Source organism: Puntigrus tetrazona, chromosome 14 (assembly GCF_018831695.1).
Source record: "Puntigrus tetrazona isolate hp1 chromosome 14, ASM1883169v1, whole genome shotgun sequence".
In the NCBI taxonomy this organism is placed as follows: Eukaryota; Metazoa; Chordata; class Actinopteri; order Cypriniformes; family Cyprinidae; genus Puntigrus; species Puntigrus tetrazona.
Genome location: NC_056712.1, coordinates 8713249 through 8857427, shown reverse-complemented (window position 1 = coordinate 8857427; position 144179 = coordinate 8713249). Strand labels below are relative to the sequence as shown.

The following is a 144179-nucleotide window of genomic DNA, read 5'->3' as shown; positions in this document are numbered from 1 at the left end:
ATTTTATTTTTAAATTAAAAAAAAAAAAAATCATTTTTTTTCTTTTTAAATTAGTACTTCCAAGTTCAAATGTAGAAAAGTTATAAGTTATTTACATTTAAACAGATCTTATTGTTGTGGACTTAAAATAAGTAACGCGCATAAAACTGTAGCAAAATATACATAGGTTTCTTTTAAAGTACCATGTTAAATACCAAGAACCAAACTAACTGAAATGTTCCATTTTATAATTTTGCATTCACATTAAAATCTGGTTAAAATCTGGATATTTTAAACATTCAGGAAAAATTGAAAAAACAAATGAAGGACTAACCTCGACTACAGATTGTTTTGCTCGACTATTCTACTATAAGTCGCATCTTTTTTAATAAACCATATAGATAATAATAATAATGAGCCTTTAATTGCCTACTGTGGTTTAGCGTGAAGGAGCACTCGACGAGAATATAAAGTAAACGAGTTTAATCATGCACGTATACAGAATAAGTACCTCGGGCAGACAGGCAGATAAACTAAACCAGAGTAAAGATCAGACAAACAGAACTGAAACCACAGGACTTAAATACACAACGTAAATACTTAATAAACGAGACACAGGTGAAGACGATAAGACAATTAACTAAAGTAGGTCACACGACAAAAACAACAACACCAAAGGAGTCCACGTGCGACACCTACATAGCCTGCATTCAAACTTGCCACAGCGCACATGCGTCAGAGCCAATGTGTCAAGGAAAAACGGCAAGGAGACTACATTAACGTTCAAATCATTTATTTAGTTGGTGACACAAAGTCATCATCTCTTCATCAGCGTTTTGTAGTTATTATATGTCATGCGTTGTTGTACGTGCACACAAATAAACTAGCTGGTCTCATGGCGTTAACGTACCTTGGTGCACTTTTTAGCGAGCCACGAAATACGTACTAATAAGCACGCCAGTGCAGTTTACAAAAGAAATGTACACTAGAGGCAGTAAAACTCGAACACATTTTAATCCTTTGAACACAAATGAATAAAACGCTCGATTACTTAAAGAATAAGGTGTCACGACTTCAAAACGATATTAATATAGATTTGAAGACTGGTGCTTATGAACGTTAGCGTCACACATATCCAGCTTCATATCTATGGGTTTTCATAGACTGTAAGTTTACTTGGTAGATAAGAGTTGCACTTAAACGATGAAAAGGTACATAACGTAGCACAAAAAGTGCACAGAGGTAGATATAGTCTCCGTAGATTTGAAAAATCTTTTTATCCGTATGATCAAAAATGACTAGTATTTTAAGAGCAAGCATTCTTTTTTCTGCAACTATTAAAATTTTGGTCGACCAATCCTCTTCTCGTCGAATAACAGCTAGTTGACTATTAGAAGGCAGCCCTAGATTTCTTAATCTTAATGTGAAACGTTAGCATACAACTTACTATTGTGAACTGCTAATGCGGTAACCACTCAGTATTGTTTATTCAAACACATATCATTCCGAATGTTCACCTCTTCACCCGAAACAAACATTATTTGATATGCGCGCATGAATATCAGAAGCGTAATTGAATATCTTCTGCCATGTTATGTTGTATCTCTCACGGTCAGCTAGCTCGGGGGCCAGTGGCGCTATCGCAAACCTCCATCCACCGCGATGCCACCCGAAAGCGCCTCGGCTGGAATTCATTACTTCAAATGGGCCACCTACAAAGCCCTGTCCACGCTGCGAGCTGCTACGCCTCGCTCGCTCCGCCAAACACTAATTCTAATTCGTCAACCTTTTGGAAATAGCTTATTTATGTAATCCCCCCCACCCCACCCCTTCCAAAAAAAAAAAAAAAAATGCTAGCTTTCGAAAAAGCATAAATAATTAGCATTTTGTTAGTGCAGAGATAGCTTATTAAACAAAGCGGGAGCTTAGCGATGGAGCGGCGTTTGAAGTGCTCGTGAATAATCCAGCTGAATATGTACTTGCCCCGCGGCGCTGAAGACACGGCCAGAACCGTCACACCGTACAGAGACACTGACACGTGACTCACTGCTAAAGCTTATTGAGACATGATCTTCAGCAGCGACACATGTAAAATCTGCCATGTGCTAAACCCATTCCTAAATAGTTTCTAAAGATGTTTGTACCAACCGTCAGATGCCCATAGGCGATGACCTATCAGTTCCTGAGATGAATAAACTACACTTTGATCTTGCATGAGTCTTTTTTGAGCTTTAGAGGTACAAATATCATGTTTACTTTTTGTTGCTGTTGTCGCTGAGAGAACTATTAGATTAGCAACATAAAATTAATGAAAGAATTCGATCAGTAAAAACTATATATATATATGTGTGTGTGTGTGTGTATGTGTATATATGTGTATATGTATGTATGTGTATATATATATATATATATATATATATATATATATATATATATATATATATATATATATATATGGTAGAATCGACATTTGAAGAGGATCAAAAAAGTTAATCAAAGTTGTTTCTATGACACAAAAGCATTTCGCTTTTTGGTTTTAGGACAACTCTGATGGACGTTTTGATCCACTTCAAATGTTGACTATTGTATATTTAATAATACAGTTCTTTTAGACAAAAAAATCTATTTATTTCATAATTATCTGATAAAAATTTTATTATGTCATTCAAATTCATAGAAAAACAAAAATATATCATTCCTTCATTCATTTGTTTCAAAAATTCTTGTTAAAAATTCATTTTGCACACCTTGGGTTTTAATATGAATATGAGTTAATATGAGTTCATTTGCAAAATCTAATTTCTAACAATGAACAAAAAAAACATGTTTTTTCATTGTCATCCCAATTAATCTTAATCAAACTGCACTATATTACTTTGATTAGGTAAAAAATACAGCTAAGTGAACTAAACAGCTCATCCGATATTTAATTTGACCTCCAGAGATTGACAATTGACATTTTACAGTTTCTTGAAACAAAAAAATAGTGCTCCATTATTCATAGAGAACGCATACATTTCATTTAAAAATAATTTGCTGCAGTATCAAGTAACTGAAATGTGGATCTTGAAGTGAACTGAATAATTGAATTGAAAATTGGGATCGCAGAGAATGAAATTGAAGGATCGAAAATAACCTCCACCTGGATTTTAAGAGGTGTGCTACAAACCGACAAGCGTCTCTAAAAGATCTCTTCAACTTTTCTGGGCATGATGGCACGTGACTCATTTGAGTCACAACATAGTGAAACTCATTTGCTGATAGTGATGGACAGAGGGAAATGTCAGACCTCCGACCTTTCGATGCGATCCTCGGGCAATGGTTGTGCCTTCCGCTGACCTCAGAAAGCAGTATCAGAAATTTAGCTAAAAATACAATCATGAGTGGTAAATATCTATCTGACTCTCGCTTATCTCTCCTGTTTTACTACTTTAGGGGGGGCCAAAAAAAACAGAGACACCAAAGCGTACAGTATAAACACGAACAAAATGTTATTCCATGACTAACGCAAAATGCCATACTTTAAGAGGTTACCATAACTTTAAAAGGAATAACGAAGGATTTAGTGTTTAAAAAGCCACTTCAGTTGTGTATACAACAGTTGTTTGTCTTTGACACCAACAGTCGGTGTATGAAGTCCTCAAACTGCTGTTTGTGTGTCAAACAGAAGCAATCAACCCACACTCTTCAAAAGAGACTAAAATCATCTTTCTGTATGCGTTTACCTCATACGTTTACACAAGAGTTTGGAGTTACGACCCGGTAGGTTCCAGGAGCTCTTAGAAATAGTTTCCAAACAAGCCATTCTGACTCACTGACACCTTTAGCTTAGTACTGTGGTCGTGTTTGTGCATCAAACATCACCTTGATAGCTCCTCAAAGGTGACTGTCATGCTCCAGAGCAAACAGCAGAGATGTGGGTGTTGACCTTTGCACCGGTGACCTTAACTGACCACCGCTGCTCTGAACACACTACGCTGGATTCAGAGAGAAAGTTCAGGGCTGGATGCTCACCAAACATTTCCTTTCAGTCGCAGAGATGGAAGAGTTTTGATTATAAATAAAGCAACTAATTCCGACCGTTTAGAGATAACCATTACAAGGCTTATTTTTGGGAAATGTTGCCGTTGGTGTCTAAAATAATTACTGCTGATATAATTATCAGGACGTTCACCGATAATGAAAATTACTTGAGAGATAATCCTGTATATAGTGCAATAAAAAAGTTAAACATTTTAATTAGAAATAAATTATAATAAAAATATTTTAAAAGCAAAACCTATAATAAAATAATAGTATTTTTAACAGGAAAAAAATACAGATATGTAAGATTATTTAAGAGATAGCACCCCTGTATATAGTGCAATTAAAATAAAACATGTTTTAATATTATTATAACAAACTAATTATAATAAACATTTTACATGATACAATTATTTTAAGTCTAATTATGACACATATACAAATTGCATAAAAGACAAAATATATAATTTTAACACTGTACAATATATTTCATCATAATTTATTATGACTATATTATAACTGTTAAACTACATTACATCAAATGAATATAATACACGCTCTCATGAAACTGTTCCATGAAAAAATCTGTAACATCCATAGAAACTTTTCATTGCACAAAAGTTTATTTCTTTTGTTCTTTAGAAAAGTTTTTTAAACTTAAAAAAAAAAAGTTTACCGAAATCTTTTTTGGAGGACCAAAAAATTGGCAAAAATGGCATGGTGTTTTGGAACCTGTATGTGAAAAATGTAGAACTATCAACTTTATTTGTTTTCTATCAGCACACGAGCTATTGTGTGGCTTCATTACATTTTAACCCTGTCATGTTACTAAACCCAAGAAGCGTCATCCACACACCTGTCCTGAAGCACCTCCACCCCCTGCAGTCATGTCAGGGTCCCGTGTCAATGATAGGCTCAACGGAGCGCATAATCCAAGAGACGGACTCATCCACCTGCCTGAAGGACTCATTAACCCACAACACTTCTGAAACACAATGACATTCTCGACCAGGGCTCAGACTTGATGCTAAGCAGGGTTCACATCCCCAGCCGTGACTCTCACGCCGCGTGCGAGAAGAGACGCAGTCTTCCATGCAGGACAACATACTGATTTGGACAGGAGAGACTTAACCTGAGCTCACCCACCAGTCTGGGTTAAAAAACATTGCACTGGGGAGAAGGGATAGGACGGCAGTGAACTAGACCTGCTATGAAAGGGTTCCTGGGAAAAAGACAGTACACTGCCTTGTTTAGTCATCGACATTCATGTAGACCGATATGTCTCAAACATATTATTACGATATCTTCAGATGTTCTCTGGTAGTGATAATTTTCCTAAGGATGATAGATTGTTCTAATTTCTTGGAAATGATAATATATGTCTTCAGTTTAATGTAAAAAAATAATAGAGAAAAAATATTAAATAAGTAATATAATATATGACTCTGGCCACAAAGCAAGTAATAAGGTATGAAGTAATACATTTTTGGAATTTGCGATTAATACAACATCTGAAAGCTGAAAGCTACACAAATAGGCTTTGCATTTATGTATGGTTTGTTATAATAAGTCAATAATTGGATGAGATACAGCTATACTAATGATTTTTGATCATGTATTATTAGCTATTGCTACAAACATAACCGTGCTACTTATGACTGATTTTGTGGTCCAGGGTCACATATAATAATATATTATAATAAACTGAATTGTAACGAATATATATGAATTCTTTGGAAAGTATGTCGTTTTTTTCAGGTTAAGAAAAGGAAAACATATTTAATAAAGTTATTAGCTTGAGAAGCACTAAAATATTAACACTGTTTGAAAAGTGGATGGGAGATAAAAAGGCATTTGTTGAGGCTACAGTCAAGAAAAGCCATACATATACAGAGCTAATTATGTGATGCAAATGTCAGAAGATATTAGTTTGCAAATTATGCACTATGGTAAAAGCATTCTGACGTCATAAAAAAAGCACACAAAATGTCTTTATTAACTGTAAAGCATGCCCCTTTAAATATCATTTCTTAGATCAACTGAGATGTATGCTGCAGTAGTTCAACTATCTGTATGACTTTCTGGCAAGGCACTGTATGCCAGTTGAACCTCAAGTTTAGATATTTGCTGGCACCCCAGGAACTTCTCAAAGACTGTGCCCACTAGACAGGTCAGGTCACTGTCAGATTTCGACAAATCTTCCCCATCTCCTTGTTTACCTCCTCTGATCTGATTTTAGTCTGGCCCTTCCCTGGAATAGCAGTAGCAACTCTAATCCTTCCTCAAGACCTTTTCCAAATCTCACCGTGCAGGAACAACCCCAGCCATCTGTGTGTCTCTCTATTGATCTGGCTTCCCTGAGAAGATTCTGGAAGGCTGGAAAATCCCCCCTGTCGCCACCAGACTGCACCGCTCAGCGGCCACCATTCATCAGATTGGCACGTGCTGTTCTGTGGCCTTACTGAACATAAAGGCAAGTCTGGACGTCCGTCTCCCATTAGACTCATGAACGTTACGTCTCTTCAGAGATCCGCAACAGGAAGTTGTTTGCTCAGTAGGGTCTCTCGTTTCATGTGACCATGGCTGTGTTTATGGAAAACCTTTCAAAAATGTGCTTTTTCTTTAAGATGAACAAAGTAGTTTTTTCTATATTGCACTGAAGCGATACGAGATCCATCTCGGACCTTTACAGATGCCAAGGGCCAGATTTACTAAACTGGGCAAATTAGTGTAAATTTAGTTCCATTAAAGTGGCGATGGTTGTGAGTTCTGTGGGTGATCCACTGACAATACGCAAATTAACGAACACAGATGCATTGCAGCCAGATAATTTCCATAATGACCGGTGCAATCTAACAAGAGAAGCGCAAATTAGAGAAGGGTCACAAACAAGTCGATGATAAGGTCCAACATGGGTTAAGAAATTTTGGAGAGCGTTAAATAATGTTCAAATTTGATACTTGCTACAGGTCTAAAAAAAGGAGGATGTGGGCATGTTTAACAGGGTGTAGCATCTTGTTTTTCGTTCAAAACAGTTTGAAGGGCATCAAGGTTATGAGTTTCTTGAGTTTTAGTGTTGGAATTTGGTCCCATTCTTGCCTGATATAGGTTTCCAGGTGCTGATGACATATTTTTCAGTTAATGATGCGCCAAATGTTCTCTATAGGTGAAAGATCTCGACTGCAGGCAGGTCGATTCAGCACCCGAACTCATCTACTATTTGTAATAGCTGCTGTATGTGGTTTTGCATAGTCCTGCTGAAATGCGCAAGGGCTTCCCTGAATCAGACGTCCTCTGGAGGGGATTACATGTTGCTCTAAAACCTACACCATACCCATACTGTGTGCACTTATGCCTCTCCATACCATCAGAGATGCTGGAGTTTGAACTGAATGCTGATAACACGCTGGAAGGTCTCCCTCCTCTTTAGCTCGCAGAACACAGTGTCTGTGATTTCCATCAAGAATGTCAAATTTGGACTCATCTGACTATAGAACAGTCCATTTTAAATTAGTCGTGTCCCACAGGACACAACCCTACTTCTAGACCGTCTTCACATATGGCTTTCTTTTTGCATGATAGAGCTTTAGTTGGAATCTGCAGATGGCACGGTGGATTGTGTTTACCGTTAGTGGTTTCTGAAAGTATTCCTGGGCCCATTTAGTAACATTAATGACAGCATCATGTGATGAGTGATGCAGTGTCATCTCAGGGCCCGAAGACCACGGACAACCAACAAAGGTCTTCGGCATTGTTCGTTTGGCCAGGTACACATTAGAAGATTTTTAAAATCTTATAAGATCTTCAAAATGTGAGAGACCACAAACAGGAGGGGGAAAATCCTAGATTTAACCGTTTTGCTCCAATAACGTGTGGTTTCCTTGGGTTTCAGGATTTCTGATCGTAAATATTCAACATGTTGAATACTTATAATTCGCCTCTGATGTTCTTCCAAGTAGATTTAATCACTCTTTATACAAATCACACAACATGACAATCTAATAAGATAATCTTTACAACCACCAAGATGATTGGGACATTATCTAGAATTGTTGGAAAGGAAGAAATCGGCCCCAGAATCAGCCCGATTATCTTGTGGTGTGTACCTAGATTTACACACAGAGATTTGCAAAAGCCTTTGCAATTTGAAGTTGAGAAACATATTACTTTACTTCTGAGAGACATTCCCTTTATAGCTAATCATGTTACAAAGCTGATGTCATGTACTTTGAGGTTTTTATGAATTCAGACAATCTGTAAAGAAAAAAGTAAGAATAAATGTCCTTAACCAAACCATCAGCATGTATAAGCAGGTATACGAAAATGTATAAAAGAGATCATACAAAATATCCACCAATTTGCGAAACTCTCACTTACTGGAGGATAAAACTGAGAAGTATTGAACTCATGGTTGCCAGGTCTGTGTAACACAACCAGCCCAACTGCTACTCAGTTGTAGTCCAATCATATCTAAAACTAGCCCAGTTGCATTTTGGAGCAAATAGGATATTAAAATCACTTCAAAATCACCTTTTGATGGGGTCAAAAACTCCTTCCCCGGGGTTCCCAACAACCCTTGGGAAAACCACGAACTTGGCAACACTGGTTCAAGTGGTCATGTGATTTCAAAATGGGGGTTGTAATGAAATTTTCCACTATGTGCAAAATAAAATAGTTTTTATTAAGCTACATTAAAATGAATGCATACAAGACTGCCATCTTGTATATTAATGTATGACTTTATATATTTTAAAAACATTATATCGGCCCATGGCAGTTACATGCCTTTTTCAGTCTGTTTATGGGTATGTTTACACATTTGCAGAGACAAGTGAGGCACGCGACTGGCTGAGGCATCCCTGACTGCTCGGACAGTTCGACCTTCTGCGGCGGAGGGGGGCCGAGGGGGGAGTCCCCGTTCCCTGCCCTGCCCTACAGAGAGGGCCATCTGTGCTAGGGAACCTCACGCCGAGGACCTGGCCATGTATGCCACGGCCTGTGACTCGAACGCACACACATAGCACGCACTCCAGCTATCAGCCTTTTCACCGAGAGCTTCTGTCAGCCCTCATGCCACTCTCCATCTAACCGTGCTGAAATGATCACAGGAAAATTACACGTAACTCTGTTTTTGATGTACGGGTCACCGCTCTCACCTACCAAATTAACATCGCATATATTTTCCGACGTACAAAAGCAGTTCTGTCATGGCTAGGGCGTCAAACATCACCTGAGGGGAATCATCAGGAACTCGTGCATGTGTTGCTTGCTGCAAAATGTGATAACAGAATAAGTGGCAGCACTTTGTTCTGGTCTCATTCGGGGAGCCGGTGAGCTTGTGGCAGTACTTAAACCTCCGAAACATCTGCGTGAGAGGCACAGGACGGGACGAGCCAGGAATATTCACAGAATATGCGATGTGGAAAAGCATTTTCAGGTCAGTAAAATCGAAAAAGACAAATAGAACGAGAGAGAGGATGCAGCGCTGAATGTAAAGCCATGCACATCGAATTCAGCCTAATATGATTTTGTGTTCTGTGTCTATTCAAGTCAGCCTTGATTTGGTTTCCAACACTAATCGCATCATCCAAGAGATTTGCATGGGCTTTTTTTCATCTCTGCTTTTTTTCCCCCTCTCCTCTCTTGCCTTATTGAAACTCTCATCAGCCATTGTCACATAAATCCCCCCGATAAATTAAAAATGATTGATTCAGAGGAGGAAACAGCACCATAGGGGTTGGGGAGGAATCTATTGGCAACGGAGGACAAAAAGGGAAACATAATTGAGTCCACATTCATTTGAGCGTGAGAGTCAGGCCCTGTAATCACCTCAGGAGTGAGTATACCGCAATCAGTCCGCCCCTCGCTTTAACCTGCCCCTGCATTTTAGAGCGCTTTGTCAATTAGAATCAGCTTGATGCAAAAACCCTATTTTGTATTGAATTTCAACATGTGATAAAATAAGCCCGGTCACTTCTTGCGCTAATGGGCCATTCTCTGCACGCGCTTGGCTTTTCCGTCTCAAAGGAAAGTGATCTTGTAATACATTTAAAGCACGAGTATGAATTGCTCCCGGGAGGATCACTTTCATAGCCGAGATGTACGTTTCCATAAAAATAATACATGCATTTGAACATACATGTTTTCAATTTAATCGCTTTCCTGACGCAGTTGTCTGCGCGCGTCCTGCAGCTGTTCGTCAACTAAATGAAATTCTGTCAAAATCTAATCAAATCTGACAAAACCAAAATCTTTAATAATAATCTCTACGGTAAATAAACCTTCCGTGCCTTAAATTGCTCACTTTGCACAATTTTTTGGCCTGTACATAATGAAGTTTTTTTTTTAAATTCCTTTTTATAATTCCTAACTAGGACGCATTAAGTCTCAACACCACTACTGTTGTGTAATATTTGTAATGTTTTATCGTCATATCGTCAACTTATTTCATTTCAAACTTTGAAAACGTTAAAGAGAGGTTCGATATCATCCGCACAACATCACGGATCTGTAATTTAGTTTTTTAAATTTAGACATCAAAGTTGAATTTGCATATAGGGCCTAAAACATTTTTGCACACTAAACAACCATATTAATCGAGTCAAATATAATAATCCACCTAATAGGAATTTCAGTGATTAGATATAAGTGGCATTTGATAAAAGCGGATATAAATGGTAGATATCTAATATAAATGAAATGTTACTTTGCTAGTCAGATAGCTCAAAATAAAAGTGAAGGACAATGAAAATAGTTTTTTTTAAAAAGACCCAGCATCATTTACAGTGTTTGCAGATGCTGTATTTACCCGGATTCCGTCGTTACAGTAATAATCATGTTTTACCGTTTTTCAACCTGTATTTTGTAAGCAGAAAAAAATATTTGACTGCTTAACTTCAAATATATGCATTTTTTTTTTAAAAGAAATGCACTATACATTTATGCTGCTTACCATTCAACAGAAATGATCTGAATGTAGTTGTTGCTGTACGTGGACTTCTAGCAAAACAAAACTCTTTATTTTATAATTAAAGTAATTTGCTGCTCTGTCCAGTTGCGAAACATAAAAGTGCTTTCCGCACACACACACACACACACACACACACACACACACACAGGATGAATACCAAATTAGCTTAGTCCTGTTTTGATCATTAATGCATTAAGTTGATGACAGTTGCACTTGCACAGTAATTTAAATCAACAGCCCTACCACAACAATTTCCTCAAATGCATGCAAATAAAGCCGAGAAAGTGTGAATGAGAGAGAGAGAGAGAGAGAGAGAGAGAGAGAGAGAGAGAGAGAGAAAGGGAGGAAGAAAGAAAGAGAGTTTGGGTGTAGCGAACAATGTCAACCTCAGACGCAGAGACGTGCGTCTACAAATAAGCCTTGGTCCCAGTCACACTCAAGAGTGTATTATCATTGTTATTAACATGTTTCGCACAAAGCGGATCTTATTTCTGCCCAGGTTTCCCTGCACACACCTCGCACACATACACACTGCTCCAATTAGGAGGGAGTGTTGTGTAGCGTCAGTGTCGAGGGATTCAGCTTTCTTCTGCGCTGTCAGGTCCCATCAGAAAGGCGGCTCATTAGTGTCAGGTTCAGCACTGCCACCGACTTTCCCTTCTCTCTTGCTCTCTGTCACTCTCTCTCTCTCTCTCTCTCTCTCTCTCTCTCTCCTCTTTTGCACAAACATTTCAAATGAGCCTGCCGTACACTTTCATATCTATATCATCAGAGCGCGGTCTTGTATTTCAGCCCCTTCTAAACGACCGCTTGTCCACCGGTCCAACAGGAGGAGGCGAAAAGCGTCCGCGAAGAAGGGTTACAAACGATCACGTGGTGGCGGATCTCGCAAAAACCTGTACCTACCGGCACCCCAAAATCAAACGAGTCTGTCTGGAATCCTCAATTCTGATTGGTCAGTCGCAGCATTCCGCTCTTCAAGAGTTCTTATAAGAACGATGCTGCAACATATAATTGACCGTTGTCCCTGGCAACCAATCTCTAACACTGTTTTAGCTCTGTGTTAGACTTGCATCACTCTACGGTTTCCTTATTCTCGCATAATAAAATAATTGTACTAAAAAAACTAAAACAACAAAAAAAAAACTGTAATTAATGTCCATTTGTTTAATTTGCCAGATATCTATACAATAAGCAAGATAACATCCTCAATCACTCTAATAGCATATTTTTTTTCAATTAAATAAATTATAATTACTATTGTTGTTGATTTAATATTATTTTACATTTATTTTATATGTTCAATTTTAATATATTAGTTTTGTCTGTATGGTTTATTTGTTATTATTATTATTATTATTATTATTATTATTATTATTATTATTATTATTATTATTATTATTATTAAGTGCTGTCAGACAATTAATCGTGATTAATCTAAAATACTTTTTTGTTTAAATAATATACTAATGTATGCGTACTGTGTATATTCATTATGTATATATAAATACAAACACATGTAATATATACTGAAAATATTTACATGCATATACAAATTATATTTTATATTACATATAAACATATTTAAGACAAACACACACACGTTTGTATTTGTGCACACATATGTAAACATAAAAAAAAATATTTTAGGTGCAATTAATCATTTGACACCCCTATTTTATTATTTTTATTATCATTTTAGTACAAGAAGTTATACTAAATGACAATGTCAAATGTTACCTTGACAACTAGCTTTAATAAAATTAGTTAATTCATTAACTATTCATTAACTTAATTCATTCTTTTATAAGATTAAATAATTCATTTAATCTCATATATTATTTTAGTTTTAGTTAACTTTAAAAAACCATGGTGATTAATAACAATAATAATAAGAAGAACAATATTTTAGGACCATTAAAACTCATTTACTTTAAAGATAAATAATGTCACAATAGCAAATCTATTATTTGTCATAAAATAAAATCCTTATTGAATTATAAAGCGTAAGAGTAGCATGTGTTGCATTGCCTTTTATTTATTACAGTAGCTGCTGTTTCAATTGAACTATTGCATTATTTTGTTGTCATTTATTAAACGCAGACACACTGTCGACATGCGAACATTTGCTTAACCGTCAAAACAATAACGTGAAAATGCAAAAACATAAATCTCGATGTCCTTTTATAACGGACGTTTTCTTTATGCGAAATGCATTCTTTAGCGAGACTCGCGCTCATATTTCATAACTAACGTTACCGAGCTTTACAGATGGGCGAACCGTGGGTTTTAAAACAGAAAGAGCTGGCATTAGGCATTACGGAGTATTTTTACTCTCGTCAGCAGGAGAGGTGGCAGAGGCAGACTGGCAGTGAGAGTAGAAGGAAAACAGCACTAATGGTCTCAATGTGTCAACAGGTTTTCGCCAAGGACTCCATCTGCAGCCACACACACACACACACGCACACACGCACACACACACAGCTCTACCCAAAGAAATCTTCAGGACGAATTTACACTCCACACACTAGATAATTAATCCTAATCTGTTTATTTTTGAATCTGTGTTATGCCTACAGTGGTTTAAATGAGTCTGTTATTGTTGTACACACATCACCGCACGCTTGTCAATCCGGTGTACGGTACAAACCAGGTAAGAGCCGTACTCAGAACTACCATTCCGAATATCACAAAAGAAAAGTAACGCTGTTTAGGTGTGTTTTTGCTTCTTCTTTTTTTTTTGAGAGCCGTTAATATGAGAGAGATTATTGCGGTGTTACACTTAAAGCAAAGCTACTTATCTTAATACCGCTGCCATCTGAAGCAGCACCAAAATATCATTTCAATCACATGCCAAAAATAAGTGGCCGACTTGAAAATGTAGCACAAATGAACGCAGCAAATATTCCAAAACTTATCTGAGCAAGGCACAGATAAAAAAAAAAATAATAATAAAAAAACAGAACTTTTGTTTATCTCAAGTCTCATCTTCCCCATCCTCTATCCCCCATAATCCCCTCTCTCTCGTTTTCTCTTCAGGCAGCCCAACCCCATTCCTATTAAACCCTTTAATTAAGAAAACAAGCTTTGAATTCGACTGTGCAACCCCATCTCCGGATGCCATGTTGGGGAACATTCAAAACTGCATCTCTTTCCCATTCCATACGTTTTTTTTTTAATTTTTTTATTTTACGCTTTCTTTCTCTCATGCCCTGAGCCCCCTTCACTCTCTTTCATTCTCTCGCTCCGTCTGCACACTTCCACTATCAAAGACATGATAATTAGTCACAGAGGTTCATCTGGAATCTATTATACTCCTTTTCTTTAATTAATCGCGCATTATAATTATAGAGGCGCGCGGCGTCGCGCTCGCTGGCGTGCACGCGTGCGCGCTCGCTCGCAACTTTGAACCGTACTCTGGAAATGCCACACAGATAAAAGCCGGCAAGTGTCAAAAAGCAAGCAAACTTTTTCTTCCCTCCTCTCTCCTCCACTTTCCCTCTCCTCTTCCCTTCTCTGCGGCGTGCGTCTTTTCATGCCATTTGTAGAGACCTAATGAGGACATTTCTGTCAAAAAAATCAATCAAAGGCTCGGCTGGGAGCGTGTTATAAGTCACAGGTATCTGAGGTGCCTCTTTCCTGCCGGATGAATAATAATAAAAATAAAATAAAATAAATAAATAAGGAGTGTGTTTAATTCTGTGACACGGGGGGCTGCTGGCGAGGAGGGGGGGGAGTTGAAAGAGGACATGCTGGGAAACAGACGCTGGTTGGATTCCCTAATCTCTGAGATGGTATAAAGTGAACACGCCAAACACCTTCGAATTGTAAAGAGAAAAGTGTGACTCATTTTTTCCCTTCCTGCTTTTTTTTTTTTTTTTTCTCAATGTCGTTTCTGTTTTAGCTCCATTAAAAGGCTTTAAGGCGAAGCGTTTGTGCATGAGCATGTAAATAAATATAAGGAAGAGATGCACGGCGACGGGCAGACCTCCAGCGCGCCCAGAATGCCTCGCATTTTAACTTATCTCCAGCAAACAAAGATGGATGTTTCTCGGCGCTTATTAAACCATGCTTTTTAAGCTCCCGCATGCCTTGTTTTGAAAAGCAAATCTCTTTATGCTACAGATTGACAGAGCAAACGCAGGGGGAAAAAATACATGCAAGGGAGAAGAAAAATTCTCATTTGACTTGAGCATCGCGCGCATGATTACTTGTTTTAATGCGGGCGCTTTGAGCTCGAGGTTGCCTCTCATGCGGGGCTTAGCACTGTATTCTCTCAAAGGGGTGCTGATCTCTTAATTATTTAGCAGGCTCGTCCCTCTCTGATCAAACAATGGCGCGATCGAATGTTTCCACGCGAGCTGAAAGTGGTTTATAATCTCGCTCGTTTCGAACCGGAGGAAGAAAGAGGGATGAAATCCGGCCCTGACAGGTGGCCGATTGTTAGCGCGCGCGGAATGTGGAAAACGGTTTGGCTCCGGCGCATCCGCGTTATGAAAACGACAGATGAAATTGAAAAGACACTTCACTTCACTTCGACGAGAAGTCCCCGAGGACACCGCTAACGTAATATCAGCATAATGTTGATATTTAATTTATTAAATTAAGGCAATGGAATAGCAGATATTTTATGAAGTACAAGATCGCACAGTGCAATCTCGGTTTCCAAATTAAGAATGCTTAATTATTTATCATAAAGGGCAATTGAGAATATTGAGGTCTGAATGTGCTGCACTGAATAGTTCGAGCAAATTATTCTATAATTGCACTAAATTATAGTTTAGTACATAAGGGTTTATGAAAAAAATGAGCCGTATCACTGTTAAACATACTGTGAAGTATCATTCTGTGAAAAAAGGCATGTCTGTAGAATACGCTGTGAAAATAACTGCTGTATTATTTTTTCATAACCACTCTTTTCCAGCTAATTAGTTTGAAACTTTTAGGTAAAATGTCTGAAATATTCTGGTTATTTATTTTAAATTAAAATATTCACAATAATAATTCAGCGATGAATGCTGTTCTTCTTATTATTATTATTTATTTATTATTTAATTATTATTTTTTGGCATATTGCTGGCACGTCAAAAGAGTAGGTCTCCTTGACGTTTTGTCTTGAGATATGCCTTAGTGAATTGTAGAAAATTTAGTTTTATCATTGGATGTGTGAAAATCTTAAGTCTAACTGCTTCCACAAGACATTAAATCAATAACGCAAACGACGCAGGGCAAATTTTACTGTAAGAATTACACACTGTGAAATATTTCTATATCTTTTTACTGTAAACATGTCACATGGTCTACAGCTTGTTCGTTTCCGAGTAAAAACGGTTTCCTAGGTTCCTAAGTTCTCAAACCATTACGTCAGAATGATGATCGTGGGGAGGAATTCACAAAAACACAGTCTTTAATGAATGTAAACATTAGGTATAAACCGCTCATGTGTCAGTATATTATATCATTGCATCAAGTCTTAAAGTGACAGCAGCCTAATAAAACCTGCTGCTGTCTGTGTCTTTAATGTTAATCAAACAAGAAAAGACCCAGAGAAAATCACTCACTGTTCTTAACCGACTGACTTCTGTATAAAAATAATAATAATTGAATTATACTTAATTATTACAGTAAAGACTATTTAAATATATGTCATATTTAGCAACAGTGGACAAATACTTTAAAATATATCGTCTGATCGATATCTCGAGGTATGGCAACCCGTAGTATAAGCTTACTTAATACTCTAATGATTTCTGGCATAAAAGAAAAATTATTTTGATCCAAACAATGTATGGTTGGCTACGGCTACAAATGTATTTTTTAGCCAAAAATCAGTTTTAACATTTGTGAAAATTATGTGATATAGATCCTTTATAGAGTGCGTGCCATTGTAAAAATTCTAAGTCTATCCCCCCATAGCCTTATATCCTAGATTCAAACCTAACCAAGGCCTATAAATAAAGGACCGCAAAATGTGCCTAAACAATAACGCGAGTGCAAAATCGGTTAGATAAATATCAGCGAAACTTTAACACGTTGTTAGAAAAGCCTTTGTTTTCCTCCGTCTGTATTCGCTCATTATGGTGAGAGGCTGATGTTTGCTTAAACATATCTCCACAGCAGCACTCTCGAACCCTCTGGGTCAATTACCTAATCTTAATAACCGTAATTGCTGAGCTTGGAAAGTAGCTGAGCTATTAATTCTAGTGTGGACCACTGGAGGATCGAGGGCCGCTGCCAGAAACGACAGACATTCAGACGCACACACATAACACGCTCGTGTCAAAAGAGAGGGTTAACAAACGCGCGGGCTTCGAGTTTAACTAGCAGACCGAGCGTATTGTCGTATAGGCTGTGTACGTATACGTCGGTTATTCATCAGCCAGCGGACGGGGGTTTCTGGGATAATTAGCGAGACACCGCGCCCCCCTCGGCCCTCTTTACTCTGTTAACAGGTCGAGCGCAGAGGAATCCCCAGCACACAGGGGAGGATCAATCGATCCCCGAGCGAGAAGATTGATCCAGGAACCATCCCACCGCCTTTAATGAAGCCGTCTGCCAGGGAATACTGCTCTCACACCATTACCCAGCAGCCCTTTCGCCGCAGGAGGCCCGTATCAGGCTACAGCTACTATGCGGATTACAATGCGAGCGAGGAAGGGGGCACGCTGTCACATCACATATTAACACGCTCGCGCAATCGTCTCATCGCTACCAGGAGGGGTCGGATCCGAGCGCAGACATCGGAGGTGACCCGAAATCGATAGCGCTCAACTAAAAATAGGCAGGAGGGAAATGTCAGCTGTCATTCTGATACTTAAGACCAATTCCTGGTGTAGTGCAGAAAAACGATCCGCGCTGAGAGACTATTCGTCAAACCTGCGTGAAAACTAGACTCGCGATCCATCACCGGAAAGATAAAAGACTTGGGTGATTATGTACTGCAAGATGAAATGATGCATTACAAGGTCCTGCCAAGTAACTGCCATAACTCTCTTTTCATTCTCTGGTTGAATAACACACCTGTTTAGATATCACTAAATCCAGAACGCGGATAAACGCACAGATTTCTAGTCGTTTCCATGTTTTATGGGGACTCTCTATAGGCGTAATGGTTTTTGTACTGTACAAACTGTGTTATTGTCCTACACCAACCCTACACCTAAACCTACCCCTTACAGGAAACTACTGCCACTTTTAGATTTAGTTTTATAAGCTTGTTTTCTCATGGGGCCAAAAAATGTCCCAACAAGGTCCAAATTTCCTGGTGTGCCTATCCTCGGGGGGATACTTGGTCCCCTAACAAGATGAATACGAAGTGCACGCACTCACAAAATAAAAGCCTAACAGCAGGAAAATATTGCATTTTTATTATTATTAATATTTATTTATACACCATTAATACGAACTAAAATGCTCTTTTAAGATACCATCTATTTAAAATATGTATTTAGCAGTACACTTGAATTATCTTTCATGCACTAGTACATATTTGTATATATTTTTACAACATTATTCTGGCAACCACAGCTGCCAATTTATTTTGTAAAAAGTATTTTTTATTTGATTTTTTTTTTACATATTTTTGAACACAAAGAGTGATTATATTATATTTGTGCAGTTACTTTACATGATCTTAAGTTTATTTTAAGAAGTATACTTTTTAGCACACTAAGCACAGAATTAGTGTGTGAAAATAGAGTGCTGGAGTATATGTCGCCTGAGCTGGACACGTGTAAATGAACACAGCGCTGCGCTTCACTCTGAAACCCACAGTGCATTCATTCATTGTTTATGAAATCACAACCTTTGATAATCACACTGCAAGTCGTCTGCATTACTGATTAATTACTACTTTTGGCAATATGTGCATGCTCTGTATTTCATCCTTTTAAATCTCCTGTGCACTTTTCTAGGAAGTACCTTTTACGATGCGTTTCTGACAATCATAAGTGCTCTACATTAGGTGCCGTTTCAATTAAGATTCTCCCTCAGATTTCAGTTAGTCGTATTCTGTGTAGACAGTAAGCAGCAATGCAAATTTTGGAGCAGACCTAAAATGCTTCAAACTTGTTTGTGTTTGCGTCTCATATTCATAGTTAATGTGATTCTCCACACCTGTGGTTACTCTGCTTGACTCCTGCATGAACTTGAGGAGAACTGACTTCATACATCTATTAAAATCACCTTGATGCGCCAGCTGGTTAAAAGTCAGCGCAATGGCTCAGAAAAGTGCACTTCTGAGGAAAAACTCTTTACTTTGCTTGCAAATTTCACCTGATATTGCAGTCTAACACTGAAACTTTGTTTTGTTCCATTTTTAACGTTTCACATGACGAATATGAAAATCGCATACCATTTCGTGTATCATTAACAGTCCTCATGAAAACGTAGGCTGACAACTTACAAGCTAATCTGCTATTACTCATGCATGTAAATACATAGTGCTCTCCTAACCGTTTGACATAAACAGTCGCTAAACCGATGTTTCAAAGTAATAACAGAAGTTCAAAAAGCACCTATATTCAATATTTATAATTAGCACAACAGATTTTCAGAAGAACAATAAAACGTTGTCTAATGTTCCGTTTTGGGGAAATGACTTTGCGTTATACTAATTTCCTACTTATAGCTAGCTGCGTTTTTTATGGAAAACGATACATTACGCTACTTTTGTGTTACCGACACTGGTATATCGTTTTGGTCTAAGCACCTACGTAAGATCTGGGGTCTCTATATAAAAACACTATCTTTTAGATTTCGAAAACTGCTCTTGATCTCCTCAGGTACAACATACTCAAATAATACACAATCTAGATAAGTGTATCTGTGCATCATGTAACCCCCAGTCTCTCCGTGAGCCCATTTATTAGACATGTCAGTATATAATGGTGCTCTTTAGTTCTTAAGTATATAGAGTGTGTTCAGAGGCTCAGGCATTTGTCATCTTAATGACAGTAATTTCCTCTTCTGTTATCCCGCCTGCTCTAGCCTCGAGTGATCCCGACACCCGATACCGACTTCGGGCCGACTCCGCTAGTGGACATCTGTCACTCTGACCTGCGTCACAACACATCTCGTCTCATTGTCATCCCATGTCTGGCACGCGGTGACACAGGCACGACGGCGTTAACGCCGGCATGCCGTTCTTGGCTAGATTTACAAATTTACAGACACATTGACCTATTCCTTTAGCTTTAGCATCAATGTCAGCGTATGCCCGGATCGCACGGCGATGGCATGTTGCTGTCAAGAGTCGTATTGAGCTGACATTGAAACGACGGCCCTCCGTCCGCTTCCAGCTCCGGCCTCCGGATGTGACGTTTTAACCCTGGGAGCGGGAAGACTCCCAAAACGTCTGGAGGCGGGAAGCATGGACGCGTGAGAGAGAGAGAGATAGAGAAATACAGAGAGATAGAGAGAATGGAGCGCAGGCGGCTCAAGCTAGGGCTGCAGTGGTTGCCATAGAGACAGATGAGGAGTGAAAGCGAAGCAAAGGAACTAAAATAAGAAATGGCCACAGGTAATCAGCGGCGAGCTGTCGCAATAATGTTGACATCTTGCTCATAACTAGTGACTGAGGCAAGAGCAGAAAAGCCAGTGTCTTATTTTGTAATGACAGGGATAGGTATAGAATCACAAAATGAGATAAAATTAAAGTTTGCTGGAGTTCAGGCCTGGGAAGTTTGTTGCAATGAGATGGTTTCAAACTATTACAAGCTGTTGTTGCACTTTAACTCATTAAAGGGTTAATTCACTCATACATTTTAATCCATACATTACGTTCTTAATTGGTAGTTAAAAAAATACTTTTTTTTTCTACTTCAGGATATAGTGTATTATTTTCTGCTTTTCTTGAATTAGTGTCATATTTCATCTCTGCTGTGATATTACTTATTTCTGCACTAACATGTGCGTATGTTTTATGCCTATATTTTTTCTGAACTGGAGGCTGCTATCGTCAAAATCAAATTCCTTGCGTGTGAATATATATTTGGTAATAAAGCTCTTTCTGAAATGGAAATTTCTCTGACAATCACAAAATATAGCAAAAAATCTGAAAAAGTTAAAATTGTAAATTGTACTTACAAACTGTAGTCTTTGCATTATATTTTTGAAAACTCTCTTTTTACAGTAAGTTTAAGGCAGGATATGTGATTTGGTTCAAAAACATTTTTTGTTATGCTGGTTGAAAGTCTACACATCACAACAAGTTAGCTGCTCTAGATGTATTTATGTGTGTTTATATCATCTGTGGAAGGCGTAGGACCGTCACATGTTGTCTAAGGTTATTTATATTATTATTTTTTTTACTTTCCCTTGCCATGTTTGTCTTTCCTGCAAATCAATGAGAATAAAATACCATTTTGAGATTTAAAAATACAGACAAAGGGTTTTTTATTATTATTATTTTAATAATAGGACTACACAGGTTATAATAGTATATAGTAGATGAATAAAAAAAGTCGCCGCCTGGATTTAGATGAGGAAATGCATACAATTTTAGGATTTAATCATTAATTTAGCAATTAATGTGTTTCTGGCATTTTATACGTTTGACAAGAAATCTTTTAACCTTGACTAACGTAGCGTGTAGCTCAAACAGCCACGTTGGAGGACATATCGAAGGATTACAATATCAGGCTTAAATTGTGAAAGATTTACCATCACAGAGCCCTGACCTATATTCCATTGTCCAAAAACAGATCACACACTCTTATATTTCACTGGACCGCTTTTGGCTTTGATGACATTGTGGTTTTATACTGTGGCATTGTTTCAACAAGATTACGCAACATCGCAACATTTATTCCCATCGATAGTTTTGGCCAAGATCTTGTATTGACATTTGGAGAGTCTAATCAACCTGTAAAGTCAACTCCAGCACGTCCTAAAGACTTTTAATAAGGTTAAGTCCACAACTTGGTGGCCCTGACTGAACCAGTGTTTCACGATTCTAGCCCGATGAATCTTTGCATCGTCGTCCTGGAATATATGAATTAAATAGCGGCACACTGCATCAGTTTGGGTTAAAACAACTGTTGCCAAACATATAAAATGTCAGAAACATATTAATCACTGCAATAATTATCCAATCTAAAATTGATAGTGTAAATATACCTAAGTGTAAGGTAATATGGATAATATGACTTCGCATAGTGGTGCAGATAATATTGATCTCACATGCATGCACATTATAAATAAATACAAATAAAATCAACCATGACAAGCATCCTGCAACTCAGTCTACAAACCACGGTATATGAAGATGAATAAATAATTAAACATTATTACCGTTCCTGCACCGTGGTACCACCGCAGTGCTTTTTGTAGGGGGACGGAAAAATGAGAACAAGTGGTTGCTATGGCAAATAAAACTTTTTTCATCACGAACGGCAAAGCTGAAAAGAGAGGGATGAAATTAAGGCAAAGGGAAAGAAGAGAGCGAGAGAGATGGACATGAGGGAGATGTATAATATTGAGCGATGCAGTCAGGGGCACAATAAAAACAGCTCTCAGGAGAGAGCGCTGCAGTCAACAGCTCTTATGAGCCACTCAAGACATCTCTGTTATACAGGTATTGTGTGGGCAAAACGTATTCACTGGAGCGATGACGTTCAGCCTGTTTTAATCCACACCGTTTCTGACCTAAACTGCACTCTTAAATAGAGCACAGTATCAGTTTACAATGACAGGCAAAGGTTTGAAGATGACACGTTATCGCGGAAGAGCCGTATCGGAGTCTTGGGTTAATCCTCGAGCCTCATTTACATGGACAAAACCTAAACTTACAAAAGAGGGAGCGATTTCGGATCACTTTTATTTATAGCTTCCACCTTTGAGCTGTGTGTGCTTCACTGGTGCGAGTGTGTTTGTGGGTGTTTGTGTAGATATTTGATCATGTCTGAATGGTAAGAAGTAGGCGGACGCCTGAGGGTTTGCTCTCTCTCTCTCTTTATTTTCTTCCACTGCTCCTTCATCCCAGAGCAGTGGTTAAGCCCGTATTATCCCGCCTTACCCGGGCTTACATTATCATTATCATCCCTGTGTACCAACACTATTGTTACCACAGGGCAGCGCTCCAATGTGTTAAGAGGCAAGCTTAAAATCTCTTAAAGAGCCAGTAGATTACCACCATTCGATATTTCTCAACATTTTCATATCCTGCACTTGTGTTTCCTGGTCCGCGCTTTGCTGGTGAAAAGCCCTCGGGCCATTTTGAACTCGGTTATTCCTGAATGTTTTTATACTTGTGTTAAAAAAAAAGCTGCGTGTTATACATAACTATTTAACTTTATTCTGAAACTCACTTTTGTGCTACGGACATAAATAATACTTCAAATAGTGCTGCATTTTTTCTGACAAAGCAGACAGTAATATACACAGAAAAAAACATGCTCTAAAAAAATCCTATGGTCTCATACTGAACGCGGGTCTGGAGTAGGGTTGAAATGACAGCCCGATCTCACTGCAATTTTAAAGTTTGTATAACCTCACTCAAAGAAATTCATGAAATTTTTGCTAAATTGCAAGTATTTTACGAGTTTTGTATAAATGACCTAAACCGAACCCTGCCCCTTAACCTCACTCTGGTTTAGGCTGTGAGTGAAGTCGTCCAAAAGATGTGATAATGATTAGCTGATCAGTAATAATTAACAGTAGCTCACAGATCTCATATGATCTAAAGTACAAGCCTGCAATAACACGTTTTGACCAGTGGAGCTCTGTAGCGCAAGACGTAATTCAGAAATCCAATATAATAAGACGTGCTTATGAGAAGTTCAAACAAAGCTGAGAAATCCTGAAATCCTGCTAAGTGGAGCAAAACCGTTTTGATTACCATCGGGTGGCTGGCTGTAGTATATGTCATAAACCTCTTGTAAACAAGCCGGATATTTTTTTTTAAGCGTTCGGAAGTTTTAGTGGAAGGAAGTGGAGATGCGTCATGAACTTGATTTTCTGCTATAAAGAAGAATAAAATTATATATAGAATATGTATAACACATTATTTGAACTGAGTGCAAAAAGCTGACTAATTCAAAGTCTGCTGATTAATCAGTGAAATAATTGATAATTAAATGAACTGATTCTCAAAATAATCATTGGTTGCAGAGCTAGATTTGAGAGATCCAATCACTAGCAACTAGTGTTGGGTATAATGCAATATACATAATACGTGATACCTAATCAGAATATTTTTTTAGTAACTAGTAAAGCAATGCATTACTTTCAAATTTATAACAAAATATTGGTTACTTTTTCAAATAAATAATGCAAGTTGCATTTTTTTGGTTTCAATGTTGAGAGAAGGGCCCTTACAAGCAAGCCCAGTCCAGGTTACAGAAAGTAACGCAAAAGTAACGTAACATAAATGCACTTTACATACAAAGTGACAAAACAATGAAATTTTCATGTAGAATTGCATTATTGCAATACATTATTTCTAAAATGTTCCAGCATTAGCCATCTATCAGCATCTTGGCAATCGCATAGCAATGCACAAAAAATCACCTTCGCCTAGAAACCACTCTTGGCATCCACAAAAGAATGTATTATAGACCACTCAAGGCACCTTTGCAATAGCAACCACTCAGAACACCCTAGCAACCACATGGACATGTGTTAAAAACCCGTTCAAAACAGCCTAGCCACCAGTGAGCAACGCCAAAGCAAACAACTTGGCAATATGCTAAAACCCACTCAGCAACAAGGAGCCATAACAACCTATCATTACAGCAGTGAGTTTCACAGGCACAAACACCACTCACATCTCCTTCACATATAGAAATGTTTTCTATTTACTAGTTCTATACCGAAGCTTTATGCAACAGACCTTATGAATCCAGACAGACACAGATCACACGGAAACCGAACACCCAGTAGATTTAGCTCTTTGTACTTTTGCCTTCCCTCCATATCTGGCAAAGGAATGGTTTGCAGCTTTGTTTTGAGTGTACCAACTATCCTCATATTAATATAGCCGGCGTGCAGGTGGAGGGGAGAGAGACCAACTCTCATGCCATTTACAACTAATATGAGTTTTACCTCAGAGCAGCAGGCACAAAGCACAGAGGTTAAAGAGCATGTTTATATATAAAAAAGCGTATACGCACTTAACTTTGAGATTTTTACACCCTTTCAGGCAAAAAGAAATAAAAAAACTTTTTTTTTTTTTTTCATTGCAGGTACTGTATCTTTCTGTGAATCTACAGCTTGTAACACTATTCTATGTCAGGTCATCAAGGGCAATGGAGAAAAATACAAGTTGCGTACGAAGCTAAAAGCGAAAAAGGAAGGAAACGCGACAGCAGCATAACCTCAATAATTGTTCCACGGAAGAACCTTCAACATCCATGTAACCTTTCCATTGAACAAAATGTTCTTTATAATGGAAACGGGTTCAGATTAAAATTGAAATTAAAATTAAATGCTGACTGTTTCTATAGAACTTCTAACTGCAGATCCGGTGATGCACTGACTTCACAGATCGGCTATTTCATTCAGGCTTCTTGTGATTGATCAGCCATTTTAAGTCCCTGTTTAACACTATACGAGTGACATGTCTTGGGTATTCTATAGCCTTTGCGTAATTTCAATTGAAACAGGAAGACAGGGAGGGGCCATTTTTGAAATAGCAAATAGCATTTTGTTTACATCTGCTCGAGCCAGAGCTGTTGAGCTCGTAAAGCCGCATGAATGCGCTGTTGCGATTCATATGACAAAACATAAAACCAGATCTCATTTGCCCTAATTGAAAGCATATTTACACTGCCTGAATTGGTCCCTATCGCCCACATTCTGCACTACGTGCCATTTACCGTACAGAAAATACTAATACTGTGAACAAGTGACCGATCTCAGCCACAGCTTCAACATCTATTTATAGTGTGGGGGGTGGGCGCTTCAGATTCTAGAGAGTATCTGATTTGGTCAGAAGATTGGACGAGGTGATGAAGTACAAGGTAATGGCATAGAAAATTAGTTTTGAACAATTATATCTTCTAAATGCGAATTTTGTCATTGTTTAGGAGCACACTCGCTTACAGATAACCTTAAGATTGACATATTGATACTACCACCAAAAAAACTTTCATTTTGATTTCAGCTTATTAAATGTTCTTTACTGGCATCAATGGTTCCATGAAGAACCTATGAAGGTACAGTATGTAATATTGACAGCTAAAGGTTGAAATAATTACTGCAGCCTAAATTCAAAATACTGGACAGAGTTGTTTCTCTCACCTCGTCCTCCTCAGACTGGATGTTTACATGGGTTGCCAAATTGAGAGCACACAATAAGAATGATCCACATGCAACAGCCCTAAGCTGATGACTTATCCTCACTTATGCATCAGGTCATAAAGCTGTTTAGATATATGCTGAGACTTTTTAGATTGAGTAGATCCTGCGATCTCTTACCCAGTATGATTGCTCACTTTAATGTGTGCAACTGGCAACAGGGCAGTCTGAATACTATTGGCTGAATTAAAAATGGGCGTAATCACAAAAAAAAAAAAACACACACATTCTGACACGGAACACACATTTCAGAGTGGAATAACTGGATGTAGCATTGCTTTTCAGAGAAACATTTCCTAAATATCTGCAAACATTATGGCTTTTCCAGTCAGCAATTTTTCCATTGCACAAAAGACTATACAAATTGTAAAATGTTCTTCAGTTTATGAAATATGTTCTTGATGTGAAGGAAACAATGCTTCAGGAAGTATGATTTAGTCTTTTTTAGAACAGTGACCGTAACCATGTGCATGTGTACATCTCTGAAACAATAAAAGTGTTTTAAGATATACATTTGTCCCAGTCATGAAAGATCACGTCACATATGACATGAATGGTACTGGGAAAACAGAGGAACACGCAACGCTTTCATGCATGTATTCCGCAAGGTTTCGACCTGTAGAGCAGAGGCTTTATTGGCAGGTGGAGAGGTTGTCCCTGGACTGGGATCAGGGGCGGAGGTGGAGGTGGAAGTGGCTTTCTCCTGACAACAGGCTGGGGAGACGGAAAACTCCATCACCAGCAGCGGCCATCCCAAATCACCCCCTCAGCAGCGCTCCGGAGCTGTAACGGGAGAGCCATAGCCTCCTACGCCAGTGACACACACACACACACACACACACACACACACACAAACCAGCGCTACTCCTTTCAAAGCGAATGCTTTTGGCTCAGCTTTGAAGATCGATACTTTCTAACCTTCTTTTCATTTATTTTAAAAACAGTACGTGCCCTTTTCTTCCTCTGTGTAGGCATATGTAGCAAAAGAACTCCATTAAAAGTGTTTCCAATAGAATTGTTCCACTCAGGAGGATATAACTTGGATACAAAGCGATGGTTATTATTATCAGGTTAGGTCAGCTTTGACTCAAACTTTCTTTGCTTCTAGATTAACGCGGTTTATGGTACATTTCTAACTCGCAGCGTGAATTATGGTCTTTTTTTTTTTCCACCTGCGAGCTTCAATCCCTGCTGCTGCTTCTGCTTTCACTTAGCAGACATTTCACAAGTCATTTCAAAGCCAGGTGTTGATGACACACTCCGCAAGCGGCTTCTCAAGGACGTCGAGCCGCACTCGGACAACATCTCCACATATTGAATCCGTCACAATAGTGACAGAGCGTGTGTCTGAGAATAACTCGGGCGCCATCGCAACTCTGAATCTTCCATGTTTTAAAAGTCCCTGGATCGCTGTGCGAGAGCGCAGCACCGAGGATGATTCATTCTGTAATCTTTCCGTGCATATCAGAGATATTGACTGCCGGAGAAAAGCTTTCAGACGTAATGGAGATTCATTTTTCCGATGGCGTTAAGAGGAACATATAGCTCATATTTGCTCTGGCCTTCTCCGCTGTGAGCTATGAGATTTCAAAGAGGCAAGGAACCAGTCGAAAGGAGACGGAAATATGACACATGCATTGATCTAAAAAACTCAGAACGAGAGAAATGTTTGGAGAATGCGGGCTTGGAACCTTAATGCAGTTTGAATGTATTAGATGCAACAGTTACAATCTGGAAAAGCTGGAGCTTAAATCATGTTCCACTGAACCTGTTGTAAGTAATGGAAGACTACAGGAGTATAAACAATTCCATGAGTGCTGTAGCCCTGTCGTCCATGACAACGATGAGTGGGACGAGTTATAGCCTTCAGGCTCTCCACGGCAACCGGCGGCACAATTAAAAAAGGCAAACAAACACAAAATGAAACACCCACCCTCCGCTATAGTCTACCGTGCATGCTATCCTTCACAAAACAAAATACACACACCAGAGGAGGAACATCTATTATTTATGCTGAAATACAACATAATGCATGAAGGTTGTCCTTAAAGTTTCAGTAAATGCGTGCTGGTGACCTACGAACCTGAATTTCACACTAAACTGTTCTTTTAAAGGAACAATCGACAGCGTTTTTGCAACGAATATGGGGAATTTAAAACGAATACGTGGCAAGTGTTCAGCTTCTGTGGGAATACACAGATGCAGATGGAAACACATTAATTTAGTGTGACTAATTATTTTTCATAAAAACACGGTATGACGCATGCAATGAAGCAATAAACTGTGATGAAGCAATCCCCCAAAAATGACCTTGCATATATAAAATAATGCATAGATTTTTTTAAAACGTTGCTTGTACATCTTGTACATCTACAATTGTAATAAATTAAATAACAATACACACATAACCACAATAACACGCCACCGATTAATTGCTTGAAAATTATTGCGAGTTTACAAACACATACGCACGGAAGATTAGTTTAAAACTTGTTTCAGAGGGTACATTGGGTTTGGCGACTGTGGGGAGAACGCACATGCCGTTTAGGAAACTATAACTTGGGAAAAACATTAGCGTCAGATTATTGATGCAATATTTATGAAGTAATATAAGGAGGCTGTTGTTCCATTATTCAGAGCGATGGAGGGAGCAAAGAGTGGAGGAGGAAACAAACGGCTGGTGTTAAAAGACTCATGCGCAAGCTGCAGGTGGGTGGAAAAGGGCTTCCCCGGTATTACTGACGCACGGCTTACATAAAAACACACACACACATGTTCTCACTTTCACAATGTGACGAAGCCGTCACGTACGGGCTTACTGAGTTACAAAACACAGTTTAAACTCTTTCTAATACAGAAATATATCCACGCCTTCATTCCGTTTCGTATGTGATTCTTTGATGTATTGTCAAAACAAGATGCCTAAATGCCGTTTCACACTAGGGTTGTAGTTCTTACATAGGAAGAATCAGAAGAGTCATAATCACAAGAAGTCAGGCCAAAATAATAAACATATAGACCAAATGCAGTTATTTGTACGGAAACTTTTTTAATTGTACTCTGCTATAGCTTCTAGTTATAGCGGCTAATACTCGCACATTCAGAGTAAAAAATGACTTTTTTACGTTGCAGAATAAGGCGGATGCACCTGAAAATGTGCACAGGTGCAGCCTTCGAATGCAACGTACTGCTGGCCCTTTCCCAAATGGCACACTTTTGCCGTTTACTAGAGCGTAGGATATGTCATTTCTAATTTCAGCTTTAAGAAAGCTACCTTTGCCCCGCAGTAGACCTCTACCCAACAGTTAAAGCTTCATTACGTCACAAAACTGTGGATTCTTGAGGAAGGCCTTGATTCTTGATTCGCTGTCAATCCTACAAGTCACACATTTTTAGTGCACATTGTTGGTTGTCATGAACTATAGTAATCATAAACCAAATATGCAATAAAGTAGGTATACTTAACCAATACGCCATGACTTGCTAAATCGTGAAACAAAATGTCTAATACTAGCTAATAAATTGCTAATACTGCATAGTCATAGTTCTTGTGTTTATTCATTAATGATGGAACAGCAGTACTATTTGTTACCTTGTTACTATTTGTTCTTGTTTATTTTTCTTGCATCTTTTAAATACATGTCTTCATGCACACAAGAACTAAACGTACAGTATTAAAGTACTGGGACGATATTGTACCGTGACGCATTGCTGCTACACACTTATTATTTTTTCCACTCTATTATATCATAATAACGACAACTTTTCTCGTTATAACATCATGTTTTCTTGTTGAAACAACATCTTTTCTCTTTATAACGAGATATGTTGATAAACGACATAATTATCTTGTTAGAATGATACATTTTCAGGTAAAAACGAGATGTTATGTTGTTAAAATAAAAAATTTCTAACAACAATATTTTATTTTTTTTACGAAGACGCATCACTGCAACACAATTTTTTTTCCTCTCAATTATGTTGTAATAACATCATCTTTTCTCACTATAACGAGATGTTTCCTTTTCTCGTTAGAAGACATCCTTTCTCTTTTCCTGTGAAAATTTCTGTAATTAAAAGTACATAATTATCTCATTAAAACAACGTCTTTTCTGATTAAAACATTTTTTATCCTAGTAGCGATTAAAACTATGTTTTCCGTTATAATAGATGTATGCTACATTATGTGAGCAACTTCAATCATGTAAATGAAGATATATTCCAAACCCAGAGTCGATTATTGAAAAATATCAGTTTTGATCAGTTTAGAGACTGAGTGTAGTTATTAGATTACATTATATTGTAGACAGATTGGAGATTATACATGCTGCTGCAATTAAAATCATTAAAATACATTTAAAACAGTGTATTTTAATTCATATTGTCGTGACAGCAGTGTGGACATATAGTTTTTATGACATAATATTCTTTATTATACAAAAAATATATTGTTTTAACTAGATAATTGCGTTTTAACGACGTAATATATAGTTTTTTAAGAAAATATGTAGTCATAACGAGAAAACATCTCATTATTACCAGAACAGATGTTGTTTTAATTAGATAATAATGTTGTTTTAACAACCTAACATCTCGTTTTTATGAGAAAAGATGTAGCTTGAAAGAAAAAAACATCTCGTTATTACCTGAAAAGATGCCGTTATGTAGTTTTAAATGTGTTGTGTGTAAAAATGTGTTATTCAAGACACCCCTGCTGCACAAATAGCATATAAACTAACCCGATGCAGATGGACACAGGTGGAGCTGGGGAAGGTGGAGGGTGTCAGAGAAATGTAAATATCTCAAGTGAAGGCTAGGCAGCTGCATAAATGCAAAGCAGTAAGCTCATTGGCTGCATATGCCACACGAACCAATCAGTTTGTGCCAATGTCACGTTAACGACTCGCCAGCCAGCGCCACCTAGAGTTTCATGACTGAACCATACATTTGAAATAAATTCCTTTTCCACTAGGTTTGCGATGCAGAACGTTCTCCGATCACATGTGACCGACCCCCGACATGTAACGAGGTTCGAAATGAGCACAGCGGCTTCTCCGGGTCTCTCCGTTACGCGAGCAGGACCACCGCATCATATCAAGCCTGCTTATACAGATGCGGATTTGTATATTTATGAAGTTTGGATCCATCCAGCTCTAGTTCCATCGTGACATCGCTGGAGGGGAGACGAGAAGTGCCGCTGTATTGTAGTGACACCACAACACGCCATACAACAATGTGCCACAGGGACTTCTCTCTCTCTCTCCTGCTGTCTGTGTTTCCCTGCATTTACTTCTTTCCTCTCTTCCTCATTGTTTCCTGTTTTCCCTCCATCCCTGCTTTCTTTCTTTCTTTCTTTCATTTTTCTAGCATACCCCTCTCCTCCTTCTTTCCTGTGCTTGCCCACAGACCTGCTGCTGTCAGTTTGGTAAAGCGTGGCCTCAATGAGCCATGGTGACTCACTGTGTGTGTGTGTGTGTGTGTGTGTGTGTGTGTGTGTGTGTGTGTGTGTGTGTGTGTGTGTGTGTGCGTGCGCGCTCATCAATCTAGAATGGAGAAACAAATAGGTTTTTTTTTTTTTCACTGATCTCCCTCCTGCCCTGTGAGATCTTCCAGGCGACTGTCAGAACACTCCTGTGTCATTCATGCCCCCTCAAGCAAACACACGGCCGCATGTGTGTGTGTGTGTGTGTGTGTGTGTGTGTGTGCTGACATGTTTCCAAGTGCATGTTCTCATGTGTGAATTGTTCATCGGGGAGAGACAATGAATTTTGTCATGTCTCTGTATGGATGAATGTGTGTTTGGTAAGTGAAATTAGAGGCGTAACGAGCAGCGCTGTGAAGTGACTGCACAGGGAGTTACAGACAAATGTTGCGTCGCTGTACAACCGCAGAACGCAAACTGCTCTGACATTCATTTGTTTCTCAGAAACATTTACTTCTCGCTCATCATCTATTTATTTAGTTCTTGCCTGTGCCGTGGCTCTAGTATCGCACCCTCTATGGCCGTATACACATGAGTCTCTGTTAGTATCAGGGGTTCCCAGCATCTGCTGAACCTCTGCTGAACCCGTATGACCTAAATTATGTACTGAGGTAACTACAGAGATTATAAGCTATGTTTGGACCTTTTTCTAAATAGAAGTAATAGAATTATATAGTATAGTATAGAATCATATAGTAAATATAATATAATATAAAAACTAAAATAAAAAGCTATTAATTCTATAAAAATAAAATAATTGACAAATTTTACAAAAAGATAAAACATTATATATATATATATATATATATATATATGCATACACTGGAAAAAATCCAAAAAGTAACTGGATAGCACTTTACAAGAAAATACTGTTTCATTTTTCAACTGGAGTGTTTTTAAATAACCCCTTACATTATTTGAATAAAATATTATTAATACGGTAACATAATTAGAAGCTATACTATAAATTTCCTGCTATTTTATTTCAGTTCGGATAAACAGATTTAATGAAACCTAAAAGGTCAATTCATTTAATAGAAAGCAGCTACCAGCTCGTAATTAACCAAACCCCTTAAACTTATTATACACAATGAAAATCATTTACAAAAAAAGTTCTTACAAAAACGATCAGAAAAGCCATTTGGGCGTGCATTCTTGCAGTCACCTTTTGCTACATTTTTATTTTATTTAATTGTTTGAATTAACAATCGTGTCGCAGTTCTTTTTAACACTCCACGCATTCTCAGCCTATTATCAAAGTTCACACGGATACCGCGAGGCAACATAAGTTAGTGAAATGCATGCGTATTTTGAATATTCAAATCTCTAGTCGCTACGCGCTATGCAAATTCCACAGGTGTGTCCAAGTTACTTTTGCGATGCATATGCATGATCTGAAGCTTAAAGCGGAGCACCAAAAAATGCATTAAATTGTATATATTTAGAAGAAAAATGTTGAAATGCCAAACTTGTCAACATACACCGAATAGCACTCCGGATCTGTCTAAACAAGCACTCATTAATAAAAAATGAAGCCTGTTTTAAATATAGCACTTCATTCCTGTCTCTCTCTCTCTCTCTCTTTAAAAGTGCTTGTGGATTACAGAGAGCTTTCAGCACCATGGAGAGCTCCAACGGCCACAATCCAATGAGAGAGGCATCTGATTATAAGAGCACATCTCCAGCCATGCCTTTTATCACCTGCTTTTGTATGTGTGCGCGCATTTGTGCCCATATTGTGTGTCCCTGTATAACGGAGTGTACATCCTTGTATCTCAGTGTGCATGCATGTATGAGTGTGTGTGGTGGACGATGACAGCACACCAGGTGTCCCCTCGGCAGGGGCTTCACGGTAAACATCAGTAAACAGCGAACCCGCTGACGAGCTCTGACCTTATCCACTCCTCTAAACTCCATCTCTCCATCCCTCCGTCTCCCTGTACGCGCGTGCGCTCCGCATCTGTCTCTCCTCAGCAGGGCAACTCCAATATTCATCTGCCCTCATTTGTCAAAGGTAGGATGAATCCTTTATGCAGAGCAGAGGAAAAGTGTGTTTGCGTGGCCTGTGGCAGAATGAAAATCGCAATAGATGAAGCAAAATGAATGAATGCAAGGTAAAAAATTCAATTAGTGAGAAGGAGTAAAATTAAATAAAAAGAAAGAAAGAAAGAATGAATGAATGAATGAGAACTCTCACAAAATTGGATTTTTAGGTATATATTTAGGAAAATAACGTACTACTAATATTTAATACATTACTACATGTATTCAAAGCCAAATGTTTTAAATAACCATGATGATGTCTATTTTTAATCATGTTTCAACTAAAATACTTGTAACGTTAATATTTCTTTAAGTCTTTTAAGTGCTAGAAAATTCTGGGTAATATATATATATATATATATATATATATATATATATATATATATATATATATATATATATATATATATATATATATATATATATATATATATATATATATATATATATAAATTCTATTTAAACCACTATATATAATACTCTGATATAGTTTAGAAAGCTATTATGTAAATATTAACAAATATGGAGTATTGTATATTATTTTATGGTTTACAATGTAATCTGTAATATTATAATATTGTTTATTGATTTTTTTATTATTTTTAATTACTTTTTATACTTGATTTTATGAAGTTGCATGTTTTCTGGACATATATTTCCTAATTTCGTGGTAATTCTATGGCCTTCCGGAAGTACATCTACTTATAAACTGAATACATTTATTGAATAGATTTATAAACATATAAATCTGTTTATTTATATAAATTACAATATATTTTATCACAATATAGCTTTTTAGTCAAGTTTCAGATATCACTTAATGAACTAACATCTACTTTTAATAACATACTTAGAAAAAAAAGTGAAGATTTTATACAGTGTAAATAGCAATATAATGTATATGGGGTATGTTGTGTGGCATAATTATAGCATGCTGGTGCTATTCAATTTAGCAACTGCCTTACTAACTATAAATAAGCAGCAAATTAGTTTATTGAGGCAAAAGTTGTGGTTAGTGTAAATAGACCTAAAATAAAATGTTACTATTGTTTCACATATGTCACCCTGGACCACAAAACCAGTCACACTACATAAGCCACAATTATCGATATTCAAATATTGTCCAGTCCTAAGAAACCATACATCAACGGAAAGCTTATTGGTTAAAAAAATGACACTTACGGCCCACATATTACGATCTTCTATAGGCATGTGACTGACAGACTGCACACACACAATGCTTTCTTATAAGCAGAGAAAGCAGCATAAGCAGAGGTGATGCACAGCAGAAAAAAGGTGTGAGGCTGGAAAGCACATAACATAACATGAGTCCAAAAACACGTGAGAAACATCATGGCAGAAGAAACTGAACGGGAGAGAGAGAGAGAGAGAAGTGCTCCTCCCAGTAGAGACAAGGTAATCTTGGCTGACCAACCTCGACCAAATTAGATAAATTGACCCTCACCTTTGTAGAGATTCATTTGTCTGTTTACTCGGATGCTGAGAGAGCCTGGAGAGCAGGAAGGTCAAACCCTCAACCCCTGTGTGGATGCCAGCTGTCTGATAGAGCGAGACAGACAGACACAGAGAGAAAGAGAGAGACAGCTTCGCTCGGATGGGCTGCGTGGGGAAGTTTAGGCTGAAGGTAAAGGTAAGGATGGATGGAGCAACGGATGGATGGATGGATCAGCAGGTCCACTTGACCCCCCGATTAGCTGAGCTCGCTTTAATTAGCGCTGAGCTAAGTGCCAGTAATTAGCTGCATTGTGTCACCTGCCAGAGGCCCTGCACCATCGCAGCACACGTTGCTATGGCTACCGGAGGACAAGAATGGAGGGGCGGAGGAAAGAAAGCTAGAGGAGAGGAAGAGAGAGAAAAAGCACCAACGTTAGGCATGATCCAAACAAAAACAGCATGCGGCGGGGACACGGACGAAGATTTGTTTTCCCGTGAGAAAGTCCATCGCAAAACACTAAAGATTGATAAATGACATAAAAATTACTCACGCAGCGAACAAAACAAACTCGAACACATCAAATGAAGCTTTTAGCATTTATTACTCAAAAACGACACATTTTGATACGTGGCAACAAACTTCCTTGAACAGCGAAGAACGTTTAGAGAAAGTTCCAAGGTCTGAGCGGATCCTTGAAGGAAGCGTCGGTTTGCAAAGGAGAGGCGGAACGGTTCAAGGTAGATTTAGGTTTTTGGGTTTTGTTTCTGTGAAACTGAAAGATTGCTAGAGGTGGTGAAATACAAAGAAGCGCGTGGAAATCAACTATGCAAAAACTCTATACGTCATTACTGCGAGATTTCGAATGGAGGACATTATGTTAGGATTTACAAAAGTTTTCAAAAGCAAGCACCGTAAAAACACTATATGATCTCATTACGGTTTAACTTAGGGGCTTTATGCTTGCGCTGAGAGGAAACGAACGCTTTTGGACTATGTTTGTATAATAAATGACACATTGTTCTTTAACCGTGCCTCAAAAATCCCACCAGTGAAATATCATTTGTTTTGCTAAAAAAAAACCAAAAATACGAAGCCCGAAATAACAAAACTAGTGGGAGGAAACATATTTGAATGTATAATGCAAGTTGTTCTCGTTCGTGACCCTCAACCTTCAAGATTCTGAAAGATGAAAATGACAGGAGCTGGTAAATAAATGAGCCGCAACTTCTCAAACAGGAATAGTGTTAAAGGAGCTGAGGCTGACTCCGACGGGTTTCTTGATCAAACATGGCCCTCTGCTGGTCACGAAGGAGCCTCGTTCTCCTGGAGGGCAGCGAACCTGGGTTCATTTCGTTTCTTGACACTTTCGGTTCCCCTCAAAATACGGACATAAATAAGTCGCGGTTAAAAATGTAAGCGGGAGACAACAACGAAAACATGCTGAACCCACTTTTGCCTTTAACCTTTAGCCAGCTGGTTCCAGAATCATAGTGGATGTGATTATGAATATGACTCACTAATGATTGACAAACAGATGGAACCAAAATATTTTACGTCTATGTTTTGAACAGCATTGTTACATCGTCTAAAACCACACACGCTTACTTGTGTATTTTTATCCTTGATGAACGCATCTCTGACCATATTAAATACTATAAATGCTATATTTACATTTGGGGTTGGCAAGATAGTGTTTAATATTTATGTTATGCTCGACAGGATTGCTTAAAACAGCTGTTTTTAAGTGAATATATTGTAAAATTAAATGCATTCCAGAATTTTCAGCATCATTACTCTAGTCTTCGTACCAATCAAAAGTATGATTATTACTATCAATGTTAGTTATTATTGTTAGTTATAATTTTTTTTATTATTATTATTATTTTGTTAAGTTATGAATGCCTCTTTAGAACAGGGAACACTTATTCGCTATTAACTATGAAGTTTTCATCGATAAATTCCTCATTTGCTGCTTATTAATATTTAGTAAGGCAGTTGTTAAGTTTAGGTATTGGGTTGGATTATGGATGTAGAATAAGGTCATGTAGAATAAGGCATTAATATTTGCTTAATTACTACAAATAAATATTCTAGTAACATGCATGCTAACAAGCAACCCTGATATTAAGTATAAACTTTTGGATGCACAGACATTCATTTTAAATGTTGTTCAAGCAATCAGTACTTTCTAGATTCACTCTATACCTTTCAAATCACAGCTTTAAGATGGAGGCAAATCAAACAGCGTTTCTTAAGTTCTTCAACAACAAGTAAACACGCTCTTTTTGGCAGTGCCCTTCAAACTGTAATACCTCTGTCATACCCGTGCCATTTAACCAATTTGTGTCCCCACAAACTGCAAAAAACTCTCTCACACACACCTCCTCAAAAAGAAATTCATGGCAAACAAATGTGCAGGGTAGATAGAAAAGCAACTATGAGCTGTCCAAAATACAGCGAGAAATGTGCTTTTTTGCAAGCGAGAGAGAGAGGCGTTACGTGGGCCTCTTCGAAGCCCAGCTGAGGCAGAGTAACAGGGTTTCTCCTGCTGACGTCAGAACAGTCCGTGTAAACTCTGCAGTCTCCGGGGAAGGAAACAGAGGGAGCGAAAAACGGAGAGAGAGAGAGAGAGAGAGAGAGCGGCCCACCCGGCAACCCCTCGTCCTGCTGCCATGGAGAGCAGAGGAGGCAAACCTATAGAAGAGAGGAGATGATGCAAGCTCTGGGCAAACTCAGGGATTCCCTCATCTGGGGTTCACACCAGCCCACGTCCCAGGAATCACCCCACACACCGCGGGACTGCAGCCGTAATGAGATTCAATTACTGCAGAGCCTTATGTAACCAGCTAGGGACATACACACACACACACACACACACTCAGTCATGCAAACACACGACGAATGCACCGAATGCAGTTTTAATATTAAAAGCACTTTCTGTAAAAGAAGCTATCTTTGCACGCAAGAAAAAACTGTTATAATTAACGTAACATGTAACGCGTCACGTGAAGCTAATGCGCGCACTTGTGAGACAAGCACGACTTGATATGTGCCTGACTGAATGCGTTATTCATTATTTCACTTTCATTCTGCTTCTTTGTTTATTTGCACAGTTAAACCGGTTTTAATTGGTAAGGATAATTAGCTTTCTCATTACGGAGATGTGAGATGCACACCATCAATAACATTCATTACTGCTCGCTAAAGCTCTTGCTGCATGTCATTATCTATTAACTCCCTCGGTTTGCAAAACGATATTATTGGATGACTTGCTCCACCTAGTGACGTTGCTTAGCATTGGTCCGCAACAGGGCTGGAAAAGGTCGCAAAACCCTCTCAAAAGAGTTTGAACTCCCAATAATCCACAGTCACTCGGGTACAAGTGGAGGAAATGACCAGCGTTACCCTCCACCAACAAAGATCTCTCTGAAAACAAGATGTGCATTAAGTGTGCAAGGTTGAAAGGAACCCAGGGTAGCTTCTATGCAACTAAAGGCCTTTCTCACATTGGCTAATGTTAACGAGTACATCATCAGGAGAACTAAACAACCATGCACTCTAAAAAGACGCTGGGTTATGCCTGTTGGGTCGTTATTTTTCCACTGTTGGGTAGTTTTTGTGTAACCCAGCTGTTGGGTTAGTGACTGGGTTAATCTCACTGACCATAAAACTATACATTTTATGTAGTTTTTATCTTTTACCCAACCCATATTTCTGCCCGCTTATTAATAAATGTTCACGTTTTGATTATTACTACTGTCTCTAGCAATTCTGTGTCTGCTTTTTAATTCCCATCCTATTTTCGGTTCTTTTTGAGCCAGCAGTTGTAATTTTCAATCAATATTTGAGTTAATAAAAACAGCCCAGCGTGTTTGGTCAAATATTTAACCCAACTGGATGGTTTAAAATAACCCAACACTGCGTTTGGGTTACCAAAAATAACCAAATTGGGTTGTTTTAACCCACCGAGTGCGAGGTTCAAGGAGAAGGCTAATGCTCTCTGAGAAGAATTGCTGCCTGTCTGCAGTTTGTTAAAGATCGTGTGGACAAGACGGAAGATACCGAAGAAATGTTTTGAGGACAGGTGAGACCAAAAGAAAACTTACTGATTTAAATGAGAACACACCTTACCAAAGAATAGTTAAAGTCTGGACCATAATCCAACTGAAATGTTGTGGAAGGAAGCTGAAGCAAGCAGTTCATGAGGAAACCACCAGAGGTGAAGTGATTCTGTAACTGAAGAATGAGCTTGAAGTCCTACAAGCAGCTGTGCAAAAACAAAAAGCTTTCTTAAAAGCATAACTTTTAATTTTTTAACAACACTTTTTTACAAAGACTAGACTACTCAAGATGCGTCACTAGTATAGTTTTGAATGAGGGAAATGCAACGCTTGAAATGGCCGATCAATTACAAGAAGCCCCGCCTTCTAGATATGTGGCGTTAGCGCATCACCGCCCCTAAACTTCCGGTTGCTATAAAAACTTCAGAGACGCGCGCCTAGAATTGCGCATGCGCACTGGTTGATCTTGTCTTAAAAATACGCTTTCTATAACGCTATTTCGTCAAAAGAAACAACAGATATTGCACAGTTGTTGTCAGATGTCATTGGTGATTTCAAATATGGAATTTAATTGTAAGCTTACAGTTTGGGAGAATTCGATGTTTCCTAATACAGAGATAGGAGCTGCACTTGGACGTCCGAGAGGCGTTTCAAAGATGGCTGCCGAGTGACACGGCTGATTTTTTTTTTCTACAGCGTCTAGTTAAAGTGAGTTAAATAGACAGTCATGCACTCTTGAAGAGGTAGCCATAGCAACATCTCTCAATCGAGTTTAAAGGTAACTGTCAAAGCATAAATAGCCAACTGTCATCAGTTAATTACAGATTTACACATTACCAATATTTCACAAAAACCTTTAGTCTTTAAGAACTTGGCATTTCACTAAAATTGCAGAGGCGCCGTAAGACATTCTCACTGCATGAGACCAAGGTCAACCGATTATCTTCTCGAAACTGTGAAGTGTGTTTAACAAAATATGGTTTCGTCAACTTTTTGCAGGTGACCTGAAAGTTAACAGGCTTGCAGTTTTGTGGGCTTTAGTTTAGTTTATTGTACAATACACAATAACATTCAATCTATCGTCCAATTTGAATTCACAGTGTTGCTATTAGGACATAACTCCGGTTACGATTAAAGCCACCTGCCTATATCAGGTCTCCATAGGGCCACCAAAACCGCTCTGACGAATCAAAGCATGGTCTCACAAGACCTCCGAGCATCTTCTGTGGCTTCACGGGCACCAGGACGTAGCCGTAGATCCTGCGAGTTACGAGACCAAGCCTCCATGTATTATAATACCAAAGTATATATTATTTATACATTCTTCAAAGTCTTACTGCCCGAGCCAGTTTGCGTATTGTTAACTAAATTAGAAACTAAGTCTTAATTCCTCTTAATGATAAACATGCATCATTCTGAGCATGTTAAACCAAAATCTGTTACATCTAAATATAAATGTTTCAATTGTGAAGCTGTTTAGGATTGAGAATTGATAACTCCTAAACTAAAACAAAAGAGAGAGGGGTTCTTTAACCTCCAGTGAAAAACTGAAGGCAGATATTGAATTATGGTTGCTGTTCATGCAGCTAAAGGTTGCACAGTTATTACTCTTGTTCAGAGGGGATATGGGTATTCTATAACTTCATAAGCAGACGTATAAAGCAAAATGAAACATCTTTATGATGTCCTTCAAAACCAATGGAGTTGCAAATAAATAAAGAACGGAGCTCTGCCGGATACAATTTCCTACTACATTTCACCTGGTATACTCTCTCTAAAGAACAGTGATAGAAAAAAATAAATATATACAATAAAAAGAATGAGAAGTAGTTCAACCTAGGTACTAAATGACAATTAAATAAATAATCCATTAGGTATGTAATTGCATTTTATTGAATAATAGTTCAAGGTCAGTTAGTACACACTTAGCAGCAATCTCTTTCTTTTTCATTCTTTTAATATATTAAGAGCATTGAGAATTGGCACAAACAATATATTAAATGTTGACTATTCTCTCAGTCTGTGTATGCAACAATACCAATTTCCAACACATTACAGAAAAATATGTTAAATCAGAGAGCATGTCTCACTCAGTGTGGTTCTTGGTGAAAAAAAAAAAAACATTTTTATTTATGCAAATAAGAAATACTGAACAAAGGGGGAAAAAAGATGCGGAAAACAATATGGAACAAAGAAAGAGTGAGACGTGAAACTGACTTGTCATTTTTGTGTGGGTTGGTGAACATCAACCACACTAGCATTTAATTAAAAGAAAAAAAAAAAACCCATCTCAAATAAAGATTCTTTTTAAAAACTGAATTACTCAAGAGACTGAGACACAGAAAATGTCAAGTTGCCAATCAGCAACGCTGAATTAAAGATCACGGTGATATTCAAGACAGCAATGTGACAACAGATCTGCATCGCGGCGTATCATTTCTAAACCGTGTGTTTCTACAGAAACATCTATCTGCTAATAACTACTAAATGTAAGACTGACGTGTGTTTTGTACTGTTAAAATGAAATGTAAAATGATAAATCGGTCCTTCTCACACGCAACTGACCACTTTTCTTTCCCAAGACCAAATAGCCCATGACTCCTGTTTATACAAAAAAAAAAAAAAAAAAAAAAAAGGCAGAGAAAAGACAAAAACGTGTGAATTAAAACACCACAAATATGCACAAAAACAAACAGCACTTTTTTTCTACAAAAAACATGTTATGTACACTATACCCTACTAAAAACTCAATGTAAACTTCGAAAAAAATAAATGTTTAACTTAAAAAGCCTATTAAAGTAAGGCAGACATTTTGTACAGTCAATAGTAGGCTATTATACAACCGAACATGTTTCAGAAAAATCTCAGCTAAATTAACAGGCAGATTTAAATACATTTGAACTCAAAACCGCTCCCCATCCATATGTAATCACTCAATATGACAGGAAGTCTGTGCACTTTTCCTGTCCAGCAGCGCCCCCTACCAGCTCTTAGCGGCATTGCATATCGTAATGCAAAACGGTACTCAAGAAGTTTCCGGAAATCCTTCAACTCCGAACAGCTGTGCTGGGAAACACAACTGCCCGCATCTGGATTTAGGTTTACATGCTGTTTCAAACTAACTTTGCTCAAAGGATTGAATTTTTTTTAAAAAAATGATGTTTTAAAAAAAAGGACCAGAGGGTTTTAAGCCAGCATATTTTCCAAAAGCACCTTTTGATGATTTAACAACGAGGGTTGATCTCAGCGGATGCTTAACCAAAGTCTGTTCGACAATTTATTGCAAACCGATATGGAATATTTGAGTTTGCCGAGCAAGCCACAACAACAAAACAGACTAAAAATCTTCAGTATTCAGAAAACAACTACTCCAGACAGAAAGATCTCGTCCCTTTTTGGCCAACATGTGATTCTGTTTTCCTCTTGCGCCCTACCAAAACACCAGATGACACCTGCTATCTCATCTACCGCTTGTCTAAAGATCTTATAATATTCGATACGCGTAACATCACGCTACACCGATGTAAAATTAGCACAAGGGACGGCTTATGTGCGCCGAACGCCTCCAGCCCCAGCTGACAAAAGCGCTATTAACGGCGAGGGTGGTTGAGAGCCTGCAGCGTCCAGTAGACATCTGACCTCTTTGATCATGAATATTCACAACAAGTTCTCGGGACGTTCGGTGACCCGGAATGAGAACAGAACTGCTCTGGGCTCCTCCACAACTCCCCGAGGATGCTGTAAATCAAGCCTATTCATTTAAAAGGCCGGTTTTTCTGTTCCCGATTCCTGTTCGTCCCATAGTGCGTGTCCTACATGCTAAAAAAAGGGAAATTGGCCTCTATTATGGAAAACACGAAGCTCTGGATTCTGTGGTTATAAGAAACGGTCGCGTCGATATAGGATCGAGTGCAGGCACTGCTTTCCGATCTCATGCTTTTGGACATATTAAGGCCTTCGGAGAAAAAGACAAGACCCAGTTATACTTAAAACATACCAGTGAGTGATAACAACAAAAAAATGAATGCATGAAGCCAGACGTCTTAACTTCCTCACCGCATTAAACCTACTAGATAAAAACAGCCTCAGGCGATGCATCTTAGTTTGTGTGTGTATTTGCAGTTGTAAGAACGTATCTGTAAAAGCGAAGAGCGCTAATGTTAGTATGGGAAAGCACGTGAATGTTTGTGTGTCGTCCGGGGATGGAGAAACGCTGCGCGACTCATGGCGATTCAGCATTGTTGTTGGTCGTGGCGGCGGTTTTCTTCTTTGTCGGTTTCTTCACTGTCTTGTTGGTCTGCTGGGGATGACGGTAGTACATGGGGGTAAAGAAAAACACAGACAAGAGGAAGAGTATTAAAACCTTTTACGGTTATAACAAGATCTTCTCTAGCAACTGGATGAATGCAGTTGAATGAAAGCAAACACTTGAAGGGAAACTGTGTATACAGAAAATAAACAGGAATCTCTCGTTCTGGTTTACATTCGCGAAGGCGGACGTCACGGACCTTTGAAGCGCATTTAGAAGGCATTCGAGTGGCTTCGTTTTGTCATGCTGCAAGCCTCAAGGTGCAACACGTTAGCTAAAAGGCAGTGAAGTTTAGCATTCAGTGGTATCAAATGAACAACTTGAACTCATAGGGGTTTAAAAAAAAAAAAAAAAAAAAAGTATTACAGTACTGTGATGGGGATATAGACTGTTGCCAAAAAGAGTACAATTATTCAAGAAATAGAATGGATGTAAAAAAAAAAAAAAAAAAAGGTTAGAAATTTAGTTAGTTGATTTACTTAAAATGAGGGAATTAATAAACAAACAAATAGTGCACTTAATGTGCTTAAATCAAGGTAACGAATTGCTAAATTGGGCTTATTATTTATTAAAAACTAGGAGATGAATTAGCAAATTGTGCTGACGTATTAGTAAGTTATATAAATATATACATATTTTGGTATATGGCGTATAACGTGTCTGGATTTCACCCAGAAAATTCCCAGAACAACAGCAAATGTGATCAAACTTTTATAGTATATTGATTTTAATTATTACTATTTTAATGATTTAAACTCTAAAAACCTATAATGAAAAGCCAAACCACACTGGTGAAAGTATTCGTACTAAACTAAGTCTTACTGGGTATGACACCACAAGCTCCGCATATCTGGATGTGGTGAATTTCAACCCATCTTTTCTGCAGACCATCTCAAGCTCTGACAGGTGGGATGGAGACTATTTGTGGACTGTCATTTTTAAGTGTCTCCAGAGATGTCTGATTGGACCGACTGGATGTTTGACTAAGTGTCCCATGGCTAGGACATTAACTGCCTTCTCCTCAAGGCACTTGAACCTTAAGACAGTTCTGCACTGGTTTTCTCTGGAAATGAAGTTTAGACAAGAGGACGGTCCCAGCGCCTCTAGGCTTTTTTTTTTTTTCTCAGTATGGAAGTACATTTTTTGTAATATCTCTCGTCACGCACTTCATTTGGCCACTCTCCTAAAAAGCTCAGACCGTCGGAGTGTCAGAGCGAGGCTGTCCTCCCATCTCTAAACAGGATCTCAAGAAGAGTGATCATCAGGGTCTTGGTTACAACTCAGCTTGGTTTGTTTCAAACGTTTAGAATTATGGAGGCCACTGTGTTCTTGAGAACTTTTTTTGTCATCTTCCGCAGATCTGTGCCTCAACACAGTCTTTGCTCTTTGGGTCTCTTGACAGACCCGTGCCTTTCCCAATTATTTCAATTAAATTTAATTATTCCAATTAATTTAATTCGGCCACAGGTTTCCAGTATCTCAAAGATCTGGAGAGAAGTGGCAGACTTGTTACTTGTTCAGATGAAAATTCTTATTTGAGTCATACATCCAAGATGTATAGTCTATGATTCCTAAGTACAGTGAATATCCACACCAGTGCAGTGACCGACAGCCACACATACACCTCAACACATCAGATTCATCCAGATTGAGAAGACAGGCCCATGCACAACCCACGTGAAGTAGATCATTACGTCGATGACTGCAATAGCATGTTTCAAACAGAGATACAGACAGAAATGTGTCTAGAAAAAGAGCAACATGAACAGGTATTTTGTGTTAAATGGGGGAAGAAGAAAATTTTTTTTTTTTTTCAACTGGCGTTGCTTTACTTTTTTCTTTTTAGTTAAAAACAAAATCAAGCATTTTAAATAATCCAGTATCAATACGCTATACATTATTTTTCCCATGCTTTCACTATTGCCTGTTTTTATAACACACTGTACAATTAAAAAGTTGAATACATCATTCTAGGCTAATCAGTGAGTGCTTAGAAGAAGCAAATGAATTGTGCACCTCTGTCTTGGCAACGGCTGGTTTCTTGGCTGCTCTGACGCTTGGGATGCGTTTGGGGGCCTTATCTGCTGTGTCTTCATCTGAATGCTCCGTCCTGCTATCTGACTGGTCATCAGAGCGAGAGCTGTGCTGTGATTCGGTGTCAGCCGGGATGGGTGTGGCACGAACTGAAAAAAAAAAAAATACAAAAAAATAATAAATAAATAAAATATATATATATATATATATATATATATATATATATATATATATATATATATATATATATATATATATATATATATATATATATAAAAATAACAACAACGACACAGTTTAGACATTTCTTTCTACACAGCAACACGTACACTTTTTTTCCCTTCTAGATGTGCACCTGCCACAAATGTGACATGTTGCCATTTGCTTTTTATAAAATTTAATTTAATGAGGTTTCACAAAAATCGGACACTATCAATTTAGATCGGGCCTCTTTGATATGTGAAAGCTTTTTAAAATCGAAAGACCAAAATTTAAAAAAAAAAAAAAAAAAAAAAAAAAAAAATTCACCAGAAACAACTTTCTACATCCTTAGCCTGGCGTTACAGTACAGGATCATGCTATCGGTGCGCTGCTTACAATCTCTGTTGATTTCCCATTTATTATCAAAATAAATGTACAAAATACCCAGGGGGAAAAGTAAAACAGAGAGAGCTGACAGATATACTATACACTGCCCAATATATTAACAGTAGTGCCATCAAATGATTAATTAAATCAAGTATAAGAAAATAAAAGTTTTTGTTTGCATAAATATACACAGAACACACACATATATTATTATGTTTTTATAAATACACACACATACAGTATATATATTGTAGAAAAATGTACAAGCATTTACATGTCTACATTTATATTCATAATATATATTGTAATGTATAATATAAACATTATTCTGAAATATATACACATGAATGTGTGCGCATTTATGTACACACACACTCCTATTATGTAATAAAACTTATTTTGGATGCAATTAATTGATCGTTTGACAGCACTAATTAAATGCACAGGTAAGCAAGACATTTATTATAATAGGTTTATGTGAAAATTGTTTTTGGTTCACTTTAATAGTTGATTAGTTGACTAAATAAAAAACATTAATTTAAGGCCTTAGTAAACTTAGCACTGGTATTGTTGATGCTCGCTTGCGACATACTTCACAGTACACAGTAAAAAGTCTTGTTGGTGCTCCGTTCATTTGGAGATTAAAATGTGACAAAATATAAGTTTGGATTACAAATGTGTATTTACAGACAAATGCGCAATTTATTAATTGTCAATTTTAAATAATTAACAGCACTACAAAATATAAAATGAACTGATATTAGGATATTTTGTTACAATACAATAAAAAGTTTTTTGGCCATTTAGGCCGGTATCCAACACAAGCTACATTAGGGTCATGTGAATAAAATAGAATGAATCAAGCAAATCGAATACAAGCACCAAATTTGTTTTGCGGTGTGATCACTGGCCCTCTGGCATTTAGCCCTCTCTCTGGCATTTAAAGTTTGCCAGGCCTCATTTAAAACCCGAAACAAAGACTTCTTTAGAAGAGCCTTTTTTGCTCGTCCATTCACTATGCATCTCTGACGCTCTGTAATTCAATGAAAGAGCCCCGTAGGCTAATAAAATCACTACGCGTCTCATTACTGAAATGATCACCTCTCTGCAGCGATCCTACCACAGACTGTCTTTGTGTTTGCCTTGAAGCTTCAGACGAGGGTCACGACCTTCGTCTCGTGTCTCGTGACGTCGTCGTATCTGAAGAGGTCAAACTCGGCACTTGTCCTGAACCTCTTAAATGAGCGTCGAAACAGACAAACGGATAAAAAGTGTGCAGTTGCGCACGAACAAACCCCCGGCAGATCGACCCCTCCTGTCTCTCAGCCAGTAGGCAGCTGAATCACATGCTGGTCACATCAGCATCGGCATTATAAACAGGCAGAGACAATGGCCGCCCGCAGAGCGCCTTTCAATGAGTCAGCAAAACACACACACACACACACCCACCTCACTGACCTGCCCGTGTGTGTTCGAACAGGATAGACCATTATGAATATGAGCTGCATTCAGAGTGATATTTACTAAAGCGATCTGTCACTATAGTTACAGGCATTTAAAGAAGCAGATTTACTTTGGTTACTTTTCAAACCCCATTTGTCTGCATGCAGAGGATTAGATTTAAGGAGTCACACCTGTTAGTTAATACCATCCTGGTCTCTTAAAAATATGTTCCTCTGTGCAATTTTTTGCGCAACACTATTTTTACGCGTCTTACTGCAAGTTCTGCTGCAGTTTCAACAAGAATTGTCCAATGTGTGAACCCGGACCATATTTCTTACGTTAATATAGCTATGTATCGTGGCGGTTCAGCATTGAAATATCAGTGGTCTGTTGCTGAAATTTGGAAATATGCTCTACCTCAAATCCAATATTTCGTGTCTCGCTAAAAAGTGCACCAAGGTACATTTATACCATGAGACCAGGTAGGTAAATACGGTTGTGGAAACCACTATGGCCTGGTTTTATTCCATAAAGTTTGATTCCGTGTGTGTGTGTGTGTGTGTTACCTGAGCGTGTGACTGTTTTAGCCCGAGGTAGCGTGGCGGCAGTGTGCGTGTCATCTGCGCCGTCCAGCTGCAGCTCGTCTTCGTTCTGTATCAGAGTCAGATCCTGCATGCTGAAACTGCGCAGCTTCTCTGATAACACACCCTGACCCTGCAGTTCAATAACACAAAAGACTCGATTACAAATCGCATTATGTTATGCAAGGCACGTCACAATTATACTGCACTTGTACATATGACTAAGACTTGAGTTGAACAGTGTGTATTGAACTACATGGTGCAAAATATACACAAAAATTTGCAACATTTTTTTAATAACATATATATATATATAATGATTTCTTAAGGATCATGTGACTCTGAATATATATATATATATATATATATATATATATATATATATATATATATATATATATATATATATATATATATATATATATATATATATATATATGTCACATTTCCTTTAAATATTTCACAATCTTACCGTTTTACAGTATCATTTATTTTCAATTGAGCCCTGACCCTCAAACACCCAGTGTTTTCACCTTTGTGGCTGCTGTGACCGCTGCAGTGGCAGCAATATTGAGTCCTCTCTTCCCAAACCGCATCATGGTCTCATAACTGCGGTCTTTGGCCTGGGTTATGTACTCATCAATTTCCTGTAACGCACATATACACCATGCATGACAAATATGATCGGTGGAGCGTTCAGGAAGTCTGATTTTTGGCCGAAAAATGTATTTAAATGCATGGGGGACAAAACTAAATGAGTCATCTCTGCCAATAGTTTTATTGCATTCAATGAAGCAAGTATCAGTACCTTTTCTTTATTGGAGAGAGTGGGGTGCACAAACTTGCGGTACAGCACACTGGAGCCTTTGGTGTACTGGGACAGCAGCCAGATAACAAAGGCGATCTTCAGTTCAAAATAAAACGGAAACCTGGAAAATAAAAAGTCAGTTAACAATTAATACAAGAAATGTTACATGAAATAACGAAGGATGATAAACGCGTAGCTTACAAACACATGCATATATAAGAATAATAAAACTTCTCAGAATGATGTAATGCATGTAACAGATATATCTGAAATAGTTCAAAAAACGTCATCATCAACTGACTGACCAAGAGAGAAGCATATCTGTGATCGTCTCTGCTGTGGTAAACAACGCAAACACTATCCAGTACATCATCCATTTCACCTGAGGATGGAAACACACACAGATGTTATAATCACGCGCGTGTGTGCATGACATCAGCGAGCATCGGGTCACATGTTCTCGCTGAATATAGCCTTGTGTGTTACGCATGACTGCCTTATGAAGAACACCACATATGTACTGCCAATTAGATTAACACCCACTTGGTTAATTATGATACAACAAAATCACTGTAGTCGTCTAAAGCTGCTTTTGCATTTATAAATTCATCTCCATAAGACAACCGAATCGTAACAGGTTGTACAGTCTCTAAGCATCTCTAAACGATAAAGGCGGCGTTCTTTGTGATACAGATGAGAGAGATGCTAAAAATGGTGTCTCAGGGAGCAAACTGCTGCCCAAGTGGTTTCCATAGAAACCAGTAACCTGAGACTCTAAGATGACGTACATAATACATATACATACATTTAACACGCATCTAATTAGTCACAAATTAATTACTCCTAAAAGAATATTTAAAATCGTTGTGTCATTTTTGGGTGAGTGAACTATAACTGTATTACTTTATCACTAATTTTATTATTATTATGAAATTTGAAATAAATATGAAATTATTTCTTTAATGAAATGACACTCTGAATAATACACTTAAACCTGCCAGTAGGTGGTGGTCAATCTTTCAATGATTAAGTCATCGAGTCATTTAGTGATTCAGCTGATTCGTTCAAATGGCTGATTCATTCAGGAGTGAAGTAAATGGTTCATTGAATCATAAGATTTGTTTGACCTTACATTTTTACACAAATATCTGTACTTTCTACTTTTTTTACGTTCAGAAAAGGGTCGTTTCTTTAGTGTTTGTGACTCACCATTCAATGACAAATCTATAATAAATCATAAATCGGTTCGTCTTTGTGCAGGTTAGTCTCATCTGTAAATAGCTTGTAGTTTTGTGTTTGTTTACTTAAGAATAAAAGAGCTAGCAACACTTAGCAATAGCAGTCTGATGACTAATAATAGCTAGTCTACTGTAAACTAAACTAAATGACTATCATCACTCAAAATACTACACTAATATCTACTGTAAAGTTACAATAATAGCCTAACTTAAAATTTTTTTTTTTTTTTACAATGTTTAGAACATAACCCTTTAAAACAAAAACATTACTAGTTAAGCCTTGGTAACTATAAATTAACCATGGTTCTGCTAAAGTAACCAGTCTAACCATGTAATGTGTAGAAAAACTATGGTTAAACCAAAAATGCAATAAATAATAATAATAATAATTTATTGTAATACCCATGGTTAATTTTGGTGAAATTAACAAAAAAAATGACTCATGATGATTCAATTAAAATGTACAGTATTAGGATTATACTTTAAAAGATATTGTCATGATGTAATAGTTGTTGCACTAATTTTGACTTTTAGGCAATTTAGAAAGTAATAAAAAATAATGCGATACTTTAAATTGAACTAAAATAAATTCAATGAGATGGTTGTTTTGCAAAAAAAGGCGGAGACCGTAGACAGTAGATGGCGGACGGGGAAAGGGACAGGTTCAAGAAAATTAGCGAAAGATGTAAACACACACAAAGTGGAATGTAGAGAAATATCATGACAAGGGAAGAAACTGAAAACGAAAATGGAAGTGAAAGTGCAGTTCAATACAGAACCTTTTTTAATTTACTTAATTCCAGTCATTAGCTAACAAAATATTAAATGTTAGTTATTTTGTATTCAAGTGTTAATATGACATGACATCAGGTAGTAGTAATAGACACTTTTTCAGAGGCCATACTTATATATATATATATATATATAAAAAAGTGTAGTACTTCTACTTTTCCTGGAGTATCTGTGCTTAAGTAAAGGATGCATTTACTTTTGCCATCTCTTTACATCATTTGGTCTGCAAGAAGCTTCAACGTGACATTTGTCATCAAACAGCAGTATCAAATGTCAAATAGGGAGGGGCAAGTGTGTTAAATGCATTAAAATAAATATATAATAATAATAATAATAATAATAATAATAATAAATACATATATATATAAATAAATATAAAAGTTATTTGTGACTGTAATTAATTAATTTAATTAACACATTCAATTACCAGCCATAATATATTATAATACATACTAGCTATAATATTATATAAATACTGCACCATTACAATATATTAATATATGTTATTGTAAGAAACAAATACTTTTTTATGATTTTTGTGCTGTTTGTGTATCCTATTCACAGGAAGTAACTACACATTATTAATAAGCGAATTGTGTTGGTCTATCATAAATTAAAGACACACACACACACACACACACACACACACACACACTCGCATATTAAGATTTTGTTTATTAAATGCCATTAACTGGACATTAAGAGGAGCATATTCAATAATGCTGACTATAACGTTACAAAAGAGTCAAATATCGGGGTAATTGAAGCTGTACTGAAATACTCACATACTCCTTGACGTTTTTCGTCTTCACAGCCTTATAGGAGGAATAGGCTGGGTAGAGGGTCCCGAAGGCCAGGCTGCAGAAAGAAAAGACTCCTATTAAACACAACCCAGCAGGCAAAGACAAGCTCATCTTACCATCACACCAACTCACTTCAGCATCTACCATTTCACTTGCACCATTACCTCAACAATTACGACACTTAAGATGCTGCCTGTTTACAGTAAGTGTAAGATGGGGTAAGATGGATATCTCTGGTTCATTCAAATCCAATGGGAATATATATATATATATATATATATATATATATATACAGATGGCTAATCAAACTATTCAGAGCTGTACTTCAATGAAAAGCAAGCCCAGAAAACGCATCCCAGTCAACACTAGCTCGCGCCTTATGACGTTACTGAGAGCAAACACTCTGAATCCGAGGGCCATTAAAAGTGAATCATTTATTAAAGGGAGACGGAGCGCACGGAGACGGATGTACACACAAAAGGGACCAGATTAGACGCAGATGCCCCGCATGTGCTGCATGCATTCGGACACGTGCTCCCGCTCACACAAACATGCCGTTTTGTGCTGATGTGACAAAATCTGAACGTCCTGCAACGGCAGATCCAGAGGATGTCGGGATACGGGGCAGACCACACCTACCCCCTGAAAGCACTGCAGACAGCTGGCACGAGCGCGGCCCAATGACTGCCTTCCGTGGCTACAGGCAAAAGAGATGTTGGCCTGTTTAGCTTTTCATACAATATTGCATTTGAGACTAGTGGGGAAAAACATTTTTTTAAAATATTGCATGTATTTGCAATAAATTTCAATTACAAATACTTTTTTTTTTTTTTTTTTAATTCTTAAAAATTTGTGTTTTCTTACACACTGAGCCAAATATCCCACCAAATTGTTTTATTCCTATAGATATTTTGAAGGTTTGTTTATATTTTTTCTCTAAAAATAATGGTGGATTTTTCTGATTGCTGAAATAAGATGACTCCCATACCGTACATCAACTAAATAAAATGAGAAATTTGAATGTAGCGTTATTTAATGTGAAAACCTGGTGCGTTATATTCAGTAAATGCAATAAATGTTCGTGGAGACATGTGCGTCGTGCGTGATGCTCAATGAAGCATGAGGGCAGCGAGGCAGTCTGGCGCGTGGCGGACCACATGCCCTCGGTCCCATTTGTTAGCCCCGACTCCCATAATGCATCTGCTCGCCACAGTTAAAGCCTCGACAAAGAGCATTCCACGAGATTCAGCAAACCACGATAATGATACCTGATGTTTGTTTCTAATGGCCGTGCTCCCGGCCAACTAAATTTAACCTCTTCCATTTGTGCCCAGGCAGTCTTTGGAACGATATGGCCCTGTGCGTGCATTACGAAGAAAGGCCTGAACGTTTTATTTAAATCAATGAATTGGGCAGGAAGTCATCCGAGTTGGCATACTAGCCAATTAAAGTCACCTGAACGCAGATCCCACCAGAAACCCATCTGAGACCCAAACATAACAAATGTGTGAGTCATATGGACCAGATTGGCCTCCTTTACATTACGTAACGTTACCAACAGGGACAAATCAGACAGGCAGGTAGGCCTTCTTACAGAAAAACCCTCATTAGCCCATCTCAGAAGTCACTGGTTAAAATTAGTCATTTAATAAAGGACATTTGAAGGTATGATGACATCAGCATACAGAGGAGAAGCTGTGATGGCTGCAATATACACAAAACCTGCCAATAGGTTATTTAAAACAAAACCACATTCCTTAGATGCGTTTGGTGCATTAAAGGCACAATATCATACATAAAGGCATGTGGCTCTAGGTGAAAATCGTGCACACAACAAGCAACGCAAACGGTGAACCGACTGGATGAAGTCATCGCTTTGTTTTATTAATTTAACCCTTTGTGTATTTTATAAGAGCAGCCGAATCAATTCAAACCAGTCTAAATATTAACAAATCAAAGCATCTTAATTGAAAATTTGCCTAAACGCATTTTATCTGCTAGGAAAAGCGTCACGTATCCGCAGCAACACACGGCACGCACGCGCGCGCGCGACGCATAAACACTCACACCACCATCCGCGAAATGATCCACGACACCATCTTGATCTCTGCGAGGACTTTTCCTTATTTTAGTCGATCGTTCAGCATCGCCATTCCGAGCGCAGGGGGTGATGCCGATTATCGGAGGAATCCCAGCGGGTCTCGAGTGTCTGCGTCTCCGTGTAGCAGTGAGGAGGAGGACGGGGAACCGCTGCATATGCGCTCCGTCAGCCCGCGTCTCTTAAAGGGACAGCCGCATCTTTGCACCTGTTCCGGTTGTTAAAAAAAACTAAGTAAACATTCAGTTACCTCTTTCATTGCTTCCGTCAACAATTATTACCCGTAACCCTGCCCATAAAAAATGTGCACCAAATCTTTCGAAAGAGGCGTAGGATTCTCAAAAGGTTTCATCTGATGTTCAATATTTTGTAAGTTCATATTTATCTCATAATCTTTTTACTATATGTTTGGCCTGTTGACCTTTGACCTGTGTTTGTGTGAGCCGTTATACTGCTGAAAAGCGAAAACTTTAACAAACACACCGTCGGCTTAAAAGGCTACACAATATTTGTGTAGCACATGATGGCTAGGCTACTTTTTGGTATACAAATAGCCAGCTAGCAGATGTTGACTGGGTGTTATCATAACCTACAAAATTTTACATTTGTAATATATTAATGCTGTGATACTGCTATAATAACATGCAGAACAAAATGTTTAGTCACGTCACATGTGATTCTGAGTTACTCTCAGTGACAATATGAAGGTAGCACATGGTACCTGAAGTCATGATAGCTGGTACCCGGCTTAATGTTCAAAACAGTGTTGTGTTCAATATACAGATAACAGTGCTTCTCTTCCATTCTTGTTGGTGTGCATCACATTACACCAGATTCAGACGTGCACCTTTTACTTTTACCATACAGGAAAAAGTATCATTAAACGTTGACTCAGCCGCTCACTTTGTAGCGAGTAAGGGGCGCGTTATCTGCGGTGTTTACAGCGTTCAATCACGCTGATCTTTACGGGACAGCGACCACCTCGCTGAGATAAAGCAGAGGGACCACACTGACAGTCACCGACCACACGGCGGAGCTCCTCTCCCGAAGAGACGCCTGCGGCTATCTGTGAAGAGGAGAGAAGAGACAAGGCCAAGACGAGCGGAACAAGAGCTTATTCTGCCTTTTCTCTCCACACGAATTCACCAAAGCTCAGGCGGAGCAGATTTAATAGGACACTGATGGGTCTTTATCCAGGAGCTGTACTGATGGTACATCACGAACATCTAAGCGTCTCTCTTAATCATTTACACACATCACCATCACATTATATGATGCGAGAGGATCCTCTCATAGCTCCGGTGCTTCCTGTCACTGCTGCGACTCAAAGATGTTACACCTGTGAGCCAGTTTAAAATGACTGTGAAAATAACAAAAAATTGTTTTAATAGAAAAACTAATAATTAGAAACTGACAGGTATGTATTCAACATCACTGGACTAGAATATAAATTGAAAAACATCTGTTGAACACAGAAAAATGTGTTTTAAAGAATGTGTAACTGAAGAGTTGCTGTTAACCACCGACTTTCATAGAATTGTTTTTTTTACATACAAGCTGATTAAGTTATTTGATAAACACTAAAGTTTCCCTTTGGCATCAAGAAAATCGAAGTAAACAGACAATATTTCAAAAGCTTTAGTTTATTGCAGTGTCATTCATGAACCACAAAATGTCTTATAAAATAAAATAGTAAGCATTAAACAAATAGATAGCTAAGAAATTCATTGTGTAATTTCCAAACAACAGGGCCAAATCATTTCTTGTAAACCTTTATTTTGGAAAAAAAAAAAAAAAAAAAAAAAAAAAATTACACACTGCTAAGATCAATATATATAGGTACATATTAAATGACCAGTAGTTCTGCGGAACTGCAATTGTTGATTCTTGAATGACGTTCCTCAAAGCCAGTCTAACGCTTGTTGTCAGTGAAATATTACCTAAATGGCATATTACAAAAAAAGCAAAGAACATGTTCTCATCAAAAAAAAGAAACTTAAAACTAAAAATAAAAAACTTTGGTCTAGTTCCCTTCCATGCTCTTATCCACCTCTCCTGAAAAAGGTGGTTGGGAAACTTAATTTAATTACCGTTGACCCCCGTCTTAACTAAAAGCTCTCCTTCATTGAAGAGCACAGAATGAATGTTCTCTAAGAAGGAAACCCAGTGCTCAATTGTTTTTTGTTTGTACGGTTTTGTTTTGTTTTTGTTTTTTCACAGAAGTCATGAAGAAACCTTGTTGAAGGCTTTTAAAAATGATTTATGTCAGCTTATATCACCAGCTCTCTGAACAGTCCAACAAATTCTAAACGCTGAGAAAAAGAACAGACTTTTTAAATACAGAGAAAAGGATTGTAAAACTAAACAACGCTTTTGTAACACTGATGAAGCAGCATCTTCATCCTACCAAAACGCTGAGACGTCCCATTATAAACAGCTTGTCTTGCGAGCGCACTGGCCTCATCCAAACCCAAATTTCACCCCCCACCCAGAGACCTCTCTGTGACTTCTCCACCATCAGTTCAACAACTAAGAGCGGCCTAGTTTAGGCTCATGGGCTTTTAATGTTCCCACAGCATCCTTCACGGCATGGTAGATGATGTTCTTCACCTGTGAAGATAGGAAATACAACATTAGATCAGAATAAAGAGCTTGACAAGCATAAAAGGTCACGGCTCACGAAAAAAAAGGAAAATATCAGGCAAGCAATGTCATATAGAAATACCTGTAGCTTGTCTTCATGGTTAGTGTGAGTGGTGGAAAGGTGGCGAAACTCCTGCGTCAATCTGAAACAGTGCTTCACATGCTCAGGAGAAACAAAGTCCTCTGCGACCTTGATACAGCTGTACAGGTTGTGCACCTGGGAAAACCAAGATGAGACACTTAGCAAGTGCTGTCTTTCCAAATTTCTGCAAGACTGCAAATGTGACATTGATTTTGAACAGTTTAATAAACAAGATGTTAGTCTATTCCTGGATTTGAATGAATGGGTAAATTTAAGGACTCGTTGATTCATATTAAAAGCAGTAACTTGCTGCTACCGGCTGTCAGTTTTAGTTTCATCTTAATTATTTAATTGTACATGCAGTGTAAATATATCTAATCAATGGTATATTGCACACCACTGATGTCAAGTGCATCATTTTGAATTGAACTCTGGTGGTGGACATCATCTAAACCGCCAACCTGATGTGGCGCTCCAGCTGGGATGAACACAGCGTCTCCTAAAAACTGCACAATGGACCAGCCCTGGACCCCGTACTCCTCGTACAGCCTGCGGCGCAGCGTCTGGTCCAGGTACCAGCTCTGGTCGTGGATAGGATCATGGTCTGGTGGGTTTTCCTGACCTTGCTCCTCTCCAACCTATTAACCAATTAATAGGTAAAGTGGGCTTCAGACATTCATAGCCTTTTTACAACATAGAATCTAGAGAATGCTTCCCAAATCTGAAGCGTTGTTAGGAAACACATGAGTGTCTTCATTTGGGATAAACGGTTACTAAAACAATAAATGGTCAAAGTCATCCTTTCACCTTTCGCAGGAGTTCGCGGATCTTCTCAGCATCTTTGGCGGCGTAGATGTGCCAGAGAGCTCCAGGTTTCTCCTTTGCCTCGTAGACTCTTCTCTTAGTCATGTCATCCACATCTCCCTCTTCGATGGTCTGCATCACCTCTACAGTAATAAACAGGTCGGTCAGTAATCTTTCACACACAAACATTTTTATCTTTTTCCATCAGTGAGCTAGAGCTGAACTACTGATACATCTTTTTAGAGCCTCTTGTTTCTACACAGGATTTCCAAGCATTGGGCAGCTACACTATGACCATCAAAACAGACAGTAGATATTCAATAACCGATTATGATTACTAAGCAATAGGGCTGTCAAAACGGATGTTCATTCAAAACTTTTAACGCTTGTCATTTATGCAATGCCGCGAACTATCAATTTATCCGACAGTTTCATTCTAGTATTTTTTTTAAACCGAATGAGGCAAGCAAACCCAAAACACACATTAACGAGCAGAAAGCATTTCTTTCTTTCTTTCTTTTTTACAATTAGACAGGACATTTTATGAGTGACATTGCAAGAAATTATCATTTTTAAAAAGACATCCAGTTACTCACTCACATGCAAAACAATTAAATAATCAAGCAACAGAGAAGATTACACAGTACACCCAAAAATGAAAATTGTGCCATTATTCACCCTCACAGTTTCTAACCTGCAAGACCTTCGTTGATCTGTGGAAAACAAATTAAGACACTTCTGATGCACTCTGAGACAGCAAGGGTCCTTACATAAGCAATGCTCAGAAGCGTAGCAAGGAGATTAAAAAATCCATGTGATCAGTGGTTCAACCGTAATTTTCTGAAGCTACAAGAATACATTGTACACATTGTAAAATAACTTATTCAACAATTGCTACATATCACATACACAAATAACGTGTACGCAAATACATTGTTTAGTTCAGATCAAAGCAAAAAAAAAAAAAAAAAAAAAAACTAGCAGACACTAAACAGCATACACTGTTTACACACGTGATACTCTGCAAAATAGAAACAATCGTAGAGTAAGGTTAATTTCATTTTCTTTGCACACATTAAGCGTTCTCATAGCTTCATAAAAGTACAGTTTAACCACTGATGTCACTTGCTACATTTCTGAGCCTTAAAAGGCAACATATGATGCAATTTTTACATTTTTCTCTCTCTTTGGAGTGTTACAAGTGTGTAGATAAGTTCCCTAAAGTTGCAAAGGCTAAAAGTTTAAAACCAAAGACAAATACGTCATAAAAGCTGTGACTTATCCACACCCCCCTTAAACGGCTCGTTTTAAACACTAGCCCACTTTTCTACTTCATGGAGTGGGTTTAAGTCGTTATAATCAGTAATTATGTCCCCACTGGAGCCAATAAATGGCTCATTTGTAACATGTTTTATTGTTTTGGTGTCATAGCGCCGTGACACGTCATCACAATATAGTTAAGGGTGTAACATTTCCATCAGACGCTTTAGGTATTCAGCTAATCATAATGCACTGGACAGCTGGCCAATCAGAGCACACTTTTTATTTATTTATTTTTTAAGAACGATGAGCTTTGCATAAATCTTCCCGTTTCAGAAAGCGGGGCTTAGAGGAGAAACAATAATGAACAGTATGTGGAAAATAATGTGTTTTTTTACACCTTAAACCACATAAACACATTGCATTACACCAAACACATAAAATAATGTTCTTTTTAGCAACATCATTTGAGACCTTCGATCATGTAGTGATCCTTGCCGTCTATGGAAGCGGTCAGAGAACTCAGAATACATCAAAAATGTGTTGATTTGAAGGTCTTACACGTTTGGAATGACATGTAATGAGCAAATGACAGGATTTTCATTTTTGGCTAAACCATCACTTTAAGCGGGAAATTTGTTGCATTTATTTTTGCAGATTACACAACGTGTGGTATTTCCAATCTACCAAGCACAAAATGTTCTGATTTTAGGTCTCAAGAAGGAACTGAACTAGAAATTTGAGATGAACTGCAATTAAATATTTTAAGCTATTGACAGCCCTGCTAATCTAGCAAGCAAATAAAGCAAAGAGGCTGGATAAGGGAGGAGAAGACAAGGATCAATCCTGCAGGGTTACATCAAAAATATCAGATCACAATAAACTGCTTCAGTATCCCAACACTTTTTTTTTAATGGGGAAAAGGACCACATAGATTCCTGGAATAAATAAAGTTGAATGTTGTTTGTTTTTAAACATTTAAAAAGAAGGAATGACAGGATATGAAGGTCCATCACCAACCACTTAAGTACATGAAAAAAAAAAAAAATTGCTTTCCTATTGCAAATAAGAACTATTTAAAGGGGTCATACTGTTAATTTAAAATTGATCTCTAGATGTTTAACAAATCAGTCCAGTTAAGAATGAACTGTTCATCTTAAGTTATGAAACAGATTAACCAGTTAACCAACTAGCTCAGAGTTCGATCCAGTTTCAGTGGTTCTCAAATTAGAAGCTTATTAGAAGGTCTGGGTCTGTTTCTGAGATGAAAGCAATCATACAGCTTCAGAAAACTATATAGAGCACAGGGCCTCGATAAACTAAGCCAATGTTGGGCCGTCACTGAGCATCAGTAAGACTACTTTTGTGGCATCTTTCTACCACTTTAGCATTAAATCAGCAATCCCCAATCGGCAGCTTTTTGACCAGTTGGGCATGCTTAATCGGTGGCAAAGTGAAAGAAAACACTGTTTCAGCTGCAAAAAAAAAAAAAAAAAAACACTAGAAAAGCTATTTAAGAAACCATTTAAATTTCATTCTGTGACCATTTTTACTGAATCTGCCTGGTCTAAAAATGGAATAGTAAACTGGTAAACTTAAACATCTTTCAGCTTGTAGTGCTGTCAGAAAAAAAAAAATATAATACAAAAATAGTGAATTTCAGAAACTCATTGAATTTGAAAAAAAACAATTTGCGCTTCTAATTTCAGGTGTGCGTTAAGGCAGCCTTCTCAGTGACGCACATGATGTGATGCAAGCGTCGCCGCCTTTTAATGTTTTTGTTAGCCTGTCAAGCTAAACCCACTAGATTTGTAGCTGCTGAGTTGTTCATTTAAAATACTGTGCAAAAATAGAACATGTAAAAAGCCTTTCACACAAAGCACACATTTTGCACATTTTCTAGAGGGACATCACTGTTGCAGCCACGTTCAGAAACTTACAAACAGTACTTTGAACATTATGCCCCTTTTCCACAGATAGCCATGTTATTTTGTTGCTTATTATTAGTATTATTTTGCTCAAAGTGCCCTCTTGTGGCCTTAGAAAATCCAATACCTTTTTATAATAGCTCTAACAGAAGTAATGCATTTTAACTTTAATATAAATATTGATAATATTTAAGTGCAAAATTCTGCCATTTTGACAGCCCTACTGGTTTTCTCTTTAAACTAATGTTTATCTGAGAAGAACCATAGAAACTGGGATTATATGACCCCTTTAAATTAACCCAACCATCAAAACATCTGAAGGGGCATCAACAGTGAGATGTAACAAAAATAAAAACACTATGGTCACTATGTTTCAGTGTCCTGGAAAACTCTGAATGGAGTTCACAAAATCGGTATTTTTTTAATGAACCATCAACATCCATAGTATACCATTTAAAATGTAAAGAGTATTAAGAGATGGGTTAAATCAATGGGAGTGAAGAACAAGAGAGAGCGAGAAAAGTGGGAGGGCATGCCTGAGGTAAGACAAATGAAAAAAAATGCACAGACCTTTGAATCCAGCGAGGTCTGCTTCTGTGAATGAGAAATGGTGCCACAATCAAAAGTAGCAAGACCCCAAGAGCACAGGCCATCCTAAAGGCCTTAACTGTGTCCGACTCACTGGCCTGTTAGTGGTTCGGACACTAAGACTGTAGCTGGATTTTTGGCAAACGCTTTTTTTTTTTATTATGAGAAACCTCAGTCAGAGCAGATGCCATGTTTAATTTATACCAATGAAAATAAAACTGTAAGGGAAAGACATTCAGTATATCAGTATGCACGTCAAATTAAATATGGCTTCTGCGCTTACTAAAGTCTATAGCAGTGGTCTCAAACTCAATTCCTGATGGAAGCTCTGCAGAGCTTAGCTCCAAATCACACCCGCTTGGAAGTTTCTAGTGATTCTGAAAAGCTTGATTAGCTGGATCAGGTGTGTTTGATTAGAGTTGGAGCTGAACTCTACAGAGCCCTCCAGGAATTGAGTCTGAGACCAGTGCTCTAAGAAACTACCTCTTGAGCAGGGCCGTCCAAACTCCTGCAGAGTTTAGCTCCAACCCTAATCAAACACACCTGAAGCAGCTAATCAAGCTCTTGTTAGTTATGTTAGAAACTTCCATGCAGGTGTGCTAGGGAAAATTGGAGTTTGGACAGTCCTGCTCTTGAGGGAAGCTTGAATTTATCATTTAACTTTGTGAAACAAAATTAGGGGTCTGAATACTTTTGCAAGGCACTGTATCTATTTTTTTCTATTTTAATGCCCGTTTCCTATCAAAATTTAATCTATGGGTAGAATTTCTATCATTCAGACAAACTAATTAGCTTATACTTATAGGGATAGTTTACCCCAAAATGTCATCATTTGATCCACACCAGTCAGAAAAAAACATTAGGGTGAATAAATGAAGACAGAATTACATTTTTGAGTGAACTATCCCTTTAAAAACAGGAAGGTTTCAAGTTTGTGAAGACGGTGCATTTTTAAATTTTCATTGAAACCAATGTGAACAATAATATGAGTCATACCTAATTTCAACTATTTACCTTAGGTTTTTTTTTTTTTTTATTTGTTTGTCAGACTGCAAAATTACATATAAAGCACAGAGGCAAAAAATGTTTTATGTTGCAGCCATATTTATAAACAGAAACAATGCCATAATTATATTTGCTACAAAAACCAACAAGAAATGTATTTTTGAAATCAAACACATACACAAAAATCCCATAACACACATAAACAATATGTTAATGCTTACTATTTTCATGGTCGCGGTCTCCTTCGGGGATACCCACATACACCATTACGTTGACTGCATCTGATACGTCCAGATGCAGGTTAGTGGTGCCGACCCTCCTGTCTTCTGTGGAGATCAGACCTGGGAGGGACATGGTAAAGGGAAGAAGTTAAAGAGCTGTCAGCGTCTTCCTCATAAGCAGTGGCGAGGATGTTGAATGCAGATCTTTTACCATAGGCATTGTACATTTTAGGACCCAGATCTGGCCGGACGAAGAAGTTTGGAAGACGAGAGGCCAAGTTGAGACGGCCATCTCTCTTTGTGTACTCTGGCAGAGGAAGGTTCTCCATGAGATCATCAAACCTGAAGACAAGAGAAAATGTAAGCTAATTCATAAAAACTGTCTGTGAAGATGCTATAGGTTGTGGCAGACCAACGTGTTGCCAAGGCTAATATATAGGTCGATATTTGGTCTATAAAATTAAGGTCTAGCCACCCTTAAACTTGGTCTTGTCAGCAGACATGGCTTTTATTCTGACAGTAATAAATGCACAGAGCTCCAACTGTGGCTACTTTCATGGAGAAAAAATATTATGGCTGAATTATGATTTTTATGAAATCACTATAATCTGGTTATTAGTTTAAAAAAAACACTTATCAAAACATCTATCAAGTTAATTTTCCATATTCATTTTTAATTGACAATCTATAAAATATATAAATGTAATTTTCAGCAGTTGTTATATATGTGGTCTTACTATTCTTAAATTAAACAGTGAGTGATATATCTATTGACTTCTTTCATGCACTCCAAGATATCGGCATCAGAAAAATAAATAAAAAAATATCAGTATGGCACCAAATAACATGTCAACAAACTTACCGAGTAGGCATCATGTCTCTAAAATCTTCTCCAGGAGGCCAGTCTTTAAGTTTTAGTACCATAGGTTGGCCATCTCCGCCCTGCAACCGCTCTGCAGAACAGAGGAGAATATAATAGACCACCAGGGTAAGAGGTTTCATAGTGTAATCAAATCAACACTAAAAAGATCCAGGCTTGTTCAGATGCTAAAGTGTCTGTACTTACTGGAAATGACCTGAAAGCCATCCCAGAAGTCTCTGACTTTGACATCAGAGATGATGGCGCAGTTCCTACAGTTGACCAGATCCACATCCTGGTCTCCAAACTCCTCGCTGAAAGACTCTGGCTTCCATAAGTTATCCTTCAGCTTCTTGTGTATGCCTGAGACCAGCACAGGCTAAACAAGAAAAGGTTATTAGCATCAGCACAATGTAAATGGTCAAATAAATGGGCGTGTGTTTGATCGTCACAGCTCACCTGTCCTTGTTTCCAGCACTCTCTGAAGATCTTCCAGTTGTTGCTGTTGCTGGGGTCCTGCAGGCAGAGCAAACGGCCATCACACAGCCACGAGTGGGAAGTGTGGGGGTCTAATACACTGAGACCCATCAAGCCCTCCCTGCGAGGAGCAGTCCCTGACTCGCTGCCTTCCGCTGACCCTGACACACGCCGACCCTCTGCCTTCTTCGTCTCCACCACCGATGCGATAATGTGATCCAGGAAGTTAGGAAGACCTCCCTTCATTTTATCAGCCTGCTTAGGAGAGAAAGAACAAAAAGACATAAATACAAATAAATCAAGAACATTCATTTTCTTACGTCTGTGTAAGGGAATTAAGATTTTTTTCAGCAAGGGTGCATTAAATATACTAAAAACACTTTATTTAGATATACTATTAGTGACTTTGTAACTACATTTCTCATTAATTTACAACTACATGTCTACTAACTCTCAGAGTAGACTGTTAGGGTTAGTAGAATGTTTGAAGTGGTCTACTGAAATAAAGTTCTACCTCTATTTTAACTGTATTTTTAATACGAATCCCTAGAAATGTAAAATGGAATAAGAAATGTGAATCTGAAAGCATAAAGTTAAAGCACGGTCACGTACACTAGCAGTGGAGAACACTGAAGGGAAAGGAACACCCCCCTCGGCGGGACCCTGAGGGAGCTTCCCAGGGCCAGAGTTCAGCAGATCCCGGAGGCTGGTGCCCTCTGCTTTGGGTTGGGAAGGGCCAGCGCCCAGCAGCAGACTATTAAAGAGCTTAGGACTGGACCCTGAGGGTTTGGAAAGGGGGCCGAAGGAGTCCAGACCGAACGGAGTACGAGAGTCACGACCCATCACAGAGCGCAGAGACTCTGAGGAAAAAACGGAAAAAAATTTGTTCTTACAGGGTTGCAGACCATAATGACGTCTAATAATCGCTTCAATTAAAATGACTTTCTTTACATTTCTTTTGTATCTGGTGTATGCGTTCTCTGTATTGTTCTTTTATTATCAATTATATCACGTATTCATTTAGTTTTTTTATTAACTACAAAATGGGTTTCACATTAAAGATTCATATTTAAATACCATAAATGATGTAAATGTTCATTTATCGGTGAAGCTGCATTTCTTCTATATGAATGTTGTTCTACAAATATTATTATTATCATAATCATCATCAAGTTAATGCTTAAAACACTGAAGCACAACCAGCTGAGAGACACCGTCATTAAGCACTACTTCGTCTCACCTTTGGGCTCCTTTTGTGTGGCCAGGTCGGCCAACCAGTGAAGGGCCGAGGAACTGCCCTTGCCATCTTTAGCGACCGGTGTCAGGGCAGGAGCAGGGCTAGAAGTGCTGCTGTTCGTCCCACTGGACCCTGACGTCGTGTCAGCGCTGCCCGCCTCATCCACGGGCTCTGTTTTGACCACTACACCCGCTACCGGTTCCCCGTTCGGACGGGTTGTGGCTGAAGCGGAAGTGGCCCCGTTCCCCACAGTGTTAGTCGCACCCGACTGCACCAAACATGACAAGCAAGAACGTAAAACACCTAAGAGCATTACGGATGTAATTTACTTTCAGTTCAAATGTTTTGGAGATATCTTGCCTGCGAAAGGCCATTCGGCGCACTGGGCCGCACCAAGGGTTTGTTATGTCGACTAGTGCAGGGGCAGTTGGCTTTGATCCCCCATTTACCTCTGGCAGCGTGTACCATGTCGCCTATGCTGTACAAGGCTAAAAGGATACAAGGAGATGATGAAATGGGCTTTCAGTTACTGTGATTGCTTTTTTTCCTTTTAAAGCACTAACCTGTTCCAGGTATAATTTGAGTGGGCATGAGGTTCTGTGGTTCATGCGGCTGGCCTTTAGCACACTTGAGCCATGAAAACACCTCTTCTTCTGGACCCTCGTCTACTGTAAGAGCAGAAGAGAGAATCGGAGACGTACACGACAACAATCTCGTATCAAACAGGAAGATGGCTTCATCAATGCGGCAGATGCTTAATCGTGTCTACCTTCAGTTGGCCTGTTCTTGCGTAGCCGGTAGCAGTCGAGACAAACGCCGAACCCGCATTTGCGGCACACCCAGTGGATGTTGAACAGCGTCGTTTCACACACGTCGCACATTTCTCTCACTCCCCTCACAGCTCGCTTCCACGCCACTTTTTCTGCAAAATAGCAGAGATTTTATAGAGCTTTTTAGCATTTTAGTATTACAACTGCAAGCTTTTGTTTTTTATTAACAGTTGTAACAATAATAACTGAAGTGTTCACTTTAAAACATGTCACACCGAGGGGTCCTGAAAGGTGGTGCTATATAAATATTATAACAACTATTACCGTTTAATTTAAGATTTACATACATTCCTTATGGATACAAGTTTTTTTTCACCGTATATTGAGCTTCATTCATAATACATGAGTAAAATGTGAAAAGAAACGTGGCCTTTCACCTGAATTTCTATTAATTCACACAAAATTATTCTGCTCACATTTCATTGAAGAGGTCTTTAAATGTTACACTAATTATGGAAGCTATATTCATTCAGCTACTTGAGCAATTCATTCAGGTGTTCATATTTTTTCAAGAGAATGCTTAACTTGTTACTTAAACTGATATAAATTACATACAATAAATTAAAATGTATAGACAAAAGTTAGACAAAAATAAACTAATTTACCACCTTTTTCTTAAAAAACAAAAAAACAAAAAGGATGACAACAATCCTGGAAAGGTCATGTTCATGTTAACTTTTTAGAAAGAATATACATGTTGTAGAAATCTTTATTAAATAATTTAAAAATTAAATACATTTTTTTTTTTTTAAAAAAGAAGGAAACTTGAAAATGTAATGAGTGTCCATAAAACTAGATGGACTGGTGCAAATAATGTATGGAAAACATTTCGATTTATGTAATAATTTCTTATAATTGTACGTTTTGATAAAGAGTTACTTACGATGGGGCTCTACCATCATCATGGCCTCTTTCTCTGACATGACCAGTTGGCAAAACTGGTCGCCCACGTTTGCTAAAATATATTTGGATGTGTCCAGGTCAAGTCCTTCCTGTACTGCGAGGGAGGGGAGCCAAAGTCCCATTGCCATGCTGTCGCTCTGCTGCGGACTCAGAAAGCCTTCCACACGAAGGACTCCCTTCTTAGTGAAAGCCAGCCTGTTACAACACAAGTCAAGGTGTCAGTCTCACACCCTAGCCGAGAGTTAAGCTAGCCATAGTTGCAGTCGTCTGAAACATATTCACCTGCGGAAGTGGAAGAATCGGCAGGCCACGTTTGGATCGTCGTCGTCTTCATCCTCGCGGGATTTTCTGTAGCGCTCCAGACGACACTCACGGCATTTGTGCAGGTGAGGTGCCACGTTAATGCAGGAGCCGTCTTGCAGAAAGGACTCTCCGGACTGCTTCAAACGCCGAACCTTATTCTGGTCCTTCAGCACGGACTGCCCTGCTGTATAAATCACACGCGAACACAAAATCAGATGACTGTCATTGCTGGTTGATTGCTGTCGATATGAACTACAGATTAATGGTTGACCAATATGGATTTTTTAAAATGGAATTGCTGATACATAAAAGAGCAGGTGGACAGAACTTTAAAAAAAAAAGTAGCCAAGCCTTCAAAAATTGTCTGTGACTGCTCTTACGTGTGTCCTAAATTACGTGGTTTAATTGTATTCGCAAACTTGGCTGCCTATCTTGGTCAGGACACTCCTGGAAAAAAGTTTTTAATCTCAGCGAGTCCCTACCTGGTTAAATACCTGGTGACTTGATTTATAAAAACAGCATGCGTGTTAACTAAGAGAGACATGCAAAATACGCAGAGCGAGGACTGGAATTGAGAAGCGCTGGTCTAAGGTTTTCTCTGAAGCCGAAAAACTCCCATACTGGCTAGCTTACATGCGGCCGAAACCTTGACTCTCACGATCGGACGGCATGATTCTTGCGTGCACACTTCCTTCTTGTTTGACAGGAGCTGATAGAGCGCAATACTGCCACCTAGGAGATCGACCTGGCACTAGCGTGCGATAATTTACGTGTTGTGTGATCATAAGAGTCCCGTTAATTGCAAATTTCATGGTTATCGCCAAAACTGGTATATCGCCACACCTTTACATAATATGATTTCAATATCACGGTTATCATCAATACCGGTATAAATCGCAACACCCCTAGTGTAAAAAATTTGTCGGTTCAGTTTTGAAGATCTTTACCAACTACATAATGAAAGAGCTTTTGTCTTAGATTTGAACGATTTCATTTTAAAGTAGTAACTTAAATTTAGCCATCTTAAATCATCTTGACTTGCTTGAGTAAACTCTATAGATATGAAACACAAAGCATATCACAATTTCAGCTGATATTTTGAAAGCACTCCTGCTTAAGACAGACGGCAGAAAGCACGCCCTGTCTGTTTTCTTTATTTTACAAAACTTTTAATGACATTGTAAGTGCACGCACATAAAAATAGACCCCTTCCAGTTCCAAGTGATATGATTTTTACAGTTATGAGCAAAAAATGAGCCTCCATGTCCCGCAGAGCATGTTGGAACAGCTTATTTAGACATGTTTTTACAGCAATATTTCATTTTAAATATTGTTCCAATTAGTAATGATCCTCCGCACACCTGACCTCAGTAGATATATGCGTAAGAAACAAAGACCAGCAAGGTCAAAAACTAAAAAAAAAAAACAACAACAAACCAGACCCCGCACACTATGCAAAAACTTCTCAGAAAAATTTCCTGATGAAGGTCACATGACCAAAACGTTAATTTATAAATAAATGTGATACTTTTTTTGCATAGTTAGTGCGTAGGATCCGTTTATTCTGGATTCTGTATAAATAAAAAAACTCATACAGGTTTAGACTGACTCATGGAGTACAGAGCACAAAGTAGTCAAGCATGTTACCTTTGAAGGGTTTGCTCCGCGGCCGGCTCTTAGCTGCAGGCTGGGTCTTGTTCTTATTCTCACCAGCTATAGGAACCCCAGGTTTCTGGCTCTGGCCCGGGTTGTCCTCTGCCTCGCTCAAATCAGACAGGTCACTGTTGCTGCTGGAATCTGAATCCCTTTTAACTGACTGACTGCGTTCCTCTAAAGAAAACTTGTTTTGGTCGAAAGGTGTAGAGGCACCTTGGCCTTCGGTGCTGACGCAGGTTCCCGGGCTCCCGTCTGAACCTTCTCTGTTTGGTTTGGATGTCTGTTGTCCATCCTGGGTACCCGGAGTGAACGACGGAGTGGTTGTGAGAGCAGGAGCAGCGAACTGAGGAGCTAAGATTCCCTTGGGAGGTTCTGCCATGGTGAACAGGTTTGGTTTGGCATCACCACCAGGGGATCTTGACTAAGCGGACAAGAGCTGCCAGAAGGTGAAACAGCAGATGCGGACAGCGCAGATGACGACTTTTGAGTTGACAATGCACTAAAAGGGCTGTGCGAAACAGCTCCGCCGTAAGCGAGAAATGGGTTTGTTTCCTTGGTGGCCTGCAGGAAAAGGTTCTCGTGAGTTTCTGAAACCTTGTTGCCAGCAAGCAGACCAAAACCGCCAACTGGACTCGAGCTGTTAACATTTCTGCCACTGCCAATCCCGCTGGTTCCTAATCCCAAAGAGGGCTTTAGAGCCTCAACAGAGCTCGCAGTTTGACCTACGGCTGAGGGAAACGCGGCTGGGAGTTTGCCGTGTGCCTCTCCCACCGCTCCGAAAGGCTTGTTCATTAGGATCCCATTGCCTGCAGGCTTGATATCAGGCACTTTTGGCTGCTCTTTCATTGGTGCCAGGCTGCTAGCAGGTGCTGAACCAAACAGTCCAGCGGACGCAGAAGCCACAACCGCCTTTTTGAAGCCCTCGGAGGGAGCGGCAGGCTTGAACAGGCTGGGCGGCTCCTTGTTCAGGCACTCGGATAAGGACGTGAAGGCCTTTGACTGGCCTTGTGTGATGCTCTGGTTCTGGGACATGATTTGGAAGAACAGGTTCTGTGAGGCTTCAGAGTCCTGCCTCTGCGACTCCTTCGCAGCTCCAAAAGAAAAGCCAAAAGCCTTGTCCTCCTGGGAAGAACCGTTGGCCTGTGTGGGAACATCCCCAAACGCTGCCTCACTCGACTGTTTACCAAATCCTGCAGGAGCCGGGGTCTTGGGACTCTGAAATACAAATATATGTCAAATAGTAATAAGCGTGCCCACAAAAAGAAAAAGGAGGAAAAAAAATGACCAACACTGAAATTAAAATAAATAGAATATAAAATATATTAAAAAAAATTTTTAAACAAAAAAGCTACATTTCAATTATTATCTTTTGTTTTTTTTCCCCAACCATGAATAAAAAAAAAAAAAACATTTCTGAATCAAGATATAATGTGCGCTTTTTTTATTTATTTATATAAATTAACAGATCCCTATTAAAATACAAGCATCAGCGTCCTACCTGGCTCGCTTCTGGAGTGGATCCCCACATACTGGGCTTTTGGTTAGCTTCTACAGGAGCAGAGAGAGTCACGCTTGAAGCGTTGTCTTGGGAAGGTGATGAAATGGTCACGGGACCTGGAGACACCAGGGCAGCTGTTTTAGGATACCCTGAAAGGACACCTCCCTCCTCCCTCTCGGCTGCTGGGAGCGTGGGAGAAGATTTAGGGGCAGGGGCCCCGGGCACCAAGCTGGGCATTTGACCCAAAGAAGGAAAAGTGTTAGAAAAGGGTGATGGGGCAGGCTTCAGTGGAGGTGGTGTTGGAGTGGACGCAGGAAGCACAGATGATGCTGAAGATGATATCCTTTCTTGGTTTGGGACAAAACTGCCATTCTCCTTGACAAAAGCCGTGCTCCTTATGTGGGAGTGCTCCTGCTGAGAGGAATTGCTGTTGTTAGAGGAGTCTTGACTTGGCAAAGCTACTGGACTAGAGGTGCTCGTCACCCTCCCACCTACGCCACCCCCTCCGTCTCTTCCCTCCACTACTCCCTCTCCCGGCATCTCTACGCATGTTACCATAGCCTCAGCGTCCTTGTTGGAGCCATTCCCATTCTGGCTGTCAGAGACGGCCTCCCCGGCTCCTTTGAAACGTTTCAGAGTAATATCTTCATCTCCTTCGGATGCCGTCCGGCGCCGTCGACTGCCTTCACCTTTCCCTCCGTCTCCCTCTTTCTTGCGGCGATCTGGGCTCTATAAGAGATGCGATATGGCAAAATGACCCAGGCTTACGTCACTAAATTTAAAAAAAGTTATAAAACAATAACAGGTCTCTTAAAACTAGTGCTGTAAAACGATGAATCACTCCTACACTTGTGTATACACACAAAGCATATTTTGAAAATATGTGCATGTATACACTCACATATGTTATGTACACAAAAAATTATTTTGGATGTGATCAATGGTGATTAATAGTTTGACAGCACTACTTTTAACGCACACATATACATATTACAAAGAAGGAGAATTAGTTATTAGTGTATATATATAAAAATAATATTCAGTATTTTTTAAATGGCCATCTTAGCTCATCTTGTAATTGTATAAAGACTGGATGCTTAGATATCAAAAAGACTCGTAAACAAAGATGCCTTTTATAATTTCCAAGTATTTCTGCTAATATTATATGATTGTTTTTGCAAATATATATTAAAAAAATTATATAATGAAAAATTATTTTAGTGGAATGGGTTTATAGTGACTTCTAGTCTTAAATTACACAATTTATCCTCTGAACAACACTTGGGAGACTCAGAAACCCACCTCAGCTAACTGTTCCACAGCAAGCATCACGTGAATAACTCGAGGATCGACGACTTGTGTCTCTTCACCCTGAAACAAACCATGATTGACACAAACCACACAGTGAAGAAAGCTTTTATCATCTCTAACCCATGAATCAGACGACAGTAACACTTGATTAGATTGTAAAGAGACAGTACTGACTTTCACACGGACCTGGTCCATGGTAATCTCCATGATGTGTGAAACAGGGTCATGCTGAGATACGAGTCCCAGGGCCCAGGGCGCCTCGAACTCCGGCTGGTACACCTGCACTCTCCGACCCTGAATAGTGTAAGATCCTGTGCAAAAGACGACGGAAGCACAGGTTAGATGCATTCTAAAACCGAAAAATATTTAATTAACACTATAACTATTTTTATTTTTACATTGTAGCAGACATTACACCAACGAAGCGCCTTATTCTGTACAATTTATACAGCCTTTTCACTTATTTGGCCAAATACAAAATATTCTTTAAAATGAAACTTCTCATGCATTTCATATGTCAGTGTTTTTCAAGCTACAATAAAAGGTTTTCTGTTGGTTTTTTTAACCCAACTATTTAAAGTTTTTACAGTGCTGATTTTGGCAAATTGCACTGAAATCAATGGGGGTCAACTTGATCTCAACACAAAACACAAAAAAAGTATTTACAAAATACATCTGTGTCGAAACTTTGCATATGCATGCATGACCCTAAATGGAAAATGCTTGCAAAAATGATTAAAAAAAATTAAGTATATCCAAAAATTTCAATCTGCTGTTAATTTACTAACCCTCAAGCCATCAAAGATGTAGGTAATGTTCAGTTTCTTGCACAGACGGACTGGAATCACAGTTATCATTGTGCGTGATGGTAGATTGATGATGGTGCACTTTACGCACCACCAATGACCACGGCCTCAGCCAGTGTGTGTATTACTGATGAAAAAAAGTCACCTACATCTTGGACATCCCGAGGGTGAGCAATTTTACTTCTTTGAGCAAAATACTCCTTTAACACCTTGTATGATTTCCTTTCAGGCTTTGCACAGGTAAGTTTACTCAAGCACATTAGCGTCTATAGAGTTAGAGTTTATTAATAGTTAAACGCGACTGACCTTTCCTCAGGATCTCCTGCAACTCCGAGTCACTGTGCCAGCTGCTGATGGCAGCTTGAAGAGCCGGCTGCTCTAGTAGCAAAGAGTGTCTGAAATCCTTTTCAGTCTGAAGAAAGAAAAAAAAACACCATCTATTTCGTGCATTTCTATTCGAACGTTTATCAGTGCGAAAGCTCTGTATTAGTGCATGCGAAAGTATGACGATGCAGATTTTACCGACCTCAAAAGTGTGCAGCGAACTCCCATTAGGGAGAAACGCCAAAGTTCTCGCACCGAAGAACTCCACAGGAACCTGGCATCCCAAACCCACGCGATCAACCAGCGGTTTGAACATCTGAAGATTGAACCAAAAGGCTTTCAGGAAACCAGCAGTGGATGCACAAACGAATGGATATAAACCAGAAGGCTCTCTTAAAAGAGATTCAATCTGAAGTCCATTTCCTAAAGCTTTTTTCGAAGCATAACTGCGAAAAAAAAGTCTGAACGTGCCAGACATGTGGATGCAGTGCAACGCATACCACTTCTCGACCAATATTAAGAGTCGCTTTACAGAACAGTTATGGAAAGGGGTGCGTCAGTACTCACCAAGGCTGGCCACTGAGCAGCGGAGAGCGACGGCTCGCTGCAGTTGGCCCAAACGATGGTGCTCTCCATGAGAACGGCTCGCACCTCGTCCCCGTACATCTGCACCCATGAGCGCTGCCGCCAAGGGCTGTCGTCGAACTCCACAAACACCTACAAGAAGACGGCGGTCCACAACGTAAGACGAGAGCGAGGCTGTTCTCTACAAGCACGCTTCAAAGTTTCGTACTCTGGTGCAAATGATATTACGGTAATTAGCATAACACCAAATCTTTTTGTCTTAAGCACAGAAAAACACTCACTTAACTTGAATTTCAAAACTGTTGTTAATATTTTTATAACAGCTATTACTGAGAAATAGTTTTTGGAGCTAGTTTAGTTTGATATCGGTTTGCATGGCTGAGACATTTGATGGGGAAAAAGCAGAATAACGCTTAATCATAACTCTGTATGTAGTTACATTGATTACCATTAAAAAGTTCAGGGTTGGCAAGAATGTTTTGAAAGAAGTCTCACGACTGCCAAAGCTACATTGATTTGATCAAAACAGCTTTAACAACATTGTGAAAAATGACTACCATTTTTTTATACAAAAACTTTTTAATCTGAATATATTTTAAAATGTAATTTATTCCTATGAGGGAAAGCATCATCATTGCTCCTGTCTTCGCCGTCACACGAGCCTTCAGAAATCATTATATGATATGCTGCTTAAAAAACATTTTTCACCAGTGTTATTAAAATATTGTGTTAATTGTTTTTCCAGAATGATGATGTTCTTTTGAACATTCTGTTCACCTGAAATTAATGTTTTGTAACATTATACATGTTGTGACTGTAACTTTTGATCAATTTGCCGAGCAAAATAATTTCTTTCTAATGCAAAACTGTACTGAATGCTTTTGAACCAGTGCCACAAAAAATAAGAAACAAAAGACAGAACACTGCATCCCTATCAGATCACTAACTGATGGTTCAAATCAAAATTAGATCAAACCAACACACGGCATAAAGCCTCCGTGTTTGTATGAGAATATATATATATATTTATCTTAATCCATGAATAATAACTAATAATAAAAATCAACATTAAGAAAAAAAAAATCAAAATACGAATAATGAAGTCGAACAGCATTCATTCTATTTATTCTAGCATTCATCTATTTATTCAGTATAGAGACTAAACCATCTCTAAAAGCTCTCATTCCCATAAAATTAATATTATTTCACAACCAGCACGTCATGAATAATTGCCTTTCCCTTTGTATTCAGAGACAGTGCGTTTAATTGATTTAATAGACGCGTTCACTATGCGGGACGGTTTTTAGTAACAATAGGTCATTTACCAAACCTACTGCGGTCTTAAACTCGTCAGCCGCCTAACTAGACAACATCAGTGACCCCCAAAAAAACAGTCCGAGTAGTATTTCTGCAGCTAGCCACTTAGCTAACTAGCACTCAAACACACATTAGATGTTCGCTAACGTATCTCTTCCCCGTTTCTCACGCAACTTAAAGAGTCGTTGTTCACAGTTTTGCACACTGACACTGAAGACTGCGTCAGCGTTTGCTCGCACGGCTCGGTTTTGATTTATTTAGTCTTGTCGGTGTGTTGTTGTTGTTGTGTCGGTCTCACCTCCACCCCTGGGCTCGCCAGCCCGATCACACTGACCGCCCGCACGGTTCCGCGGAGCCAGGCCGCCGGCTCCACCTCTCCTCCCGCCGCCGCCGCCGCGGAGCTCCCGTCATTGAGCAGCAGCAGCAGCCGCTTCCCGATCAGACCGAGCGAGTCCCCCATATTACAACCACCATCAAGAGACCGACTTCCTCCGTCGCTCCGCTGAAATCCGCGATCAATCGTGGCCAAACTCAATCAGTGAATTGCTATAGCCGCATACGAACGACTGCACGCTACGCATGCGGCATTCGCGTCGGCGCACCGAGGCGATTGAGAAACGCTTTCACTGGGAACGCGCGGTGTTATTGTTCGCTCTACAGCCCCTTGTCCTCATCCGCCATTTAGCTGTGCAGTAATCAAACGCACCCCTCGTACTGCTGCGGGACTGCGCTCAGCTGGCTACCGGGGAAATGGAGCAGCGCCCTCCGCTGGACACTGTACGCCGCCATTCACCGTCAACGCGCTTCTCTGGAGGTCCGCAACTCTCGCGAGACTCGGAGTCGCGCAGCAACGAGATGAAGCGTCCGAGTTGACAGTTACACGCTTACACCAGTGTCAGATTATGTGTTTTTTAAATTAGGGATAATGTCGTGGTGTATCCGAGTGCTACTAAATACATTCTCGCTATAGCACTTTCGGAGATATGTTGTGCTATTTTTACATACAGTACTTAAATGAGAGTACGCTTATTATGCTGTTTGTATGCTATGCTAAATGCTATTTTACTATTAAACAGTGTGTGTGTGTGTGTGTGTGTGTGTGTGTGTGTGTGTGTGTGTGTGTGTGTGTTCACAACCACACTATCTTTTAATCGCGGCTCACAGGTGTAATATCTTCACGGAGAGGATCCTCTTGGACCAGAGCAGCTTCAGCAGTATCTTCAGCGGTCTTGAACAGCAGACCTAGCTGAGGCTGTGACCACAAACACTGGACTGGTCTTTGACTGGAACTACTTTGCTGTTCTTCACCATTATGAGAAAAACCTTCGTAGTGGTTTTTTATTAACTATTTACAGCTCACATCCCTAGGTGAGTAGTTCCTTAAGGTACTAAAACTACTCTCTTTGTCATAATTACTAGGTTTTATTTAAGTTACAGCTACTTTCAAGGCAAATAAAACTCTTTGCTTGCTCTTTAAATGACACTTATTTAAAATATTCAAGTGGCCCACAAATTAACCAAAAGAATATAAATATAGTCATATTTTGAATTGTACAAATATTGCACAATATTCCTGTCAATACTGTAATGCATACGTAAGTATCATACATAGTTCTCCTCCTTCTTCCGCCACTGTCTCAGTAATCTTTTTCATCACCTCTGCATTTCTGACAAATAAAATCGAGAGAGCAGCTTTTTAGTTCACTGACTGTAAATGAGAGGTAGAAGCGTCTAAAGTTTGCGTTTACCGGTATGATGCACATAGCAGGTGGGGATGATTCTCAATGGGGATCCCGGCCGATGTCTTTACACATCTGGTACACAGTTAGAGGCTGTTTCCCCCGAAAACAAAAAGTGTTTTACTTAAGTGAAGGGAGTAATATGTTTACATATGTTAACACATGATGCCATCACGTCATAGCATAATAAATCAAATAGTATCAAAATAAACATAGTAACATTTATCATATGTGATGTAAAGATCATCCATTCTTGTCTGTAGAATGGAATCCTCCCCTCCTGCCGATCTCTGGGTCTGGCACTAGCACTTTTAGCCGTAGCTTAGCATAGATAATTGAATCTGATTAAACCGTTAGCATCACCCTCAAAAATGACGCATGGGTGCAGCAGACGCAATGATATCTCACAGCATGAAAAGAGTTCCCAGCAATTTCAGGCACTGTTTAATGTCAGTAATATCAGCCTGGCGTGTTCCTTTAAAACATCCATTTTACTTGTGTCAGGAGTTGCCTAAATAATGACAGAATATTCGTTTTTGGGGGAAGAAAAGTAGATGTATCTCGTCTTATGTAAACTATAAACACCCTCTTTCTCTTTCTTCACGTAATGTAAACTGTATTCTCTCTTTATGTGTAGAAATTCCGTCAGTACAGAGAGGTTGTGGAAATCTGTGCTGGAGGGTGAGGAGAAATTTTTCTGAGGGGTCCTAAGGTATTGCAGAGATAATACAAAGGAGAAATCAAACATGACATCCAGCCATTATTTACAATTAATCACACAATTAACCCAGCGAACATATTGACAAGACCATAGAACAACACTTAAAAATGATTGGCGAGCCTAGGGTCATCAATGGTGTTAAAAAAAACGGCTAAGTGGCCTTGGAATTTTAGAAAGAGGTGAACTATGATCTCTGATCCAACTATGTGTGTATTATTAAGTTTACAAAAACATTAAATTCAAATGCATTTAGGTTGTCCTTTGTGGGTTATGTATTACTACCAACAGTAAAAATCATATCTATAAGTAATAGATAACTATATAACATATACAACTAATATCATTAGTGCATCCCTACATATCTGTTACGTTAATTTAAGTTTTATATTTAAATTCAAAAGGAAAAAAAAGTAGTGGGACATTTATTAATGTGTTTGTGAATGTTTTGAGCATTGTTTGGAATGATTATATATTATATGTATTTTATATATATTTTGCAGTATATCAGGCATCAGAAACAACAGGGGAGTAAAACTGCCTTGATGAGTAACAAAACAGACTAACTTTTGACATGCACTTTTGAAAAGCCAGAAATAAACGTCTATAGCGTACAGCAGGATGATTTTTATTTTGCCTTAAAATGACATTGATTTAATTATTTGACTAAAAAGGGCCTGTTGTTTAACTTGTTGCACTAAGCATTATTTAACATTTTTAAATCAATAATTTATAGCATACTTTAGTTTCATTTAGTTTTCATTCAAGACTTTTTTTTTCTTTGCGCCAAATGTAAAAAAAAAAAACAAATGCTGAATGCTGATTGAACTGTTGAATGTGTGTTGATTGTGTTGTTTGGCTGTAAGCATGTAGCATTCAAAAATATAAAGTCACAATTCAGAAAAAAGGCAGAATTGCGAGCAATTCTGAGAAAAAAAAATTGCAGTAACCATTTTCTTTTATTAAATTTGTGGCTGAAACTGGCTTTCATAGCAAGTAAATGGCACTAGTGAAATTTATTTTTTAATCTTTTATTTTGAGAGGGTATTACGACATCATAGGCATATAAGCCACTGCAGTGCCACTTGTTAAAAAATAAAGGAAATAATAAAAATATAAAAAATATATATTCATAAGCTTTTATATTTTTTATGTAATCATTAATAGGCTATTTTTCTTTTAAACGAGCAGTCAGTAGGCCTATGTCACGTGACTGGGAGTCCTGTAAAACACAGAGTACCCTTTCTCTTTATTTATTCCTTTCCCTTTCCAGCTTGTACTTATTTGAACAGTGCCTGAGTATCTGAGTGCTTTAAAATGACTAAACGTAAATCCCTCCAGCTTTAACGTCCAGGGCTGGCAGGCCTCGGTTGAGGCTTTGGCTCGAGGCGGTAGTTTTAGTGTCTTTCAGAACTACTTGCCTAGGGACGTGTACACATTGGCAGAGCCGGCTAAAAGCATAAGCGAACTAAAGGGCTATTTTAGGACCCCCGTGGTCACCAGAGGGCCCCCACGAGTAGCCTACGTGAAATTACATTTTATTTAATTTGTCATAAAGCATGTCCATGGGCAATAGTGATTATACGTAAGTGCAATATTAAAGAATTAAATAACCTGTACATATAATTTTGTGTCTTTCTCAAACGCGGTGCAGGGTTAAATCTATACAAGACTTTCTAATCAACCAATCAGCAAATATCTGTTTTAGGCTTATGATCAGGGTTAGGTGTTTCTCCTTGTTAATCAGCTCTCATTTCCCACTGATTTTAGCAGTACATTTTGGATAGGGTTAGTTTTAGGGGTAGGGATTGGGATAAGTCTATATTTGATCCAGGATCATGTCTTAATGGGAGTTTTTAAGAGCGCTTGAACTACTGCAAGTCAAAATGGTCTTTGAAAATGTAAATATAAATGTTATTTGCTCTCTTTCTGTGTGATTAACCCGGAAGTTAATTTGCATTAAGTGTCGCATTAAATTCACATTAAATACAGGCTAAAGTCAGCCGCATCAAAAAATGCATTAAAAAGTATGACACCTATACAGGCAGGTTTTTATACATAGTCAGATTACATCATCATGTTACTTCGGCCATCACCCAATATAGATCAATAAAGGTGAGAATGAAGACATTTCACGACTCAATAGAAAAAAGCTACTGTACGTCACATTGAAATACACAAAACATATTTTGTTTTAATAGGAAAACATGATAATCTGGAAATATTAACCACTGCTTCAGTTCTCAAGAGGTTTATGTTTACCTTGAATGTTGTTTTGAATTAAAAAAAACTAAAAAATGCTAAGTTATACCAGGTAAGTAACAACTTTTACCTTTTATTTTACTTACAGTTATTTAATTTGCGACTAAATGTTGCTAAAACAACTAGCTCTCCCAAGATGTGGTCACTTTCACCACCAATCAGCATAATTTCATTTCAGTGAGGAAGTTTTGCATTTTTTTTTTGATCTGCATGGTGTAGCTGAGACATTTCTAAAATAATGAGCCATATGGAATATATTTTAAAACAAAGCAAGTGACAGATCGTTTCCCTCTTTGTTCTCCTTCACTTCAGTCGAATAAATATTGAGTGTATTCTCTCGATTAATGCGATGCTACCTGTATTTCTTCACCACAGGGCACCAGTGAAACTGCACTTTCAGTTCCTTAGAACGGTTAACAAATCACTGGGCTATTTGATTTTCATCGTAAAGTAGGCCCTTTCTTCCTACCATCAGTTATTCACACACACACACACACACATGCGCAACCACACACTAGCTGACTTTACAGCGGAAGTCTTTGTCTTCGTTGTCTTCCCTCCCATTAGAGGACAACGACACCTTTGAGTTTGCCAGAAGCGTGAAGGTAGCTTTTGCTTTATTGACTTTAATCGCACGATTGACTGCTTTTCTTGAAAAAATCTAGAGCATTAATGATGACTCTGCGCTTAATGTGCATTAATAAATACGGTTCAGTTACCAATCAACGCTCGCTGCAGGTTAAACATCAGCACATGATACAGCGCCGTGTGTGTGTTGTGTCATGCAGTTGGATTTTTAAAAAAAACGGCGCTTGTTTGGTAGCAAAAAAGTGATTGCCATTCGCATCGTGTTTCTAAATGCATTTCTCTCTCATGCACACGCGTGCATACAGATGTCTGTTAAAGCAGACGACAGCAAGGATGAGGAGGGCGACCACGGGTCGGAGGCCACGGTTGTGGAGACGAACCGCTTCGGCTTTATTCTAGGGAACGGAGAAACTGACAGGTCAGTGTTGATGTCTGTTCACAACAGCGCTGAGTTCGGGCGAAACACGGTTCGAGCGTGACTGTGTCTGTATGCTGCGAGCCCTGGTTGAGCGAAGCGCGTGTGATTAAATATATAATCTGTGGTCAGGCCGTTTTTTGTGTGGCGCCGCTGACCCTCGGTGCTCGTAGTTCATAACTGATGATTATACATTACCGTTACCTTCCGCACCTCTTACTCTCATTTTCTCCTTCTCAACATCCTGTCATGTTGCCATGGTGATTTCTAGCCTGTCAGAGTGCGGTTTCCTGTTTTCTGTGTTTGCTTCTTGTGACACTCGTGCTTTGCTCTGGTAAGGGGACGCTCTTTAGAGAGGGTGAGTTAGGAAGCAGGGTAGAGGTGCGTTGCTTTGGCTTCGGGCGGAAAGTTCACACCGATTGCGCTGTGATGGTGACAGTGAAATGAGCGCAGCGTTGCTGATTGTGTGTGTTTTTGACAGGGACGGCCCATGTCCCGAGATAGTGAGACATCGAGAGTCCAAGTGGCTCGGCCTCATGACTCAGTGGGAGCAGGTGATGGAGAAAAAGAGCAGCAAGGTGCGTCTTTCTTGCTGTTGCATACTTGTGTGTTAAAAAGTATGTAATAAGAAGGGTCAAAGGTCATGTGGAACATTTAAAATATTAACTTGTGGGCCCCATCCATATCTAGGGACTAGAATATCATTCAGACGTTCATTTTTTTTAATACTGCAATAAGCAGATTGATAGTAAATATACAAATATTTATCTGTTGAAATGTTTAAATTACACGGAAATGTTTTTAACGCTTATTCAAGTGAAATATAAATTGTGAAATAAGTAATGAGTGAAATTAAGTGAAAATGCATTCGTTTAAATGTATACTGAATCAAGTAGCTGAATATACTTTAATATATTTTCTATTGAAACTTATGAGTGATGTAATTTAATTATATTTGTATTAACACGCTTGTAAAGACGTTTTTGTGTATAAAAAAGAATGAGAATGTATAAAGAAGAAGTATTTTAGTATGTTAAGCATATTATCAAATAGTTAAAATTGTAATTAAGTGCTTTACTTGTGTAAAAATATCAAAGACAAGTATATTTTGTCAAGCATGACACATAATTTATAATGTATTTTAAAGCTTCACTTTTCATTAGACATTAAGTGGACCTTTGGGTTTCTTAAGAAAGTATCATAAAAGTTTATTCAAACGTTTTTTCAAGTAAAATTGAGTACCTTTTATTTCATTAATATTACGTATCTGTTAGCATGCTATTTTAAAATGATATACTGTATTTTTAAGATTTAATGTACACTAAGTGCACATTCTGTGCAATTTCTTTTTCAAAAGGGACATTCTGATTATTTATAAGTTATTAAATAAAGCCTGTTTACGGAACTGGAAATTGATAAATCAATAACCAGTTATTGCATTAGGTATGTATCAGTTGCCCAGTCATTTCGCAAGCTGTCATTGGTCCAAACTGGCAGCAAAGAAAAAAAAAGTCTCCTGTTTGAATTAGATTTGGTGACATACCAAACCATCAAATTATCATTATTATTTTTTAAACGTATTCAGTTGATGGTTCATGATCTTCTTTGAGTATTGATTCATCTGTTGATTATACCTCGTGTCAGTCGGCCTACGTATGACACAGGATGTTGAATGTCAGATACTGTAGGTTGCAAATGAGGGCCAAATTCATCTCTATGTACCTTAACTAATAATTGAAAAAAAAATAGATTTGGCATCATTATATATTTAATGCTTTTATACATGATTACCAAAAATAAATGTTTTGTCCAATATTCTATCCCTGAAAGTCAAAATAATTTTTAGTGGAAGCTGCTTTTATTGCAGCAGACTGCGTGGCTCAGCTCTCTTCCTTTGTCTCAGGTCAAAGGTCAGTGTCAGAAGGGCATCCCAGCATCCGTCAGGGCGAAGGGCTGGCCGCTGCTCTGTGGAGCTAAGGATAGAAAAGAAAAAAACGTCAAACTCTTCGAAGTAAGTGATCGGTCATATGCGTGCGGTGTTTTGGATGCTCTTATACAAGCCCCCGTGTTTCCTCTGCGGCTCGTCTAGCGTCTAGTTAAAGCTCCAGATCATCAGGGATGGACCGATATCATCAAAAGAGACACAGACAGACAGTTCCCCTTCCACGAGATGTTCCAGTCCAAAGACGGCCATGGGTACTTCACCATGTGCTCTATAGCATTATAACTCGCGTGATTAGTCCAAAAGCTTCCTTTCTCATTGTGTATGTGTGTATGAGCAGTCAGAAGGACTTGCTGGAGGTCCTGAGAGCCTACACTCAGTATCGTCCAGACGAGGGATACTGCCAGGCGCAGGGTCCAGTGGCTGCTGTGCTTCTGATGAACATGCCCGCTGAGGTATGAGTATTTATCTGCTAGAAAAAAGTAAATAACCAAATAATATGCCACCTTTGACGCGTTTATAACGTGCACTACCAGCTATTTTTCTCGTACTCAGCAAGGCTGCATTTATCTGATTAAACACAGTAAGGCGGCAATATTCCGAAATATTTTAAATAGCAGCTCTCGAATTTTATTTTCAAAATAGTTTAATAGAACAAAAATTGATTTTTCAGCCTCATTACTCTTCAGTGTCATACGATCCTTCAGAAGTCAGTCTATGTACTATATATATAATATATCTAATTCATTTAAAATTGATGAAAACATTTGAAATTGATTTCTTTACTGATTCTTTTGATCAGTTTAAAAGGATTCATTTATTTCAAAACTTTTTTAAATAGCATGTTGAATAAATTATGCTGTGATAAAGAATTTCAAACAGTAATGTATTATCATTTTGCCACTTTATTGCTATTTCTTAAAGGGAGAGATTGTTAATGTGGGGACTTTTTGTTCTTGGTATTTTGGTGTGTCTGTGTTTTCTGTAGATCTACAATAACCTAACATCAGTTCACAGTAATAAACAAGCTATCAAAAAAGATAACGTTATAATCAGTAACATAATAGACTGGTGGAAAAATACATTGGTTATAATGTTTTATCATGACTAATTAATTGATGACTCAATATTATCTCTATTAAAGAGAAAATAATCACTTCATTGAATGTTTAAAGTGAATAAAATTGCCTTGACAGTCTATTATATTGTAAATCATATTATTTACACACCATAGTTTTGGTTGATATTTTAGAGGGGCAATACTCAAATGAGTGGCGTCCAGCTATTATCCCAGAAATTGCATGAGTTTGTTTGCTTGCAAGCTTGATGTTTAACATGGTTGTTTGTTTTAGGAGGCGTTCTGGTGTCTGGTGCAGATCAGTGAGCTCTACCTCCCTGGATACTACAGCCCTCTGCTGGTAGGGCAGCTTTCCATGACCATAAAAACAACGGTTAAACGAGCGTTAAAATGTAGAAATGGGCTTTTGATTTTCTTTTTCTTTAGGAAGGTGTTTTATTCGATGCCGCTGTTCTGTCAAGCATCGTAAAAAAGCTGTGTCCAGCCGCACACAAACACCTACAGAATCAGGGGGTGGAGCCTCTGATGTTTGCCACCGATTGGCTGATGTGTCTGTACAGCCGTCACCTGCCCTTCGAAACTCTGCTCAGAGTCTGGGATCTCTTTTTCTGCTATGGTTTGTTTTCAACTGTATATTTGCGTGATTTAAAGGTGCACTTGGTAATTGTTTGTTTTACTTTGGGTTTAGACTTTATACTGACACCTACTGGTCTGGATGATAAATCATGCAATTTTTTTTGGATACCACTGGCCATCGCAGAAAGCAAGGTTAACTTGCCGGCACATTTATTCTACAATCTAGGCCTAAAATTTATAATGGAGAATCAAAACTATATTGTCATGTCAGATGTAATTTTTTATCATATAAATAAATACATTATAGAAAATTCATGATATGTGAGATGATTATAAAATAAACATAATAATATGAATATTGTATATGCCAGTAAAAATAACCATATTTGAATATCTTAACTTACATATTTATATATGTAATATACAAATATACTATATTTTCTTAAACATATTCATGTTTATTGCATATTCATTCATTCATAACACATATATAGTACACACTTATGTAAACGAAAAACTTTTATTCTGCATGTATTTAACAGCACTGATATACATCAGTAGTGTCAAATAAATCACATCAAGTTTTTTTTCTCCCAGTGTCTATACTGTATATATTTATTCTGTATAAATACACACACATGCATGTATATATTAAAGAAAAAAAAATACATATAATTTCTATATATCTGATATGTATACATGTAAATATTAAAAAAATATATACGGATGTATGTATTTATATATACAGAATATATACGTTATGCACAGATATATTACATGAATAAAACCTATTTTGGATGTAATTGTTATTATGATATCATTATGATATGAATCAAATCAGCCAACTGTTTTCTTGAAGTATTTTTTTACTTTACGTACCCCTGCTTGATTAATGCGTGTCTATTGAATTTAATGCATCCTAGCTGAATAAAAGTATTAATTTCTTTAACGAGATCATGCAAAATTTACACTTACTCTTCTTTATTACTTAATTACACTTCTTTCCGCGTGGAGCTGCTGTTGAAGTCCTTGCACTGACCAGAGGTTGTGTGTGTCGCAGGTGTGCGGGTTTTGTTTCAGGTCGCTGTGGTGCTGGTTCGCCGGTGTCTGGGTGAAGGACGATTAAGAAAGGAGTGTGACGGACAGATGGAAACACTGGAGAGACTACGAGGGGTTAAACAACGTGTCCAACATGAGCAGGCTGATGCTTTTATCCATGAGGTAACGTTACCGATCATCTAAGGTCATCTGAATAAAGGCCCGTTTACATCATAATGAATCTTCTGTGAGGAATTTGCTGCAATTTTAATTTGAATGACAGATACATTCACATGGCAGCAACACTGCAGATTTAGAACTAATCTCTTTTCCATGGTACTGGAAAAACTGAGGCACTTACATTTTTCTGAAACTGCCACCTACTGTCAGAGAGTGAATATGCATTTACATTTTACATTTTTATACATAGTAGGGTTATTTCACCCAAAAATGAAAATCACCCCATTATTTACTCACCCTCGAGCAGTCTTAGGTGTATATGACAGATAAATCTAATCTGAATTATGTTAAATTAACCCCTTTATCAACCCCATGGATTCATGCGTAGTACTTTTTATTATGGATGTACACACTTTTTTAGGCTTCAAAATCTCAACACCCATTCTTATATAGCTTATTATAAAGCTTGGAAGAGCCAGGGGATGTATGTGTATGAGCCTAATGAAAAAAAAAAATAATATTATGAACATTTGTGTTGGAGTGAACAGGCCTTAAAGGTTTAATCTGCTCCAATATTAACATTTTGTCATTAAATACTCGCCCTCATGTAAGAGCTTCGTCTACGAAACAAATGGAGATATTTTTGATGCATTCTGAGAGCTGTCTGACTCTCCCACAGACATCAATGTAACACAACCAACATTTAGAAACGTAGCAAGGAGTTTGATAAAATAAGCCATGTGACATTGGGTTCAACTGTACTTTAACGAAGCTACAAGAATATATTTTGTATGCAAACAATACTAAAATAACAATAACAATTCATCTTCACATCAACTAGCATTATTTTGGAGATTATCCACTGAACACAAATGCATTATTTTACCGAGCTCCTTGCTATGTTTCTGGACGTTTATCATGTTAATTCCATTGCTGTCTATGAGAACATTAGAGAGCTCTCAGAATGCATTAAAAATATCTTAATGTGTTTTCCCCAAGATGAACAAAGGTCTTACCGGTTTGGCAACACATGAGGATGAGTAATTAATGCAAAAAAATTAAATAACCCTGACAGATTTATTTACTTAAAATCACTGTTTCATCCTCAGGTATGTTCAGTGTCTCTGTCCTTGACGGACCTGCAAAAACAAACTGAGAAAGAGCTGGAGAAATGGAAAAAAGAGAGACCAAACTCGACCTTTGACCCAAGAGGGCGATGTCATGGATACCGGATGGTTTGGGAAAGATCACAGGATAAACCAAAGGATCAAGAAAAGAAGGAGCGACCGAAGGGGAGCCTGACTCTTCCTCTCACGCGCTCACATTCTTCTCTTTCTCCTTTGGCTCTCCGTAAGAAATGGAGGAAGAGGAGCAGTAAGACCGACATGGAGGAATGGGACGGAGGGGGAAGAAAATTCTCGCGAAACGTTGTGGAGGAGAGCGACGATGAGGAGGTGAGGAGGAGGAGTGTGTGCGGTATCGTTGAGGAGCAAAGGGCCAAGCGGGACAGGCTAGCCGACGAACTCTGCTCAAACAAAGGTCTCAACACACATCCCAAAATCTCAGTGGTGGTGTCCTCCAGCATTGACTGCGATGTTTTTGAGAAAGAGCATACAGAGACATCTTTAAACCAACAGGAGGATCGTCCAGAAACAGCACAAGGTGATGAGAAAGAAAAGACAGCTTGTTGTGTGATTGAGGAGGGCATACATTGCCATATACAGGACACGAGTCAAGATGCACAGAGTACAGAAGCTCAAGGAGATCAGGATGGACAGGATATGGAAAAAGACAAAAATCGAGATGATCAGAACACAGAAGCACCAACAAATCAAAATGAACAGAATACAGACACACAGACGTGTGAACAGACTGTGGAGACTGAGAGGATTTTAGAGCCTTGTGAACAAAGTACATCACAGGAAGACTCCAGTAAACAGGAAGAGGAACTACAACCAGACAGCAACATCCAGGAAGAGGAAATACGAAAAGAACACTGCAAACAAGAACAACAAGCAGAAGATAGGTTACCAAACACCACATTGAATGAAGAAAATGAGGAAAATATCCCAGAGAAAGAGGTACAGATACATGTTTTTCCGGAGGAAGAGAGGTCTCAAACATCTAGTGATCAACATGAAGCAGAAGAAGAATCAGAAAGGCAGAGAGAAGATTCGTGCATAAATACAGCTATAGAGCAAGATGAGGAGACTCAGCTTATTAGTGAAAACCATACTGACGCAGACAAGGTGAAAGGGATTCAGCAAGAGTTTGATGTTCTCCCTGAGGAGACCACAGAGATATCAGACCCTTCAAACATGTGTGAGGAGAAAGATGGCGAGACACTGGAGGATAACAGGCAGGATACTAGCTTTGACGAGAATGAAAGTCACTCTCATTGTGTTAAAGAGACACTGCAAACACCTGAAATAGTGCTAACATCATTCTTGTTAAAAACTGAACAAGAAATTGAAACCGAGCATCCGGACGAACCAACAGATCCTGAACAGCAATCCCAATCAGGCGAAGATGTGGAAGATGCTGAAGGATCTGGCAACCCAGAGCAGAGTGAAGTGGATTCTGCCGATGACACCAATATCATTGATCCTCAGGAGGAGAGTGCAGCATCAATACACTCTGATGGCACATGTCATGATGAAGAAAACAGTGAGATTAATCCCAAAAATAATGACGTTAATAAACCTGAAGCTGAAAACATAGTGTGCTGTGAAATCAATACTGACGAATCAAGCAACCTCACAAACAATGCAGAAGATGATACTTGTAGATATGTCCATGCAGAAAGCAATGAAATGCATGCTGCTCCCAAATCAGAAAACCTTCAATGCAACACAATAGATATTGCTGCTGATTCTGGCGAACTTGAAAACAATAGTCCGGAAATTGCTGCTGGATCTAACAACCCAGATAGCAACAGTGTCACTGTTACAAGAGACTCTGAGAGGAGTGAAGTGGATTCTGCTGATGGAAATCTTGAAAACAATGATGTGCATGATACAACTGAATCTGGCAACTCTGAATGCAATATGACAGATCTTACCACCGAAACTGAAAAACCAGAAAGCGATGCCATGGATGTTGCTTTTGGATCTGACAGTTCAGAGAGAAATATAGATGGTTCTCCTGACGAAAACCCACAATACAGCAATGAGCAAGTTACAAGTGGACCTGGCAACACAGAGAATAATATAGTGGATTGTGCTGTTGGATCTGGCAACCCGGAGAAGAAAAATGTACATGTCACAGCTGAATCTGGCAACTCAGAGAGCAATCCAGAGCATGTGACCACTGAATCTGACGCCCCAGAATGCATGGATGTGCCATCTACAAGTGAATCTGGCAACACAGAGGACAATATAATTGATTCTACAGTTGGATCTGGCAACTCAGATTACAAAGAAGATATCACAACCAGCTCTGAAATCTCAGAGACCAGCAAAGAGCTTGTAAGCGCAGAATCAGGCAACCTTGAGAGTAAAACTGAGGATTCTGCTTCTGAATCTGGCAACCCTCATAACAATAAATGTGCAATAGCAGAAAACTGCCAGGGTTTAGAGTCCACTCCTTCAGTTTCACCTTCAAAAACCACAAGCCCAAACGTCCCACCGGCTCACGTCCGGGTGCGCAGGTCTTCCAGCTCGCGGGTTTCCTATCCCACAATCCTCTCTGAGGACACCTTCAAAGAACCACAGCAGCAAGAACACACGCATTCAGAACACACACCACCGACACCGGATACACACGCTCAGCCCAACTCGCCGACAAAGTCAGGCCCTCCAAAACGTCTGGGTCTGTTTCAACGTCTCAGAGGGGAGACCAATAAAACCCCCGTCCCCAAAATCCTCATCCAGGACTTCAGCGAGAAAGAGGAGAGGCTGACGGCGAAAGAGAGGAGGCGGCGGAAGAGAGAGAAAGAGCGAAAAGAAAGAGAAGAGAAAGACAGAAAGAAACGTGAGAAGGAAATGGAAAAGGACAAAGAAAAACAAAAAGAAAGAAAAAAGCCTCAGACAAGAGGAAAGAGCTTCCAGGTGCTGAGCAGGAAGGGTGATAATGCCGTGACCCCGGGGAACAGTGACTCTCAGACATCCCGCGCCAGGAGAAACTCTGCTCCTTTTTCCGACGGATATTTTTAAATAACAAGAGACTCGATAACAGCGGGAGTGAGACGTTTTAATGTGACTTGTGCAATGATTTGATGCGGCTTGTTATATTCACTGCTTCATCTCTTGGTTTAAAACCATAATTATTTTCATAGAAAAATAAAATCAGGAGGAGACGTGTGTGTGTTAATGTATTCGGCAGTCTTTGTGAGGCTGGATGTGGGAGTTCAGCCGATGGGCGGTTATGATGTTTCTGTCTGGTTTTCATCTTCGCTGTCGCTTGCCAGCACTTCCTGGCTCTGCATCGTCTGATTGGGCAGCTGAGAGGGAGTGGGCAGAACTGAACCGAAGAAAAGTGAACAAAACTGAAAGATAAGAAAGCATGAACTGAATGTTAGTGGGATCTGGGCATTAGGTCTTATATTGTTAAATGGTCCATTTGAATGATTATTGTACCTTTTTGTTGGGAGGTCCTTCTCTAAGTGCTTCCTCCTCCTCCTCCTCCTCCTCCTCTTCACTGAAAGAGTGCTTTCTGTTATTGGTGGGTCTTGGTGGGGATGTGGGGACGTGTGACGGTCCAGGAAGCTCACTGGTCTCCATGGCGATGAGAAACGAGTCCATGTCATCACTCATGAAGTCATCCGGTGGCTGTTCTGTGTCAGTGCTGAGGGGAATAAGCGTTAAAGCACCAAATAGAACTCTTTATAAAGCTTTTAAGGTTATTTAGAATATATTTTATGAATTTAAGTACCGTTTTGTGTTGGAGTTGACGTGGTTCTTGGGATGCGAGTCTTCTGACAGCGTAGCGAGAACAAAATTTGCCTCCAGAACACTGTCAGTTACACTCAGGATAACTGGACTTAAACACAGGTGAGGACACACAAATACACTTTTATTTTAAAAGTTTGGAGTAAGATTATTATTATTTTTTTATAATAAATGCATGCTTCTACTCAGAAAGGACAAATTAAATTGATCAAAATTGACAGGAAAGATATTTATCATGTTACACAAGATTTCAAATAAACGCAGTTCTTTTGAAATCTGTATTTATTAAAGAATCCTAAATCATATTAAGCAGCACGACGGGTTCAACGAGGATAATAATAATAATAATAATAATAATAAATATTTAAAATGTATTCAAATAGTAATGAGTTCTTTTAAACTGTAATAATTCTTAACAATATTATTGTTTCTACTGTATTTTTCATTAACTAACAGCTGCCTTGGTGAATCATATTTTTAAAACAACATTTAAATAATTTACAAATCTGAACTTTTGATTGATTTTCATACATGTCAATTTTACATATTTGAAAGTGGTGAACTTGAGCGATAAGTCAGAAACAAATAGAAACGAACCTGCCCGGCTCATCGAAATACATCGAGACTGGAAGACCAGACGACTCCGCAAATACAAGCAAACCCTGATGGAAAAATAAAAAAATTAAATAAAAAAATGTAATGCTTTAAAATTATATGGCTATAGTAAAAAAAAACACAAGTAAATCAAATTTAATTTGACATGATTTATGTTTTTGCTCCTTCTTGTGCACAATTAATCATGCTATTTATAAATAAATATTAATAAAGAAATATAAATGAGAGTCAATTAAACCATTTGCACTAAAAACCATTGTTTATAATTACGACAATAAATTTAAATACTATAAGAAGTAATTCCAGTTTGCAATATCAAGCTGTTTTGTACAGATTAATGTTAACTGGAAACGGATGAAACCAGAGAAATAAGGTGGATGTTTCAGTCAGAAAGTCGTGAAGTTGTGTCAGATGTGTTGTCTTAACTGTGAATGTGAATAAGGTTTGTGTGAGAGCACGCTCACCCTGAGCTCTTTGAGGCAGAAGGTGATGCTGGTCTGACTGGCCACGGAAAAATGATCAAACTCCTCCGAGCTCAAACACAGCTCAGTCATCATTGCCCGCGATGAGTCTGAGAGAGGAAAGACTTTGTTTCACTTGAATCGTTTCACGCACATCAGCAGAACATAGACAGACTCGGCTGATACCAGCATCGTCCTCCACGTGGTTCCTGAGCCACACGCGATCACCGCTCACCGACAGGTTCACCTCCTCCAGAGACGGAGGGAAATGCAGAACTGTGTCCACCATCAGCCTACAGGACAACAAAAATAAATAAATCAATAAACAGACTCTGAATGGAAATGCAAATGGATCGTCAAGTGGAAAATTGTCCTAAAACCTGAAACCAAAATTCATTTTCGTCTTTTTTTTCCACTTCAAATGCGGACTACTGTAATATTGAGGTGTTGAAATGAATGCAGACCTGGGTTGAGCCTGTAGCACGTTTGCACAGCTCTCTTTATCAAACACGGCCTGCAAACTCTCACAGTCCTGGAAGGACAAATTGTGTGTTTTCAAGAGCCCTATAACAAACACACAGTTTAGGTGATCATATTGTAAATTACACCACTTCTATGCAATTTTTGAAAGAAACTGTTTACTGTGCCATAAAAAAATATCATATTAATTTGCAGAACACTTTTTTAAAAAAAACTCATTGTAAAGCAGCTTTACAAACAAACAGGTTTGTTGATATTTATACTATGTTCATTCCTCATAGTCTCATAGATAAGAGCTACATTTAGTCACAATATGAACGCTCGAGCATTTGGTACGGTTTAATACTTGCATACATGCAGGTGTGCGATAATATATTTAATCCTACTAACAAAAAAAATGTGTTTTACCGTGTTTACAGTGCAGAGTAATGGTCAACCGACTCTTTCCACCATTCAACTGAATACGGCATTTCTCTACAGAGCGTTCGAGAGACGCTAGGGACTTGAACACAGCCTGAACGCTCTAAATAACATAAGACAAAGACATGGTAGCAATCAAACATTTACATTAACAAGATTTTTTGTGCATTTGGAACGGTCTTCGATGCCATGTTACATTTCAACATGACTAAAAGGTTAGTACGAGCCAATTATTAATACGTCAGACGCATTCAAGTGCACAAGTGATGAACGGGCAATTATTTAGCTCATGAAACATGCAGGGATGGAAAGAGCAGGAACATGAATTTTAACCTTGATGGGCATCTTGCAGCGAAAGCTCTGGTCTGAAGGAGCCTGGTATCTCTGGAAGAAGAGAGGAGACAGCAAGAAGCAGGCGAAGGCTGACCGGGAAGAGTTGACTGACCGCAGAGCCAACTAAAAACACAGGACACAAACAAGTCAGTACAGGAGCTGACATTATATATGTGTGTGTGTGTGTGTGTTAAGACCTCACTATCTGACTAAACAAACATAAACAATCACAAACACATACACATACCCCATCTTCCACAGGCTCCAAATACAGCTCCTCTCCGATTCTCGACAGGGAATGTATGGCTTTGGCTAAAACTACAACAAGAGTGGATCAGTATTCTTCTATCCCTAAAGTCACGCACGAGAAGCCCGTTTATACAGAAAGAGTCAGACCACTAGCTTTGCGTTTTTAAGCCAACTTAACCATTCACGAGTTTAGTTATTACCTTTCACGTTTCCTCCGGTGGCAACACAATCCATTATATCGTGCTTGCCAATAGCACTCCTTTTAAACGACGTTTACATAAAGTTTACTTTCACCAGCTTTTTATAACGAATCACGGAACCGGCCACATGACGCCAGTGGCCGGTATAACGCAAGAAATCGATCGTAAAGAAAAGTTAAGACCCGTTATCTGTTATCGCATTCATAAGGGACATCGTTCAAAATACACAGAACTCGTTATAAGCTGATAACTGGAGAATTTGTCAGAAGTGCGCCGCTGTTTACTTCGAATCGGATATGTGGCGCGTATTTTCTTCTCTAGCCAATCAGAGCCAGGGATCAGATAGGCGGCGTTTGCGTCATAACTAAGCGCCCGTGTACAAGCGCTTACGTATGTGAACTGAGCAGTATAAAATTAGTAAGGAAAGAAGTTAAGGGCTGTTATTTAATGCCGGGTCCGCTTGAAGGAAATTGTTTAACGGAACGTAATTAGACAGCTTTTACAATTCCTGTGACAGCAGCACAACCGCAAAATATTTATATTGCTTATTTTAAACCCTAAAGCAGAGTCGCTTTCTCACTTCCACAATACCGCCTGCTCAAAAATGCAACGTTGTGTATTTTAGCGGAAGTTGATTTAACATTGTTTAATTGCGTGACTGTTAATCTGTTATTAAAGTATTTAAAATAAAAGGTTACACAATTTTACATCCTTAAATTTGATGTTTGATACCGCTCTCTGAATTCACATTACCATAATTATTTAATTGTAACTATACATTCCATCCTACTTTACTTCATTTAAACTGGGATATAAATCTAGATAATTTCACATAAATACCATAATTACTACAATTAGTGATATAAAACAAGATATTTCACATTAGAGAATTGCAGTTTTTTGTCTGCTTAAAAGAAAATGGGTGGCCAATTAAATGTAATTACTACACTTTCTCAAAAAGCGGTGACTTCATATTAGAATGTCAGCATGTTCTCGTGATTTTTGAAGACGCGGTGTCTCAGCCATTCAGCGGCTGGCCAGAGGGAGTGACTAAAATACAAAATGTTTCATCCTGACACACTTGTCTTACCTGTCCATCTAGGTGTTGGGCACACCTTTTTCTGGCTTTTGCACTATTATTTATGACACTCCTTCCTTCTGCAACACTCAGAAATCGTGAAATATCAAACATCAGACACAATAGAAGAGATCTCAGGTGGAAAGCTAGAGCATCTGAATGACTGATGGACAGAAATACTTATGTGGACTAAGAGAGTGATATAAATGGAGGATCTGTAGAACCGTACAGCTTTACTAGAAACTATCATGGGTGAAATTTGAGCGTCTAGAGCGAGTGTGCTTGTATGTGTAGACATACCCAGCATCTGTGAGTTGTCTCTACTCATGTGGTACCATAGAGTCCAATGGCAGAGCCGAACCCTGTCTCAGACTCTCATGCACTACTGGAATCTATGCTTCAGAAACTACGACTGAACGCTCAGACCAACAGTAGCCCGGTCATTGGTATGCAAACATGCAGTCCGTCTGGAGAAAGCAATGCTGTGGAAGATTCATCTAAAACAACAGTTTATCAGTTTGGGTTTTCTTCCAACAAAAAAGAGCCGGATGGACGCACCTCAACCTGGAATAAGTGGGAGAACCCTTGGACTCAACAACCGCCTCACTTTGAGGATGCATTGACTCCTGTTGCTAAACAGCCGGTAAGAAGGATCAGTAAAAACAACTCCGGGTACAACTCTGGTAAACCTAAACGCCCACCGCTAATTTGGGGGGAACACAAGGACTTTACATCCAGTGATGTCACTTCCTGGGTCGGAGAAGATCAGACGCCTGAGCCGGAGAAGAAGAAACGGTTTTCCCTGGATGGGGAGGCCAGCTCAAACGCGTCGACTTTATACAAAACAGAAGCCTTCCAAAACCCTCCTGATCTGTTAGCTCCAACGCTAACAACAACGTCTACTGTCTTGGGAAACCCAGAGGTCAGAGGTCAAAGTGCCGCATGGAGTTGGGGTGCTGGAATTGAGAGAAACGACAGCTCCAGATTTCACGAGCAACCAGGAAAAACGACAAAGACAAGCAGGAGGAAGTGGGGGGAGGCTAAAAGGTGGGCCCAGAGTGTGAAAGAGAGATGGAGAGAGAGACACAGAAGCGCACTGACCAGACAAAGAGAGGATGAAGAAAGACAAGCGCAGAGTGAAGTGCAAGTGAGTGCTAGTGTTCGATTTAATGCAAAGACAGCTTGAAATTAATCTGTATAGTGTATGCTATTGCACAAATGAAACTGACCCTACTGGCCTTTCACTTTTGTGAAAATCTAAAAAGTATATAATTGCATAATTAAAGTATAACACCGTCTAGCAAAGCCTTGGCTAATGCAAAACAAGAGTTGTGCCTCGATTGACAGGGTCCCTACACAGAGCTTTTCCCTGAGCATGAGAGTTCAAGTTCACTTAATTTGTAGTGCTGTCAAATGATTAATCGTAATTAATTGCATCCAAAATAAAAGTTTTTGTTTACCTAATATATGCATGTGAACTGTATATTTATTGTGTGCATATAAATGTACACACATGTATGTATATATTTAAGAACAATAATATTTAAATATGTGGAATTATTTTTAAGTATATACTTTATGTGTATAAATTTACATAATATGCATAATAAATATAAACAGTACACACACATATATTATGTGAACAAATACTTTTTTTTGGATGTGATTAATTACAATTAATATTTTGACAGCACTATTAATTTGACTAAATGTGTTCATTGAATACACTGCAGAAGACATATGAGTTTGATGTCATAATATATTTATGTATTAGTTAAATTAGTGGTGTCAAACAATTAATCACATCCAAAAACAAATCTTTATGTTCACATAATATATGTGTATGTGCTGTGTATATTTACTATGTATATATGAATACAAATACATGCATGTATATTTAAGAAAAAAATTATGTTTATGTTTTAAACATATTTATATATAATATAGATTCTAAATTATATGAATATAAATATATACATGTAAATATTTTCAAAATATATAATGTGTGTCTTTATATCAAATAATACAGCACACACACATATATAAACAAAATCAGTTGTGATTAATTGTTGCCCAGAACTACAATAATAATGAATATAAAGCGAATTATCTTATGTTTGTGTAATATACTTAATTCCTCCATGGGTGTTTTTGGAAAAATTGAATTATTATAAATGTAATCAATATAATGAATATATTTAAAAGCTGCAAAATGCGCAATAAACGCCAGATGCAGTGTCATCATCATATTAACATTTTAACACTAACGTCACACGCTTCTTCATACGCTTGCAAATTCAACCTGCGACTAATTAAACTCAGTAATAATGCCTCAGGTCCTTTGTTTTGAACTTCAAACTTCTTTATGTGCTGGACGTGATGTATCAATATACCCTTATTCCCTCTGCCATTTACAGCGCACTTTAACTTGAACGTGCTTGCTCCCTTGAGACTGAATCTCGCTTCACACGGTGCATGCTCTAAGTCTGCTCAGAAGTCCACTTACATTTGAAAAGAAATGCAACTCATTTTGTGTGGGCAAGCATGGGCAAAATGATTAAAAGCGAAATGTCTTTTACGTTTATATTCAGAGTAATAACTTATCGTTATCGATGCCCGTCGATGTGAATGAAACAGCACTCGCTGAGACTACTAACATCCATCATGAAGAGATCAGCAAAGCGCTGGATGAAGGTGGCCCTGGTTCACTCGGCTACATGAGGTAAACACATCAACCAATGACATTAGAAATATGCATTAGACATGTTTATCATTCCACACGTGCGATCCATGAATCACTTTTCATTTCACGTGAAACTGTCTCACGGAGAAAGAATGCGTTGCCCCTCAGGGCTAAAACAGTAAAACGAACCATTGTAACTATTAAAGCCACGTATTGGTTGAAGTTGTTTTCGTTGGCTCTTTCTGGCTTTCTGTTTATGTGATCTTTCACCCTTCTTGTCAGTGACAGTCTCTCATTTGGCGCTACTTCTGATTTAATGGAGGAGATCTTCAGCGGGACGGAGTGGGCTCAGTTTCTCTCAGTTAACAGCACCAAAATGCACCAGCCTAAGGAGGCGGCGAATACTAATAACCAATCACGGGAAGAAGGACTGAACACTAAGTGGACTCATGAAGACGCAACTGATTCCCATTTAGATTTGACTCAGCCGAGGTTTGCACAGGACATGGAATATAATAAAAATCCCCCCGCAAGTCCATTACCAACTAACCCGTTTACTAACCAGTCACAAATCACCAATCTGACCCCTGACGAATCTCGCAGCAGTGAGCGATCACATTATTCCCGGCTTCATCTAAACGAATCTAAGGCAACTGAACATGGAGATCCACAGCCGGTGTTTAATCAAGTGTCCGACCCCAGCCATATCCAGCCACAAGACGGGACAGAGGACTTTATACCCCTCCTCGACCTTTCGTATGCTAAGGTGAGAGTAGATAAGGGTTATAAGCAAAAGCGATAATGATTTACTGTGTTATTAGTATTTAACGTTCTTTTCCCTCAGCCAATAAAAAGAGCATCTGTAACATCCCATGGATCTCTGAGCCGAAAAAGAGAGCACTGGACAAAGAGGAGGGAGTCGTTCGAGATACACGCGACACAAGAGATGGAGCACGAGGAGGACGGCGGCGCTTTCACAGATGCTCAGCTGTCTTCAAAGCCTTCACCCGCATCTTCCCTCGACTCGCTGAACTCCGTCTCTCAGGGCTCGGAGTCCTTTGAAACTTCAGGGACGGCGAGCAAAAAGGTGGGATATGTCAGAAGCTAACATACATTCAGATAAGTATGTCAGCTGTCTTTTGTAAATATTAAGATCACTGTAAAAAAAAAAAAAAAAAAAAAAAAAAAAAAAGGCAGCCGAGAAAGTAACGAGAAAGTCACATGATGAACCAAAGCCCGTCACAAGCAGCTTTTAAATATAAACATATATAGATGATGCTCAGGGTCATTCAAACAAACACTAAACACTATCGTATTTCATTAAACTGAAATATGCAATAAACATTAATAAACATAACTGATAAGAAAAAACTAAGAAGAAACATAGTTATTTCAAAAACATCAAATTTAAACTTTTAAATGCAATGCAGGGAATTCTGGGAATGTCAGTTTACATTTGTTCCCCTGTCAATTTTACAGGATTTTACCAATAAGCACGTTTTCACTGTAGCATTTCTGTAATTTTTTTTTTACAGTGATCAGTAACTTTGAGTCACACCACAGAAGAATGCTTTAGAAATGATTGTTTTGGGTCTGAACCTCAAGGAAGTTTGTTAGAGAACAGAGGTTGTGTGTTACTGTGTCGGGATGGTTGTGGTTTTAGTGCCATTGCTGAATTAATTGTTGGGTGGTGCCGAATTTTCACCTTGTTTTTACTATGACGCTCGTCACTGCAAAAAAAACAAAGCGTTTCTGAGAAACTAGAAACAAAAACTGATATGAAGACAATCCTTCTAAATTTCAGTAAGCATATACGGCTCAAAGTTATAACATATTTTAACACTGATGATAATAATGAATATTTCTTAAACAGGAACTCAGTATATTAAAATGATTTCTGAAGGATCATTTGACAGTGAAGCTGAAAATGTAGTTTTACATCTCAGGAATACATTACATTTTGTTAATAAATTAAATGTTAATTAAAATAGAGAAGTAATTGTAATAATATTTCACAATGCTACTATTTTACTGTATTGTTGATCAAATAAATACAATTATTACGACTACATTTCATTACTAGTTATTGTTATTACTAGTCATAAGGGTAATTTTTTCTAAATTTAGATTTATACATCATCCCGAAAGCTGATTCAATAAAAAAAAAAAAAGCAATATTGAAATATTTGAAAATCTGAAGCAGCCAAAAAGTTGCCCAAATTAAGTCCTTAACAAAGCATTCGTAAATCAATAGCCATCACAGTTGTGTCCACATTTATAATACATCCTGCCATTATTTGTCTTGTTCTCTCAGAGGAGGATGGAAGACACTCGACGCGTTCGGTTCGCTGAAGAGGTCATCATCTTACCAACCACCTACTTGCCGGACTCTGATGAGAAGAAGAAGAAGAAGAAGAAGAAAACGCTGATAATGATTGGCAAGAAGCACCTTCTCCCCGTCATTCTTTTCCTAAGTGGATTGTGTCTTTGAAACACAAAAGCGGAAAGTACAAATTTTAACTCGCTGCAGCTCAAATAAACCCGAGACTGAATTTTCTGAAGCAAGAGTGACACGAATAATCCACCATTATCATTATTACGTTGTGAAAAAAATTCACGAGACTGTGATATTGCAGCATTAATTTTATATGCCATTACATTAGGTGATTTTTTGTATATAAAATGAAGTCAAATGTAATAAGAATAACAATAGAAATATTTAACTTAATGTGCAAAGATGTTGTGCAATTTATTTTCTGAGGTAACAATACTTACAATCTCAAGGGCATAGTTCAAGTAAATAAAAACAACAGTATGATTTATTTTAGACCGATAATTCACTTTAAACACAAAATATACATGTATACTTTTACCTTTTGAAAGGAACAGTGTGTATACTAATAATATATACATTTTATATGCTGAACAGTTATCTATTACTTAATGAATTAATTACAGCTTTTTTGTAAATTTGATGTGCTTCTGTTTAATTACTCTTTGTATATATTCACTATCAGTCAAAGGTTTGACTCTTACACTTTATCTAAGGAAGATAATATGATATACAGTAAATTGTGATCGTTTTTAAATTAATGGAGAAAATTAGATGTACATTAGACCAGATTCAAAGCAATATATATATATATATATATATATATATATATATATATATATATATATATATATATATTTGAAATCTCCTATATTTGAAAGCTCAAAGATAAGATAAGAAATGCAATGTTTTAATACTTTCGGTTACTATGTAACTACTTACATTTGTGTTTTTAAGTTTTGATGACTTTATTATTCTATAACGATAATTAAAATGACCAGGTGTGTGCAGACTTTTGACTGGTAGTGCATATGCATAGATGCATGTTTTCTCAGGATTGGTGGTTGACCCAAGAAAGCCTTTATTTAAACCCGTTTTGTCAAAACGAAGCCCTAAAGCTTCACAGACTTAAACTTAGTGAAAAAAAAAAAAAATCACAAATCTAGAAGTAGGAGTATTGTCTGAAAAGCCTCGTTGGTTCAACTGTGTGACTCCTGTCGTCCGATAGAAAAGGTCCCCGAGTCGTTTGATCTCTTCTCCATTGCCTTGAGTGACATCTGGCTTCCCTCGTTGAGTCTGTTGTTCGCAGACTTGTACACGACGTCTGTCACCTGTTCGTGAAGAGGACAGAAAGTTAAGACAGCGCTCTGTTTGACCTCTACTCACCTACGCGGCTGAAATCAAGTCTGGCACCTCTTCAAATTTCTTTGCTTTGTACTCCTCCGCCCCTTTAAGAAAGTTGAGAAGGATGATGTCACAGAACACGGTAGCCTGCAAAAAAACATACATCGATCAGGCATTGTGTTTTTGCCAGCATTAGTGCTATCATCCCCAATCCATCAATTATCTCACCAATCCCACTGAAGTGAACGCTGCCACCAGATTAATCAGAAACGGCACAGTGTTGAACTTCCCTGCCTGCAAACAAGCAAAGTTAGATACGTACACGTGCGACATAAACCGCTTGGTCTGGCTCTGTATACCATACCCACATCGCCAGACACGATTATTTCGAAGCGGATCGCGTTAGCTTTGTGAAGGGTTCGGCGTTCAGTCCCATCTTCAGACTGATAGTATTTAGCAAACCTGGAAGAGGCAAAAAGGAAGATGCAGTCGCAGGAAAGACAGGGCGAAGCGCGAGCGGTGTGTTCATGTACCTGAAGTTATATCCGTTGGAGCCACTGCTGTTCTCAAAAGCAGCATCCAAGCGTGTGAAGAAGTACTTGGGTTTGCAGTGGGACACATTAAAGTCCAGGTTACACTTCCAGTTGATGTTAATACCAATCTCTCCTCCTGAAACGACCAAAAACATCGTGCATGCCCATATAGGTCCATGTTTGGTGATTTGCGGCCTTCTTTAAAATCCTTTGTGAGGTAAAAGCCATTCTGTGAATCCGTAACACTAAACGCATTAAATATATTTATGCGTATTAAATCTCATAATCAGATTCCGATTTAGCCTTGATTTCACTTTTGAAAACGCTCCATTTTTTTAAAAAATCTGAGTTAACTAACTTTTGGGGACAACCGTGCATTTTCTTTTGTTTAAGAGCGAGTAGTGATGTTTTTGTTTTCTTCTTCGTTACCACCGCGTACGGCTTCATGCAAATGCTGCGGGCTGGAGTGTTTTTTTGTTAAATAAAGCTATACGCTTTTATATTATGTTTTACTTTGGTTTCTCGGTGCCTTTCTGAGCCTCCTCGTTCTTCCTTTGTCCTCCAGGAGGCGATCGAGAGTCACTTCCCTCTCTGAGCTACTTGTTTTCCTGTTTTTAAATTAATATTTCAATCATTTTGCTGCACAATCCAGCATCGAGTCGGCCCGAGATATTTAATGGACTGTTTATCAAAATAATGTAATAAACTTTGATCAACTGGAAGCAGAACAGATGAGAGGTAAAGCCGATTGGACCTACTTTTTTAGTAATGCTGTCCAAACTTTGATTGATGTGTCTCAGGATATCTCCCACTTTAAAGATGGGACAGAACGGATTTTGCACCGGGTCGTAATGACAGCCTCGAATTTTGTCCTTGTTTAGGTTTGAAGGGAAGTTTCCTCTGTGAAGGTGAGAGAGAGAAACAGGACATCAGTATGAAGCAATGCCAAAAAAAAAACATTGATTGCATTATGTTTTATCATTCTGGCTAATTTAGTTTCCTTTGTTTCAAATGGGGGATATATAGTTGTTAAAGTGAAATAAGAGTTTTGATTATAGGCAAGTCATTGGCGATCCCATTTCATCACAGATTAGTCACATTTATCACATTTCATAAAAAAAGATCATTTCAAGAGATTAAAGGGGGCGTAACACCGTTACATGCAAATCAGACATATATTTGTCTTGTATCCTTCTTTTAGAAATTCCGATTGTTGCGGGTGAAACTCACCTAGTGACGTTAAACAGAGGGAAGCGGATGCTGTTCTTGATGAAGATGGTGAAGTTCTCCACCCCCGTCACTGACGGTCTAAGAGTTAGCAGATTAACGAACGCGTCTAGCATTAAAACAGGTTCGACCCGACCTATTTTGCATTATTAGAAAACTCCCCTTGTGCGCAATATTGTGAATCTAAAAAGCTTGCATGTGTTTCTTACGCCAGATTGTTGTCATCCTCTGCAGGGCACCAGCCTTCAATTTCACACCATCCTGTTGTGTTTTTATCATTGTTCAAGCATTTGCCCGTTATAATACCTGCGATGTAGGAGACATGCGTCCGAAGCAATATAAAAAGCAATCTATAAAGATCAGCACGCTTCACTATAACTATCATTGAAGTATGATAGCAGTACTGATAGAGTTGTCAGCCTCCAGAAGACTGAACTCAGATGATTAACTCACCGTTTCCTAAATTTGAGCCCATTTTTGCCATGCAGTCATCATCGCCAGTGCAATTAAACCTCAGCTTCACATCGGTCTGACAGACAACAGAAGAGTGTTAAAGCACAAGCGAGAGCGTATTTAAAGCACATAAAGACAGATAAAGTTTTGGGGGTCACCTCAGTGCATAGTCCTTGAGTCTGATTGGGTGTGATGACCATGCTGGTGATGACGGAGAAGGAGGAACCGCCCTGAAAAAATAAGTAGAAATGCCGATCTCGGAGAGAGCGCAATATTATATTTCAGCATTAAAACAGGCATTTGCTGACCTGTGAGGGAATTACATAGTCCGCCACGTCCATCACGCGCTTGTCGAATCTGCCCAAGCCCTTCACTTTGGTCATGACCGCAGACTCGATTCCCGTGTCCCGCAGCTGGTGGCCTTTTTCATGCATAAACACCCAGCTTAAAAAAATACAAACACGACAACAAATAAATGATTAAACACGCTCGTTATGAAGTTGAAGTATGAAAACTGAATCAGCTAAGCAGGCTAATATCAACTACTTCCGTAGTTTGCTCTTAATCAATAAAAATGTTAAAAATAAATTAATACATTTATTATTTACACATACAGAGACACACATGCATGTATGCATTAGTATGTATGTCTGCGCAAATCGGTAAGTCATTTATATATAGATAGATATAGATGGATCTATTATACCATGAATGCATTATGTGCATTTACATGTATTCGACGGTTTTATCCATAGGGACTTACAAATAAAAAGGATATAATGTACGTATTTCGTTCTTATTTCTAATTACACCCATTTGCAACGCAATATGCGACCCCAAAACCAGTCATAAGGAGCAAATGAGATTCATACATCAGCTGAAAGTTGAATAAATATGTGGTATGGGTCGTTAGGACAGGCCAATATTTGGGTAGACTACAACTATTTGAAAATCTGAAATCTCATGGTGCAAAAAAAAAACCCAAATCTAAATATTTAGAGAAAATCACCTTTAAAGTGGTCCAAATTAAGTTATCAGCAATGCATATTACTAATCAAAAATCAGGTTTGGATATATTTACTGCAGGAAATTTACAAAATATCTTCCTGGAACATAATCTTTGTTGATGATTTTTGCTATTTTTATAAATACCCCCCGTACTACTCATAACTGGTTTTGTGCTCCAGGGTCGCATTTAAACGCATTTACTCAATTATATTAATAAGTCCAAGCATTTTTTACATCATTGTGTAAAACATTTACATTAATCACCAAAGTTGAACTATTTCTTCAAGTATAATCCCCTCGCTTCATTTAATAAAAATTTTCCCCGTTTACTAGCTTTAACTGAAACTATACTATTTAAAATGAGTTTAAACGTTCATATTAACAAGACTTACCAGATGAAATAGAGAATAATTAGCAGCTGGACGACACGGTTGATGATTCCGACAGACCAGCTCTTCACCACAACTGATTTGGCTGTTTCGTAGACGAAGAAGTCAGTGATGAAGTGCAGGATTCTGTGAGCCATAGTAGAAGCTGAGATCCGATGCAGGACAGACCTCACTACTGTTCTTCTCAGGGATCTTATTTGACTTGATGCATTCAGAAAAAAAGAAATGTTGACCACATTTTCCCTCCCCTTTTCGTGCTCAAGCCTCTCCTCTCTGTGGCCCCCAGGGACCATGTCCATTTCCCTAATAGCCTGCTCATTAGCTCATCTCTTTCCAGCTTTATTTTAAGGAAATCTCTCTCTCCGTTTTTTTTTTTTACAAACCGAACCTTTTATAAATATAAACGCACTGCCGCGTCTAATTATAACAGCTGACTTGTCGAAGTGCGCAAAAGGGCACACATAACCTCTTTTGCTTTGAATAAAACGTGAATTAAACGTATTCTTTACTTTAATTCTGCCTTTTCTGTCTTTTGTGCCTTTTTCACACGGAAGTGTTTCACAAATAAAAACCACCCTCGTGGCATTGCTATCTAATCAATCCTTCAGAACATCCTGTTGTTTAGGATTGTGATCTTACGTGCGAAATTACATCGTATAAAACATTTGCAAAAAAAATCCATCGGGTAGGTTAAAGAGAAAACGGCCACTTCCTGATTAACTAGACATCACAAAGGAAGACCAGCATTAGATGGTGTTCGATGAGATCAGTCCGTCGGTTATTGTAGTTTGATGCAGTCACATGCTTGGTAAAAGTGTTTCCATCATAGTTTATACACATGTTTTTTTACCGTATAAACCGTATTTTTTTGCATATTTTTTTTAATTGATGCCCATTTGGAAATTTCCATCCAGCATTTATTACGTGCTATCCCAAAATGCACATAAAAATAACTGGATCGAAACAGTAGCTACCGTTTTCAGGGGCACCATGCAACTGATGCAAGCGAAGTTTTTTAAGACAATTTAAAGGATTATCGTTACATTCAATGCTTGAGCCGCAGACCAATCAACAGAGCTTTATATTCTTCGCATTTTGTTATTGTAATAAAACATAATAAGGTCATGCAACCCATTTGTGCGACACATCGTTGTAACGTCAGATGTTACAACACTAACTAGTGAGGCAGGTCTTTATGAAAGGTCAATTATTGACTGATGAACTTGAACCGACAACTACATGAACACGTAACAGATCGATGTTTTCGGGTCCCACAGAAATAGAAGTATAGAATATAAAGAAGTAGTGTTTAATGTTCTCATTCATTCACAAAATGGCCACTTCATAAAGAATAATTACATTTCTTTTGTGCACAGTGAAGGCATTTTCCATTTGCTACTGTACAGTCTGGAGATGTTTTCATGACAAACGCATGTGCATGTTTTCTAAATCATTTTTTTAGGTGTTATTTAGGTGGCTCATATCTGACTCTTTTAGTTATGTCCACTTCTCTAAACTGACTCGTATTTATCAGTTCATCTCTCCTGCAGAGCATCTTGCTCTTTATCGGCAATCTATAAATATACACGCCCCATATTCACTACTACAAGTAAAAAATGGGACGAAAGTGAATTGAAAAACCCTATTGACCGTCGCATTTTTTGACACTGATAGGAAATTTCTCGAGTCGTTTGCAAAGTGTGTGCGCTTAAAGAGAATTTCCTCATCGCTGAAGCGAGCCCATTATGTTTGTGGTCAATTACGACGTCACGTCATCTCCAGATAGAAAGCTTTCAGAGAAGCGCCTTAGGCCGGACACAGCTTCCCATAAATTACGGATGTCGTGGACATCGTGGAGCGCTGGTATTATCCACTCTCGCGCACGGCACAAAATGAATTATCCTTCAGAGAAGACACACAACGGCTCCCAGGAGACAAAACAGGAGTCTGACGGAGAGAGCGGGGATGGGATGAGATGGATTATTTTAATTATTTTATTATTTTTTCTATTTAAATATATCTACTTTTTTTGTAAATACGATATTTTAATTTAGTTTTAAACCAATTTAAGAAGGCAATGCTGAGATGGCAGTGAGTTTAATGAAACTTGCACTGTTTCAGAGCATCCAGCTCTAAGGCTCCATCAGTCTCTCTTACCCCTCATACTCATATCATATTAAAAACCACAACTTCTTTTCAACTTTCCTTTGCTGCTGACAGACCACATATCTTCACCATGAAAGTCTCATGCTGTTTTAAAAGCCACAGGCTCTTACTGTAGGCCATTAATGGTGCGTTATACCCCTGATGGGGGTTATTTACTTGCCTTTCAGTTCTAACAAAGCCATTTTGCTTGAATTCGACAAGAAAGGGTGATTAGATGTGTCGGGACGAGGAACTTCTTAAGTGGCTCCATTAAGAACATAATGGGGTTCATTTCCCCCCATTCGCAGGATATAAGTTGCACTGAACAATCCTCAAACTTTTAGGCAGTTGTTCTGGGTTCAATGCAAATTCGTCTCTGTCCAGTTTCTGTGATTGTTTCATAAATGTGTGACACGTTTTTGTAACCAGAAATGAACGAGTTGCGTTTTAGCTCTTCTGGATCCATCATAATCATGAAGTCAGTACATTACACATTACAGGTAAACTCATCTTTAACTGCACTATCGCAAACTATTTTAACTCAAACCTCTGAGGTAATGTTTTTTTCTATAAAGACTGAAAGACTTGTAAGTTTCTTAATGTTGATGTCGAAGTCATGTGACTATGGTGTAGTTAGTTTATTCCCTTTTAGGATTTTTTATTCTAATCCTAAATAGAAATCCTGTTGGTTTTTTTGTTAAGGGGTAATGTTAACTCCTAGGTTGGTTTTACAGTTTTTTTCATTTGCTAAGCGTTTGCCAAATACTTACCAAGTATTTTTTCTAAACTCTTAATACATCCACACACCAACATCACACAATTAGCTAAACAGTACTTTTTATGGCCAAAATCACATTTTGTTAAATAAATACACACTCTACCCTACACCCTACAACAACAGCAGCTCAAAGGTACTGATAAATATATCTATGTAAAATATTACAACAACTGTGTGAGAGAGAGAGAGAGAGAGAAAAATAATACCTGGAAGAGAGAGCTAAACAGATGTAGGAGAGAGAGGGAGAGTTGGATCAAGAAAATGAAGAAGAAGAGGTAGAGGAGAGGAGTGAGAATGTTGTAATATGTAGTTTTTTGTTTGTTTGTATACATCTGGAACCTATGAAAGCCTATTTCTGCCATGTAATATAAAGGGTAAAAGCTAATCGTGACTTTATCTTAGAATTCGGACAGTTTTTCTTGCAATTGTGAATTTACAGTATTTCACTTTTTGGATAGAGTCTGAAACACATGTCGTAAGCTCACAGTTCACATAATAAGTGTCTGAATTGCAAGACAAAAAGGTCACAATTACTGTTTTTACTTTAAATTTGAGGAGACAAGTTTGCATTGTAACCAAAGCCCATGAATGTTGTTGATAACTGGCATCAGCTACCATCCATATCCAACCCCCATCCACTGGAAAACAATTTCAATCAAGGTTACAACTGAATTTTTGCACAGGGGACCTCATTTTTCTATCGTACATAATATAAAGTAATGACTCATTCAGTTTAAGATAGTGTAGTATCATGCCAGGAATGAACACATTCAACACTGTAAAATGGGTTACAGCTGAAGGTAAACTGAACACTAAAATGTTTTGACCGAATGACTCAATTTTGAATCGGCGTTTTGAATCGGAGAGTTTGTATTCATTTAACAAAATGTGGTTTTGGCCAGAAAAGCTGTTTAGCTAATTGTGTGATGTTGGTGTGTCGCTGCGTTGAGAGTTTAGAAAAAGTAACTGAAGTATTAATAAATGCTTTATTAATTAGTATTTGAAAAAAACTGTAATAGGGCTAAGGCATGAACCTTTTTTATACTACAATAGTGTAAAGCTTGCTTTCAGATCATTATGTTTTGTACAGTCATTTTCACACTTATCAAAGTTATTCTATACATAATTTGAGTGTAAACGGAACAATACAATTGTACAGTATATTCCAACACAAAGGCATCACCAGCTTTTTGCACAGTTGTGACTGACAGATCATATTAGTGTATTTTGAGGTCAATGCATGCAGGATGGAACAATAATCTTGTTTTCTTAAAATACAAAAAGGCTTTTTTTCTAGGAGCTGAAATGCTAAGTTTATAATATCATTTAATAATTTACATTAGCCCCTTTATTAAAACTGGTATATTATTTGAGCTATAATTCTGTATAAAACATTTATAGTTATAGATATAGATATAGTGTCGTTATCTCAGCATGGTGTCAGTGTGGAAAATTTCCTGGACAACATGTCAATGATGTTTACAACCTGTGGCCGTACAACTGAAGCACGGTTAAAGATTACAGACTGACCATTCACTTCCACTTGAAAATTAATTATGCCACAAATGCTATCAACTGAGATTAAATTGTATTTTAATCCAAAGCACTTCCAAACCACTTTTTCTCTGCCAGGACTTTATATCCTATATATAAAGACCCTCAAGTATCTCCAGTCAAGGCGTCACATGACCATCACACACACACACACACACACACACACATGTTTGTTTCTGTGAATTTTGGGGACTTTCCAGTGCATTGAATTGATCAAATGCAACAAAAAAGACATTTCTAATGTTGCAAAAGACATCTATTTAAAACAAACGCTGTCCTTTTAAATTTCAACATGGTTTAAACATGGTTTTCACAAAAAAATATGAAGCAGCTATCTAAATAAAAGGCATAAAAAATAAATTATTGACAGATGCCGCTCATCCTTCACTCTCTCTACTTTTAAAGGCTTTCTCATATTGTTTCTTGGCCTCTTCCGCTTTTCTGTCCCACACCTGCGCACGCAAGAGACATTTAGCTGAACATACTGATGTATCAAATAAACAAATCTGTTGACTCGATAACAGCACAGCATCAGGAGTTTATGCTTCAAGCATCTATCTGCGGCACAATAAAACAAACCACAGACGAATAATTCAGTAAGTGGCTAATAAATGTATTCAGTGGTGCAGCGAACACTGCATTTGCAGGAAACAAAGCTATTTTCCCGAAAACTAGACTCCATGCATAAAATATTACATTTGCCACAGAGCTAAAATCCATAAACAATCCCTATCCGACTGATGAAAGAGTCAAGACAATGTACATGATAAAAATACAGGCATTAATGATTGAGCAGCTCAGCATTCAGGCTTACTTTCAGTTGTGCATGTGCTATATGTTACTTAAAAAACTTTTTTTTGTAATGCTTTAATATGTCTTATGGCCACCATTGATACTGAACTGTAATTTGCTTTTACTAAGTCCGCATCATAAGTGACTGATTGAAAGTTAAAAAAATACAATTAAAGCAAAAATAGTCATGAAATGACCAAAGATAATCCAATATTAATTTTTTTCTTTCTGTAAATAGGGTCTGTAAATATAGATGTTATATATCTATATAAAATGCTATATAAAAGCATATAAACTAGTACAAGTTAACTTGTGGTATTTATATGGAAAAATGGATTTTGGTGTATATATGACACGCATGTGTTTGGAAACGATGCAAAATCTATTGGTGTGCATATGATACAGTTTTTGTGTACATATGACATGCATCTATTCCCCACGAACCTAATCCTACCCATTGCGTAGTCAATTTTTTGTTTTTTATTCGGTGTATTATTTACACGCACATTCGTGAGATCGGGAAGGGGTTTCTCTCACTTGATTCACTCTCTTACGCTGCATAAGCGCTCATCTGCTTCTCAGGAGCACCTGCTCCGTTCACCTTTTTCTGCTCAGAGACAAAGAGACTTTTAAAAAAGTGTTTCATTTAAGGTTTGACTTTCTGAACTGCCGAACAGACACTAGTGAACTAACCGCATAATGTCTGCTGTTTTAACAGTTACAAATCAGCAAGGTCAGTGTGCATCTCTCCTGCGCTTTACAGTTTTTCTCAAATGCTAACACACACGCTATTTTTAAGGACCGTACACCAACATGCACAAACCTCACACGTCCAGGTCAAAACCAAATATTCGAATCAAAAACATTGTTCGAGACGATGCACAAACCTTCGAAGACGACTACAGAGACCAATTCAAAAACACTGTTACTAAAACATGAATAATCCCAAGGAATAATCCTTTTGCTAGCAAATATCAGTTTCTGTAAGCAGCACAAATAGAGAGGTGCAGATACAGTAAAACTCACAAAATAGACTTTCGTTAGCTGCTGTACAGAGATCTCACGCTACAAGAGAAAAGCTCAAAGACCAAACAACTCAATATACAGTTACACTGAAATATACTGTCGGTTTCTTTACAGAAATAATGAATAAATGAATTAATTCATCAGCATCCTCTGCATTAGATTATTGGTAGTTACTTCTCTACCTCCTCTAGTCAGTCGTCTCTCAGCTCTGCACAAATTCGACTCCAAATCAACTCAACTGTGATATGTTTGAGGGCGTACGACGTTTGCTACAGTATTTACGCACACTAATGAAAATTCTCTATGAGATTACAGTACTGCTGTAGTTATATCGCATGAGTAAGTAGTAGTGAAACGCTGTAGATGAGGCTGTAGGCAAACTTTCCTCGTGGTCGGTCCATGCAGAAGAACACGCTCAACTATAGCGCTTTGTACTTCATCAGGAACAAATGGCCTTTGACCTCACCATCTTCCTCCGTGTCTCTCGCCACCAGGACTCACTGAGCAAATCGGAACAGGTGAAACGCGTTAAACGTTTTGAGAAATGCGACTTGGCCTGTAGGACTGTTTATTGGTTTGGATAATTGGGTCAAATGAATCAGATACAGTGTGTAAGCAATCGAGAAAAACTGTACGAGATAACGATATAATGATACTGACAAAAAAGTATGACCCCTTTCTTCTTCACCACTTCCTTCGGTTTCTTTTTAGCTTTTTTCTTCTTGCCTTCATTGTGTCCATGATCATCCTCATTATCACTCGTTATGTCTGTTAAAATGTATAGATATTAATTGAAGGAGCTATCAAACATTAAATATCAACAGCATTTTGAATTCAGCACGATTCCCTAACAAAACTCCCTTTGAGGTACCATGAGCTACTTTAAAGCATCAGTGACGTGAATCCTAAGATATTATGCTTTCTGTAAATTTTTAATTACTATACCTAACATTAAGCTTTCGATCATTATATATAGAAAAGGTACGATTAAGGCATGTTCCTTTAACTGTACAAATGTAAATTGTACACTATTGAAACTTGATATGCAGTGTATTGCAATAAATTACTTTAGAATTGCAAAAATACTAAGACACTTTCATGAATGATGGAAAGATAAGTAAATCTTCAAATGTCAAGCTTGCCACTGTAGCGTTTTTATAATTATATATATATATATATTCAATCAATCAATCATTTTTTAATTTTTTTATATATTGTGACGAGTCGGCTGCCCAGGCTCCCGACGGAAGTGGGCGTGTCTGAGAGGAGGGGCGTGGTATTGGACAGGTCTGGCGGCGTGTGACGAGGCACACCTGAAGTGTATCCCGCCGCATTTAAAGGCGAAGGGCGCGCGAGGGACTCGCCACACCGCCAGAGAAGCGAGCCGCCGGACTGCACACGTGTACCGCTCTCGGTCCAGGATGCCGGGCTGTTTATCCCTTCTGACTGCCGGTCGGAGAAGCCGCCGCCCCTCGGACTCCGCCCCTTACCCCCGTTTATTTGGGCACTTTATTATTTTGTCATTTTTGTTCTTTCCGAGGCCTTTATATAATATAATATAATATAATATAATATAATTATAAATTGTTTATTTATTTTATCTAAATTATTTTGTAATTCATTGAAAATAAGCTGATAACTGTAGACCAACATCCAAAATTGGGTTTTTCCGAAGTTATATTTTCATTTTTTTAATTTTAGAAAAAAATGCTGATATGAGTATCTCTTGAGGTTGCCATGCAATAGTTATTAAAACTAAAAATGTGCATTGTATTTTGGTTTAGGTGATTCACCACAGTCTTCCTCCTCTCTGATCTTGTCAATCAATCAATAATTTTTATGTATATAGCGCTTTTAACAACACCGGTTGTATCAAAGCACTGAACAGTATATAGTAGAGGAATACAATGATAGGGATGTATAATGACGAGATTGAACAATTTGTTATTGAATGCAGACACGGTCTCTCTGTAATCAATTCGACGATAATCACTAGAAGTTAAGTGTCCCCAACAAAGCAAGACAGAGGAGACAGCGGCAAGAAACCAAAACCCCATCCATACAGAATAGAGAAAAAAACCCTTGGGAGAAACCAGACTCAGTTGGGGCCAGTTCTCCTCTGACCGGACGCCCAGCACTTAACTTCCAGTTCAATTTTAAACGCAGCTGTGTCAGATAGTGTAAATGACTTAGTGTGTGTGTGTGTGTGTGTGTGTGCATCAGGATCTGGTGATCTGTCCACGGGCGCATCTAGGTGTTCTGGTCTCTGATGAACACAATCTCTGAGTGCTGATCCACCATCTAGTCTGGATACAAACTGTGAAACGGATTAAGAAAGAAACCAGACTAATATTAGCGTAGACGCCTTTTTTTGCCACGAGTAAATCGCGTTCCTTAAATCGATAATCTTGTCCTCTTCTTTCATTGTCTCCAGTCAAGCGTCACACAGGTCTTTGTCTCTGTAGCAATCTGCTCCTTTCATGCCCTAACACGCGCAAACGGTTCAATACACGATGAGAAAGTAACACATTAATGCTGGTGCTGTCCTAAGGACGTTGATGCCATCAGAGGCACTTTATAAACACACACAGAGCCTAGCAGAATTAGAGGGTCAAACACTCTTCCTGCTTATTCCCACGAGTGCAGGTCCATCAGCAGAATGGCTTGTTTATTTAGTTAAAACCAGTTTTAGATTGCTCGTTCATCCATGCCCGAACTCAACACGCATGTGCGTTTGGGTGTGTGCAGAAAAAAAAAGGAAAGATACAAGGGAAACAAAGGAAATGGACACTGCACATGTGACATAATGCGACTTTACGATGTTATTATCAAGAATTGGATCTTTTTTTATGTATTAGACACTTTTTATTGCTTTAAGTTTAGTTCATCGTGCCCTTTTTCATCCGAATGAGCTATAAATCTCTCTTAGTAAAGATTACTGTATTTGAATTGTTCATGTAAATGTTTTAATTGCTTTCCCGCTCTGACCAAAGTGCCAATGAGTTACTGCTGAGATATGATCCCCGACAACATGGAGAAAGCAGAAGAAACCTGCTCTACACCGCTGTTCAATAGTTTAGATTTTTATTTGAGATTTTTCTGTCCTATCCTCATCAAGGCAGGATATTTGATGATAAAAACAGTAAAAACTCTAATTTGTAAAATGAACACGCGAACACGCAGTCTCCCAGAAATCGTTACGTGCTGATTTGCTCCATTTTCTCAGCAAAACCTCATCTTCAAACGCTATTTACAAAACCCCTGCTTCCTTTCGCCCCTTTTCCCCGAGTTCAAAATCAAGCATTGCTCTCAAACCATAAACCAAGCGATCAAAGGGATGTACACTATCAAGCAGTCAGTAAACGATACACTAAAAAATAGAAAGCATCTATCATCGCAAGTGCGTTTTCTAGTTTCGGTCTGAAGCAGTTTTAATTTTCCTGTCCAGCGCCACGTCATATAATTAGCAAATGCATTTGCGGCCATTTGTGTTTAAAAAAAGAGGTGCGTTCAGCCTCATTGGTGGTGCGTTGCTATTTCGAGGAACTGAAATCAAACTACGCCATAGACCGACTCAAACCCGGTCGAAAGTCTAAAGAGCGTGTTAGAAAATGCGCCCCTGGGAGGATTCACAGCGCGCTTTCACTTTGCTTCGCTTTCACACACATTACACATGCCAGATATTTTTACCTATTGCTTGAACACTATAGACACACGCTTAGACGAAACTTGTGTACTTTAAACAAAGTGCAGCCATACCTTGAACAAAAGCGCTGCTTTGCACTTCGGTTCTGCAACACACTTGCTCCCGCAGAATACACACTGCTTTACACATTGAAGGTGTTCAGAAATAAATCTCATGGGTATCATTGGGAAAACACATCTATTCAGAATACAAAACACATTGGTTTATTGAAAACACTTACAAAACTGATCACCGATCAGCCAACCATAAATAGGCCTCAGTTGAGCCATTTTGAGAACTTTGCAAGCGTGGAGGCAGAGAGAGCAAGAGGTAGAGGAAGACAAAGAGAGAGAGAGAGAGAGAGGAGTGGGATGTGGTCGAAGAGGCTATGCACAGAACAATACAATAAAGGTTACAAATCAACTCGGAAATGCACATCGCAGTGCTGTACTTTGCAGAAATAAAATAAAACACTAAACACACTACTGTAAATACAGGAAAACAGGCCAGTTGCAGTTGGGTGGGATTAGAGGGTCCGTCGTCGGTTTGGGTCTGGGCACAGGATATCATCAACATCACAAGCAATATTTTCTCCTGCTAAGCAACTGGGAAAATGACGCCTTGTGTGCCGAATTTATCCGCGGACTGACGTTACCTCAATGTCTGTGTGCACAGCGTGTAATTGGCTGATTGGTGATCAGTTTTGTAAGTAAGCGTTCTCAATCACGAAATGTGTTTTGGATTTTGAATAGATGTCTTTTCTCAATGGTGCCCATGAGATTTCATTTCTGAGTGCTTTGTGTATGAAGTAGTGTGTAGTCTGCAGGAGCAAGTGCGCTGCAGAACTGATTTGCAAAGCAAGACATGGTTACACTGTGTTTCAGGTTTAGTAACAAAAGCTTCGAATTTTGTTACTTTTGAGGGCCTTTGAGGGCTGCTACACCATCATGCCAAACTAGGTCCCTTCAATACGCAACAAGGTATGCTCGCATTTCTTGATTGCACTTCATGAATCAGATCAGAGCGGCCCAGGTTTGTTGTTGTCTGGGATAATGGTGGTTTCCACCGGGCTGCTCTGATCCGGGACTGGTTCACCAACCATGATCAATTTGAAGTTGTATACTTGCCCCTTTACACGCCATTTCTAAACCCTATCAAACATTTTGTTCCCGCTTGGAGATGACGCGTATATGACCGCCAACCGCATGCCATGTTTCAGTTTTGACACAATGAGCCAAAGGTTTGCAGAAAGTGTTCAAGCAATAGACAATCTGTAAAAACTAAAGGATCACAGTGTAAAAGAATATTATTGTGTAGGCTACATACATATACAAATGTAATGATGGACCTGCACGTTGTGTTTTATCTTGTGAAAGGGTTTAAGGTACTGACACAATTAGATAAATGAGGCAACTGATAACTTTGCTCAGCCAATGGGTTTTAGTGTTAGCAATTCAGAAATACTTTTTAATATGGTAGTACAACTGTGTTTTTAGCTTGTTTATGGATTTATAAATTATTGCTATTGCTGTTCTCCACAGCAAATATAAGAGAAGAGACCCTGCTTAAAGACTGATCTGGAAAATAGATCAAAACTGAGTCAAGAATCAAGTAAAAACCCCTCTAAATAACCACAAAGCTGCATTTTTATCACTCATCTGTAAAGAGTTACTATATAGAAATAAACCCTGTTACTCCATAGTTAACCAGCAAGTGGCAGCAGAACCAATGCATTATTTAGAACTGAAACGCACATTAAAAAATTAAAAAAGAATCAAATTCAGTTTTGATTACATGAACACTAATTGTTGTAGTTCTCATATTTGTTTACGTGTTTTCACCAATCAAATTATTTATTTATTATTATTTATTATTTGAGTGAATGTAACCCATATCTATTGAGTTTGGTTTGTCTTTGATGAGAGAATCACACAGAACTCACAACAACCTCTGTCTCAGGTTCTTGTATTGCAGCAAGAAGAGACTTTTTATAATTATAACAGTGATTTAGCATATGCTACTACAATTTGTACTCTTTGATGTTATTACATCTTTTATTTTTTCTGGAATTACATTTTATTTTTCCATTTTCAATTTTCTAGACCCATTTAAAATAATTTTAGTGATTCAATTCATTTAAACTTTATTTTCAACTTATTGAACTTATTAATATCTAACAATAATAAATGTATATTACTTTTTAGATTCATGAAATTGTTTGAAAAAAACCTATAGGATTATAGAATTAATTTTTATAAATTCATGTAAATGTCTTATTATTATTATTGCTTTGAGAAAAATATACCATGCAATATTGATATATTTCTGTCACAACTTCTGAAAATGAAACGATGCTGTAATCAAAAACATTTTCAATTTTTATAGAAAATATCCAAGGCACTTCTTAAAGGCGTTAAGAAGTAAACAAATAAAATGTTAAAAGCTTTTATTTAGCAAGTAGCGCTTCAAGATCTCTCCCTTGATATGTTAGTGTAAAAACATTTGTGATATTTACCCAAATCCAATCCAAACTAAGACCGTAAGATTTTTAGGTGACTTGAGATGTAAAAGCTGTTACTATAGCAACACACTGATAGGGCTGTGCTGATGGAGACCTCGTGTGATGATCTTGAGTAATGACAGAGATCTCAGTGTCACTATTTCAGTACAAACTGAACTCCTTCACCAGGAAAAATGTTTTTACAGACTGCAGTACACTAATAATTCAGATCTTTGTAATGCAGTTTAACATGGGTTTAAAAAACTGCATCAGCATATGATCTCAACTTCCTTTTCTCGAACAGAAACTGCGGTATTATTAATATACTGTTAACACACAGATAAGTGTGAGTCGGTCTGTCAGAGAGTAGTGTATGTGGGACTCAGCTTCACACTCTTCTTCTGGGTCCGGCTCTTCTGGAAACTACAGAAATGATGCTGATCTTTGGACTGATGCTGCTGCTTCAATCTGCTGCATGTGAGTCACTTTCAGATCAAACTCTGCTGGGATGAATCTCTCGAAGATTTAAAAAGTCTGTCTGCAGTGATGTAGTAATATTGTTTTCTGTGTTAAGTGTTTAAAAGTTTGGTTTAATAGCATTTTAACAGTGCAGAGTTAGAGAAGTAATTCATTTGTGAGGTGAAAGAGTTTAAGAGTTATAAAGTTATGTTTTAAAGAGTCATGTTACGGACTCATGAAGTCAGAATGTGAAGTTTGTGTCTTCAGTTCTTTAGTTCCCTTTTTTTGAAATACAGTATATCACATATATCATCACACCCTAAAGTAAGCTATAAATCACTATTTGGAAAGTGTAACGGTAGCCTATAAACATATTTCTTTACCCTGCAAACGTATAGCATTTTATAAAAAATGGTTCAGATACTTTTTGTCATATCTCTATCAAATTTCTATCTAATTTCCTCTTTCACTGTGTGTGTGTGTTTTGTTCTTCAGGTCTGGATCAGTCCTGCAGGTTAAATCAGTCTGCTATCTGTTACGCAGCTCTGGGACACAAACTCAGTCTGCTGATAGTGCGGAACACTACAATAAATGAATTCAAGATACAAAAGAATATAAACTACAACTTAGACTCTGATCCAGTTTGTAAAGTGACGAATGACATGAAGAAGAAGATTGGATGTGATCTTTACTGGAGCAGAACTGAAGTTACAGTCAATGCTGGGACTCTGATAATAAACCCTGTGATCAGATCAGATTCAGGGAATTACACAATAACAGTCTATTCTTCAGGTGGGACAGACATATTTAAAGGAAATCTTCAAGTGAAGGTTGAAGGTACAGAAACTCTCTCTTTCTCTCAAATGAATCGGCTGAATATCTGAGAAGGTTTTTATTCATGAAGCTGATTGTTGAATATATGTACACTGCCTGCTGTTTTAAAAAATAACATAAAAACTATTTAAACAGTGATTTGCTACATTGTTGTCACGTGACTAACCTACACTGCATGTTTAATTCAGTCCAGTTTTCACCTCAGCTACACAATTTGTTTAGAAATGTCTTGACATTGAAGGAGTTGTGTGACGGTCACATGTCCCTCCCTCCAGCTCCTATTGGCTCAGTGGAGGTGTCAGTCATCTGCTCCTCCAGCGGGGAGAGGAGGGCGTCCTGCTCCTCTGAGGGAGATCAGATCCTCTACAGCTGGACTCTGAATGGAGATCCACCGATGGATGGAGACTCCTTCATTGATCTGGACACGAGAACCGATGGAAACCTCAGCTGCAGCGTGAAGAACAACGTCAGTCACGGACAGAAGACCGTTGAAGTCAAACCCTGTCGTGGTGAGCGACCCATACATGTTCACTTAGTTATAAAAACCACAGCAACAGCAACAAGAGTGATGAAAATGACTCTCATAAAACCAGTCAAAAACACGTCCAAGTCACACTTCATCACAAAATCTTCTTAATTCAGAGAAGAATAACTCTCTAGGACTCTTTAATGATTAGTTGATTTTCAAAAAGAAATTCATCTTTAAATCTAAAGAAATTATATGTTGCATGAAAAAAATGAGAGCCATTTTACAACCGTGCATTTTATTTGCATTTAGAAAATTATAATCATATCTACAATCTACTATCTATAATTTACTTTTTTTGTATTTATGTACAGATATACTATTATTATTTTATACTTTTTTTACATTTTCATCACATGTACAAAATTGTTTAATACCAGTAAAGTCATATTTTGAACTGAAGTGTGTCCTGGGCTTGTCCCAGACAGGTTTCCTGAGATTCAAACAAATTAAGACTCTTAACTGGCCACTTAATTCTTTATAATAACTAATAATCCTTACAGCAGTTTATATTGAGAACGCAAATGATTCTGCAACAATGTTTTATTACAGGATCAACTGCTGCATCTGAGACCTCAACAGTAACAAACAATTCATCCTCTGGTATGAATCTCACCCGTGTTGTCTTACCTTTATCAATGAGTAACAGCGAATACGGCAAATTACAAATAAACTAATAATTGATGCCTTTGAGAGATCTACGGGCTCTTCTGTTGTTAAGTGTTTCATGTACTAATGGACTGCCAGAAGACCGTTGAAGTCAAACCCTGTCCTTGTGAGCGACCCATACATGTTCACTTATTTATAAAAACCACAGCAACAGCAACAAGAGTGATGAAAATGACTCTCATAAAACAGTCAAATCAGTCAAAAACACGTCCAGGTCACACTTCATCACAAAATCTTCTTAAATCGGAGTACAATAACTCTGATGTGTTTTTTATAACCTGTGATGATTTTATCTCCTCTAGGACTCTCTATTGTTTAGTTGAGTTTCTTTTCTCATATTCTTTCTTTATTATTAAATGAGACCAGATTTAGACCGGCTTAAGGTAAACCTTTTTGTCTTTGTTTTTTTCTATGTATTTCATTTGTTTGTTTACCCACTTTTTCTATTTTTCAACTAATAAGTTATAAACAGACAAGCATTTCAACATCTCACCCTAAAATCAAATAAATTATATTTTGCATGAATAAAATTAGGACTATTTTACAGTCTAATCATTTTATTTGTATTTATATTATATTTTCATGATAATTAAAAACACTCTTGCTTCCTAAATGTTATAGGTCTTTTTTTTTTTTTTGGTAAATGCTATTATTTACAGTGATAATTAGTTTTTGTTTTTTTAGTTTTTTTCATTCTTATTGCGTTGATTACATTTATTAGCATTGTATGCGGGTGCATATGATATAAGTTTCTCAAGTATTGTATGATAATAATATTATGATTTAATTTCCTTAAGTTAAATTACAAATACAAACAAATATAATCATTACAGTATGTGCAATATATATTACAATTGTATAATCGTTTTCCACATATTAGAGGAATATAAAAGTAAAAGCCTCTAACTACTCCTGATGTTGTTTTGTAAAATGAGCATTTCTTTCTGGCATCTTTCCATAGGTTTCTATGGTATTTCTCAGTAGCTTCAGGCTGGCATTTAATGCATATGAAGTAAAAGTACTTGATAAACATGTTCTACGTGTGGAGATCACTCACTTAGTATATAGTGTTATCTCATTTTTGACCAAGATGGCTTTTAGAGGTTTTGCTCTCCAAAAGAGAGGGTTCATAGACGAATGTCCACCTATAAAAAACACACCAGCACCAATAATGCAACAACCAATAGTGTTCTCCTAACTGGCTCTTCTGTGAACATATATGGCTCAGAGAGAGAAAGCAGGGGATTCTGTGCTGATATTTTATTAGCCGCATGTGTGACCTCTAGTTTGACCTCTACAGTGACCAGCAACACACAGATACGAATGTGGCACAAGTTTAACTAAACGCTCTTCTGGAAACATGAAGGGTGGTTTCTGATTTCTGTCTGGTTGTTGTTTTCAGCGTCTCTGTCTGTGTTTGTGATGGTCTGGTGTTTTCAGCTGATGGTTCTGTTGGGTTTGTTAGGAGGGTTTCACATCTACTTGAGACTCGCGTACGGTGAGAGACATTTATTATCATCATTATGGATTTGAGATGCAGATATTAAGGATGTGAAGGTGATGATAATTTGGTGATTTCAGGAAAGAAACAGGAAGATGAAAACACAGCAGAAGATCCATGAGTCCAGCAGGAGATCATCACATCTATGAGAAATGACTCTCACATGAATCCTGCTCTTACCTGTCAACAGCAGAAGACGTGAAGTGAAGCTCTTCTTCCATTACGTTTTTAAATCTATTTTAAGGAAGTTTTATTTTTTCACAGAAGACGTGAAGTGAAGCTTTTCTTTCATTACGTTTTAAATCTATTTTTAAATAAGTTTTTTTTTCACAGAAGACGTGAAGTAAAGCTCTTCTTTCATTACGTTTTAAATCTATTTTTAATTTTTTTTTCACAGAAGACGTGAAGTCAAGCTTTTATTCATTACATTTTAAATCTATTTTAAGTAAGTTTTATTTTTTCACAGAAGATGTGAAGTGAAGCTCTTCTTTCATTACATTTTTTAAATCTATATTTAAATAAGTTGTATTTTTTCACAGAAGACGTGAAGTGAAGCTTTTATTCATTACATTTTAAATCTATTTTAAGTAAGTTTTTTATTTCACAGAAGATGTGAAGTGAAGCTTTTCTTTCTTTAATTTTTAAATCTATTTTTAAAAAAGTTTTATTTGTAACATTTTATTGCTTGTTCATTCACTTGTCTTTACGCTTTGAAAGAACTAGCAGTATTGTATTTTATTACTTGAAACCTTGTCTGTTCATGTATGATATGTATTTCTCTAAAACAGATCTGGCAGATTGTGAAGTCATTCTGTATCTTTTTTTCGCTATATCTTCTAGAAATGGTTTTGTAACATTCATGCTCTCTGTTGGTTTTGGTTGATTCATTTCATATATAGTGTCTGTTTTATATTCTACGTGTCTAAAGCTATTGATCCACGTCGCAGCTCTATTGATAAACATGATGTTCTTTATCAATCATAAATGGGGTCAAAGCTATATGGCTGTATTTGTTGTGCTTTTTGTGTTCAAAAATGTTGAAATTAAACTTTTTTTCTTTTTTTTTTGCAGTCACAGGCTCGTTAATTTTGTCAGACTGTCAGTTAATATTTTAACGAACAGAAAGCAAGCATCAGTAAATTTAAACAGACGTAAAACAATATGAAAAAATAAATCTAGACAAATTAAATACATTTTAGAGCATGGGTTCATAACTATTGTTTCCTTCCCCGAATGTCGCTAATAACAAAGAGTGTGTTTGTCTTTGAAAGTTAATCACTAAATCATCGATTTAGAATATTGTTTTAATATTTAATGTTTTTTTTGTTTCACACGCTCAGTAGTTTGTGCTTCATCACCTCACTTTCTTGTGGATGAACCTTCTGTGTTTATGAACAAACATGAGGTAGATTAAAAGTTGTAGCTTATGTTCTGCTAAATCTAACCCGACAGCCCCTCGAGTGATCGGGCGATTTCATTCAAAGCAATGTTTGTGAGCTTTTAACGCTCCAAAGGCAGCACCTCGTGTCAAAGAATGAATTAGCATTTTCATTCAGACTAATTCGAAAATCCAAGTTTTCCCTGTTGAAAAAAGCGGCACAAACCAGCAAAGGACCAGTTTAAACCGGCATCCCAGCTTCTACACCTAACCAGCATATGCTGTTTTTTTCAGCAGCGTTTCCCAACAAGTGCTAATGCTAATATTTCATTTCGAAACGGCTTGGGATTCATTTTAAAAAACAAAAAGACAATGGCCGTATCCAAAATCTCCTCCTATACCTTCAAACAGGGCTCAATTTCAGGGGACAGCCGATGTCGAGTGCACTCATTCAATCCCACAATGCACCTCAATGACGAGTGTACAACTCAACGGCTAGAGATATCCCATAGCGCACTATGTGGGAGTCACGTGCGCGCGTTGGAGTCGTTGAAGAAGTAAGGAACAAATAAATGAATATGATCCCTGCTGGAAAAAAAACAGCTAAAGCCAGCCTAGGCTGATTGGTTTAAGGTAGAAGTAGCTGGTTTTAACAGTTTTTTTCCGCAGTGATAAGTGTTTTTGACCTCGCATGCATGTCAGCTTGTTGTGAGGGACTCCCAAACCCAAAATATGAATCTCGATTGCCCATAATAGCAGCACTTTAAAGCATGAGCTTTTGAGTGAAACGAAGCAGATCTCGGTGGAGTTGAGTCGAGTTGAAGTTGAGCTGTAGTTGTCGTCTCCTCCTGAAGGTGTCGCTTTCTACATGAGCAGCTCTGAGAAGCTGCAAACATACGAGTCTTCTCTCTAGTAAACAGAAGAGCGAGTCCAAGGGGAAGTTTCATAAAACAAGTCTACCAAACAAGGAAAGCTTCATTTTGAACCAAATCAATTGACAGTAAGTTGGGCTAACAGAAATAAAACTGTTTTATTGAGTAAACCCGTTTATGAAACAGTCCCCATGCGGGCTGAAGGTCAGAATCGTCTCTTCATTCACACGTGAACTGGATTAGAGTCAAACACTACAAACACCATCAATACCCTCGTAGAGAGGAAGACATTACAAACAGTCTGCTGTAACTCTCACACGTAGACCAGATTGAGCATTGAGCATTTCATCCATACAGTAAATATGCTTCAAGAGTCTATCAAGGAATTTTACATAAATAGTCATTTTGCAACTCATTCTCACTTGTTCCTTGTGCCTGAAAACGTTACTTCTTTTTCCATCTTTCTCTTAGTTTCGCTCGGTTGCTTTAGTTGTAACATCTGCCTTCCCCCATCAGAGGAAACTTCCTCTTTCCTCTGTGAAGTGGTCAGAGGTTTCCTCATGTGTCAGTCCTGTCTGAGTCTCGCCGTGAAGACGCTTCATGAGAGCCAGAGCAGAGACGGACAGAAGTCCAGACACGATCTGAAGCAGCTTTGCACTCTTCTTCTGGAAACTTTACAGAAATGATGCTGATCTTTGGACTGATGCTGCTGCTTCAATCTGCTGCATGTGAGTCACTTTCAGATCAAACTCTGCTGGGATGCTCTGATAAGAATCAATTAGTTGTAATATTATATTAAGAGTCTGCAGTAATCTAGTTGTAGTGCTTTCTCAACTTTTTCTGAGTCTTTTTAAAATGAAAAAGAAAAAATATTTTTGCATTACATGCAGGTTTCATTAAATAATGTTATTAATGTGATTAATTACCACAACCACCATTATCACAATATTATGTTAAATTGAAAGTACGATTGTTTATTTTAATAAAATCAATATTTAGATTTGCTTTTTGACTGTTGACATCCAAACAAGTGAATGTTTTATTGTAGCAGCTATTTTTATTTTAAATGTAGCAGATATGTTTATTGCACACTACACTACTGTTACTAGTATAGTAATTCAAAAGAAGAGACACAAATGACTCTTTCTTTAGAGAAAAGAGTTAAGCGTCTGATTATGATGAAGAATATTTTAGATCAGATGTGTGTTTCTGGTCAAGTTTTATCTTGTAAATGTTTGTGTCATTTGTGCCAGATTTTATAATGTGAGCAATATTTATGCACGTTCATGCATAATGTGTGTGTGTGTGTGTGTGTGTGTGTGTGTGTGTGTGTGTGTGTGTGTGTGTTTTGTTCTTCAGGTCTGGATCAGTACTGCAGGTTAAATCAGTCTGATATCTGTTACGCAGCTCTGGGACACAAACTCAGTCTGCTGATGGTGTGGGACACTACAAAACATGAAATCAAGATACAACAGAATATAAACTACAACACAGACTCTGATCCAGTTTGTACAGTGAAGAATGACATGAAGAAGAAGAGTGTATGTGATCTTTACTGGAGCAGAACTGAAGTTACAGTCAATGCTGGGACTCTGATAATAAACCCTGTGATCAGATCAGATTCAGGGAATTACACAATAAGAGTCTATTCTTCAGGTGGGACAGAAATATTTAAAAGAGATCTTCAAGTGAAGGTTGAAGGTACAGAAACTCTCTCTTTCTCTCAAATGAATCGGCTGAATATCTGAGAAGGTTTTTATTCATGAAGCTGATTGTTGAATATACGTACACTGCCTGCTGTTTTAAAAAATAACATAAAAACTATTTAAACAGTGATTTGCTACATTGTTGTCACGTGACTAACCTACACTGCATGTTTAATTCAGTCCAGTTTTCTCCTCAGCTACACAATTTGTTTAGAAATGTCTTGACATTGAAGGAGTTGTGTGACGGTCACATGTCCCTCCCTCCAGCTCCTATTGGCTCAGTGGAGGTGTCAATCAAGTGCTCCTCCAGCGGGGAGAGGAGGGCGTCCTGCTCCTCTGAGGGAGATCAGATCCTCTACAGCTGGACTCTGAATGGAGATCCACTGATGGATGGAGACTCCTTCATTGATCTGGACACGAGAACCGATGGAAACATCAGCTGCAGCGTGAAGAACAACGTCAGTCACGGACAGAAGACCGTTGAAGTCAAACCCTGTCCTGGTGAGCGACCCATACATGTTCACTTAGTTATAAAAACCACAGCAACAGCAACAAGAGTGATGAAAATGACTCTCATAAAACCAGTCAAAAACACGTCCAAGTCACACTTCATCACAAAATCTTCTTAAATCAGAGAAGAATAACTCTGATGTGTTTTTGATTAACTGTTTTGATTAACTGTTTATCTCCTCTAGGACTCTTTAATGATTAGTTGATTTTCAAAAAGAAATTCATCTTAAAATCTAAAGAAATTATATGTTGCATGAAAAAAATGAGAGCCATTTTACAACCCTGCATTTTATTTGCATTTAGAAAATTATAATCATATCTACAATCTACTATCTATAATTTACTTTTTTTGTATTTATGTACAGATATACTATTATTATTTTATACTTTTTTACATTTTCATCACATGTACAAAATTGTTTAATACCAGTAAAGTCATATTTTGAACTGAAGTGTGTCCTGGGCTTGTCCCAGACAGGTTTCCTGAGATTCAAACAAATTAAGACTCTTAACTGGCCACTTAATTCTTTATAATAACTAATAATCCATACAGCAGTTTATATTGAGAACGCAAATGATTCTGCAACAATGTTTTATTACAGGATCAACTGCTGCATCTGAGACCTCAACAGTAACAAACAATTCATCCTCTGGTATGAATCTCACCCGTGTTGTCTTACCTTTATCAATGAGTAACAACAGCGAATACGGCAAATTACAAATAAACTAATAATTGATGCCTTTGAGAGATCTACGGGCTCTTCTGTTGTTAAGTGTTTCATGTACTAATGGACTGCCACTAATTGCTTGTAGTTATTCCTGTTGCTGTTGCATTTGGTATGAAATGAAGTAGTTTTTAAAGTTTGGTTTAAATGACCTTGTGTTTCTTTCTTGTATAGTCTTACACTTCTCTCTGATTGCTTTGGGCTGTGTTGCGCTTATCCTGATTCTGCTTTTCATCACCGCATATCACATCTACAGGAAAAAACAGGTCAAGTCAACACCAGGTCAGTCAATTCTAGAGCCAAAAACGTTGGTTAATAGACCTTTAAATCTTGAGAAAATTTTTGTGGATTATATATTATATGTTATATATTTTAAAGATTGTACCAAAGGCCAAAAATATAAACATAAAGCATGTAGTGATGATCATCTTTTGGTGGAAATTTGAACAATGTACATGTATATATATATATATATATATATATATATATATATATATATATATATATATATATATATATATATATATATATATATATTAAAAATTGAGCCAAATTAATTTTTTTTTAACATATTTTTTTGGCCAAGTACACATGATAAATAATTGGGCCTTATTCATGAAACATGACACAAATTATTTTGATGTGTATTTTTTAGAAAGCTTTGGATTCATAAGTCTTTGTTCGTTCACATTGTTAGTTGATTTGAAAAAAAAAAGGGAAAGTACTCTACGTGTGGCCTACTCAGAATTTACTCAAATTTAGTCAAAGATGATCTCACTTCCTGTATCTGTCTTAGTTTTTTTTTACATGCAGACATTTTGATATGTGGAAAAAATAAAGTGGTCTGAGGATGACCTGTTATAAAGCTAGTTTTGGAGCCAATACGCTCATGACTGAAATAATAGACTGTATTTTATATGTTGCTCTTGTCGATATTTCTCCATCAGCCGCCGCTGGGAATGAGGACATCACATACGCTGATATCACTTATAAGAAAAAGAATGACACGAAGAAAGCAGGTGAGAAGCTCAGTAAAGCTCTGAGATCTACCAGACTGTTTAAAACAACACAAAGCTATCAGCGTGTTTGTTAGTGGCAGTCAGTGAATAAGAGTTACTTCCTAAAACTCACTGTCTAATTCTGCAACTTGTTTTATTTATTACATTCGGTTGTGTTGCATACGTTTAATTTTATCATTCTATTAATTATAAGAATGCTTCTGTTTAACATCAGCCTGATGTTTCCAAAGATGTTTTCATACATGAGTAAGGTTTTTGGTCTTGGGGCGTAAACTAAAGGCAGGTTATGACTTCACATATCCATTTATAAAATCTAAAGATAAATATTTTGTGGTTCAGCGGTTTTCATCTCCAGCCCTCGTGACTCCCGTCCTACATATTTTGCATGTCTTTCTTTACACCTGATGATGACATCTAAATATATAACCAGCTAACCAGCTAGAAGAGGGCTCGACGTATGAGCTGTTTTCTGATCGGCATGGTCCCTGCCGAAGTTACTTCGAGACATTAATTCACAGATACACCATTGTCTAGAGCAGTGGTTCCCAACCTTTTCATGTTTGAGGCACCCTTGGAAAGCCTTTCAAAAGTTCCCGGCACCCTTATAAGGAAATAGATATTTAAAATCTCCGTAGCTTTTTTATTATTATTTATTTATTTGTTTCATTTCGAGAGTTTGCATGCAACAACACCTCATACCTAGTCCTAGATGATATGAGAATACTGTTTACACCAGTGGTTCCCAACTTTTTCTTGTTTGAGGCACCCTTGGAATTTTTTCCCCGAAATTTTGGCGGCACCCTCAAAAGATCTCACGGCACCCCTTAGTGCCGCGGCACACCGGTTGGGAACCACTGGTCTAGAGCATCTTTTACACAGATAAAACTAGAGAGCTAGAGAAGTGTGAGTGTGTGACAAGTATGACATAATACACCTCTTTATTGACATCTTGCACTCTTTAAAGCACTGTGAATGGATCATGGCAGAATATCCTGTAATGTCTACTTCGCAGGGCACTTATGGTCTAATGGCTGATGATCTAAGACGCATACAACGTGTGCGAGTGGTGTATATGTGAGGACTGGAATTACAAAGCACTGGTTTAGAAGATTAATCTCATTTAACTAACTGTACTCTAAAAACAAATCTCTACAAATATACAACATACTGTATAATTCGAGGGAATTGTATTTTTTTTTTTACAGGTGTTTTACCGGTATTTTAAGTTTTACACTTCATTGCATTGTGTTTTAGAGTTTACATACGGAAAAGTAGGTAAAATTAATGGATAACGTTGCGTGTAATGATCAGCTGCCAGCACTTTTCCTGTTACTGTACCAATTTATTTAGTACAGTGTAAGCTTATAGTTCTGGAGAATTATTAGTTTATTAGTGATGAGTTGGTTTGTGAATGATTCCATCTGAACAAATATGCGAGAGGTGAACTAATCCTCTATGTTTTCGATCCTTTGCTGTATTGTAATGAATTCCTAATTTGGAATATGAGCAAAGATGGAATATGTAAATGTGTACGAGGAATTTGGGTATTAAAATCTTCCATAAATCTTCCATCTTCCAAAAGTCTTACCATCACTAGTTTAACATGCACCGAATTGAATCTTTTCATTACTATTGTTTGCGACTCTCGAAAGCTCCATTTGTCAGTTGCCCGTTTGCTGACTAGTAGCAACAGTCTGTGTAGAGATACCCGCTAATGTCTCACATTGTCTTTATATACTGTCAAATTAAGATATTTTGACCCTCAACAGACAGCAACAAAACTGAAATGATCCAAGAAACTTGCATCAGTAAAACAGGATGTGGCATCAGTAGCTCAACTTCAGCTTCGCGACGCTGTGAAAATAGTTTTTTTTGTGCAAAGAAAACAAAAATAACATAATTCATTGGACCCCTTACTTATGTCTTCCTCATTTTAGAGAGTATTGCGAAGCACATGCTTACTCGCGCGCACACACTTTAACGTTTTTGGCGTAATCAGCCTTGTTTGCATTCGGAGGGAAAGCATGCTCTTGAACGTAATCTGCGGTTGTTTACACCGAGAGGAAACCTGCTCTTCACAATGGCGGAAAAAAAACACATTCTCGTAGTGTCGCAGAGCTGATGTTGAGCTACTGACGTCACATCCTGTTTACCCATGTATTTACTGCGTTTCTGGACCTGGATCATTTTAGTCTATTGAGGGTCAGATCTCTGATTTCATCAAAAATATTTGTATTGTTCCGAAGATGAACCAACGTCTTATGGCTTTGGAACGACATGAGGGTAAGTGATTAATGAGAGAATTTCCATTTTGGGGAGAACTATCCCTTTAAATGAGTGTAGGATTTTGAACACTGCCGGACTCCGATTGTTAATGACAAAATAACCCGTATATAATTCATACATGGCTGAGTGCATAAGTACATAGTGTGTATCATTGTGTGTCATTTTGTTCCTTCTGTCTGCGCAGAATCACTCCCGCCTGCTGATGTGGAATATGTTGCCATCCAACATCAGAGGAAGAGGAAGGAGAGAAAAGAGAAGAAGGAAGAAGTTGAGTACGGTGAGGTGACGTTCACTCCAAACCAGTCGAGCGCTCGCCCGCGGCCTCAGGAGGAGAGTATTTATTCTCAGGTACACAGATGCTAGTTTCACAACAACAGCTGTGTAAAATCATACTTTTCCTGAGAAATTAAGCACTTACACTCACTTATGTTTCGCTTTTCGAGTTTTTGTGAAGCACTGTAAATTGTTTGGTGTGATATGTTAACGATGGTACTGTAAGCTGATGTGCTGTGCTATGGCTTGTAGAGTGAGCACGAAAGTGATAGTTCGCCCAAAAAACGAAAATTGCTAAAAACCATCCTAGGTGTGTATGACTTTCTTCTTTTAGAAAAATACGGCTCCGGGGGGGTTAACAGGGCCCTCTGAAGTGAAACAATGTATAATATCTTGAGAAGTAGCTTGAGTACACATCTCTTAACTCCATTGGACACTTCAGCTGTCTGAGAAGTCTGAGAAGAGTAGGCCTGTTTGGTTAAAAATCGATAGCTGCTTCGGTGCAGAAAGAAGCTCGTACGTAAGTGCGCTAGCAGATCAGGCTCATTTCTAATATAACAGCCTAATCAGCTCATAATTTTTTTGCATTGCATTACTTATATCTCTTAAACCTTTAAAATAGAGTTTAGGAAGATGTATGTAACCAGAGTCGTCAGCTTTGGTTAACTATTGAAGCCTTTACTCTTGTCAAAAGGCTCAATGCGACCGCAGACTTTGTTTGCGTGCAGATTTACTTCCTCCTATTCATGTTCACAGCCTAGTCAGGTTGTCGTTTTATTTTATTTTAAAACCTTATAAAGTGAAATGGAGTCATTTAGAAAACTTTTAATGATGGATGGACGCACTTTTTTGCGCTTCAAAATCTCAACACCCATTCGCTGCCATTATAAAGCTTGTAAGAGCCAGGACATTTTTAACATGACTCCAGTCGTATTTGTCTGAAAGAAGAAAGTCACATACACCGGCCCGAGGGCGAGTAAATCACAAGCCCGTTTTCATTTGTGGGTGTTTTCATGTGCCTAGGCTGAACCGTTAAATGTTGACTACGCAAGACTAATCCAAAATTACGTTCGTTTCCTTCAGACAAACACTACTGTGTTTAGAAATTTGAACAGAAGTTTGCTCTGTGATGATATGATGGCGAGAAATGGTTTAAAAGAAGGCTTTTGAATTTGCAATCACATAAACACAGCACCCGGCCGATTTGAAATTGTTTTCAAAGCAATCGAAATTTGGAAAGTCGAAGCTTTGCTCTATTGAGTCCTCGCGTAACAGATACGAGAGAGCCAATGAGTTAAAAACATCTGCATTTGGCCGTCTGGAGAGAGTTTCAAAACGTTAACATAATGTTATGTTTCCATGAAAGTGTTGCCGTAAAAATATATTCAATTTTGTAAGTTCCTCAAGTGCAGGAAATTACCTAAAAGAGGTCTGATGATATCTGGAGGTCCACCCACACTGGCGGGTTAAACTGCTTTAAAGCTGTGTGAAGGCCTTACTAGTCCTGCTAGTAAACTAGTTCCGGGTTCAGTTTCCAGATAAAAACTTCGTAGCACGAATTCTCTGCAAAAACATCTAAAAGGCATTTAAATATAAATGCACGTCATTTTTTATTGCATCTTTGTTACGTTCATGAACAATTGCATTTAATTTAGTTAATTATCACCAGCTCTGTATATATTTCGGCTATTGAAGTTTTATTTATATTATCTCACAGCTCTATATAAAAAGTTAGATACTTTATATAAGTCTGTCTAGCTTTAGCATGCATACGGTATACTGTTAGTAATATTAAGTAAGTTAATTTATATTATAGGTCTTTATATAAAATTGTACATATATAACTATTACATTTGTACACGTACCGTACAGTACATAGAGCGATTTATATTATAAAGCCAATTTAAGCTGTTTTATTGTTTATATTGTCACAAAATATATCTATATTATCATCCAACTCTAATCTGATTAATTGTGACATGAAGATATTAAGTTATTATAAACATTAACATCATGACCCAAGCTGATTCGAAACAATGCGCATGGTTAAAAGCTTCTGCATTAAATAGGTTTTTGTGCTGATTGAGTGTTTTTCAGCGTGCAAGCATTTTGTTACATCTTTATGAATGTGAGTTTATTAAACCATTGTTTTCGTAGATTATTATTTTTTTATCAGTTTTAAAATGTTTTGAAATGGTGGACTGGAAAGTCTTAGTCTGTGGTCCGTGGTGGTTTCCTGGTCATGTCACGTGACTTCCTCTCATGCATCGCGGTGCGTAAAAAAATTAGTTTTTAAACATATTCAGTTTTGCTCATTCATTTACATTAAGCACCTACTTAAATGCAATTGAAAGCGCCTCCTTCAATCTTTATCGGCGTTTGTGGAAATATTTTTTTTTCGTCATTAATCAGTCGCCGTCTAATGATGCCGGTCCTAAATAAGCCGGTCCGAATGACTGTTAAACTGGATGCCATTTTTAAAAATGGGAAAAAAATTGTTTCTAGTAACACCCAGACACTCAAAAAGAGCACCGTCAAATGCAATTTCGATCATGTTTTTGCTGTTCGGTTGAAGAGATGGAGATGCTGCTGTTGCCTTTAGCAGCCTGACTTTCCCACATCCAGAAGGCTAATGATTAACGCACGCAGAATAACGTCCCGTGTTATCTGCGCGGCTGTAAACGGACTTAAAAGTCCTGTTGGGATGTTTAGAGGAATTCATTCACGTGACCAGATGAGCGTTTTATTTTCATAAGCTCTGTTTTTAGTGTGTTTTTTTAGTGTGTACTGGTTCCTCAATAAAGATGCTGAAGTGTGTAACAAGATGGTGACCTCTGTGGTTGATGAACGAGTTTCTGAACTAATAGGCTAATATGTTCTTAACAGCAAGAAACTGAAGCGTGTTTATATTTTTAATGTGTGAGCTGCACATGAAATTATGGATGTATTTCTTGCATATTTCTTGTATTTCTTAATCTCAGTGCTCAAAATTAGGCAAAATAACAAGCAAAAATTTTTTATAATTTACTTTTTTGAGCCTCCCCTGTGTTTTACTTTCACTTAAAACAGTCAATAAATTGTATATATGTGTAACACAAACCAAAAAAAATCCCATTGTTTTTTTTTATTATTGTAAGAACCCAAACAGTTTTTTGTCTATATATCATGTGTAATTGTTCTAAGAAGAATACGTTTTGCATTATTTTGTTGAATATTTCTTACTTAAATGCCCCCAGCTGTAGACTCACTTGGTGCTTGATTACGATTACGCCATAGCTGTATTATTCCATAAGAAGTACTCTTTTGAGCTCCTCAGAATTTGACTTTCACTTAAAACAGCCAATGAACATTGAGTAAAATATAAAAGGAGATTATTGAATTAATTAGTCCTTACATAACAACAGAACTTATAGTATTTTTTTCATTGTATGAACAAAAACAATCAAAACATTCTTATTTGTATTTCACGGAAGGAAGGATAATACTATTTTGTTTTTGATTTCTTACCTAAAAGCTCAAAACTGAAGTACTCGATTATGTTTTGGCTTACAGTAGTTTGAGCTTCCTTGCTTTTCCTTGCTTTTACCTAAAACAACCAATGATATTAATTTCATTTAAAAAAATAGAAGGACATAATTGAGTTATCAGCTACATATCAGATATATTTCCATCAAGCGTGACTTTTGACACACATTTTGACCCGTTTCTCAGACTCGAACGTCTACTTTTGACACATGTGCGTTCCTTCGGATGAGGGTCAATGGTGAGATTGTGAAAGCGATCAAACATTAACAGCTGGAGCGCGTGATCTTGAAGGACGTGAGATGAACGTTACTGGCATCAGGTCTTTATTGGCTCTTTAATTGACATGAATCATCTGACCGAGCCGCACAAACAGGCTCCGCCCGTCCCATCCGATGACGTCCGTGCGGCCCGCGGCTTCTGCTCGACCTCTGGCTTCTCTGTCAATGATTGATCGCTCACTGCTCCAGCTTCTGTTTTTATCAATAAGCTGTGTTTGTTTCCTTGTGTTATCAAGACTTACGATCCGCGCGGCTCATTGTGATCGGTAAACACTCAACGGGTTTCCACCCTCTCAAAGTACAGCGTGATTTAGATCTGCTCGTTGTGTGATTTCGTTCAATCCGATCAACGCGTGAAGGACAGATTAACGATGGGGTTTTTGTGTTTGTTCGAATAAAAATACAAGGTAGCGCTTTTATTGGTGCCTTTATATGTAATGAATTAGAAAAGTATTTTAATGCATTAACTATGGGTTGTAATGCAGCTTGTAATGCATTGTAAGATCCTATCAACAATTGTAACCACCGTAGTAATACATTATAACGCTTATCTAATCATAGCTAGATCTATAAAAAGTATGATGCATAAGAAAACATGATACACAACATAGTATCCTGCATTTTAGTTCTCGACATAATTACTTTATATTAAGCATTATAATGTAATTTATATTAATACTTGTATGAATAATGCTTGTATGAATAATGCATTAAAAAAATAATAATAAAAAAAAATATATATATATATATATATATATATATATATATATATATATAAATATATATATATGACATGAAATAAATTTTTAAAATATATATAAAAATAAAAAAGTAAATTGTAAAGTATTTATACACCATTATTATTACAGTTATGCTGAACAAAAAATGCATTTAAAATATTTTATTTAAAAAAATTACCTACTATAGTAAGAATTGTCATTGAGAATACAAAAAATAAAAGTAATAATTGTCATTACAATAATGAAGGGAATTTTGTTGTAACTTCAAAATGCAAAAAAAAAAAAAAACCATTAGATTCTGAACGTCAGCAATTTTATATTCTCCTGGAATATTATCGTTTTATTAAAATTATGCTCTTTTTTACAAATGAACGATTACACAGAGGCACCAGCTGACTCCATTTAAAAAAAGGAAGTCATTTTTTCATCATCCAGTAGGTGTAAAATATTGTACATAGTAAAGCAAAGCGGTAGTGGTAAAAATATAGTCATCAAATCATCATCAGTAGTTAGTGAGGTCATATCAAAAGCAGTATAGAAATTTAGCAAGCATTATTCAACATACTCCGAGATCATCATTTTTTACAAAAATTGAAATACTGTGCGCGTTATTCACAATGAAACGTGTTTGCATGTCATTGGTGTAGTGCAATATGAACGCTCCACTCGGCGTCACTGAAACCGTGTAAACATGTACTGTTTATCCTTCTGTTCGGAAGAGTGTTTAGTATTCCTCTTTGATGCTGGTCGATATATTGTCTGTCATCAAGCCGTTATTGGTGCTGCTGACCATGGCCGTGTTTACGCTGACCGGTGTGGACGTGGAGCTCTGCTGAGACTGCTGGAGGCGCTTCTTGTTCATTTTCCTTTCTTTGGCTCGTCTGTTTTGAAACCAGATCTTTACCTGTGAACCACAGAGTCAAAATGATTTGCCCGATTTGAACAAATGATGAGGTTGCATAACATTTACATATGTGTTAATGAGCCAAACCATTGTGTTAATGAATTTTAATGATGTCATCTTTGCATTCTGAGCTATTTTTGCAATATTTTGATGCAACTGCTTACAAATGTATGTATATATGCACACATAAATATGTAAGGAATAATATATATATATTACTTAGTAATGGACCATATATATATATATATATATATATATATATATATATATATATATATATATATATACATAAAATCATAATCCATTTCTTTACATTTCTTTATGTGTATTGTGTATATTCAATATACACACACATAAAGTAGACATTTTACATTTATTTACATATATATAATTTTTTTATTTACATTCTTATATTTGATATTATATATGAATATATTTAATATTTCAACAGAGCATATTTTTCTTGAATACATGCATTCATATTTATTTATACAATAATAAATATAGACAGTACACACACATATATTGCATACACAACAACTTTTACTTGAGATACATGAGATTAATCGTAATAATTATTTGACAGCAGTAATATATATATATATATATATATATATATATATATATATATATATATATATATATATACAAAATCACATCCAAAATAAAACTTTTATTCAGTACTATATCTCTGTGTACTGTGTACATTTATCATATATCTTTTGAAAATGTTTGCAATTATTTATATGTATATTTATATTCATATAAGTGATATTATATATTCATATTGTCACGTTCTCTGGACTCTGTTATTGTTTTTGTCGTGTGCCATGTGTTCCGTAGACCCACTTTAGTTAATCGTCTTCAGCTGTGTGTAGTTAATTTAGTGATTTACCTGGTTGTATTTAAGTCTCGTGGTTTCAGCTCTGTTTGTTCCGATCTCGTCTTTATGTGCGTGTGATTTTTGTCCTATCTGCCTGCCTACATTTATATTGTTTATTGCATCTCTGAGTAGATTAAAACATTTTATTTACCCTTATGCTCGTTGAAATATATACATGCATGGGTGTGTATTTATCTACACATAACAAACATGCACATATACTATTGTTAGCACGTATACTATGCAAACAAAAAAATTAATGTGATTAACATGAAATGCGCCGCAAAAGTGTTTTTTGTTTTTTTAGGTGTATATTTTAGCCATCAGCTTGGCATGTCCCGGCCTGTTTAAGCTTACCGTTTCTATAGAACTGAGTTATGGGAATTTAGGGGAATAAGGCACTGACTATAATCTTCCTCTTTCTAAAGGATGCAGCCCAAGAATTTAGGTGTTGTGGTTATAATATATTGCTCATCATTGACACCTGAACGTAATTCTGTACAGCGACATCACATCCTTTCACAGGAAGCTATGTAATTATAATTAGACAAATCTCACAACATGAACTCGCAGGTTCGACCCACCTGGCGTTCTGATAGGCTCAGGGCCACAGCAAGCTCCGCCTTCCGTCTGATGGTGATGTAGCGGCTGAAGTGAAACTCCTTCTCCAGCTCCAGGCGCTGGACATCACTGTACACCACTCTGTACTTGTCCTTCGTCCGTGTCTTTCCTCCTGCCATCAAAACAGGGATATTTATTCAGCTTCTGAAAATCTGAGCTTGGTTTCAATTTGTGTGTCAGATTCCAGCTGCTGAATTTAGCGTATTTAGGGCAAAACAACTTAAAAGCTTTCAAAATGATATATGATATATCGATAAACCCCTCAGTAAAAATCTTTAGAATATAGATAGGAATAAAACTCTTAAGTTTGGGTTTTGTAAATGCTGTTAAAGTGGAGAAAAAAACTTAAAAGATATGTATTCTATGTGAAATCTACAGGCGTAAATAGATTCTTAGAAGTGCAATAATAAAATCAAGCGAAAGATATATGATCAAATCCCTAAAAACCTTAGATAGGATAGATAGGAAGTAAGCTTTAAGTGGAGAAAAAAACGATATAAAATATGTATTGTGAGTTAAATTTACTTAAGCAAATACATATATAAAGTGCTATAATAAAATCGTTTTTTTAACAAAACTAACAAAACCCTGAGTAAAAATGTTCAGAGTATAGACAGGAATAAAAGTGTTAATTTTGGTGTTTGTAAGTGCTGCTGAAGAGAGGAAAGAAATCTATTTTGAGAAAACTGCCTTTCAAATTATTTTTACTGTAATTGAAAATGTACAGACCGAACGAATGATATATAAACAAACCCCTTAACAAAAACCTTCAGAGTATAGAAAAGGTGTATTTAGGTTCTGCTGAAGTGGAGAAAAATCTCAGTGAAGATCCGTATTGTCATAAAACAAAAATAAATATAAAAATAAAATAAACACTTAAAAGTGCTGTATGTGGAATTGAACTAGTGGTTGATGCAGGTACTGCATGTCAAATGTAAAATAGTGGAGAGTGTTTTTTCACCCGGCCTCCCCCTCTCCTCAGATCTGATGCACACGCAGGTTGCCAGATTGATGACACCAACAGGAACAAGCAGATGATGAATGAAATTAAATATGCTGAGTTTTCCGCCAACTGGCAACCTGGGGCGCTGAAATACAATTGACTTTGTTACACAGAACAAAATAAAAGATAGACATTTCGGGCCGGAACGCACTTTTTCCAAAGATAATAACTAACTATAGCATTTTTTTTAACTTGGCATGTTTCTTACGTATCTGCAATGGTATTTTTAATGTTTTAGTACAGTAAAAATCCTACATACAGCACCTTTAAATATGTATTTTGGATGTTTTTTTTCACCATTATGTCTCCAAAAAGACAAAAAGTACACCGTGCACGCAATATTTAAATGTAAAAAAAATTATATTCAATATACAATTATCTTCAATAAACTGCCCTCCCTGATATTTTCAGCTTTTGCAAAACATTTGTGTTTTTGGATTTTGCCAGCTTGGTCTTCGAGTCCCGTCTAAATCGACAACCCAGCCATCAAAGACGTGATGAATGCTTTTTTGGTAAAAAGTTTGAACAAACAGATAAGAAATAGATGTTTTTGAAGCATTCGTTGTTGGAAGGGAAAGGCATTGCATGAGATCTGATCTCATTTCCTGTTTTTAAAATCTGTCACCATCTAGATCGGGGTAATATTAAGACGAAAATTCTTCTACAGAAGCTGATGGTAAACCACATTCATATCCCTCTCACACTTTTAGTTCCCCTATAGATGTTCTGTTTATCAGATGCTTGCATTAACCACATGTTATCTTAACCCCGCGGAAAGACACTCAGAAGACGTTAGAAAGGAGCTTTTCTTAGCTTTTCCAAGCCTTTCTTTGCGCTGACCTTTGAGCTATATCAGGCGTTTAGTGAGCGAATTAAGTGTCCAAATATGTTTCGTGCCTATTTTGCACTAATACTTCCATCTTTTTACTTTCAAAACGTCTTTAATGTTGTGTCACAGACACATAACATTCACTCATTCGTTTAAAAAAAGCTTTTTTTTAGTATACGCAAATACGTGCATTTTAAATTCCCATAATCCGGCCAAAAAAAGTATGAGAATATGGAGAAAAGTGAACAAAAAAAACAATGCAAATAATTGTAACGGTCCCTAAATTTAGTTCAGATTCACATCCCTATTTTTATTGCAACTGTGCCGTTTTGAAATGAATATATAAAATGCTGCGAACAGCAGTTGAGGCCAAAAAGTAGAAAGAGATTTCAGATTTTTGGAATTATGTTTAATTCTAAAATTAGTGGAAGTGTTGCTGAAATGCGACAGGCTTTTACATCATCGCTGACATCACTGATTCACCATCGCTGAATGCTCCCATCATCTTGTGTTTATTTAACCGTTCGCCCAACTGAACACACAGATCTCTGTCTGAGCATCCCGCTTTGATTATTAATACTTGAATAAGTTAAAATATAGAAAAAAAGTGCTTTGAAATGCTGCATATTCTCACAGTTCATGTTTGGTTAATCTTAAATTCAGAATACATTTTCATTATGATGATTATCGTGATTATTATTATTATTAATATTGTTAAAATAAACCAAATTATCATGCAAACGTATTTCAGTATAAAATGACAAACTAATAAAATTACAAAAACACAGGGAAACCATAAAAACACTATATATTTAAAATATTTAAAATAAAATAACATTAAAAATCTATCTATCTATCTATCTATCTATCTATATATATATATATCTGTTTTTATGCAATATACATATATTTTTTTGTAAAATAATATGTATTTCATTTAACTAAATCAATGTCCTAAAAGTATCCACAATGGAATAAGAAAAGGAAAAAACTGTTTATATTTCTGAAACTTACAAATGTGAGATAAAAAGTCTGTGTTATTCTGCACTATACAGAATTATAAAAATAGTGACTAATAGCGATGACAAAACTGCTCAATGAAATTAACTTAAATTATTAAGTTGACTTAAAAATGGAAAATACGAAAATAAAAACACCATTGTAGTATTTAAACATGGCAAAAGCTACAATAGTGTTGCTAAAGCTTTACACTGATATTAAAGTGGAAAAACAACTGAAATATTTAAACGTACTTCTTTAAACACGTGAAAAGAAGCATCTCGGTGATGCTAAAAACACTGTCTCTAGACCAAAAGTTTTGAAAAACCCAGAATGCGGTCTTCAAGCAACTCTTTCTCAACACTTTTCTTCCCTTTTGCTCAGCAGCTTTGGCTGACGTGTGTAAAAGTACACACACACACACACACACACACACACACACACACGCACACACACTCTCGTCCCCTTATCAGTGCGCTCCGGTCCTCCCACAGTGCACACAGCGGGGTGCGGCGCTGCCTCAGACTCGCCGGCCTCTGATACTATTAGCTTTTCACAAAATCTTTCACTCGGTTCGACTCTCAAGACGCCTTGTGTTTAGACACGAGGATTAATAATCGAGCAGGCTAACATTAGGCAACACCTTCGCACACTGCTCCATCCGGTGTCACAAACGGCTGACTCACTGCGTCTCTGTGCGATGGCGCCCTCGTTTATCTCTTTCCTCAAACGAACGCATACGTCTGTGACATTACTAATGCATAATGTGTGCTAAAAGTCCTGGGAAGAGCGATTATTTGTACAGCGATCGCAGAACCGCCTTCTTGAACTAACAGAACTTCTTGTAAAGTGGGCGTCAAAAGTGCAGTTAGCCGAGCAGCTCGCTTTTAAATGGCTTTTAAATGGATAACTAATTTTTACTGTGGTTTATCTCTTCAGGCCGGTTCTGAGAAGGTGAAGAAAATGAAACTTGGATATGTGTGCGCTCAGTAAACTGAGGTTTACAGTGTTTAACCTCATTATACGCACACACAAATCATCACGGTCATATGATGGGCTGTAATAAACACAAGCACAGTCAAAACCATAGTGGGCCACTAGACCACTTTTCACAGCATCACGGATGTTATTGTGGCATTATGTGTATTATTTTTCACATTCATCCGTTTTGGTTTTTTATAATGTTTTAGAAATGCTTTCTTCACATCTAACTGAAATAAAATACATTTCAGTTTTCTTTAATATTTTAAATTTGTTTTCCGTTGACATTTTAATTTTAATTAATGTTTTAGTAAATAACATTTTTATTTTTTGTTGTGTATATATGTATGTATATATATATATATATGTGTGTGTGTGTGTGTGTGTGTGTGTTGTTATTATTTTAGTATTTCAAATTAAATGAAAATAAAATAAAAATAAGGTCGGTTTTTTATATTTTTTTACATTTTGTTTTATTTTATTGCTTAGTTATTCAATTGATTTGATTCATTTAGCATTTGTTCTAGGTTTTTAAGGGTTCAATTGTAATGGTCTTCCACTGAGGAAACGGTCCTTCCAGATATCCTTTGCAGTGCGTCATATATTAACCTTGATCTTTACATATATTGGTTATGATGACGTAACTCTGCTTTATTTAGAAAATTTCAATTTACAAATATTCTGTATAATTTCTAAAGCATAACCATGATATGGGGATCTACATTTCACTTTCAAAAAGCTCTTAATTTTCAAATTTCACATTGCATCTTCTATTTTTATTTATTACACTACCATTGAAGAAAAAACAAAACAAATATTATACTATAATAATCCTGTCATAAACTATTCCAAGTGTGTGTGTGTTTGTGTGTGTGTGTTTATAATAATCATTAATGCATTAATAAAAGTGTATTTAAATTAAAAAAATACATTTTTGTCTCTGTTATGCATTTTATACTTATTAGAGCATTGCATAATTTTGTTCTAAAGCTCCCTTAGTAGACAGCTGACTGTTTAGACAGCATGCAGCTCACTACGACAATTTGGAAGCAATGCAGAGAAAGAGAGCTGAAGTAAATGTGACCATTTTTATTGTCTTCTTTAAATGTCTCTGCTATTGTTATCATTATTAAAGAATTGCTTAAAAATAAAGTCATATTCATCTCAAACGCCGCTTGTATGTCACTGTTTTCCAGTAGGAGGCGGCAGCGGATTGCATTTAAAGAGTGAAAATGACTCTTTATTTATACAATGAGGCTAATCATGTAAATAAGGCCCGTAAACGTCTTTTTCAGGATAAGCTTTGGATCTGGGTTAGTCTGTTATCGTCACAAATTAACTATATAAAAACAATAGATATGTTACCATAGAGATAAGTAGGCCATTCAGATAAGTTAGAGGTGATCCAGGAACTCGTGTGTGTGTGTGTGTGTGTGTGTGTGTGTGTTTCACAGTAAAATGACCAGCGTTTCATATTTTCAGCAGCATTTCCTGAACATTCTCATCTATATTTGTTTTAGTCACATGATCCACGTTCGCCCGCTCATGTGATGATATCAGAGCGTTTGAACAGTCAAACACGATGAGCGCATTTGCATCTTGACCAACTGCGTTAGACAACACTCCTTTGACAGATGAAGACCGAACCAGTTCCGCATTTTGCACCGTTTAAGTAAAATACGACCAGCTGTTTCTGAAGAATACGCATCTGCTCGGTCTGAATGCGATCAAATTGCTCAATTGCGTGAAAAATCCAGAGCATCGAAAACATCGAGCGGCAGATTTACCTGAAACTAAGTCAAGCTTTTGAACGTAATCTCCACTTTTCCCAAAAGGCCCGTCTGAGCTTTATAACTGACCGTGTGTGACATATTTACACAAATATTCCCTCAAGAGATTAGTTTATCACTCTGTAAACTATTAGCCATAACGCACTTCCGATAAGGCCGCAAACATCTATTATTGGCTGTTGAGCTGCACGCTCCTTCAGATCTCCAGATGGTGGAGATCATCGAAGATCGAGCAAATGAATTCTTCTGGTATTTAATTTCTCTGGCTCTAACGACTGATCCATAAGCAGATCTGTGACTGTAGCTCACAGAAAAGCAGAAACGGGTTCAGCGCTCGTCTTTCAAGCAGAGCTTACACCTCTCTTGAAAAGGTTCGTTGAGCTCTACCAGGCGATATATACCATGGTACTGTACGATTTCCATATTGATACACTACAGCCATTTAGGTGGTAATCCAATGGTTTTGCATGTTCAAATGCCAATTGCTAGTATAGATTGTAACACTGTATTCATCAATAATACATATAACCACATGGCACGTCTTTAACAATAGCACTGTGCACAAGAACAATACACTGCTGTTCGCTATTTCCATGAAATCGCATGGAATATATGCAGAAAAATCAAGATGCAAGTCCAAAAAAACATGGTTTCATCTCAGTTATTGTGTAAGAAACAATGATGTTGTCCAAAAACTGCACTATAGTATATTTCATAAAAGCATCAAATTACGTAGTATGTCTAAAAACATGGTAGTATTGTCCAAAAGCTGTACTACTATGGCATATTTAATAAAAGCATTAAATTGCATGCTATTACCATGATGCGTGTCCAAATAAAAATGTTATGACCAATTATATTGTCCAGAAAACTGCACTTCTGTAATATGTGTTTTATAAAAAATATATTAACATGATGTATGCCTAAAAAGACATTTTATTATGAATGGTATTGTCTGAGAAACATAGTATTGCCAACAACAACAATAAAAAACTGTCCAAAAAACTTTATATTTAATAAAAGCATCAAATTACATGGCATTGCCATGCCCTGTGTTTTAATAACACGGTATTACCAATTGTTTATTTTATAAAACTATTAAATTATATTGCGTTACCATGATGCATGTCTAAAAAATGGTACTGTCCAAAAAAAACATTAAATTACCAAAATAGTGTCAATTGTGTCATAATAATCCATGTCTAAAGAACATGGTATTACCAATGATATTGTCCAGAAAACTACTTCTGTAGTGTATTTCATAAAAGCACAGATTCATATGCCTTTAAAAAAGCATGGTATTACTAATTACTTTAGTACTAGGGTATATTTGATAAAAGCATCAAGTTGCATGGCACAGAAACGCTCAGTGGAGCGCGTCCAAATAACATGGCATTACTATGGTACTTGTGGTGTGACGAGTGTGCTGTGGGTTAGGAGAGGAGCAGATGTCTCACCCGGGTTCGCGGGAGGCGCGGAGCGTCGCATCCAGTCCGGCGGCTCCTCTCTCTCCACCGGCGCGCTCGGAGTGCCGCTCAGCAGCCCCTGCTCCACCGGAGGGATGCCGCTGACCTCCGCGCCGTTCATCTGGAGCGGGTGGCCCGTCCCGTGGCCATAGAGAGGCGGCCAGTCGTCGCGCGATCCGGGGCCGAAGCCGGGACTCCAGGCGCCGCCGGTGTGGTGCAGGTCGCCCCCGAGCGCCGGGGCCGCGGGGTACCCGCTGTAGTCCGGGTACGGCGCGGGAGGGTACACGTTCAGGTGCGGCTGGCCGAGGTTCAGGTGTCTCGCGGGGTTGCCGTACATGGCCGCGTCCAGCAGGAAGCTCACGGACATTTTCCTCGCGAGCTGAAAGTTTTACTTTAACTGAACTTCACCTTACCGGAGCGCTCGCGGGCGCGCGTTTGTTTGCCCAGCGCTGACGTCACGCCCGGGACACCCACCTGAGCTGATTTACGACACGCGCACAGGTGCGGAGACCTTCGACCTCTAGATTATAACGAACAGCGCGAGATACAACATTTTACATAAAAGGTCAAAAGTTGACCTTTTGTATGATGGAGAGGATGAAGATGCCAGGGGACGATGGGAGTATCGAGTGGGGGAGAACCCTGCCTTTTTTCCCAAATAACCTCAAGATAAAGTCGAGACGAATTTTTATTATAACTATGGACTTTTTATGTAGAACATCGCAGTGATGAAAATTTTTAATTACGTTTTCAGAATCAGATGATTTATTTTTAAACACAGTTTGTGAAGTAACACCCCCAGTGCCCACAAATGGGCCAAATATATATATAATTTTTTATTTATTATATTCTTTTTAATTTGCCTGTAAATGCATAAAGGCATTATGAAAATCTGAGCGATGTTGACGATAAGTTCATGATGATGATGTTTGAGGTGACCTGATGAAGGCTGCGAGGATGATGATGATGACGGTGTTGGTTGGTTTTTTTCGGGAGCCAGAGCGGCGCTCGTGACTCTTTACATCAGAAAGCGCTCGTGCATTTCAAAGG

The 144179-nt window shown here is 37.8% G+C and overlaps 8 protein-coding genes and 1 long non-coding RNA gene across 19 annotated transcripts; 4 read left to right on the top strand and 5 right to left on the bottom strand.

Moving 5' to 3' along the window:
• Positions 1-41181: 41181 nt before the first annotated feature.
• Positions 41182-54144, bottom strand: reep2 (receptor accessory protein 2). Of its 2 annotated transcripts, none has more exons than XM_043257398.1 (8): positions 53975-54144; positions 51890-51962; positions 49380-49456; positions 49075-49195; positions 48800-48913; positions 48252-48399; positions 45637-45803; positions 41182-43611 (listed from the first exon to the last, which is right to left on the bottom strand). In XM_043257398.1, the coding sequence occupies exons 1-8, from the start codon at positions 54004-54006 to the stop codon at positions 43534-43536; spliced, it is 810 nt and encodes a 269-aa protein (XP_043113333.1). In that variant the 5' UTR covers positions 54007-54144; the 3' UTR covers positions 41182-43533. The 2 variants fall into 2 exon arrangements, with proteins under 2 accessions (XP_043113333.1, XP_043113334.1); XM_043257399.1 differs by having other exon boundaries at positions 41182-43608.
• Positions 54145-54276: 132 nt separating this feature from the next.
• LOC122357814 lies at positions 54277-55825 on the top strand. The gene is made up of 2 exons (XR_006252535.1): positions 54277-54374; positions 54873-55825. It is a non-coding gene; the product is annotated as an uncharacterized LOC122357814 (long non-coding RNA).
• On the bottom strand, positions 55791-75345 carry kdm3b (lysine (K)-specific demethylase 3B). The gene is given in 26 exon segments (XM_043257394.1): positions 55791-56615; positions 56731-56865; positions 57192-57368; positions 57538-57677; positions 61293-61316; positions 62537-62656; positions 62748-62878; positions 63399-63489; positions 63603-63774; positions 63855-64130; positions 64485-64732; positions 65113-65377; positions 65470-65597; positions 65673-65777; positions 65879-66031; positions 66823-67037; positions 67125-67329; positions 68793-69215; positions 69218-70016; positions 70300-71028; positions 71602-71670; positions 71785-71921; positions 72723-72828; positions 72943-73056; positions 73308-73457; positions 74941-75345. Coding segments are annotated over 26 exon segments (5355 nt in total). The 5' UTR covers positions 75103-75345; the 3' UTR covers positions 55791-56534.
• Positions 75346-75510: 165 nt separating this feature from the next.
• Positions 75511-89475, top strand: tbc1d10c (TBC1 domain family, member 10C). 2 transcript variants are annotated; one of them, XM_043257396.1, is made up of 10 exons: positions 75511-76010; positions 80255-80367; positions 80846-80942; positions 82268-82375; positions 82454-82560; positions 82647-82761; positions 83659-83724; positions 83811-84000; positions 85021-85181; positions 86288-89475. In XM_043257396.1, exons 2-10 carry the CDS (start codon positions 80255-80257, stop codon positions 89330-89332), a joined length of 4002 nt encoding a protein of 1333 aa, XP_043113331.1. In that variant the 5' UTR covers positions 75511-76010; the 3' UTR covers positions 89333-89475. The 2 variants fall into 2 exon arrangements, with proteins under 2 accessions (XP_043113331.1, XP_043113330.1); XM_043257395.1 differs by lacking the exon at positions 75511-76010 and adding an exon at positions 76035-79966.
• Positions 89349-93148, bottom strand: rad9a (RAD9 checkpoint clamp component A). Its single transcript, XM_043257397.1, has 11 exons — positions 92826-93148; positions 92624-92694; positions 92377-92499; positions 92032-92146; positions 91608-91707; positions 91330-91436; positions 91147-91253; positions 90665-90729; positions 90051-90158; positions 89756-89963; positions 89349-89664 (listed from the first exon to the last, which is right to left on the bottom strand). Exons 1-11 carry the CDS (start codon positions 92857-92859, stop codon positions 89542-89544), a joined length of 1161 nt encoding a protein of 386 aa, XP_043113332.1. The 5' UTR covers positions 92860-93148; the 3' UTR covers positions 89349-89541.
• Positions 93149-93829: 681 nt separating this feature from the next.
• Positions 93830-99556, top strand: zgc:113229 (uncharacterized protein LOC550612 homolog). 2 transcript variants are annotated; one of them, XM_043256599.1, is made up of 5 exons: positions 93830-95050; positions 96495-96625; positions 96875-97352; positions 97431-97673; positions 98901-99556. In XM_043256599.1, the coding sequence occupies exons 1-5, from the start codon at positions 94250-94252 to the stop codon at positions 99075-99077; spliced, it is 1830 nt and encodes a 609-aa protein (XP_043112534.1). In that variant the 5' UTR covers positions 93830-94249; the 3' UTR covers positions 99078-99556. The 2 variants fall into 2 exon arrangements, with proteins under 2 accessions (XP_043112534.1, XP_043112533.1); XM_043256598.1 differs by having other exon boundaries at positions 93834-95050; positions 96869-97352.
• On the bottom strand, positions 99311-104072 carry p2rx3a (purinergic receptor P2X, ligand-gated ion channel, 3a). 4 transcript variants are annotated; one of them, XM_043256600.1, is made up of 12 exons: positions 103876-104072; positions 102784-102919; positions 102634-102705; positions 102476-102551; positions 102232-102328; positions 102026-102103; positions 101550-101695; positions 100796-100928; positions 100631-100724; positions 100491-100556; positions 100332-100409; positions 99311-100249 (listed from the first exon to the last, which is right to left on the bottom strand). In XM_043256600.1, exons 1-12 carry the CDS (start codon positions 104007-104009, stop codon positions 100118-100120), a joined length of 1242 nt encoding a protein of 413 aa, XP_043112535.1. In that variant the 5' UTR covers positions 104010-104072; the 3' UTR covers positions 99311-100117. The 4 variants fall into 4 exon arrangements, 2 of the variants coding, with proteins under 2 accessions (XP_043112535.1, XP_043112536.1); XR_006252445.1 differs by having other exon boundaries at positions 100187-100249; positions 100627-100724; XM_043256601.1 differs by lacking the exons at positions 100631-100724; positions 100796-100928 and having other exon boundaries at positions 101554-101695.
• A 12636-nt stretch (positions 104073-116708) lies between these two features.
• Positions 116709-132209, top strand: LOC122358057 (T-cell surface antigen CD2-like). Of its 5 annotated transcripts, none has more exons than XM_043257799.1 (7): positions 116709-116829; positions 117307-117648; positions 117921-118154; positions 118724-118774; positions 125707-125814; positions 126480-126551; positions 129022-132209. In XM_043257799.1, exons 1-7 carry the CDS (start codon positions 116784-116786, stop codon positions 129198-129200), a joined length of 1032 nt encoding a protein of 343 aa, XP_043113734.1. In that variant the 5' UTR covers positions 116709-116783; the 3' UTR covers positions 129201-132209. The 5 variants fall into 5 exon arrangements, with proteins under 5 accessions (XP_043113734.1, XP_043113737.1, XP_043113736.1 ...); XM_043257801.1 differs by lacking the exons at positions 116709-116829; positions 117307-117648; positions 117921-118154; positions 118724-118774 and adding exons at positions 123079-123319; positions 123951-124292; positions 124565-124798; positions 125410-125460 and having other exon boundaries at positions 125789-125814; XM_043257798.1 differs by lacking the exons at positions 116709-116829; positions 117307-117648; positions 117921-118154; positions 118724-118774 and adding exons at positions 123083-123319; positions 123951-124292; positions 124565-124798; positions 125410-125460.
• Positions 132210-133958: 1749 nt separating this feature from the next.
• On the bottom strand, positions 133959-143585 carry cdx1a (caudal type homeobox 1a). The gene is made up of 3 exons (XM_043256520.1): positions 143121-143585; positions 136025-136173; positions 133959-134557 (listed from the first exon to the last, which is right to left on the bottom strand). Exons 1-3 carry the CDS (start codon positions 143494-143496, stop codon positions 134378-134380), a joined length of 705 nt encoding a protein of 234 aa, XP_043112455.1. The 5' UTR covers positions 143497-143585; the 3' UTR covers positions 133959-134377.
• Positions 143586-144179: the final 594 nt, after the last annotated feature.

Excerpts from the sequence above, each read along its gene's own strand:
- reep2 (XM_043257398.1), bottom strand. The coding sequence starts at position 54,006 with ATGGTGTCGTGGATCATTTCGCGGATGGTGGT. Across the intron at positions 49,457-51,889 it reads CGAAAAACGTCAAGGAGTAT|GTGAAATGGATGATGTACTG; the intron begins GTGAGTATTTCA and ends TTCCATCCTCAG. Across the intron at positions 45,804-48,251 it reads TAAAACAGTCACACGCTCAG|TTCGTGCCACACCCATCCCG; the intron begins GTAACACACACA and ends TTTTTTTTTCAG.
- tbc1d10c (XM_043257396.1), top strand. The coding sequence starts at position 80,255 with ATGTCTGTTAAAGCAGACGACAGCAAGGATGAGGAGGGCGACCACGGG. Across the intron at positions 80,943-82,267 it reads TGGAGAAAAAGAGCAGCAAG|GTCAAAGGTCAGTGTCAGAA; the intron begins GTGCGTCTTTCT and ends CCTTTGTCTCAG. Across the intron at positions 83,725-83,810 it reads GATACTACAGCCCTCTGCTG|GAAGGTGTTTTATTCGATGC; the intron begins GTAGGGCAGCTT and ends CTTTTTCTTTAG.
- rad9a (XM_043257397.1), bottom strand. The coding sequence starts at position 92,859 with ATGGATTGTGTTGCCACCGGAGGAAACGTGAAAG. Across the intron at positions 91,708-92,031 it reads TACTCTGCACTGTAAACACG|GGCTCTTGAAAACACACAAT; the intron begins GTAAAACACATT and ends TGTTTGTTATAG. Across the intron at positions 90,730-91,146 it reads TCTGCCTCAAAGAGCTCAGG|GGTTTGCTTGTATTTGCGGA; the intron begins GTGAGCGTGCTC and ends TTTTTCCATCAG.
- zgc:113229 (XM_043256598.1), top strand. The coding sequence starts at position 94,250 with ATGGCAGAGCCGAACCCTGTCTCAGACTCTCATGCACTACTGGAATCT. Across the intron at positions 95,051-96,494 it reads AAGCGCAGAGTGAAGTGCAA|AGTAATAACTTATCGTTATC; the intron begins GTGAGTGCTAGT and ends GTTTATATTCAG. Across the intron at positions 96,626-96,868 it reads GGTTCACTCGGCTACATGAG|TGACAGTCTCTCATTTGGCG; the intron begins GTAAACACATCA and ends CCTTCTTGTCAG.
- p2rx3a (XM_043256600.1), bottom strand. The coding sequence starts at position 104,009 with ATGGCTCACAGAATCCTGCACTTCATCACTGACTTCTTCGTCTACGAA. Across the intron at positions 102,329-102,475 it reads GGGCTCAAATTTAGGAAACG|GTATTATAACGGGCAAATGC; the intron begins GTGAGTTAATCA and ends CCTACATCGCAG. Across the intron at positions 100,250-100,331 it reads AAGCAAAGAAATTTGAAGAG|GTGACAGACGTCGTGTACAA; the intron begins GTGCCAGACTTG and ends CTTCACGAACAG.
- LOC122358057 (XM_043257799.1), top strand. The coding sequence starts at position 116,784 with ATGATGCTGATCTTTGGACTGATGCTGCTGCTTCAATCTGCTGCAT. Across the intron at positions 118,775-125,706 it reads AACAAACAATTCATCCTCTG|TCTTACACTTCTCTCTGATT; the intron begins GTATGAATCTCA and ends TTTCTTGTATAG. Across the intron at positions 126,552-129,021 it reads GAATGACACGAAGAAAGCAG|AATCACTCCCGCCTGCTGAT; the intron begins GTGAGAAGCTCA and ends CTGTCTGCGCAG.
- cdx1a (XM_043256520.1), bottom strand. The coding sequence starts at position 143,496 with ATGTCCGTGAGCTTCCTGCTGGACGCGGCCATGTACGGCAACCCCGCG. Across the intron at positions 136,174-143,120 it reads CGCGCCTCCCGCGAACCCGG|GAGGAAAGACACGGACGAAG; the intron begins GTGAGACATCTG and ends TTTTGATGGCAG. Across the intron at positions 134,558-136,024 it reads TGAGCCTATCAGAACGCCAG|GTAAAGATCTGGTTTCAAAA; the intron begins GTGGGTCGAACC and ends TGTGGTTCACAG.